This window comes from Biomphalaria glabrata, chromosome 3 (assembly GCF_947242115.1).
Source record: "Biomphalaria glabrata chromosome 3, xgBioGlab47.1, whole genome shotgun sequence".
In the NCBI taxonomy this organism is placed as follows: domain Eukaryota; kingdom Metazoa; phylum Mollusca; class Gastropoda; family Planorbidae; genus Biomphalaria; species Biomphalaria glabrata.
The window spans coordinates 43,868,818-44,001,540 of record NC_074713.1 but is presented as its reverse complement, the minus strand read 5'-3'; the positions used below and the strand labels follow the sequence as shown (position 1 = coordinate 44,001,540).

Here is a 132,723-nt window from a genome sequence, read left to right as displayed (position 1 = left end):
CCCTAGGTGTGGCAAAATATGTAGGTCACAGTTGGGGCTGCGCAGCCACGGGAAATACTACATTCCTCACTAATCTCCGGACTCGAAGACAAGCCTTATTATTAAACACTGTAGATCTATTTCCGTTAAGGAAAATGCCTAGATCTACTTTCTTGTTTTAAATATACCCAGAATCATTGTACTTTATTAACATGGTTTTAAGTAGCATCATATATTAGATCAATTCTAGGCTAAAAAATATCGTCTGCAAAAAAAAAGCATACTAGATCTGATAAACTATTAATTAGGTAGACTTACACGTTAATTTCATTTTATTTTTTAAAAAATATAGTCTAGAAATAAAATTCCGTTTCCAATATCGTAACGATATAGATAGTTGAGCTTGACTTTTATAAACATTGCTAAAAATATAATAGCATCTAAATATACGTTTGCGAATAAGTCTACTTTCAATAGACCTAATAGGCTTACATTTTTTTTTATAATCTAGATTTTTTAAAATCTCTCAATACTATACAAAGTTTTTAGATCTATAAAAATGTACTGTTTAATAAAAGGGGTCCTTTGTATTGATCGCACGTTTATTGACTTCGTTTACGTTAGGCCTTTATGTTTGGACTACGTTTTGATTTAATTACTGTTGACTGTTCTTATGCAAATATGAATTAAACAAATGAGAGATAGGAATGACATTCTCTATGGATTGCGTTTTTTTTAATGTATAGGCCTATAGGTAGGCCTACATTTATAAGTAGCGCATAAAAAGTTACCCAGATCTAGTAGAATGAACTTTACTGAACAAACAGCAACTTCAAAACAGAAGCATCGACTTATAGTGAATTTGACGCGAAGAGTGATAAAAAAATAAAATATTTTGCGATAATCATTTACTCTAATACATTATATCTACCATAACAGCTTGTCTGAAAATGGTTAAAGTTTTTATCGACTCTTTTTAAGAAGCTAAAAAAACATTTTTTAATCAACACGGGCAAATCGCGAGCGTTCGATGCGTAAAATCCTTCTTCGTCTCAATCATTTTATTTTGTAGGCATTGCAGGATGCGCGAGAACATGCGCACAGAACCTGTTTTCTATACGGCTTTGTAAAAATAATGCTTAAAAAACGGAAGACATTTCAAACTTGTACTATTTGATATATTAGTTTAAAAACATATTGGGTATAAATCGGGAAAATAAAAAAATACTTTTCGGTAAATTCAATCGCTTATGTTTCGAACATGAAAGGTGTTTAGTTGATATATAAACACAGAGAGCATCAACTGGTTAAATTTTGGTATTTTGTTTCGTCCACGGCCAGTGTCTGTGAGCACATGAATGAATTAGGGCCCTTGCGTTTAAAAATTTAGATTTATCCGTAGCAAAAAGATCTTCAAAACCGTGACAGTAACAAAAGCTGTACCACTAGTTACTAGTGCCTCTGTTTGTCATTAAAAAACGTCCCATAGGAAGGTATTAAAAATTATACAAACCCAGTAATGTTGAATGTAAAAACTAATTTGTTTCATTTCTAATCGAAAATCCCGACAGTAGAAAAGCGTGAGCATGTTAAAATTACATACGTAAATAACAACTTTTACCGACATATTCCCATAACATCAGAACAAGAATCAAGAAGTGGAATATTAGTTGATTCGTAGAGAGATTCAAACAAAAGCAACTTCGGTTTTCCAGTTGTAGATGACTCGGATCTAAATGCATCGGCTAACTCCTATGTAAAAAAAAGTAATATTATACTGCTAGAATTCATATGAGTCAATTATGCAATTTCAAACAATTATTTTACACACCTTTTTTTATATCAAATAGTATCTGGAACAACTTTTTAGATAATGAATTATAAGTCAGTATAGAAATTTTAATTTACCGCTTATACGCTACTTGTTTACAAAATCAGGATTAACTTATTATTGATCATGATTTTTGGCAACGTATATGCAAGAAAATTAAATGTAATATAACTTAAAAGAGCAAGCAAACAATCGTTGGCATTGATTTATTTTTTAAAAACTTCCGGGACAACATTCTATAAATACTTCAATTTATTGCAATGGAAAGAAAATTAGAGGTTAAATCAGACTGTTAATAGTTTTGAGTCTTTTTTTTTCTAAATGTGAGGTACTGACAGACCGACAGACAAAATGCACAAAAGTTAGCAGCTTTTTTCTTGACACGGCCTTAAACAAAAAATCAGAAAACAAGGGCATCCGGCTACAAATACAATTGACAAGGAAGTCATTGGTATGATTGATGCCAAGAAGAAAAACAATGGAAAGATATAATGCACGGACTGTTTCTATAAAATCAGAATATTTGACATTTCGTGACCATATTAACAACGAGTCTTTATTGAATATAAAATTTACATAAGATGATGTAACTTTTGTGTAGATAAACCCATAACCGAAAGTGTATCTATAATGTTGAAAAGTTTTTTAATGTTTTAGAAAAACATGTAAAAGATATACTTATAAGAGTCAGAATTACTCTAAGCATCTTTGTATTTTGTTTGAAAGCCCACCTGACATAGTACACTGATCAGATTCATAACTTATAAGATTTTAAGGGAGAAAAAAGGTGGTGAGATCTACAAAATATCTTAAAATGTCTAGAAAGAAGTATGCTAGAATTTATGATATGTCGAGCTCAGGAATATAAGAAATGCAGCTTCGGTGTATAGAGCCAAAAAGGAGAACAGGAAATTTTAAGAACCAACAGAAAAGCTGTTTATACATATGTATAAAAGTTCCACTTTCAGACCTTGTGGTCTATAGGGCAGACGATGTAAAGATCATCTATTTCTGTGGCCTACAGTTAACTAGGGTGTCATGAGGCCAGCACAACGACCAACCGCCTTTACTTTTTCTCAACTAATGTCATGTGCCATTAGAGCTGGGTGGAACATTATAATTTTCTTAAGATTGCATTGTTGCACAATTGAACAATAGATAAATTGTACAAATTAAATTTTAAAATTTAATTGACACTCATTTTGTAGCTGTTTAACAATCAATTAATGTAGTTAATTATAAAGTATGTGTATTACAGCTAAACAAACAAACCAAAATAAACATGAATTTTTTTTTTTTGGGGGGGGGCACACTGAATTGACTGCACCGAGTGGCACCCATCCTAGTGACGCCACTGCATATACATGCACGAACAGTATAAATTATGCCGCTCCATAATTGGCTTGATCAGTCACTCCAGATTTTGTCTCATCTCAAGACGTAATCAAAGCCAGTGGCGCATCCTTGTCTTCCGAAACAGAAGGAGCCATATATATACATACATATATATATATATGTCATGTATCAGTTTTAGAACCCCTGGTAATATTTGGTGGCTAGTAGTCACGGAACTATTCCGTGCTAACTGCACGAGATTTTTCTCCTGGTCGGATACTGACCACGAGGTGGACACCTCAGTTGACCATGGACTCTTGTAGATAGAGGAGCGTTATTATCTCCTTGGGTATATTATATGAGCACTGAGTAATTATTATGTAGTATGCTGTTCTTTTCATTGGATTACATTTTGTGATGGCTGAAGTTGCCAATATCTTTTGTGAATTATCGTGTGAATAAAATGTATGTCTGCTACCAGTGTGTTTATTAATAATTCTAAATGTTGTCGTTGGAGACTTTAGTATACTAGTGTTATTACGCACTTGCAAATCTAGTGCGTGTAAGAAAGTGTTTAGTTGAGAAGAACATTATAGTAGTACCAGAAGAGGTACCTACAACACAAGAGACATTCGCGTCATCACGCCTACAACAAGAACTAGGCTGTGACAATATATATATATATATATATATATATATTTATTTATTTATTTGTTTATTTATTTATATCTTATGCGAGCAATTCTAGTATGCATGTATATAAATGAGAAAAAATTATTAACTCATTGGCTACAGGGGAAAAACTCGAGGTCATCGTTATATCGGTTTGAAAATGTTTTATAATTGAAAAATTAATTTTATAAGAATGTTTTATGAATGAAAAATTTCCATGACGTCAAAGGGAAAAAAATTGACACCGCTTACGGCACTAGGCTTACTACAATCCCCTAAATCATTTCTTTGCAAACATAAACAACTTTTAATGAATAAAGGACCTAATTATTTTATATGTAACAATGCGGAAATATCTGAAGACATATAATTGGTACATGATAAATAATTTCTAGTACTCTAGCCATATTTAAATTTTTAATCTTCTTTAAATAATTAAACTCGAGTTTTCCCTTGTGGCCAACAAACTAGTAATACTTTTCCCAAAGAAAAAACATCAACTGTAAAAATTTCTTGGGCCGTTTTCGAGATCCGTTTCCAGAATCCATCCAGAAGATTTTTTCACGAATATACTAGTTGAACAGATGTATTGAAAAAAAAGAAAAGCTTTTGAAAAAAAGATTTTCACATAATATTAATATATTTCAGAAATTATATATTCAATAATAGAGTGTTAAATTGGTTTGGTTTTGTTTACGCCATGGAATACCAAAGGCAGTCTGGTTCATTGCTCTCCTCAATATGTAGTCGATGGCTAGGTAGAAAAGAAAGGGAGATAAAACGCACTCCTGTTTCACATCTGTCTTGATGTTAAAATACAGCAATTAGACTGACTGTATATGTGTCGTAAGATCTGGACGAATTTTTCTGGGATGCCGTATTCTCTAGCTATTTTCCGTAGTGATTCTCGGTGGACACTATCAAACGCTTTCTTAAAGTCTACGAAATCGATCGTTAGCCGTTGATGGAGTATCGTATTTCGTAGAACGAAGATTTGCTCTGCACATGATCTGCCTCTTCGGAAGCTTGCTTGTTTTTCTCTGAGCCTCTCATCTACAGACTGTTGAAGCCGTCTCAACAAAACAGTGCTGAAAACTTTGCCAGGGACAGAGAGGAGAGTAATGCCCCTCCAGTTGTTGCAGTCTGCCATGTTGCTCTTTTTTGAAGCTTTACAATGACTCCTTTTTGCCATTTCTCTGGGACATTTGAAATTAGCCAACAGAGATTTTAGAGATCAGTCATTTTGCTAACAATGCACTTTCCCCATGTTTTAGCATTTCTGCTGACACCATATCTATCCATGGTGTTTCGTTGTTCTTCAGCACTGCAATGGCCATTGGGTCTATCTTGACCTTGAGATCATTGTCCGGAGAGGATTCCTTGAATGAGTAAGTCAGGTCTGGCGACGGTTAGTTAAGGGTATCTTTAAAGTGCTCTACCCATCTTGCATCCTGTTCTTCTTTCGTTAACAAAGGTTTGCCTTGCTTGTCTTTTTCGGTGCTCCATGTCCACTTTTTGCTCCAGTGAGATCTCGGACAATACGATGGAAGAGTTTTTGTGTCATTTTTGCTTAGTGCCTCTTGACGCTTATGTTAAGTCCTGTCACGTTTATCTCGCCGACAGCTTCTCTTTACTTTCAGATCTTCTTCTCTAAAGGCTTCTTCCGCTAGGCTGCGATCCTGTGTTTCAATTTTGTGATCTCGTCTATGTTTGGCCTCTTTCGCCTCATCGATCAATTTCCATGTTCTGTCTTGTATCCACCATTCCTTGTATGAAACTCGCCTCCTTCCAATAGCTCAATAGCAAGAATTACCAAATGTTTCGATCTATCTAAGAGAATTGTTGACCTCAAGTAATTCTTCATTAGTTTAAGTCTCGAGAAGCTTCTTCACCAGATTCCACAATTACGGGTATTGGCGCTTTCCATATTGAATGACGCCCCTATACCACTACAGCACAACAAAAACAACACTTTGTACGGCAGTGCTGAACAAGTGAAGAATACAGCACAGTCTACAAAAGAGCCGACAGCTCAGCAGCAAAAAGCTGGCTAGAAGAAGAATAAGAAGAATGACACCTCTAAATGACATTTTTGTCTATATTTCAGGAGATTTTTATGAGTTTTCAAAAGATTTTAATAATTTCCTGAAATTTCCAGGACTTTTTCGTATATTTTGCAATTTCAGGAGATTTGCAGGAGCTCCTGGTAAATCAAGAGATCACTCAATAGTGGTATTTCTCAAGTTGGCTCACTCACTCTTCTTCGAGGGTCAGAGCCTCGAAGCGGTTTTTTAGTTTCAAGTGGAACTGTGCTGCAATATTGCAGTCTTAAAGTTTGTCTACATTAAATTGGCGGGGTCGTGTGGCTTGTTTTGGTTGGCGTTTCAGTCGGAGCTTAACATTTTCCACTGACAAGGTAGTGATCTGAGCTAATATCCGCTCCTCTGCGGGTCCGCACGTCTAATAGAGATGACCTCCATTCTTTGGATATACAAATGTATTCTATCTCGTTGAAGGTCTCTTCATTTGGTGATCGCCATGTTGTTGTTTTTTGTGTATTTGTTTGTGCTTAAAATATGTTTCCAGTTGAAATTCTGTTTGATGCGCAGAGAGAAATCAAGCGTTCACCATTATCACTGATGTTTTCTGCAGAGCCATATGGTCCCATTACGTATTCAAAGCCAGTTCGGTTGGGATATATTTTGGCGTTGAAGTCTCCCATCAGTAGAATTAGGTCATGAGTGGGTGTTTCATCAAGTGTGGTTTGAAAATGATTATAGAAATAATCTTTGATGGTATCTTCTGCATCCTCTGTAGGAAAATATACATGAATTGTAGTGATTTTGATTTGGTTTGTTTGGATTCGAGCTGTAATGATGCGGTCGCTGAGTGGCTTCCAAGCAATTAGCGCTGAAGCTGCTATTTTAGACATGATGATTCCTACACCACCAATGTATTTCTTATGGTGTCTTGAATATATTATGGTCTTGCCGTCATTGATTATTTGTCCACGTCATGTCCACTGCATCTCGCAGATCCAAAGGATGTCCAGCCGATAAGAGTCAAACTCTCTTCCTTGCGTTGAAGGGCTTGCCATGTATCGGGCAATGGACTTCCAGTTGACTTTAATCCAACACCATCATCAGGGTTTGGCCGCCCTCGCCGCATATATAGTTTTCTGTATGTGTCAAGTTTGACGTTTCTGTAGCAAAAGTGGCTTTACAGGGTGGGGTCGGTAGCCCCACGCCAAGCCCTCCTCCTTTCTCACCCGGGTTTGGGACTGGCAGATGAAGAATTTTAAAGGCCTAAAACTGTATTACTTCGACTACTTGTCTTACGTCACAACCCAAAGACAGTATATTCTTCACTAATTTAAATTAAAAACATAATTCTTTGAACTAAAACATTACATACCTGAAGGAACACAATATGTTCTTTCCTAATACTGACAACTCGTTGAAAGTGTCTTTCTCTTATTTGAATGCCATCAAAACCCATGTCCCGTAAAAGTTTAACGATCTTTTGAACGAAAGTACGTCGTCCATTAATTGAAGATATCATTTTGTCATAAGCGTCATTAATATCATCCATAGATCTCCAGTTTTGAACTTGCAACAAAATCTTGAAGTTGGCATTTACCTTCTTGAGTGCTTGTAAACCTAGCAGGCTTATACATGAAAAAAAAAAGTGTCACTAAGCATCATTTTAAATTACTCTATAGGCTAAGCTTAAATTTTTTGTTCTTTCAGTAGCCACAATTTTAACCCAAACAGCCAAACTCTTAGCAACGACAGCCAAAATTATAACTACAGCTGCCAAAATTTTAAACAAAACAAATACATTCTTAACAAAGATTGCCTAGTTATTAACCTAGAGAGTTAAAATCTTAGTCACTATAGCAAGCATCTTAACCACGATAGTCTAGGTTCCAGACCATAACGCGAGAAAGAAAATCTTCACAAAAGAAAAGGCCGCCAGAATCCTAACCACAATAGTTCAATCTTAAAATACGACAGTAAACAATGAGTAAAAAGCTTTACATAGAATTAAGTTGCGAAAATGTAATTTACTTTTTAAAAAATGTCTTCTTTATTTAGATAGTATAGCAAACTGAACATTTATATTTCAGTTGTCATTGAAAAAAAAGATTAGTATGAAACCTACAACATTCACGTTCTTAGATAGACGCTCTACCAACCTAGCTATCTATCAGTACTTCTACGTACGTCATGTTAGCTTACAATAAATATAAATACATTCTTTTTTCGACTTCTCTTTCCACGTTCTTTTGAGAACCTTTTGTCTAGAGTCTATGGAGAAAGTTTAAGCCATTAGAAGACATTGAAAAAAGAATTCTGATTTCCTTCACACCAATATAAGATTTTGTTCGAGTGCTCTGATCATATTATTTCATCAGATCTCTCTGTGGCATTTTACGTCTTGAGAGAAGATCTTTTCCCTTTGAAACTTCCTGTGTGACTAAAGAGGCCAATACTTGATACACAGCTGCGGTCGCAGGTTGGGCATATGTAATCACCAGGCGCCGTTGCATTTTCACACAACATTTGCTTGTTAATACCAAGTTTTATATAAGAATGCTACCATTGTTTACCTCTATTGATGTTCCTATCTATGCATGTTCATTGCCGTATAATAAGACGGTTCGCTTTGGTTCAGATTAATTGCCCGTTGCATATCATCTTAGCACTATTCCGCCAAGTGACCTCTCTCGAGAAAGCCATTCGCCCAGTGGTTCCAGGGGAACATCACTCCTTAACATGATTTAGTCCGCTCAAGCGGTTTTCCAGGGCTTAACGCTAGGAGCCACACGTGAGAGATTTATTTAATTAAATCCAAGAATTCCTTCTTCCAAAAAATAAAATCATAAAGGCTCTACCTTGCCTCTAGTTTAGAAAGGTCTCTACTGCTTTCGCAAACAATGGCAAAGGCAAAAGGTTAATAAATATAATATATACCAGGAAAAAAAATATCCCTGTTGGAACCTAAAATGTGAGATGAGGGTCTTAGAGACAGAACGAAATAGAAGTCGACGTAAACAGACACTTTCAGGACAACGAAGAAATATGTCGCCATTTTGTGAACGTACGGAGTTAGAAGACATTCGACCGTTACCTTCATTGCTATACAAATTTGTTCGACATTTAGTATCATTTCGACTGACTTATATTGATTGTTCGGCCTTTCGCCGGAGTTATTGGACTACTCCAATTGAATGATTTGCATTAGACACCGCAGAAGTGCATAACAGTGTATGGTTTTGTGTGTGAATGTTGTTTCTATTTGCATCTATATTATTGTTGTTACAGTTGTTACGCTGAGATGGTCAATTATAGTCAAACTAAATTTTCATTTGATTGAACAAATAAAAAAAAATATCTTATTATATCTTAGAAAATGATATTTAACAATGACGTCCATATTTAAGTAGTTAATTTTGTTCAATACGCCTGTATGAAACTTGTTTCGTTACAGAACTATAATTAGTCTTGCAAAATTTTTAAAGTATTGAATTTTTCATTATCTTGTTATAACATTAACAAAAACACAGATGATTGAATAGTTGAATTTCTCAGCATAGTAGGGCAAACATATATAGGGAGAGAGACAATAAAATTGTTTAAAAACTTTAAGCTACCTAATGAAGAAAAAATGAAATTGTTCTTGAATAAAGGCAATGCTAAAATGAATAAAATACATTACTAGTCATTGACTCTATCGTAAAGTTGAATGCGTGGATTTTCAGTATCAACAATAATTCCATAGCCAATGATGACATGGGAACACAAGGAGCTTATGTTAGATTCAATGCTACGAACATCAAAGAAAGCGGAATTGACCCACGAGACATGAAATAAGCAGACTTTTGTACATCAACCTACAAAATTATATTACATACAATTAGAACCTTTAATGTTTCAAACATGAAGATATATGCATTTAAAAAAAAATTTAAACATGCGTCAAAAAGTATTTATATTCATTCTAGAGGTTTCACAGCTGACGGTATGCCCTAGAGCAACGGTTCTCAACCTTTTAAGCATGGCGACCCCTTTTTACAATCTCTCACTTTGCCTCGACCCTCAACACCCTCATACACACACACACAACAATAGAAGATTAGACAAAACAATCCATATTTTCGATGGTCTTAGGCGACCCCTGGCAAATCGTCAATCGACCCCCAAAGGGCCGCGACCCACAAGTTGAGAACCCCTGTCCTAGAGAATATATAAAGTAAATCGACTCAGGCAAAATTATCCAATTTCTTTTTTTTTTCTTTTAAACTTAAAAACAAGACTAATATTTAAGAAAAATGTAATTTTAAGCAATGTTACATATCAAAATTTTATACAAAGTTTTCTTTATATTGATTAATATACATACAGCCTTTAATATAATTTTTATTAACATAATATTTTCTGGGTTTTTTTTGCTCTAGCTATCCTTTTTATTTCAATCGCCTAATTCTCTACACAAGGGTTACGTCTCACCATCTTACTACAGTATCTATATAAAAAACGAAATTAATTAACTAGGACTAATTGGTTAATGTTTTAAATTGATTCATCTTGTATCAGAAATTGTAATGGCCGTTGGATAAGGAGAAGTGGAAAAATACATATTTCGAAAAAAAAAAGTTACATGCAAGAAACATACAAGAAAGAAACAAAAAAAACAGACAACACCTAACCCAAAAAGTAAAAGCAGACAGTTACAGAGGGAATACATAAACAATGTAATTACTAAGGATAACAACAAAAACCTTTGGTCATAAATTAAGTCCTAGAAAATTGGAACAACAGGAGTAGCACCAATAAAGGAGAAGATAACTTGACACAAAATGATAATGAAACTAAAGAAAACATACTAAATAAATACTTTGCATCAGCATTCTCAGACCAAGGAGACAAAGACATATTACTTAATTTAAAGCAAGTGCTGAAGAGAAAGGAGCCCCCACTTTGTGAGTACTGTGACTCTCTTCTTACCGTGGAACATATCCTCATTGATTGACCCAGATACCAGAATATTAGGGGAACATTTTTTTAGAGCGCACAACTTAAAAACTATTCGATAGTGTCGACCATGGGAAGGTCATTGGCTTTGTCTGGGAGGTGGGGTTGTCTGCGAAGATTTAATTTGTGAAATTGTGAACATATAATATTTATATAATATTATTAAATTTTTACTAACTTAACTATTTTAACTGTGAATAGACCTTGCTTTTGATGATTTAACTGTACGGAATTTAGCCCTTGTGATATAAAGGGAGAGTAATCCTTGAAGGACTACGGGCACGACATGGCTTATATTGTGCCGATGTGCCAAAAACTAAAAAATTCAAAACTCTGCTAACTTTCTTAAAAATCGTTAGAGCCGTTTTCGAGGACCTTGTCCACCTTTTCCCTAGAATGATTTACCAACTCCGAAAGTGAGACTTGAATTGACGCATTGTAAAAAATATGCCACGTGTAATGAGCGATATCTTAACCCTTTTATTTGGATATGTCAATAGTGTTATAACTCTGCCATGCGCACCGCCATCTAAGCTAGAAGGTGCGCACTGTGATAAACTAGATTGAAAAGGATGTCAACATTAGGAAGAGAAGAGAGAACGAAAGCCGAAGTGAAAAGACTGTGCCTAAGAAAGATGATGTTTTATGAACTTGTGATGTCGTGTAAATAACGATATATGTGCCTCGTTGACTTTGCCTCCCTTACATTGTAACAATACAAATGATCATACCATGAGTTAACTGTATCCAACTGAACAGTGCAATGACAAACACTGTAAGTTTCATCTGTTTGAAGACAAAATAAATAAGAAAACATTTTTAAAAATATTTTTAATTAAGAAAACATGAAAAAAAACTTTTTACAAAAAGACAAGACTTCCATTAAACATCTAACAGAGCGAGTAGTTTGTTTATTTAATAAATGATAGATTTTTTAAAAAAGAAACATTTTTTTAAAACCCCTGTCCCTCTCACCCCTCCCACCGCGAGAAAAATCCTGATAAACGAATGTATACATTTACTACATTTTATAATATTCCAATGATAGGCTTGTATATCTAGATATAGATAAGAGTTAAATAGACGTTTTGTAGACGTTTTGTAAAAATGCAATAAAAAAAAAACAAAGATAATACCTTCCTTATACAACTTGTGTGGCGATTTTATTGTTTTTTAATTACTAATGAATTTCAGATATTTGTTTTTTCCTCCGCCATTCCCCTCCCACGGAGAAAGAAACTTTGTTAAGCGAATGTTTAAATTTACTAAACTTTATATCATTTTTTAAAGCTTTATATTATTACTGGACCTATTGAGTAATTCTTTTTTTTTCTGCATCTTAAGGCAAATTATATTAATCAAAAAAGTTTTTTTAATGTGGGATTTTATTAGGGATGATTTTTTGGGGCGCTTGTAATGAAGGTCTATATGCAATGTTACGAATACTCAGTCAAGAATGCAAGTAAGTTTTCAAGTTAATAATTTGTATTTTAAAGTTAGCTTTGAACAAAAGGATCTTCCATGTATTCCTCACTATCTCTCCCTCTGTGACCTAAAATTAGGATAGGTCATAAGACCAGTGACCTGTACTGTCCTGGCAAGTTAATTCAGTGGTACTTTGTGGTCCCACTAATATTATCTAGGCTATTAACTATAGCCTCTAGATGTACAAAATTACTGAGACAGTAAGTAATAAGTCTGAGATTTCAGATGCAACAAAAAAAAAGGAGTTTATTTACAAACAAAAGAAAAAGATCATGAAAAATATAAATGGCAATAAACAGTCACGAAAGAAAATGACATAATGAAACAAAGCAAAGTAGCAAGACAGTTTCCAGTCAATATAATTAAAGAACCATCATCATAGAGGCACAATAATGTTTTATGCCGAAAAACCAAAAAGATGGTTTACAATAATATCACACATGCATTAACAATGAAATGACGTCATTCCTGAGACACACTACTGTCTCGTATCTAAACAAAAGATGTCTTTCAAAAAAAAAAACATACAGGAGAGGATAAGAGACTAAGTAGACCTATACCATTTGAATAAACCAACAACTTAGTACTAACAAATTGATAAAATCTACTTAGCTCATTATCGAAATACTCTTCCCACAACAGTGGCACACTCCTCTTGAGTAACACAGCAATAGTACAACAACACAAGTATTAGTTAAACATTATAGAGATTTAGTTCAAACTACACTGGTCAGTTGAAGGACTCAAGAGAGAGTGGCAATTGTAAACAGTTAACAGGGACTTAAATCAAGTAATAAAGGGGAATAACTCTAATAAAAAAATAAAGGTAGCCACCCTTATTGTCCCTCTTGTCCCTAATTATTTATTCTCTATCACCTTATTTTCCAATGATTATATCTCCTGTTCGATAACGTTGGGTGAAATAGTGTTTTTTTAAACTGTAGTTTGTTGTTATTAATTAAGTTTAGAAATAAATGAATATTTGTAAGCAATGTGTAGTTTATTATTCAACGGATGAAATAATTGAAGGCGCGGTGTTGAATGTAAAGCTTTTGGCTCAGGGGCGGACTGGGTACCAAAATCGGCCCGGGCATTACCATAATAACGGCCCACAAACCCCCTCCGCAATTTTTATATATATATATATATATTAGTGTGTGTATATGTAATTAATCTTCATTACATTCTTATCTTTCATTCTTTTAAACGTTTTTTCTACTATAGAGTACTCTTTTTCTATTAGTAAAAGGTAGTACTCACCGCCAGGTGACAGCCACAGCTAGAAAGTCTGTGAGAGCGCCGCAAGCTCCCCCAGTGGTTCCGGGGCTAAGCCCCGGATCCAAGCATTATTTCGGTTATTTTAAGCTTTAAAAAATGAATATTATGAGGTATCTGTGGCATTTTACGTCTCGAGAGACGATCTTTTCCCTTTGCAACTTCTTGTGTGACTAAAGAGGCCAATCCTTGATACACAGCTGCAATCGCAGCCTGGGCATATATAATCACCAGGCGCCGTTGCATTTTCACCCTTCTTTCTGCTTCTGTTGTGTATGGCATCTGCAATCTGTGACCCTTCCTTTATGCTCTCTCTCCATGTGGATCTGTCCAGTGCCACCTCTTCCCAGTTGCCGGTATCGATTTTGAAGAGCTTCATGTCGCGTTTGCATACATCCGTATAACGTAAAAGTGGGCGACCAGCGGCTCTCCTGCCTTCTATTAGATCGCCATACAGGATGTCCTGTGGAAGTCGACCTACTGGCATTCTACGAGGTATCTACAGTGCAATTAGCCTGCTACTCTTCCGCTAAAAAATCAAAAACTAAATCTTCTATTCACTGGAGTCAAGCGTCTGGTAGAAAATGGTAAAATGCTTTACTTTTGTATTGGAAAGGGGGGGGGACCACAAAACCACTTTTGGCTACGCTCATGAAATTTGGTGACTGTAGTTTGCTTAAGTTGGCTGCACTGGGGAAGTAAGTAAAGTTTTCCTTTCAGACAATGAGATCTGAGGCCAGTGATGGTTTTAATTCCTCCCCTCTCGTCTACGCCCATTTGTTTTATCATAGGTGTAAGCCTAATTCTATTCAAAATGTATAAAGTTTGATAACGCATCGAAAACTGGATGTATGCTTTCGTAGGCTTACATAATGTATTCTATTTATAAATCTACATGTATGTAGTCTGAAAACTATAAACACTACAAAAGCAGCCTAAATGAGTTTCAAACTTTACTTATAGATTACAGACGTTTCTTAAAAAAAAATAAAATAATTAGGTCCTACGCATTTCACGTGTCAATCTAGTCATGCATGTTGATCTGTGACTTAAAATATGCTAAATCATTGGTTTTCCTGCCTGACAACCCGTTCCTTTAAAGTGGTATCACCACAAATACAAAACTAGGGGTCTATCGAGCCGTCATCCTCCTCTACATTGCTCTATGCCTCAGAAACATGGATAGTGTACAGTTAACATGCTAAGAAACTGAATCACTTCCACATGACATGTCTGTGAAAAATACTGAATGTCAAATGGCAAGACAAAATGCCAGATACTGAAGTCCTTCAAGAGAGCTGGTTTGCAAAGCATCCACACACCCTGATGCAGTCCCAGCTGCGATCGGCAGGACACGTATGCAGAATGGAAGACCACCGCATCCCTAAACGACTCTTGTATGGCCAACTAACCGAAGGAAAGCGCTCTTATGGTGGTCAAAGAAAACGCTTCAGGGACACCCTCAAAGCTTCTCTTAAGGCGTTCAGCATAGACCAAGCCACCTGGGATACAGAGGCACATGACAAAGCATCATGACGTCACGCTGTGAAAACCGGTGCACAGGTTGCTGAGGAAAACAGAACAAAGGTGGCAGAAGAAAAAACGCCAGAGAAAAAAAAAGAAAGGCAAATGACACTAGCTCCAGCTGGAATAACCTGCCTAGTGTGCGGCCGAACATTCCGGGCTCACATAGGTCTCACCAGCCACACGAGGAGACATAAAACCCCAGTGCAAAGCCCTCAGCCTCCTGGATGACAAAGTGGTCATAATCGAACTACGATGGACGAACTATATATAGATAGATAGATAGATAGATAGATAGATAGATAGATAGATAGATAGATAGATAGATAGATAGATCTATATATATTCCTTTTAAAAGATAAGAGAAAGCAGAACGGTTAGAGAGGTACTTCTAAATGTGAATAGCTCTTGCTTCGTCCTAGTAAATTCTCAAAAACGAGATTTTTATATGAATATATTATTTAAAATATAAATTATTCTAAATATCCTTTCATTAAATATCGGATGTGACAGTGCTATATAAATTATTGTAATTATTGTAGTAATCTTCACCATCAATGATTTCATACTAAGCATAAATTTGCGGTTAATCATAATCATAATGGTATAAAATTGATTTAGATCTAGATTTATGATTTAATTAAATAATTATTTTTTTGTAAGCCTTAAGTGTATTTTTAGATCTATGTTATTACAAATAAACAACAAGAAACTTACTTTTTCTTTTCAAATCTCAGAAAGTAGAATTTTTACCCATATTGAGCTATGAATAAATTTGGTGGTTTGCAATTTCGCGGCTGTGTGTATGTGTTTTGTTAAAGAGCTTATTGTCTCCCTTTTTGCCGCATTATATCAATGTTTTCTAACTTATCCTCTCCCATCCCTCTTTTTCGTTCACTTTCACGGAAACATCAAAAACGGTTCAGGGAAGGAGCAAAACAAAAATGGGAGTGCCGTCAAAGGCCCATGCCAACCAGCAAAATGATCAGGCCAAACACAGTCTCGAAGACATCAAAGTAGTGTTGAAGGCCATGCCGCTCGTGCATAGCAGAAAGTACGGTCAAACGTTTTACAAATGATAATACGTACAGTGTATAGTGTAATTCTTAAAATTATATTCTTGTTGAATTTCAAACAAAATTAATCGTAATAATAATTTAAAAAAAAAACAACAAGAAAACATGTTCGGCCTTTGTGTCATGCTGCTGTCACTTTTTTTTTAAGTTGTCTGCATTGATTTTTTTTCTTTGGTCGCTACCAGACCGGCCCCTTTGGTACCGGCCCACAGGGCTTTTGCCCGTTTGTCCATATAGCCAGTCCGCCCCTGCACTTTGGCTTCTGAGTTGAGGGTTCTGGGTTCCAATCCTGGTGAAGACATGGATTTTTAATTTCGAGATGCTTGGGCGCCTGTGAATCTCTAATCATCAGTAGGGGAAAAGTAAAGGTAGTTGGTCGTTGTTTGGTCACAAGTCTATATATTATGTATATCTATAATATACTGACCTACATGTTATATATTCTAGATCGCTAAGAGTTGCTGAGAAGAGTTTAGGCAAATCGATTGTTTTTGCCTGGCTGAAAGTATATCCATTCTTACCTTGTATTATATCACTGCAATTTTCTGTTCACACACAGGGCACTCCTTAGATTATATGCCTCTTAGCCAGTATGACAGTTCAGGCACTGGAACTTAAATGTGCAGATTTGTATTCGTGACACATAAAACACACTGTGTACTTCCAGCATACTGCTGCTCAGTGTCCACGCCACGTCCCCGGCGTTTTAAGCGCTTCACTAAAACTGCGGAGTTATTTTGCCTTAATATGCTCTTTTCACCAACGAAAATATAATAGTCGAAGTCTCTTTTTCGTCACCAAACAAAAAAGTCGTAAATGTATGACTCCTTTAACCATATCCACTATTTCCTTCTCTAAGTATTTCCGTATCTGATCACATGTAATGGCGTCACTAGGGTCTGTCACACCCAGTGCAGTAAGCTCTGGGTGTTAAACTTTTTTGGCAGCGTTGTCACAAGCGATGAAAATGTATATATCACGACATTTCATGTCGTTTTGGAAAGCGGGAGCCGTCTTTCAAAAGGTACGGCCTATCTGAACAAACAAATTAATTAGCCTTGAGATTAAACTACCGAATCAGAAATTACATTAGTAACGAACCATGCTGAGTATTACTCCCTTAGAGCACGGAAGAGGAAGCTAGCAGTGAGTTGTAAAGTCGCCTTATCTCCGTACAAGGACAAACCTTTTGCCACACGTCCCCTATGCAGAGCTCGGCATTCATAAAGAATCTGCTCAATTGTCTCGTCGTCTTCGAGGCAATGGCGGCACCGTGTGTCGTGGTTCTCCTTCCACCTTCCAAAGTACACGCCTATTAAACTGTGCCCGACTCGGAACTGGACTAGGACTGCCTGTTCCGCACGGCAGAGCTCCTATCCTTTCGGTCTGGTCTACTCATCTGCCTGTGTAGCACTTGGCCTTTATCGGAAGTGTCCCAGCTGTCGTACCAAGTGCCAACAGACGGGTGTCAGCTAGGGATCGTATTATCTATGGTGCACGTTGCCGCCGCGGACTTCGCTAAAAAGTCAGCCCTCTGATGACTTACCAGACCACAATGGGATGGCAACCATTGTATAAAACTATTTGCATTGAACTTTAGAAGGCGCTCCCCACTGCGAGGAACGCTTCTACCTTCCCGACACCTGCATGCTGTTCTTTAAGGGCATCGAGGGCAGAGATCGAATCGGTGACATTGAACACGTCCACGGGGGCCGACTCTTTCTGCTACCCACTCAAATGCTACGAGCATTGGTTCCAGCTCAGCTTTCGTGCTGTTTTTCCCATAGCAGGGTCCACTCAGCTCCACACTTTCTGGATTGCCAGAGAGTCGAACTACCGCCCCATACCCAGCACTCGCAGTGCCCTCGAGCGTCTGCACAGAACCGTTCTTGTAGATAATGGACACTTCCAGCCGGATACGAAGCGATAGTCTCTCTGGCTGCTTGTAGTAGCCGTGTAGGATCGCATCGCTTTGTCGCCTCTGGGTCAAGTAGGCTCTTCTGGACCGTCGGCATGCCGAAAGCTTTGTCAAGGGGGGGGGGGGAGGAACTGGACAGAGAAAGAGCAGCCCGCTCCACCGGTAGACTCATCTCTTTAACCAGTTCACGCGCCACATGCATGAAGCAGGGCCGGTTTTCGAAACGCTCTTGCCATCCCACTTGTCGACCAGACTTCTGAGCGGACATTCCTCCTCCAGCCGCCTATATCTATCGTGAGCTAACAGGACGGTGCGCTCTCTGCGCAACTTCAACGGCGGCACATTAGCCATAATTTCGAAGGCGACAATTGGCTTTAAGCGAAGCGTACCACAGAATAGTCTGATGGCTTGATTCTGAACATGAGACGTTTGCGACGCCCAGACCTGAACAGGTAGACTGTAATCCATATGAGATCGAACTGCACCGATGTACAGTGATCTCAGCACACCCGCCTTCGCTCCCCATTTCGATTTCGTTCTAGCTAGCTTTTTTACGATGTTCAGCCTCTCGGAGGCTGTTTCGCGTACATGCTGGATATGGTAGCACAAGGTCAGTTTCTGATCGAAGATAACCCCGAGGTACTTGGGGCTTTTTGTGCCATGCCAGAATCTTGCCGTCCATCCGTAGATACCTCCTCAATACAGTAATTATCCTAATGGCCACCTACGATGCGAGACTTGGAGGGTTCAAAAGAGGCTAAACATGGCTGAGTAATGATGGCTGAGTAGTGATGGCTGAGTAGTGATGGCTGAGTAGTGATGGCTGAGAGGGATCCCATGATTTACATTCCGAGATAATGCTACCAAAGGAGAAATCTTTTCCCACACAGACATTCGCCATCGAAGGGAAGTGGCGACTGAATGTCGATTTAGATTTGTGAGACATTATTTAGACAAGATGAAACATAGTTTATGTCTTTTCAGATAGGCTCATTAAAAATCATTATTTTTTATTTTATTTCTTAAAGTGGTTGCAAAGATTAGTGTAAAACAGATCGATAATCTCCTTCTACCTGGGATTCTAATATTGCGTAATTTAAAAGTCATGTGGGGGATTAGTCTATGCGTTGATTCTGTTAATTAGAATAATGAAGTAGTGTTCATTTGGGTTGCATCGGATAGTACTTGTTGATATCTTGCAGGAACAGGATAGGGCAGGATTTTAAAATATGATATCTGGCAGGAGACGGTTACATGCATGTCTTATAAATAGAGCATGAAGTGCAATTGTACCAATTAGTTTGGATCAGTCATAATTCAATGTGTAATAGAGCTAGACCAACAACAACAAATACATCTGTGAGAGTAATAATATTTTATATCAATTTGTTTTTGATTAGCGCTATTTCATGCTTTGAGCTTTCTCACTACGTCATGATCCAATCACTTCTCTGGACCAGTTGAGAACATGGGGGTTGGGGAGAAAGAAAGGGCGGTCTGGGTCGATTTTATCGTAATTGGTTTTTAAAATCATTTACAAAAATGAAAAAAAAAGGGTAGGAAATGAATTCAAACTCGACGCTCACGCCTCCTCTGGCCGAAGTGCTTTACACTCTGCTAGTATGTTACATAGAGAAGATTGTAGAGAAGATTGTAGAAAAGATTGTAGAGTTATATATTGTTGGAAGCGGCGAACTATTAAGGGGACTAATTCAGCTTATACCGCCACTTCAGTCTAGTATAATTTATTTCTCTTGTTATAGATAACAAACAAAATATTTAAATACCAACAGTTATTTGGTTCATTTTTTTTAAATAGAATCTTGTGTTGTCAGGTAAAATAACTGTGCAAGATTTCAGCTTGATCCGAGAAATGTAAAGCTCTCATAGGTAAAGTGCAGTCTGGGTAGTATTGTGAGTACATGTGTGTTCCTACAAACAATTCAATGTGTAGCAGGCAGTGGTTCTCTCAACCCTTCTATATGGCTCTGAGACATGGGTAGTATATATAAAACAACTAAGACTACTTGAACGCTTTCACCAAAGATGCTTGCGCTCCACCATGGACATACAGGGGCAAGACAGCACTACAAACAGCGATGTCCTTGCGAACGCCGTTATGGACAGTATAGAGGGACTTCTTATGGTCTGAGAGTTAGGGCAAGTATCCCGTCTGGCAGGGGTTCTCAATCTGTGGATTGCGACCCCCTTGGGGTCGATTGACATTTGCTAGGGGTGGCCTAAGACCATCGAAAATATGGATTGTGATTGTCTATTCTTCTATTGCTGTATGTGTGTCTGGGGGACTGCGGCAGAGTGGTGGATTGTAAAAAGGGGTCGCCAAGCTTAAAAGGTTGAGAACCGCTGCCGTATGAGGAACGAATATATGCCCAAAGAAGTTTTTTTTTTAGCTAAAATGTGGTCGACGTAACAGAGGTACCCCACGGAAACGCTTTAACAACCAGCTAAGGCTCTAACCTGCTTTAACTGACATAGAAGAGAGCGCATGGTTGCAGGCGGCTTCAGAACGTGACAGCTGGAGGTCACTTACAAAGGCCGCGGAATACACATTTGAGACCAAAAGAAAATCCGTTGCCGAATACACACGTAGACGGCGAAAAGTAAATCTAAAACGTCCATCGGCGGACGATGGTTAAGCTTGTCGTGGATGTGGCAAAATTTTTAGGTTTCAGCTGGGGCTGCGTAGCCAGGGGAATGTCGCATTCCTCATTAATCTTTTGAATCGAAGACAAGCCTTATTAGTCTAGTCCTGGTGTCAAGCGCTTGCTACTGATAGTGGATGTTAGTTTTTATTATAGTGGGATGCTGAAGCGTTGCAGTTAAATATTTTGTGGTGTTAATTAATACATTAACGACAAATTATACTTTATTAACTTAAGAAACATTAAGTACACCCTTTTTACAATGCCTCTATTCAAGTAACATCTTCATTGAACCAACAACAAACCTGGATTAAAGAACCGGTACAACTGAGCTAAAAAAAATGGCTCTAAGATTTTTTTCAGAAATTTAACAGTTGATATAAATCGCTGAAGCAAGTATTACTAGCTCGTTGGTCACAAGGGGGAAAACTCTAGTTTGACCATTATAGTTTTTCAAATAAAAAATAAAAATTATAAATTTGACTGGAGACTATAGCAAGGTATAGAGCCAACATAGCGTATTAGCGTAATTATGTGACAACAGTAAATAAAAAGTTGCTTCAATTTTATTGAAGTTTATAAGTGTTGTTATAGTTTTACGTAAATCTAACAGATTTAGGTGAGATTTTAATACTAAACCATCACTTGCCCCAGTGCAGCCCAGGGGGTTTTGAGTTTAAAATCCTCTACCAGGTGGTTTTGCAGTTAAATCCACCTCTTATATAAAACAAAACAAAACAACAAAAAAATGCAAACTGCAATCTTCATATTCCAAGAGCATAGATAAGTAAGATTTTGATTTGAAACCCCCCTCCGAAATAAATTAACGATAAATCCCCTCTTCAATATAAGACTATGCATTCATCTGTCACCAGATTCTATCAGCTTAGTCAAAAGAGGTTTTTGTGTTTAAAACCCCCTGCATCGGGGTTTCCAGCTAAAAAATACTTCTTCAATATAAACAAGCAAATGACACACACATAATTATATGAGCGTAGCCAAATGGGTTTTGAGTTTAAACCCCCCTTCAGCAGGGTTTGAAGCTATAAAAATATCTTCAATATAAAAAAAAAAAATTACACACTAAAAATTGCTATGAGCGTAGCCAAAAGGGGTTTTGAATTTAAACCCTCTTCAATATTAAAAAAAGCAAATTAGTCAAAATGCTATGAGCGTAGCCAAAAATGTTTTGAGTTTTAACCCCTTTTCGACAGGGTTTGAAGCTAGAAAACAAATCTTCTATATAAAAAAACAAATTACACACTTCAAAATGCTACGGGTTTGAGTTTCCCCCTACCCCCTTTTCAGCGGGATTGAATGCTTAAAAATACCTCTTCAATATAAAAAACAAAAAAGCAAAATACAAAGTACAAAATCTATGAGCGTAGCCAATCCAAGGGGGGTTTTGAGTTTAAAACTCCCCTCCTCCCTCTTCTTCTCTCAGCTTTTTGTTGGTTCGGCGCTCTTTCGCCCTGGCCACTCTTCTTGCTTCATATCTTGAGACGCCGAGACTCACAGCTTCACGCCTTGAAAAGTGAACTAGAGCTATTGCTTCCCAGCCGTGAATGTCGATATCTACGCCCATGGTCCCGAGTTCCTCTGCCAGCCCGCATGAGCTTATTTCTAGGATGTAAAAATTTTTTAATTTGATAAAATGCCTGCAAACTTATTAAAACAAACTTATAACAAGGGAATTTTATTGCCAGACATGAGTATTAAATGACATACACTTCTAAATTTAGCTCCATTACGACATGCTATAGAGTTATAGCCGTCCCCCTTTTATAAGTCTTTTCAGGTTTAGGATTTATTTGCGTTTTTAACTAGCTGTATACTGTTAAGGTCCCGGGGTTCAACCTGACAAGAACATCACTCACACACAGTCGTACATACAGTAAACAACTAGGTGAATAGTTTAAATAACAACAAAAATAAATGAATTTAATTGTATGAAACATATATGTGTATGTACAATGAGGATGACAAATAGACAATATATATATATATATTAGATATATATATATATATATATATATATATAATAGGTATATATATAAAGATATTATACAATAATTAATTTAAGCACCTTTGCTACGGCTATTAACTTGTCACCCTGGCTTTATGGTCCACCAGACTCTGACCGACTGGCGTCACAACACTGCCAACCTTGGTAATAGTAAAGTTTGACAATGACAATGAAAAAAACTGCAATATGTATTTCTGAGACGGCAAGCAACGCCCACAACTCCAACACTGGCACCCTATAAACGAAATAAACACAATACTCTCAACTTCTACACTAAAAATAGAAATAGTGACAACCTCATACAACATACAATAATAGATATCACAAACGAATAACTCACCCTAAACAGGGGTCCCAAAAATCCAACTGAATAATAAGTCCGAGAAACTGGTACAGACAAATAACGTTTTACGAGCCAACACACCTTCCGCTACAACCAAACTAGAGGGTGAACTGCCTCATGACAAAGAATGACCGATAGATGTCACCGGACTTTGTGACGTAGCAAAACAATTCAAAACAAAAAAAATACAAGACACTCTCGCCCCGTACACGTACTACCAGTAGAGGAAATAAAAAAAACAGAGTTAGGAGAAAGAAATAGACACTTGTCTATACTACGCGACACCTATCAATCAACAGTGATTTACAATTCTAGCCTTCGATTAGCTCATTGTTTGGCCCACCTCCTCCTCTAAAATCAATAGCACCTATACCTATATTCAAAAGGATATATTGAATTAGACTATATAGATATACATTTAGAATTAGACGATTTAGATCTATAACTAGATTTAGATCTAACAGTCTAAATCGAGAATATAGATATAGTTCAAAAGTTCTAGCTTTTAAAATCCAGGCTATTCATTTTTACTTAAAACTTGTTATTGATATTTTAACCAATCTTTATATTATGTCGTTCGCCTGTTGGCCGATTGGGTGGGGTGGGGCGAATAACTCTACTGCCCTTCCCACCTAAACCATTTTAAGGGGGGGGGGTCCTACTTTTATGGAGAAATCATAGTTTGTTAACAAAATTAGTTGAATTGCTATATAATTTTTATATTTTGTCTCCCCCCTTCTGGTATCTTGGCCGATTTGGTGGGTAAGGGGGGCAATTGCATCTACTTTCCTCCCAACTCTATCCCTCTAAGTGGGGGGGGTGGTCCTGTTTCTATGGAGAAATCGTATTTTGTGATCAAAACTAGTTGAATATCTATATACTATAAGCTCCATATTGTTATTGAAGCCATTTGTATATTATGTCGCACCACACTCTAATCTGAAATTTTATTATTAGTAAATATAAAATTAAAAAAAAAGGGTTGTCCCAGGGGGGGAGAGGCGATGCATGCAATCTTCCTTCGCCCATTGTACAAACAATGGCTGCCTGGTCTTGCGGTTTGCACGCTGGACTGTCGTTCAGATTTATCGATGGTCCCGGGTTCAAACCCTGCCCGCTCCCATCCCCCGTCGTCCTGCGGGAGGTTCGGACTAGGAAGTAATTATCTTCAACTCTGAAGGAACATCCGAAACATGTAAAACATTTTACAAACATTTAACATTTTACAAATGCTTTTTCTTTTTGTATTTTAGTTAAGAAATTACAAAATAATAAAAAAATTGGAAGTAATATAATTTATAAATGCTATAAATTAAATTCTTATATCGAGTCGCCCCACCCCTTATTCTTCAATGCCAAATGCAATCATAAGCAGAAGTTATAAAAAGAAGCGAGGATTAATAATTTTCACTCTACCGCCCCCTATCCTTTCCATGACGTTTTAAAACAGAATAGTCAAATATGGCGATAGATTTAAGTAATTCCACATGAATTTAACATAATTTTTTTAAGAAAGGCTTTGTTTCGGAAAATTTAGAATTCATACGAAATTTTTCACTATAAGAGCAACAAGTGAGATGAGTTCAATAGATAATGACATGAATCAGGTTTGTGTGCTTGCTTCAACATTTTTCAATATTCTTTGAAGCATGTTAAAGAAATTTAGGCGACGCCAGCATTGGGGCATCTATATCTGTTTCGCACCGATGGCAGCATATTTAACATATGGCGCCTGTTCTTTAAATAAAATATTGTAGTTTTACTGTCATGTTTTAAGTAATAAATTGTTGTTGTTGGTGGGGTTTTTTTTTAGGGGGGGATGGGGCAACGTTTGAAAACTTTTATTTTCCTATTTGGCTGCGGACTCTATGTTAATAGACTGCTGTGATATATGGTGAGTTAAAATGTGTAACTTTCGTCAGTTTAACTGTAGAATTCTGTTCATGATAGAACCTTAAAACATAGGGCGTCGTTATGTATTTATCCTAGTAAGTCCACAATAACTCCAATTCTATAGAAGTATCAGAAAGGTGGGCCTTCTTAAATAAGTATTTGTCTTCGAGTCCGAAGATAGGGAGGATTACAGTATTTCAAATGACAATCAGTCCTAGCTGTGATCTACACCCAATGCAGACAACACTGTAGTCTGCGTAGGTCAATTAAAGTTCTCTCTTTCTCTCTCTCTCTCTCTCTCTCTCTTGTGTACGAATGTCTAAGGCAGTAGTTGTTTTCGGATCTGAAATGTCCTTAAGGGGATTGTAGATAGCGTAGTTTGTATCTGGAATTGAAGCTCACACGAGTCACAGTATTTATACTATTATAGAATGTAAAGTGAGGGCCAAGCTCGACGCTCCACGGTTAATTTTTTAAGAGAATATGAAGTCTTAATGTTCTTATCATTTTCTGCCATTTAGTGGCTGCCCACCAGGCATTTGCCAGAAAGTCCATATTGCCAGTCAGCTCTGTAAAGGAGTCAATTAAAGTTATACTATTTTTAATATCAGCCAAGAGGTGGTGACAATTGACATCGCTAATACCTTTGTGATCCTTAACATTCATAGGAAGATGCTCATGACCTATCAGATGTTGATACTACTGCTGAAACACCACAGCATTTCTCAATGAACACCCTTAAGAGGACTCTTAACAAATTTTGTTCACATTTTAATTTACTTAATTATTTAATTAATAAAGGGACTACAATAGACATGGTTGTAGCCAGTGAGGTTTTGGGGTTTAATCCCCAACCCTAAATAAAATTCCCCTACCCGCAGAAGGTGGAATATTGTGACTGTTTTTTCTTTAATTTTGTTTATTGTAGTAGATATTTGAATGTTAAACCATAACGTGCCCCTGCGCAGCCAAGGGAGTTTTGAGTTTAAAATCCCCTCCATTGGGTTTTTGAAGTTAAAACCCCCTCTTCAATAAAAGAAAACAAAAAAAATAAAGGGACCAAAAGTCACCATGTACAAGAGTTTTTTGACGTTAAAGATTCCCTACAGTCACCAAATTCTATGAGCTTAGCCAAGGAGCTTTTGAGTTTAAAACCTCCCTTGAGAGGGTTTTCAGTTTAAAACCTCTTTCATTGGGGTTTTCGAGTTTAACCTCTCCCTCAACAGAGAGTTTTGAAATTAAAAACACCCTCTTCAATGTTAAACTAAAGCGAAATAAAGTCATCTAATTCTACGAATTAGCCGTGGGGTGATTATTAAAACCAAATCAAGATGGTTTTGAGCCTTTAAACCTCCAAACCTATAGTTTTGACGATAAAACATCCCTTTTTGATAGAAAATCTAAGCCAAACTACACTCACCAAATTTCATAAGCGTAGCAAGGATGGCTTTTGATTTCAATCACCCTTTCCTACAAAAGGAAAAGCAAAGCTACAAATACAACATTTCATGAGTGTAGTCAAAATGGATTTTGTGGTTACGCTTTCCTCCTCCGATTAAAAACTACAGCAAAAATAGAGCCAGCAATGTGTACCAGTCGATGGGCTCCATTAAGAAAGCTCAGTGAAAAGTAGATTGGGTTTTTTTTTACTTACAATTTCTTTTAATTAGAAATGTAGCAGGAGAATGCACTGTAGATACCTCAGAATATGCTTTTTTTTTTTGTTTTTAAATACGGGACATAATCTATGAGCGTAGCCAAGAGAGTTTTGAAGTTAAAACCTCTCCAATAAAAAAAAAAAAAAAAAAATACATTTAGCAAATTCGAGTGCAGCCAAGAGGGGTTTTGAGGTTAACCTCCCCCCTCCAATAATAAACTAAAACAAATATATAGTTACTACTTTCTTCTAGTCGCTGGACATCATTAATAAAGTGCAGTGAATAGCAGATTTGATCTTTGACTTACAATTTTTTTTAAATAGAAGAGTAGCAGTATAATGTCCATAGATACCTCAGGGTATTCATTTTTTGTAGTTTCAAATACTCGGATCCTGTTGGGTGAGCTCATCCCTCAAAACCCTCCACGAAAAAAATTCTGGCTACGCCCATGACAATGAATTTTGTTTCTCTTTAACAAAGCTTAACCCTGTAGTTCCACAGAATGATATAAGTTAATTTTTTCACATAACAATAATAATATCTCTCAAAGCTGGTATTCTCTAACCTGAAACAGAAGGTTTAATTACAGCAGTACAGGACACAGTAATTAGGATACAAAATTACGAGAAGCATATCCTAAAACTCAATGCTGTTGACAAATGCCAAAAATGTGAAAATGTGGGTGAGTCGATTGAAAATATTATGGCAGAATGCTCAGCAATAACAGAATCAGCCTACCTAGGTCGCCATAACGAAGTTGCAATTTTAACACACCAACACTTGGCTTTGACACACAATTTGATCGCTAAGGATACTCCTCCTTGTTATAAATACTGGCCACAAGAGGTTCTCGAGTCTACTGAACATCTGCTGTACTGGGATAGGCCTATTTTGACCGACAAAACGGTAGATTTTAATCGCCCTGATAAGCTGTTCATTGATAAAAAAGAAAAAACCGCTACCATTATTGGCATCATACCACTGTCTCATAATTTAAGAAAAACTGAGATAGAAAAACAAAGAAAATATGGGAACCTAGGCTTGTAGATTAAGCTTTTATGAAATTATCCAAAATAACAATATACACCATTGTCATATCAACCGAGGAGATAATAACAGCTGACCTCACAGATACCTTCAAGGCCCTTAACATTCCTAGGAAGATCATTGATGCTGTCAGATGGCGATACTGCTGCAGACCTGCCACATCACCAGAAAATTACTAATAAGAAACTGTTAAAGGGACTAAGATGATTTTTATTTCTTTACGAAACTCGACCCTGGCAGCGCCAGAGAATAAATACTCATTCGTTTCTAACATAATAATGATAATAATAAGTAAATAAATTATGTTCCACCTTAGTTAACCTAGATCATGCTAGATTATGTAGCCTGGAGAAAGAGCTGGGGAGGTCAGGATAAAAGCAAGAGAGACAACTTGTTCAAACTCTGAACAATAAACTTACAACTTAAATGTCGTTGCTACAACAGGACGTGACCGTAAGTGTGAGTTGACTTTGAATGTTTCAATGACATTAATGGCCCTGGGAAAGCAGGTAGACGCAGTGTCATTCCATTTATTGCCAGTAAGAAAAACATTGACCAAGATTCAAGTATTAATTAAAACAAACAGAGAAGACGGAATGTCTTTGTTCTTATATACATACATACAAAAACACATACATAAATACACACATATATACATACATACAAAAACTAAATACACACATACATACTTTCGCTGGGTTCGGTTTAGGCGGTTCACTTTATGGAAATAAAATATAGAAAAACTTGGTCTCTCCCCCACCCCTCTCTCTTTCTTATATATACATTCTACTCTCTCTTTCTTATATATACATTCTACTCTCTCTTTCTTATATATACATTCTACTCTCTCTTTCTTATATATACATTCTACTCTCTCTTTCTTATATATACATTCTACTCTCTTTCTTATATATACATTCTACTCTCTCTTTCTTATATATACATTCTACTCTCTCTTTCTTATATATACATTCTACTCTCTTTCTTATATATACATTCTACTCTCTCTTTCTTATATATACATTCTACTCTCTCTTTCTTATATATACATTCTACTCTCTCTTTCTTATATATATATTCTACTCTCTCTTTCTTATATATACATTCTACTCTCTCTTTCTTATATATACATTCTACTCTCTCTTTCTTATATATACATTCTACTCTCTCTTTCTTATATATACATTCTACTCTCTTTCTTATATATACATTCTACTCTCTCTTTCTTATATATACATTCTACTCTCTCTTTCTTATATATACATTCTACTCTCTCTTTCTTATATATACATTCTACTCTCTCTTTCTTATATATACATTCTACTCTCTTTCTTATATATACATTCTACTCTCTCTTTCTTATATATACATTCTACTCTCTCTTTCTTATATATACATTCTACTCTCTCTTTCTTATATATACATTCTACTCTCTTTCTTATATATACATTCTACTCTCTTTCTTAAATATACATTCTACTCTCTTTCTTATATATACATTCTACTCTCTCTTTCTTATATATACATTCTACTCTCTTTCTTATATATACATTCTACTCTCTCTTTCTTATATATACATTCTACTCTCTCTTTCTTATATATACATTCTACTCTCTTTCTTATATATACATTCTACTCTCTCTTTCTTATATATACATTCTACTCTCTCTTTCTTATATATATATTCTACTCTCTCTTTCTTATATATACATTCTACTCTCTCTTTCTTATATATACATTCTACTCTCTCTTTCTTATATATACATTCTACTCTCTCTTTCTTATATATACATTCTACTCTCTCTTTCTTATATATACATTCTACTCTCTCTTTCTTATATATACATTCTACTCTCTATTTCTTATATATACGTTCTACTCTCTCTTTCTTATATATACATTCTACTCTCTTTCTTATATATACATTCTACTCTGTCTTTCTTATATATACATTCTACTCTCTCTTTCTTATATATACATTCAACTCTCTCTTTCTTATATATACATTCTACTCTCTCTTTCTTATATATACATTCTACTCTCTCTTTCTTATATATACATTCAACTCTCTCTTTCTTATATATACATTCTACTCTCTCTTTCTTATATATACATTCTACTCTCTTTCTTATATATACATTCTACTCTCTCTTTCTTATATATACATTCTACTCTCTCTTTCTTATATATACAATCTACTCTCTTTCTTATATATACATTCTACTCTCTCTTTCTTATATATACATTCTACTCTCTCTTTCTTATATATACATTCTACTCTCTTTCTTATATATACATTCTACTCTCTTTCTTATATATACATTCTACTCTCTTTCTTATATATACATTCTACTCTCTCTTTCTTATATATACATTCTACTCTCTTTCTTATATATACATTCTACTCTCTCTTTCTTATATATACATTCTACTCTCTCTTTCTTATATATACATTCTACTCTCTTTCTTATATATACATTCTACTCTCTTTCTTATATATACATTCTACTCTCTTTCTTATATATACATTCTACTCTCTCTTTCTTATATATACATTCTACTCTCTTTCTTATATATACATTCTACTCTCTCTTTCTTATATATACATTCTACTCTCTTTCTTATATATACATTCTACTCTCTTTCTTATATATACATTCTACTCTCTCTTTCTTATATATACATTCTACTCTCTTTCTTATATATACATTCTACTCTCTTTCTTATATATACATTCTACTCTCTTTCTTTTATATACATTCTACTCTCTCTTTCTTATATATACATTCTACTCTCTTTCTTATATATAAATTCTACTCTCTCTTTCTTATATATAACATTCTACTCTCTCTTTCTTATATATACATTCTACTCTCTTTCTTATATATACATTCTACTCTCTCTTTCTTATATATACATTCTACTCTCTCTTTCTTATATATACATTTTACTCTCTTTCTTATATATACATTCTACTCTCTCTTTCTTATATATACATTCTACTCTCTCTTTCTTATATATACATTCTACTCTCTTTCTTATATATACATTCTACTCTCTCTTTCTTATATATACATTCTACTCTCTCTTTCTTATATATACATTCTACTCTCTCTTTCTTATATATACATTCTACTCTCTCTTTCTTATATATACATTCTACTCTCTCTTTCTTATATATACATTCTACTCTCTCTTTCTTATATATACATTCTACTCTCTCTTTCTTATATATACATTCTACTCTCTTTCTTATATATACATTCTACTCTCTCTTTCTTATATATACATTCTACTCTCTCTTTCTTATATATACATTCTACTCTCTTTCTTATATATACATTCTACTCTCTCTTTCTTATATATACATTCTACTCTCTCTTTCTTATATATACATTCTACTCTCTCTTTCTTATATATATATATTCTACTCTCTCTTTCTTATATATACATTCTACTCTCTCTTTTTTATATATACATTCTACTCTCTTTTTCTTATATATACATTCTACTCTCTCTTTCTTATATATACATTCTACTCTCTCTTTCTTATATATACATTCTACTCTCTCTTTCTTATATATACATTCTACTCTCTTTCTTATATATACATTCTACTCTCTCTTTCTTATATATACATTCTACTCTCTCTTTCTTATATATACATTCTACTCTCTCTTTCTTATATATACATTCTTCTCTCTTTCTTATATATACATTCTACTCTCTCTTTCTTATATATACATTCTACTCTCTCTTTCTTATATATACATTCTACTCTCTTTCTTATATATACATTCTACTCTCTCTTTCTTATATATACATTCTACTCTCTCTTTCTTATATATACATTCTACTCTCTTTCTTATATATACATTCTACTCTCTCTTTCTTATATATACATTCTACTCTCTCTTTCTTATATATACATTCTACTCTCTCTTTCTTATATATATATATATTCTACTCTCTCTTTCTTATATATACATTCTACTCTCTCTTTTTTATATATACATTCTACTCTCTTTTTCTTATATATACATTCTACTCTCTCTTTCTTATATATACATTCTACTCTCTCTTTCTTATATATACATTCTACTCTCTCTTTCTTATATATACATTCTACTCTCTTTCTTATATATACATTCTACTCTCTCTTTCTTATATATACATTCTACTCTCTCTTTCTTATATATACATTCTACTCTCTCTTTCTTATATATACATTTTACTCTCTCTTTCTTATATATACATTCTACTCTCTTTCTTATATATACATTCTACTCTCTCTTTCTTATATATACATTCTACTCTCTCTTTCTTATATATACATTCTACTCTCTTTCTTATATATACATTCTACTCTCTCTTTCTTATATATACATTCTACTCTCTCTTTCTTATATATACATTCTACTCTCTCTTTCTTATATATACATTCTACTCTCTCTTTCTTATATATACATTCTACTCTCTCTTTCTTATATATACATTCTACTCTCTTTCTTATATATACATTCTACTCTCTTTTTCTTATATATACATTCTACTCTCTTTCTTATATATACATTCTACTCTCTCTTTCTTATATATACATTCTACTCTCTCTTTCTTATATATACATTCTACTCTCTTTCTTATATATACATTCTACTCTCTCTTTCTTATATATACATTCTACTCTCTCTTTCTTATATATATACATTCTACTCTCTCTTTCTTATATATACATTCTACTCTCTTTCTTATATATACATTCTACTCTCTTTCTTATATATACATTTTACTCTCTCTTTCTTATATATACATTCTACTCTCTCTTTTATATATACATTCTATTCTCTCTTTCCCCAAAACTCTCACATTTTATTTGAATAAAAATGTCTGTTGCTATTCTTATTCGCCCTCTTCCATTCTCTCTCACTCTCTTCCTCCACATTTCTATCTCCACGTCTGCTTTCTATCTCCCTCCACATTTCTATCTCCACGTCTGCTTTCTATCTCCCTCCACATTTCTATCTCCACGTCTGCTTTCTCTCTCCCTCCACATTTCTATCTTAACGTCTGCTTTCTATCCCCCTCCACATTTCTATCTCCACGTCTGCTTTCTCTCTCCCTCCACATTTCTATCTCCACGTCTGCTTTCTATCTCCCTCCACATTTCTATCTCCACGTCTGCTTTCTCTCTCCCTCCACATTTCTATCTCCACGTCTGCTTTCTATCTCCCTCCACATTTCTATATCCACGTCTGCTTTCTCTCTCCTTTTATAACATTTCCTTCCTCTTTCCACACACGCACACATACACTTTTCTTCTACTCTCTGTTTTTCTTGTCTGACATTCTTTCACTCTCTTAACCCTTTTCTCTCGCTCAGTATCTCTAACACTCTACCTCTACCACTCAATTATTCTATATGTTTTATGTATTTTTTTAATATCACTCTTTCTTTTTTACTCCCACACACTCATTCTTCAGTCTCACTGTTTTCTCTCTCTCTCTCTCTCTTTCTTCTCCCTCTCTATCTCTCTCTATCCCTCTCTCTCTTCTCTCTCTATTCGCTCTCTTCTCTCTATATGTCTCTCTCTCTTCTCTCTCTCTTCGCTCTCTTCTCTCTCTATGTCTCTCTCTATGTTTCTCTCTTCTTTCTCTATCTTCCCTTTCTCTCTCTCTATTTTCCTTCTCTCTCTCTTCCCCCTTACTCTCTCTTTCCTAACTCTCCTCTCTCTTCTCTTTCTCTCTCTCTTCCCTCTCTCTCAGTCTCTTCCCTTTCTCTCTTCTCTCCTCTCTCTTTATCTCTTTCTTTATCTCTCTGTTCTCTCTTTCTATTCTCTCTATCTACTCTCTCTCTCTCTTCCATCTCTCTCTTTCTCTTCCCTCTCTCTCTCTCTCTTCTCTCTCTCTCTCTTCTCTTTTTCTTCTCTCTCTGTCTCCTCTCTCTATCTCTTCTCTCTGTCACTTCTCTTTTTCTTCTCTCTTTTATCTCTCTCTTCTCTTCCTCTCTCTTGCTCTCTTCTCTCTCTCTTTCTCTCTCTCTTTCTCTCTCTCTTTCTCTCTCTCTTCTTTCTCTCTATCTCTTTCTCTTCTCTTTCTTTTCTTTTTCTTCTCTCTCTCTCTACTCTCTCTCTATCTCTCTCTACTCTCTCTCTCTATCTCTCTTCTATCTTTCTCTTCTTTCTCTCTCCTCTTTCTCTCTTTTCTCTCTCTCTTCTCTCTTTCTATATCTCTATCACTCTCTCTTCTCTCGCTCTCTCTCTTTCTCATACACACCATACTGATTCGACCAAAGTATGTGGCAGGAGATAGCCCAAGACCGGACAGCGTGGAGACTGACTGTACTTGCTGGTACGAACTTCGCCGAGTGCAAAAGAATCGAAGCTGTATCAGTCAAGAGAAAGAAAAAGAAAGATTCCCTGTCAGCTAGCTCTAGGACAGATGTATATACATTCTTGAACTGTGGCATACTCTGCCGCTGCAGAATTGGCTTGATCACTCATTCCAGATCCTGACCCTTCTCAAGACATAACCAAAGCCAGTCACTCATCTGCGCGCAGAAGGACAGAAGGATATATATATATATATATATATATATATATATATATATATATATATATATATATATATATATATATATATATATATATATATATATATAGAGAGAGAGAGAGAGAGAGAGAGAGAGAGAGAGAGAGAGAGAGAAAGATAGATAGATAGAGATAGATAGATAGATAGATAGATAGAATAGATAGATAGATAGATAGATAGATAGATAGATAGATAGATAGATAGATAGATAGATAGATAGATAGATAGATAGATAGATAGATAGATAGATAGATAGATAGATAGATAGATAGATAGATAGATAGATAGATAGATAAATAGACAGACAGACATACATATGGCCTCCTTCAGTCGCGAAGTAACTAAGGATCATCTTATGGAAATGAGATGAATGCTTGGGCATCAGCTGTGGTAAGAAAGATGTTGCCCACATATCAGTTCCCCCTCTCCACGCAGCTGATGTATCCAATAGAAAGGCAGTGCCGATACAGCTTGGGGTCAGCGGCGTCGCAGTTTCTGCCAGGCTGTAGTACTGGGTGTTGCAAACTGTCTTAGGGTCGCCAGCTCCTGATTTTTCCTCAGGGTTGACTCCCGAAGCCTTTCTCATGATTGAGTATAACTGCAAGGCAACAGAGGTTTGAATTTTGAGTTTTCTTTCTCCTTGGTGGGTATCCAACCATGGCTAACTAGCCCCTCCTGCCCGAAGCTTACAGGTTAAGGCGCCAGTTACATAATACATACATTACATACATACATACATACATACATACATACATACATACATACATACATACATACATACATACATACATACATAAATACATACATACATGCATACATAAATACATACAACTTGCACAAGCAAAAAGAAATTTACACATTTTAAATTGATTTTTAAAAGAGAAAAAAAAATAAAACAATAAAAATAAATTTTAAATAAAAAATATACATTTTATTAAGTTTGAAGCCTAACGGATATCTAATTTCTTTTGATATACGCTCAGTACGTGCAACTTGAGATCTACTACTAGATCTAGTTTATGAGTTGGACACCGTGCCAGGACATGTAAATTAGACGGAACCTGCATTGTTGCCATTTCGAGGCAAAACAAAACGTACGCCAGAGAGCGCTGCATTAGGCATTTCACTTGCAACCTGCTGTCTTATAACTTCTGACTTTCAATCACAGAGAATTAAACAGATAGATTCTACCTTGTTACATAACGCCACTTCGTTATGGAGTACAGTCTTGTGTATGACATAAGAGACTACTCAACAATCACAGAGAATTAAACAGATAGATTCTACCTTGTTACATAACGCCATTTCGTTATGGAGTACAGTCTTGTGTATGACATAAGAGACTACTCAACAATCGACATTTTCAACAAAGGGTAACTATATTATTTTCTTAATTAAAACATTTATGAAGTAATTTTATTATTTTTTTTTTTGAGATCTGAAATGCATTATTGCATTCATTATCATTTTAATTGTGCTCAATCTCTTTATTAACATTCACAGTGTCCATCAATAACATGACATGTTTACAGAAAACAATTGGATACATTTCTGGAAGCATTTGTATCGACAACACATCAAGAGACATTCAGGCTCGATTTTTTGGCCTTTGGTGTTAAGAGGGGCAGTTAAACTTTATTTATAACAGTTCAACTACTTTTAACTGAGGCGAGTTGTCTAACTTTCTTAAAGTCAACATTCAATTATGTTGCATATAACAGATGTGATATTTCAGTCCATAAAGGGCTTCATTTATTTTCATTGAAACACTTCAGTAGATAAAAAGTTTAGTACAGTTTACGTAGTCTGCATACGCTGGAGTATTGGTTTTAGGTAAAAGTACCTTTATTAATGTTGAAATAACTGGTGAATATGTCTGATCCTTAAAAGTCACTTGTATTAAATTATTTAGTTTTGTCTAATTACTTTTTGTTTTTAGTAGCAGTAGATATTTGTGTAGCTTATTTCAATGAAATGCCATGCTTAGCGAGTTGCGTGCTCGTCGCGCCCCCAGGTCTTCATTTCATTATGGTTAACTTAGTATCATGGGCGTAGCCGGGGAGAGTTTGGGTTCGAATTTCCCCCCAAATAAAATCCCCCCCCACCGCGAGGAGGGGAATTTTTTGAATGATTTTTTTCTTTGATTTTGCTTATTTTAGGTGAGATTTCAATCTTAAACAATCAATAGCCCACTCCATGGGGTTTAACCTCTCATAATAAACAAAACATAATGCAAACGACCGTCACCAATTTCCATGGGAAATTTTGAGTTTAAAACACCCTCCAAATTTTTCGTACGATAAACCCCCTCTTTAATGTAATACATTCAACAGTCACCTGATTCTATGAGCGTAGCCAACAGGGGTTTTGAATTTTAAAACCCCCTCCGGAAAGTTTTTGAGTTTACCACCCCTACAGTGGGATTTGAAGCTAAAAGCCACCTCTTCAATATAAAATTAAAGCAAACTACAGTTATAAAAATCTATGAGCGTAGTCGAAGGGATTTTTTAATTTAACCCCACTTCCTCCAGAAGGCTTTAAGTTAAACCCCCCCCCCCCCCAATATGGTTTTGAGTTTAAAACACCCTACAGAGAGTTTTGAGTTTAAAACACCCTACAGAGAGTTTTGAGGTTAAAACGCCCTCTTTAATATTATTCTAAATCAGACTACAGTCTCCAAATTCTATGAGCGTAGCAAAGGTAGATTTGAGTCTTTAAAAAAATAAAACCTCCAGAGATTTTTTTTTCTAGTTTAAACACCCCCCCCCCCAATAGATGGCTTAGACTTTAGACGATAAAACTTCCCTTTCCAATATAAAATCTAACGCAAACTAAAGTCACTTAATTCTTTTACGTAGCCAAGAGAGGTTACAATTTTCTAAGAGTCACTGGGCTTCATTAATAAATTGCAGTAAATAATGTCGGAGTCCTTCCCCCCCCCTTCCCAAAAGGCTACGCCCATGCATAGCATGGTTTGGTCTCTTGCTCCAATGGATTAGGACTATCTAGAAGAGATTTACATGTAATTGCTCAAAGCACCCCAAACACGAGTTTCAATCAATGGTATAACTCTATGAAGATTTGAACTCAACACTCTCAGAATGATAGCCAATTGAATGTTATTCTTTAATTCTCAGCCACTCGTCACTAACAGCTGAAAGAAGCAAGAAAGGGGGGGGGGGAGAGCTAAAAAGTCTAGTACTAACTCAAGTGTATCTTTAGCACCAAAAGAGTTATATCGTTTTATTGTTTATTGAAAATATAAACCTTTCCTTGTATCTAGCATTGCAATAGCTCGGCTTAGTACACTTTAATAGAAATCAGGCATAATACAGAGAAAAATTTTTTTTTAAAGTTTATCGAAGGAAAAGAACTTCTCAATTACAACTATATCTCTCAATAATGTAGAGGTTTTTTCCCTTATTCGATATCAGACAATATAACTCATAACCAGTAATTTATTAGCTAATTTTTTTTTATTGATTCATGTCTTGTGCAAAGTTTCAATTTAATCCGAGAATGGGTGTGGAGAAATAACGTGTACAAACTTTTTTACCATATAGAAAGACAGAAAGATAAACAGGCAGACAGATTGAGTTAATATAAGATTCGTACACAAAATGTACATAACAGTTTACAAGTTTCTCATAACTGTGGAGCGTACCTCCCCCCTCGCCCTTTCAAAGAGTGTATGTGTTTTATTTCAAATACAATCTATCTGTTTTATTTACATAGAAGTTATCAATCCATATTTGAGTTTTTAGTATAAATGAGGTTTGATTCAATAGAAAACAAAACACAAATGTTGGTTTCATTCCGTCTTCTAAGTTTGACACTTCAAAATGTTTTCGTAAAAAGCGTATACAACAAGATCGAGTCAAAAAGATTTTTAAGTTACTTAGTCATTTCAATTCATCCTCAACATTATAAACGTAAAGTCTGTACTGCCTCAAATGTTCAGTATCGGCCCGTCCCACCCAATATCTATGTTTAGTATCTGCGAATGCCACCAAATATCTATGTTTATGTTTCGGCCCGTCCCACCCAATATCTATGTTTAGTATCTGCGAATGCCACCAAATATCTATGTTTATGTTTCGGCCCGTCCCACCCAATATCTATGTTTAGTATCTGCGAATGCCACCAAATATCTATGTTTATGTTTCGGCCCGTCCCACCCAATATCTATGTTTAGTATCTGCGAATGCCACCAAATATCTATGTTTATGTTTCGGCCCGTCTCACCCAATATCTATGTTTAGTATCTGCGAATGCCACCAAATATCTATGTTTATGTTTCGGCCCGTCCCACCCAATATCTATGTTTAGTATCTGCGAATGCCACCAAATATCTATGTTTATGTATCGGCCCGTCCCACCCAATATCTATGTTTAGTATCTGCGAATGCCACCAAATATCTATGTTTATGTTTCGGCCCGTGACACCCAATATCTATATTTATGTATCGGCCCGTCCCACCAAATATCTATGATTAGTATCGGCCCGTCTCAAGCGGTTTGTATATACATATGTTAAGGAGATAGTGCGATATTGTTTAAAACCTATATCGACAAACCAGGCAATTTTGCGCTTGCTTTTTGATTAAGCTATTAATCGCCATGAATCAACAGGACATACCTGTTGGTCATTCTGACCGATTGATTTCAGTTAGACAGCAACTAGTCGTAACTAAATTATTTAGTGTTTAGCGTCAATGTTTCGTCAACAATAGCGACAACTTCGTTTAGTTTTGCCACAAAACACTAATAATGTTATAAAGGCAGTTAAAGTTACTAATAATAACAACATACAAAGGAATCTATATACTCTAGATAATACAAATACATCTCTAATAATGTTAGCGTTAATATTAATGATATTAATGATAATTGTTGTAATAAGAATAAACAACGGTCCCACGCTACTTACAGAACTGGGGGACTACGACTTTAGGCAGGGACGACACGACGAAAAAGCAGAAATAAATTTCTGTCCTTATTTCAATACCCCGGTTCTTCTATTTCTTTACGCTTCTTTTTCGAACCTTCATCTTGATCTGTCTCATCATTTTGTGGGGCACCACCCTAGATCGGTTGACCATCCTTCTCCATTTCTCTGTCTTTTGCATTGGACAGAATGTCCCCCAAAGGCAGGCTCATCCATTACTTTATGTTGTCTTTCTTTGCCTACCTCTTCTACTTTTTCCTGATTCTGTTCACACATTGAATGCTTTTGCGAGCTCTGAGGACAGTGTCATATGGCAATAGAATTTAATTTGCATTTTTTTGACAGGTCCTGGAACCAACTGACAACTCCAACAATAGGTTACTCAACAATGAAACTATAGAATACTGTATACCATATTACCTCATAACATCAGTAGATTCTTTACTAATTCATAAGTTCTGAGTGCATTTATAGCTCCCCATGAATATGTTCACATTTATGCGACTTCTAAAAAAACTTTCAATAGTATAGATCTTTTAACATATTTTAATCTTTTAGCGTGCGGAATATGGGACAGTTATTACAAATGGCCAATCAGGTTTACGCTATCTAATGTCATTCAAAGGGGCCCATTCGGCGCCCCCATAGGCACTTTGGGTACAGGCCCTTTCGGGCATATAGCCGAATACCCATATAGCAAGATCGCCCCTGATAAACAATGTTTGCATGGCTTAGTGGAGTTGAACTAGTTCCATGACCTCCATATTTTTAGAGACCCACCATTTGTAAGCCTCCATTCACTTAGGCTCCGTGCTGAGCACGGTCCAGGTATCTAGCAGTCTTCTATAGGGTCTGCTAGTTTCTGTATTGGGCAAGATCTCCGGATGCACCAGTTCTGTCTACACCAAGACTAGTCGTATCTTCGAGTCTTCGTCTGAGAGCACTGCAGTCGTTGAGGATGTGTTCCACTTTCTTGTCTTCCGTGTGACAGTGGCGACATCTGGGGTCGTGGTTCTCTTGGATCCTAGCGAAGTAGGCTTCTATCGCACAATGCCCCGTAGAAAAACATGCCAAAATTACTTGAACATTTCTGTCTAGCTGCCACTACTCGTCATCACTAGGCGTTTGAGAACTTCCCGTCCCGTGCTACAATGGCCCTAGCTATTGAACTACTTGGACTTGATCCATTCACAAATCCTCGCTTTTACACTCTCGTACGTTTGCGGATCCTCTGGTGGGTGTAAAGGCGTTTCTGGATCCGCCAAACTGTCTGTCTTCTCGTTTCTTCAGATTCCACAATGTGAGGGGATCAAATGGTATCACAATGTCTACCTTATGTTCACTTTCTAGGCCCTCAACAGACGTCACTGCTTTTGTCAGTGAGATACGCCACGTCTCTAAGTTCTCGAGAGCTTGTAGGCACGAAAGTGAATCGGTAAAGAGAATCAAATTGGCTGGTGCCGCAGTACATTCCTGAATGCTCTAGAATGCTTCTGATTTCTTCCATTTTGCCTATCCAGTTCGTCGCTTTCAGTTGAGCCGGGTAAATTGACTACCGCTCCTTAGCCCGAAAGTATTCTGCATTGGACTTCTTTCGTGTATCCGTCCGTATAGGCATTGATGGTATCTTTCGGTTATTGGGCTACGGTTTCTTTCGCAGTGCTGGTTAGTAGGTTAGGTGTATATTTCTTGTTTACATGCGTTTTTCGCCCCTACAGTAGCTCGGTTGAACAGCCCTTGGAATAGAGAGAGCAATTCTTTCCTGGGAAAGCCATTGGAAGAGAGAAAGCAGTTCTTTCCTGGGAAAGATGGTTTTGAGTTTAAATTCCTCCTACAGATAGTTTTAAGGTGGAAAACTCTCTCTTCATTATTATTCTAAAGCAAACTACAGTCACCAAAACTCTATGACCGTAGCTAAGGGGGTTTTGAGTTTGTTTTAAAAAAAAACTCCAGAAATTTTTTTGTTTAAACTCCCCCCCTCACCTCCAACAGGATGGTTTTGACTACAAAACTTCGCTTTTTGATAGAAAAATCGAAACAAAACTAAAGTCACCAAATTCCAAAAACGTAGCCAAGAGAGGTTACCAATTTCTACCAATCGCCGGGCTCCATTAATGAAGTGCCGGAAATAGCGTGGAAGTCATCTGCCGAAATGAAAAAAAAAAGACTTAATGTGGCTCAACAAAGATGGCTAGAACGGATTTTAGGAGTCAGTAATAGAGATTGGGATAGTGATTGTAATAGTGTTTGTCGGCGGGGCTAAGCCCCAAACCCAGCTAGAGGAGCTATTAGCGCTCCTCCAGAACCTCTTTCTGGCAAGGGCGGCGTGTCTGCATTTTTTTAATAACTACAGGTAGAAACTATTCTTCCGAAAGATTAAAGAATCAGAATGTAATAAAGATTAATCATGTACACACAAACAGTATGAAACATATATATATATATATATATATATATATATATATATATATATATATATATATATATATATATATATATATATATATATATATATGCCGTGGGGGAAGAGAAAATAAAATCCCCCCAAAAACCTGGCTACGCCCATGCTCTGCATAGTAGCCTTTTTTTCGAGTGAGGTGCCCTAAGCATAATTGGATACCCACACACACACACACACACTACCGGCAAGACAGCAGGTTTTATGTTTGAAACAATATCTCCCCCTCTCTTCGAGGGAACTTTATTTCTGGAGGGGGGGGTGAGCACCGAAACCTCCCACCCCATCTATGCACATAAGTTTTACATTATATTATTGATTATACAATGGCATATATTTCCCTCACATTTCGTGTCTTTTTATTTATAACGCACAAATATATTTTTATTGCTATTAATAACATATTATTTGTTTTATAGGTCTTGAAAACAACGCCCTTTTCGTCGTATTTTTTTTCTTCTCATACCTATATGCATATAAACCTGGCACGCAAATAAGTTCTAATACTGGGATTGGCACCATCACTGAAAAAGGACACTTACACTGATATCAGAATGCCTACATTGTCATTGGGATGCCTAAACTGGCATCCTTTAACGAATAAAACAATAGACGTAATCTAAAAATATGAAGTGAATCGAAACAAATAAAAATGGTGATTAAAACAATACTCTCCACACAACAAAGCAGTCCTACCCAAAGTTAAAAATGAGGTAGTGCGCATACACAAAAAATGTGTACTTGAAGGAGTAAAGACCACTACTCGCCTATTCTGAGCAAAAAGCTTAATGAAGTTACGTGATGATGCAATGGATGTAACTGACGTAGGGATAGAATCATTGAAGATAGCAATAGGTTAACATATTTTGAACAGGTGAGCCCATCTTTATTTTTAATTAATTAATATGACATCTTAAACATCAGAAACATGTAAAACATTTTACTAAAACATTTTTTTACAACGCCAAAGAATCTTAGAAATTTTATTACTTTGGACAATCAAAAAAAAATTTAAGTCTTGAATATTCCTTGCAAACAGCGGATCCGATGGGCGGCCTCTGAGTTTTTGTTATAACACAAACTCTCTTCCTAATCTTGTTTTATTAATTTACTTATTTTATTTTCATTTAATTGTTTTTATTTATTTTAGAAAAACAGAATATTATTACATATGTAATGACTTAAATTCAGTCAATTCAATAGTTTCCCTAGCTGTAATAAAATTGTCGTATAACCTTATGTTCTAATTCTCTACATTATTTTATTTCATTACAATTTTAGTTTGCTTGCAACGTAAAGCAATAAGTTTGAAAATCCTATAATGAAGTATAACTGTTCCTAATTTCAAGCGTCTATCTTTCAAAGTTACAGAGTTATGACGAATTACTAAAATGAATTCATTTTTCGGTCACAGTTTTTCGGACATTTTCTATAGTCCAATTGTATACATTTAAAAATGCCATCACTTCTCTTGGTATGGTTGTAATCTACTATATCAAGCTCTACACAATTAGATAATTTGTTAATTATATTAATAAAACAAGATTACAAAGCGAGTTTGTGTGGGGTTTCAGAGAGGAGAGAGAGAAAGAAATACAGAGAGATAATGAAAGAGAGAGAGAGAGACGTAACAGATACAACGACTTAGATTATAAAATTAAATGGGATTGTTTAATTAATTAATATATCTTTTATATAGCGCTACTTTCATGCTTATATCTTGCTCAGATCGCTATGGTCTAATCTCATTTGTGGACCAGTTCTTTTAGGCGCTCAGTAAACAGAACTCGAGTCGGGTGTGGAACCTCGGGCCTCCTTCATAGTAGCCAAGTCAAGCTAAGTTCAAGCGTACTTAGCCTCTCGACCACGCCTCCCACTATAATGGGGACCGTCTTATTTTGTTAATCAAAAAAAATAACTTGTGGAGGGTAGGTACTGGCTTTAATAAATCAATCAACGGACGTGGTTGGGGTGTAATGCTAGAAAAATATACTGAGATCTTCTTTTGGTATTGATGTATTTTTTTAACATCTTTTTAAACCTCACTTCTCTAACAAAACAGAATAAGTAAGAGGCGCATTTTTTGTTAAGTAATTGCTAATAATTATTGTATATATATTGTTATTATTATTATTACTATATTATTATATGTGTTTGTGTGTGTGTGTGTGTGTGCCTTTGTTTCTCCTCAGGACAAAATGAACCCTTTCAAGATGATTCTGCCATTTATCCTTGGAATTACGATTGCTTCATCAAATGAATTAGCAGCTGTTTTAGAAGTGACCCAGGGCTCACAACCGACCGTGTATGTCCTAGAGGAGAACATAGTCGTTCTGTAAGTGTTAACATTAATCTTATCTTATCTTATATGATACAGACGTTACTTCAAAAATCTTATCTTCATCTTTTATGATACAGATGTTACTTCAAAAAAAAAGATGATTACGTCCTACGCGTCATGCATACAAAAAATACAAATACGATTAGAATAGAAAGACTCTTATGTCTACGTTATTGTGTAAAGCCTACACTTTGTAACAAACTAAAATGGCGCATTTTTCCCCAAGAGACTTAAAAACATTGCGTTAGTATTGTAAAGAAGCGTTTCCCTTCGAGCACCTCTGTTATACCGAACATATTTAAGCTCACTAAAAAGCCTTTGGCAGAAGTTAGAGCCACATACGGAATACGTGCCCTGCCGAGCGTGACTATCGGACTATAAATTGTTCATACCATTCCGCAAGAATATCGTCGTTTGTAGTGCGGTCTTGCCACCGTATGTCCATGATGTGCAAATATCTTTGGTGAAGGCGTTAAAGAAGTCTTAGTTGCTTTCTATAAAATACTCATGTCTAAGATCCACAAAGAGGGTCCGGAAAAAAACACTGCTTGATTTTTATAGACAGGCGGAGCTTGGAGGCGTCCAAAAAAAGCACGACTATCTCTGATCACATATCAACCTCCCTTTAAAGCAATGCGTCATTTGATACTTTGCATTCCAGATATGTGAAGTTGTCTACCATGATAAGGGATGTCTATGCGCGATGATCTTTGGGCTGGGTAGAAAAAAGAAAAGAGGTGGCAGCGTAATGAAAAACTCGTTGACCGCGAGCTTGATATCATCACCTTAGGCCACTGCAACCTATAAGGCCGCAGTGAGCCCCAAACTTTCATAAGCCCCGCGCTAATTCTAGGTGTAAATTATTAAATTAAACCATTATAACTTATAATAGGGTTCCTGTGGTCTCCTTGTTTTCAAGGAGCTCCTGGAAATTGCAAAATATACGAACAAGTCCTGGCAATCTCCTGAAATTATTAAAATCTCCTGAAAACTCATTAAAATTTCCTTATAATAAACAAAACTGTCATTTTTTTGGTGTCAATCAATATGGTAAACGCCAATCCTACGCCCGATTAAAAAAAATGGCATTGTCAGCTTTCATTTAATAAAATACGAAATCTTAATTTTCAATTATTATCCTTATCTCTACCTTGAGTGGACCGTGCGCAATCCATTTCACATAGGGTCCCGCAAACGTTAGGGCCGGCCCTGGATATCATGTTCAGTGTGTGCAAGTAAGGTTTAGAGAAGCTGTGTTATGACCATTTCCTATGTTTTGGTATTGGGACAGTAGACTTTGAACCTTGAAAAAATTTCAAATAATTCACCAGCAAAATAATAACAAAGTAAACGCTACCTACGGGTCTATGAAATTAAAATGTAAACAATTTATAAAGCCTTTAAAACATAGTAACTAATTATACATCAACAAATTATATTTCATTATTTTTCTTTGGTAGTTTCATAACCGGTCAATCCACAATAAGATGATGCGCCAATGTCTAAGTAGGCCAATAGATTCATTAAAACTTCTTGTTTGCGAAGAAATGTCTTAGTGTACTGCTGTGATCCTTGTGACGTAAGCGGTGTCGAGTTTTTTTTTCCTTTGATGTTAGATAGAAAACTTTCATTCATAAAACAATTTGGGCACTTCTCTTACGCCGACCAGCTTGCTTTTGTCATATGCTAGTTCCTCATACGGGAAACGTGCCCTGCATAGCCTGACTGTATGACTGACTATAAGAAGCTCATACCTGCTTTAGCCATCCATCCCTCCCTGTGGCGCTTCAGCCCATGAAAGAATATGGCCAGCTTCAACACATCCCTCCATTCCAATCTCTCCTGGGCTTTCAGTCTACACGCCCTAACCCCGAGCTTTTTACTGAGGTTTACAGTTAAATTAAGAGAGGCTTCAGCGTACGCAAACTTCTTGACCGCGAGCTAGAATCAGTGTAAGCAAGTAAGGCGTAGATAAACTGTGTTATGATCATTTCCTTTTGTTTTGGTATGGGACAGTAGACTTCGAAGCTTGAACAGATGGTAATAATTCACCAGCAAAATAACAACAAAGTAAAAGCTACCTACACGTCTCTACGCAATATGAAGAACTTAAAACACAATAACTAATCATACATCGGCAAATTTAATTTCATTACCTCTCTTACTTAGTGTAATAAGATGTTGCGCAAATGTTTAAATAGGTCTATTGATTCATTAAAAGTTGTTCTTGTTTTCAAAGAAATGTTTTAGTGTACTGTTGTAAGCCCAGTGAAGTAAGCGGTGTTTTTCCCGTTTCACGTCATGGAAACTTTCATTCATTAAATATTCTAGCTAAAATTAATTTATCAATAATGAAAAAGTTTCAAACCGATATAACGGTCGACCTCAAGTTTACCCCATGTGGCCAATGAGTTGAGAATTTTTTTTTCTTCATTTATATACCGCTTATTTGAAATTTTAAAGGAAATCGTTAGAACGTTTTCAAAAAAAAGTTATATATATATACATTTACCTTGACCTTTACCTATCCCTTAGTCTGTTGGATCGTTGGGGCACCAAGCAAGATTTGTCAATTGTCTTTCTCCATTCCTCCCTGTCTTTTGCCTTGTTTAAAACCTCTTTCAATGATAAGCCTATCCATTCTTTTATGTCGTCCTCCCATCGCTTTCTCTGTCTTCCTCTTCTTCTTTTTCCTGGTACTGTTCCATGAAGGAAGGTCTTTGCGAGCCCCATAGATCTTGTAATATGGCCATAGATTTTAAGCTTTAGTTTTTTTTTACAATAGTTTAATTCTTGGGGTCCGATCGCTGCAGTAACCCTGAATCAAATCCAATGATTCCCAAAGTGGTCTATATAGACCTCCAGGGGTCTACAAAGACTACCAAGGGGTCTACAAAAGTGACAAAAAAATTGGGGGTCTATGAGATGTACATGGGGGTCTACGAGTAATGGATTTCATGAAGCAGGTAATGAATTTAATTTGCATATCCCATTAATGTAATTATTTCTTACACTAATATAGGAATTGTATTGTAGTTAAACCTTTATATATTTTATCCTGCTATTCAAATGAAAAATTCTTATTCAATTCTTATTTAAATAGCTTAATTTTGCCTACATGTAACTAATGTTAAACAAAAAGAAATGTAGATTGTACAGCGTTGATTATTTAAAATTGGGATTTATTCCTTCCTTGTCAAACAACTGGTTGCCTTAGTGCCTTTTTATGACAGAAGTTTGAATTCAGTTTCCTTCTGCTAGGTAGGTTGCAAGGCCAGGTCAAGGAGTCCCTCCTGCCCAAAGCTTACTGATTACGCTTTTGGCGTCGGGGCTTCGCCCCGAACTCCATGGATAAATAATGAGCTGTAGATGTCAGGAGAATACGTTTCTGCAGGGAAAACGCTTTTGTCGTCGGGGCTTCGCCCCGAACCCAACAATAGAACCTTATAGCGCTGCCCCAGTTTTGTTTTTCGCCGAAGGTTGAGAAATGCTGCTTTTTTTATTCTCATATATATATATATATATATATATATATAAATGTGTGTGTGTGTGTGTTGTACGCATGTTTATGCATAGGGTTAGGGTTTAGTGGGCGTTAGGGTTAGGGATTGGAAATATATATATATATATATATATATATATATAATTATTTTTTTTTAGATTTCACACCTGTTTATGTTCATTGAACAGTCTTCAATGTAGAATATCAAAGAATATGACAAATGTTGAGGAGAAGAGTCTGGAACTTGGCAAATCATTTGACTACGAAAGTGAATACTTTTGTCATTATAACATGGAAGTGGGACTCTCGTGTGACAGGCTTAAAACTTCTTTTCAATCTGTGCAGTGTTCATCTTCAAAGAGGAGTGCCTGTACTGTAGAAGTCCTCGTTGCTTTTGGGAATTCGTGCCCTCAAAGATTCGTGACCTTGATCTCTTCTGCACCGTTAAACTTTCAAATTGTAGGTTCCACTGATAATCTAAGAAATTTGTTCCAATGCGTAGCAAGTTTCAGCAGTGAAACATCAATTATGTCTAGTACCACTAGTTCTTTACTGACCTATACGTCTACTACAACCAAGGAAGCTCCAGACAACAATATCGTTGTCGCAATGTATGTGTGTGGATCTCTCCTTGTGACTGTTCAGTTGGTCTGCATTGTGGTCGTCATTATTGTTTGGAGAAAACAGAAGACCATCGTAACCAGTCGTAGCCCAGAATCGATAGTACGTTATGAGGTGCGCGTTCTGGAAAACAGACAACTGAAAAAACCTGAAGAAAGAAATTCAAGCGGAAATGCAGACAGCATTAGACAATATGCCTCCATGAATGGCCAGTCAGAAGAATACGTTGAGTTGGGTGACTATAATTTTCCTCTTCAAGAAAGTCACCAGAACACAGAAGTTCAAGCTCATCATGGTAAGTTTAAAAATTTCATTGATTTAATGCTATATATGTTAAAGAAAATTGGGGGGGGGGGGGTAGGGAACGAAACATCCACCAGAGATTCTAAAGAAACACATAAAGCATTGTCTTCTAGTCTGAAGATTGAGGATGGACGCACTTTTTCTAGTATGCACAAAGACCTCATTGCGACCAGCATACATTTTGATACATTTGATTCGAAAACCAGTGGCGTGTACCCCAACCTACATTGAGTATGACAAAAACCAGTGGCGTGTACCCCAACCTACATTGAGTATGACAAAAACAAATTTAGTCATCATGAATGCATTCGTACAGTTTTAAACAGGAAAAAAATGATTAAGTGTAATTGTATCAATTAGTTTGGATCAGTCATGTAAATAAATTTGTATTAGATCTATAATAACATTAATAATTCTGTGCGATTAGAAATATTTTTACAAAGCTTATATCAAGTCACTCTGTCTGATAAAATGTTTGTAGGCCTACTCATTATTTCTCTCACACCCGATCTCGGATCAAGTTGAAATTTCGCAGCACAATTTTTTCTTTTACTTGACTAATGGGGATTAATTATATTGTTTGGTATCTCGAACAAGGGAATGACATTTTACTTCACTGAAGTGGCCATAAATACCTCAATAGCAGAGTGGTTATCATGTTGGCCCGTGGAGACGAGATTCACAAGTTCGAATTTCTGCTCCTTTTTTGTAAATGCTTTTAAAAATCCACCGAGATATCCCTTTCTTTCTCTCCCTCCTCCCCATTTTCCCTACTGGTCCAGATAAGTGATAGGATCATAGGGTTTTGAGAAATCTACACGCAAGAAATAGCGCTAAACAAAAACAATTAGCAAAAATATTAATAATCGTAAAGATTTATTGTTTATCTAAATCTATTACCTATTACAAATATAAGTACACTTCCCATAAGCTGCAAGTTTCATTTTTTTTTTACAAAGCTTATATCAGCTTACTCAATCTTTCTTCTGTCTGTGTGTTTGTGTGTCCAAAAGTTTCACGTTATTTCTCCAGCACCCAGTCTCGGATCAAGTTGCAATTTTGCACAATTATTTCTTGTACCTGACAACACAAGAATAAAAAGAAAATAACCAATTAGTTAATTACTATTGGTAATTATATTTTTTGGTATCTCGTACGAGGGAAAGAAATTGTCCTTCACTGAAGTGGTAGTATAAACTGAGTTAGTCCCCATTATATGTTGGCTCTCTAAACTGTTATAAACAATATATAACTATACAATCTTCAAGTCATAAGTACCTTAATAGCCGAGTGGTTATCACGTCGGCCCGAGGAGACGAGATTAACGAGTTCGAATTAAGATCGTTCCTACCCCCCCCCCTCCCTTTTTAGTTTTTTTGTAAACGCTTTAAAAACTCCACTCATCCATTGGATGACAAAAGTGATCATCGTAGATTACAATTGGCGAACTACATAGAAATAGCTAACAAGTAATGGCGAGGTTAGAAATCTTTGATGATAACAAGAAAAACATTTTTAAAAAATAACATTTTTTAAAAGACTGTACCTCTCATATTCAACTTAAAATATTATTTTTTTTAGCTCAAATGATGTATCGAACTCTTGATTTTGACACTTTCGGTTAATTGTACGACCGATGCTACCCATTATGCCACCGGGTATTGTATAAACGAGTTTTTATTTAATGATAATTCCATTATATAGACATCGTGAACACGATTTGATTTAGAATTCTTAAGAACCAGTCTAGATCTAGATGTACTTTTATATCTAAACTCATCTAAAGTAGCAAGCTTATAGAATTCCCTTAGTAAAACTTTATTCAGGGCTTGTGGATCTAGGCAAATCCTAATTTTTTCATTAGCTTTTTCCACAATTGCCATCTGACTCACCCACTCTGTAGGCTCTATCACTGGTTCTATGATTCCTCTCTGCACTAGGGTCTTTAACTCCTCCTTAACTCTTTCTTGTAAAGCAATAGGGATCTTTCTACAAGGCAGAACTATGGGCTTAATTCTGCTATCAATCTTTAAAGACACTTCTCCTAAGTCACCCAAATCACCAGTAAACTTTGGACTACAGTCTTCTTCTTGGTTATTCACTACTGATGCTATGAACCTATCTTTATTAACTTTGATTAACTTCATTCCTCTTAAAGTTTAATGACCTAGAAGGCATGCTAGATTATTTGGAACAACTATATATTCTACCTCAAATGTTTCGTTAGTTTTCTCATTTCTCTTTGTTAGATTGGCTTTCCCTATGGGTCTCATTTCAGTCTTATTCCACATTAGTAATCTTTGCGTTTCCTTTTCTATCTGATTCTTAATGACGTATCTCTCCTGTATGGTATTTACATCAGCTCCTCTGTCCATTTGAAACCTTACACGGTGACCATTTACTGTCTTAACTGTTGTCATATTTTTCGTTTTGCGGTTCTCTAAAAACATCACCCATTCATTTTTTACCATCATGACATCATCTCTTGTGTCCGACTGCAGCTGTCTTTCATCGTTAGACATATCATCTGACACCTGCTGAATTTTCTTTTTGCACATAACAGCAAAATATTGTCTCCCCTTGCAAACAATGCACATTTTACCCCATGCAGGGCACTTTTCCTTTATGTATTCGTGACTCCTTCCACAATACAAGCATTTACCTTTCTGATTGTTTGTTCTTGAGAGTGTTGATACTTTCTCAATGATTGGAGGGTCGGCTTGTATTTGTCTCAACTGTTTGTTGGCGGTCTCGTATGCTCTGCAAATGTCTCTGCACCTTTCCAATGTGAGATTACTATCTTGTAACAATTTCATTTTGAGGCATTCATGTCTAACACCAAGAACTACTCTGTCTCTAATCAAGCTATCTTCCAGGCGTTCAAAACAACACGTTTTTGCTAGTCTTTTCAGATTTGTTATGTACTTTTCAATGTCCTCGCCATCTTGCTGTTCACGAATATTTAAAACATAGCGCTCATAAGCTTTATTCGTTTTTCCAATGCAAAAACTTTCAAATTTGTTCACTATTTCTTCCATATTTCTTTCTTTCTAGCTGCCATTGCACGGCGTAGCCCTGTGATTGTTGCCTCTTTATTATGGCAAACAATAATTTTTTATATAATGATTAATGATTACCTCTGATCATTAATACACAGCTGCCACCATGTTAATTAAGATCTAGGTTCACAGTCAGCAATAAACAAACAACAACCATTAGTGTCATGGCGGAGAATGATACTTTATTATATTGAACGCGTGCATCTTTGCGCACCATATCAACAATGACGATGGAGATATTAATTTTTATTTGCGAGGGGAAAGTCTTGTTAAGTCATTTGTACACAACTGTATCTTAAAGTAGGTCAAGAATTTTGTTTTGTCGTGTTGCCAATTTATCTAATTTTTTAAGAAGAATAAATCTTTTTTAGTTTCTTTTTATTACATGTAACATGTTATTAATTTTGAATGTATGGATAAGGTTAATAATTATTATTTTAAAAAATATAAGTGTACGCTAAATGAATATATGTTTGAATCCTGGTGAAGACTCTAGATAGACCACTTTGGGGGCCGATTTTGAGTTTGTGTTTCCACACAAACTGTCTTTGTAACCTTGTTTTTTTTTAGCTGATAAAGGCCTCGTGGCCCAAACGTCCTTTGTTTAACTTGATCCGGCAGGGTTACATATATAAAATAAATCATAATTATAAAAACAAGACAATATGCTAGTTATGTTACTGGTAGTACAAATTATCATGTTGTATTATGGTGTAATCTTAGTACATCTTGACAGGGTGTCTACTAAGACATTTATCTTGCCTGGTATGGTTTTAACTGTAAACAGGTAGTCTGTTAACATTAAACTCCATCTTGTTAATCTGCTATTAGCCAGTTTTCTAGTATTTAGAAATTGGAGAGAAAAATGGTCTGTAAGTAGGTTGAATGATTTGCCTAACAGATACTTGGTAAAGCAGTTTATGGGCCAAACTATCGCTCAATACTCTCTTTCAATTGTAGAGTATCTGGTTTCTGCTGGTAACAATTTCCTGCTAATATAGAACACGGGATGTAGTGTTCCATCGTGCTCTTGCATTAAACAGGCTCTGATTGCTTCTGAGGACGCGTCTGTCGCAAGGTGGAATGTTTTCTTTTTGTCTGTGCACGTTATTTCTCCCACACCCATTCTAGGATCACGTTAAAACTTTACATAATTTTTTATTGTATTTGACAAAACATGTATTTATTAAAAAATTACTCAATTTTTGAAAATAAATTATTTTGTTTGATATTGACATAGGCAAAAACGTCTACATTATTGAGAGATATAGTTGAATTTTGTTTTAATTGAAGCATTTTTTTTTGCTTGTTTTATAAATATTGCTTATTAAAAATAAATTTAAAATGTTTTATTTTACTTCTTCATTAGAGAACGTAGACGAGATGAATACCACCTCAAGGGGAAACAATGAAATCGCCACTAATGTTACTGGTACTGAAACCGTTCAGAATAATGGGAACCAAAATAACAGCAATGACATTGACATTTCCAGCAAAACTCTTGTAAAGGCTTTAGCGGAATTAGATACGTCTATGTTATAACCCACACGAGACACCAGCGAAATGTTTGTTCAATTGCTGAAGTACTTTTTAGTCTGTTAATAGAGATCTACTTCATACAAGTGCCTCCCTTCCGCTGTTATTGTTAAGTGACTTTCATGTGTTGCTGCCCACAAGGTCCAGGCTTGCATATGAGTTCTCATCCAATTGGCGAAAATTCTTCAGCAGTTGTATATTTTTTCCAGCGCTGTGTCTGTCTGTACTTTTGATTTTGATTTCTTTTCCTCTACAGTGTCTTCCTCGGGCAGCTCTTGGTTGTCTGATGTGACGGGATCTTCCTGTTAGCATTCATGCTCATCCATATTCGCTTTATGAGAACGTCTTCCTTTCAAATTCATGAGACCCATCGTAGACATTAGCGACGTGTGGTCGAACACAAAGACCTTAACCACATCTACTATTCTTTGCACAGGCATGGCTGCTGATAGGAAACTCAAATTTGATTTCGACACCCTTCGTAGCCCCTTATTGACGAATGTTTTTTTATATTGTGATTTTCCAACAAAATCTTATTTGAACCCGTCCAATATTAAAAGCATTTAACATGCCATGGATTATCTCCGCAACCTTGAGTTTTCGATTCAGTGTAATGAGTGCACAGGTTCATGCAACAGAGAAGCCCCCTAGGACCAAGAGTTCTTAGAGGGTAAAGAACACTTCTGCAAAGATGGAATCCCTTGAATTTTAATAACAGTAACTTGACTTTTCACCAGAGGAGGTATTACTCTATACTGACTAACACCTTGGAAAAGGTTCTATCAGCAACCGTGAAGAAGAAGATAGTAGCAAAGTTTCCAGCATAATTTCACACAAAAGGGGTTTCAAGAATCGACGTCTTTCAAAAAAAAAATCCGAATTAAAATTATAACAAAACCGATTAGGCGCAACCAGCAATTTCATCTTTCAGTTGTTCAAAATGAAGGATAACAATTCAAAAAGTAAACAGCAGCTACCATATAAAAAACGCATTTCTCAATACACATGTTGACAGCTGAATAACTGATTCCCAAAAAGCTTTAGAGTAAACACAAGGCTAGTTAACAAACAGGATTAAAAAATCAATATCTTGCATGAAATTTGTTTGGTCAGGCTTGATTAGTAATTGTTCTTTGTTTGTACACTTTGGTAGAGGTGTTTCTTTGTCTCACATTGATTTGTAGTTGGGGGCTTAGAATGTTACTGTGAACATGTACATCATCACACTGGTCAACTTTTTCCTGATTTTAAAGTTGTTTTCTTTGGCTGATGCTTTTTGCATTCTTTATGCAATAGATATCTTGGCCCACAGAATGTTAACACTTTCCCAGTGTTCATCAGTTCACAGTGTTTAGGAGCTCCTTTAAATGAATCCAATACAATGTATTAGTAATGACATGGACGGTACTTTTTTTTTCTCTAAATATTGGAAAGTTAAATTAATGGAACTTGCGTTCTGATAGGCATAATGTTCATAGAATGCAGGTTTATTAAGAAGGGTTGGTATTAGATCAGGTCTTTTTTGTCAGGGACCTTTTGAAGTTTAAAATCCAGAAACCCAACAGGACTTAATTGGATGCTTAGTTTTGTATGTATCATTATAATGTGCTATTGATTGGCTTTTAAAAGCTGAAAGAAATATATAAGTTTAACAATACTTTTATTCTTATTAGACTTACTTAGTCCTATAAGACTCATTGGTTGAGGAAAAATTTTAAATTGGGAAAATTGTTATGCTAGTCATGTATCTTCATATAAGTGGACTGTGCCTTATAAATTGAAAGCATATAAATATGATCATTTGGTAATGTACATATTTTTTAACCATCACATTGCATTTAGATTAAACCAAAATTGATTTTCTCAACTTCTTTGCTAACCTTGATTTTTCAATATCTCAAGATATAATTTAGAGTGAATTCAAAATCTAATGACTACATTAATTATGTTTCTTTTCTTATTTTACATTTCAAGTTTTCATCATTACTGTATGGTCTTTATCTATGTGATGTCTCAAAATTTCATAACTTGTGTAGGTCTTTATTGATTACGTATCTTAACATTAAATTACGTGTGTAAGTATTCATTCATCTCAAGATTTCATTACTTATTCATGTTTTCATTTATTTGATATCTTAAGATTTTATTACTTGTGTATGTATTCATTCATTATTTGAGATCTTAAGAACTCATTACTTGTGTACATATTCATTCATTTGACATCTTAAAATTTCATTACTTATGTATGTATTTATTCATTTGACATCTTAAGATTCATTTCTTATTCATGTATTCATTCATTTGACATCTTAATGTTTCATTACTTGTGTATATATATTCATTCATTTGACATCTTAAGATTTCATTACTTATTCATGTATTCATTCATTTGACATCTTAAGATTTCATTTCTTGTGTATGTATTCATTCATTTGACATCTTAAGATTTCATTACTTATTCATGTATTCATTCATTTGACATCTTAAGATTTCATTTCTTGTGTATGTATTCATTCATTTGACATCTTAAGATTTCTATAATTATTCATGTATTCATTCATTTGACATCTTAAGATTTCATTTCTTGTGTATGTATTCATTCATTTGACATCTTAAGATTTCTATAATTATTCATATATAAATTCATTTGACATCTTAAGATTTCATTGCTTGTGTATATTAGAATGATTTGACATCTTAAGATTTTATTACTTATGTATGTATTGTATTCATTCATTTGACATTTTAGGATTGATGATATATTGATGATGCTATCAACAAATCAAACAAAGCATTGGGATTTATTTAAGAAGCTTCTATAAATCAAATAAGAGCATAATATTAAAATGTTGTTTAACCTTAGTTAGGCCAATAATAGAATATGCATCCTCTTTTTGGGACCCCTCAACTCAAGAAAACATTAAGAAACTGGAACAGACACAAAATAGAGCACTGAGATACATAACAAACGAATATTTACATTTGACCAGAGTAACACCTTTAGTAAAATCACTAAATTTAGAAAGCCTTCAGAATAGAAGACTTAAAAGTAAAGTAGCAATTATACATAAAACACTGAACCATAATCTTCAAATACAAAACAAAATTTAATAAAATACTCTGAAAGACACAAAGATAAAGGCACATTCCTCGTCCCATATGCTAGGACAAATTTGTACAATTCTCCCTCTTCCCTAGTGCTATTAGAGCATGGAATGGGTTGCCTGAGCTAGCCAGGAAAACCAGTGACTTGGCAGAATTTAAGTCATTGGTTAATATGTTTGACTAATGCATGATGCGTAGGACGTAATCATCTTTTTTTTTTGAAGTAACGTTTGTATTATATAAGAAGATAACATTTCGACCTAGATCTACAAGGTCTAATTAAACAGTAAAAATAAGAGCACTCTCGTCTCATAATTATTATTTTGCAATATTTAGATATATAAAAACAAAATCAATTTCTTTAAAATGTATATAAGGTGACTAAACTCAATATTAGTGAATTATTTAGATCTAGGATTTCGAAACTATATTAATAGAAACTAACAGGAAATGGCAAATTTCATGAATTTGCGTGAATATAGGCCCTGTAGTTAAATGATTAATACATAACAATCTATATTTATAGGTCTGTGAGTTAATTAGTGGCGGATAAGAATTTGTTTTCTTTTTCCAGTCTAGATATAATTTATATAGTTCTGTGTATGACACTCAAATGTGAAACATAAATTGTAACATTTTCTATTGTTGTCCATATTTTTTTAACAATGAAATTAAATTTAAATTAAACTAGACAATAACTATAAACTATACATCTTTTTCTGTATTAATTGTTTATAATTTATTATTTAAAAGAGATTTCTCTAATCGTGTAAATGTAAATTTCTGCTTAATATCATAACTTTCATTGCTTGAAAATATTTCTTTTATTATTTTATATCTCAAGCTTCCTAACTTGTGTATGGTTTTATATGTTTGCTATCTCAAATAATACTTTTTATGTGTATTTCCTTATTTGAAATATTCATTTTTATCCTAATCTAGTATTTCATATTCAGATCTAAAGGTATATATATATAATTATATTTAGACAAGTTTTTTATATGTAGATATTTCAACGCGTTTTGACAAAATGGAAAGCGTACGAAACCGGTCAATTAGTTTTTTTCTTTAAAGATTATATTTATAAATCAATGTTTGAATGTGTGAATTAAAATGACATCATTAACATTCAGTGGCGTCACTAGGGAGGTGCTGGGCACTGCGGGGATTGCGTGCCGCACTGAGTGACACACGATAGGGGGTGACACCCAAGTTAAAGAAATGCAATTTTCCCAAAAACAAAAACAAAAAAAAAACTTTAAAATGTAATACAAGCCTGATCATAAAGCATAGGAATGGTTGAATAAACTTTTTCTTAATGGGGAAAAATCATTAGCAAGATTTTCTTGTTTTGATAAATAGTGGACAAGTCCACAATGAGAAACTCGTGAGAAGACTGAAGAACATTTATCAGGCTTTCAAATTTGGAATAATTTGGCGGCCGGACGTAAACAAAAACTTGACAGGGAAATCATTGCTATGATTGACGTATAGACAGGGAAACAGAGAAACATCTTGTACTTATAGAATGCTTAGAATAACGTTGTTTCTAGCAAAGCTAACTTGGTATTTGGTTTTGAATTGAAGATTTTTTTTTCTTGGGATCATGGTAATGCTATACAAAAATGATCCGGTACTTAAATAATAACTTATAAGATTGCAAGGGAGCGATGCAAAAAATACACCAGTTACTTTCCAACCTTGTAACAAACTGAGTTTATAAATGTTTTAGCAAACCACTTAAGGGACTGTAGTAACCTAAAAACACACTATAGTGAGACATGTCTTGATCCTAGGCTTTATTGTACAAGAATGACGAAACAGTTTATAATAACACAGTACACACATACATGTTGACCTGGACACCAAGACACTTTCATACACAAGAACAGATTACTTCACAACACACAAGAAACATAAATACACAACAGAGATATAATTATCAGAGACATAAATTCTGCAAGGTACTGTGGTATCATTTCTTGCATCACAACTAACATAGGTCTCTGAAATTGTAAGATATATCAACAGTAGCAATGGTCATGTTCAAATGACTGAAATGTTGTAGGATATTCCTCTTAAAGTGGACCAAAAGCGGATGGTATCAGTTCTGATATTTAAAACGCCTGGAAAGAGATGGGCTTAACGTATTGATATAATGAAGCTACAATGTCTAAAACTCATGAATGAGTGCAGGCAGTATAATGAAGCACAGAAAAGAAACTTGAATAGATATGTGTACACCGTTTACTTAAGCTATGTGGTCAAAATTCTTAATCAGAAAATGCTTCTAACATACATTTTTTCGGTTTTCTAGAAAAATGTTTTCTTTCTTTGCCGCTTTTACCAATCGATGGGATATTTTAATTAATGATAGTCGCTTGTGTGCTCATCTGTTGCTGTTAGACCAATGAACGAACGATTTTATGAAAGTGTGACAGCGAAATTCTTTGCCATCGTTCTGAAAATAAAAACACTAGAAGAGCAGTGCAAAGAGAACTGCCAGATGTCTGTGAATACATGCATACCTTTCATTGCTTGACTTTCTTGTTGGACGATAAACTGAGGAAAAAGTTCAACTAAATACAAGAGTACCTTCAAATTAAAGCGTTAGTTATTAACAAAGTGGGGGCTAGAGCACTTCATTTACTCTACAAAACGTGTGACAAGTTAGTTCAAATTGTTATTGACATAACTTTTGTCAAATCAAATGAACATGTTATTGCAACAGAAAAATAAGTATTAACAATATGAAAGTATCAGGAAATTAAATCTTAAGATGCCGGATTCACTATTCAAATGGAGTATAAGAGATGAATTCTAGAGTGCATTGATCTCTATTATACTGAGCCAGATGACAAGATATATGAACTGATATACCAAAACTAGAATACATCTACAGGCAGCAATGTTCAATTTGAGGAACTTCGACAACTCTCTGCCAAAAGCATGTCGACGTGGTATGTCTACGTGACGTCATGTGAAAGAAGCTTTTCAAAACTTAAATTAATTAACAACTATTAATAACTTTTAAAAAACGAATTTCAAATCAAGGAAATCTGTCCATTGAAAACGAAGTCGCAAAAGATATTTAGTTTATTAAAGTTATTTATAAGTTTTCAAATTTGAAAACCTGATCATAAAAATTTAAGTTTGTATTTTCTAAAGTTATTGTAGACTTTTAAATGTTAAGATAAATACTAAATTTCTTTTCAAGGTTTTGGACCGGTCAATAAACTTTTCGTAAAGTTGCATTTTTTTCATTAGTCGTCCTCAGGAAACTACCAATGTTTCCATTTCGAGCTGTTTAGTGTTTACTAAGGAAAGCATGTTCAGTTGATGTTAAATCTGTTTCTACTTTAAAACTCTAGGATGTTAATCATATCTATGTACTAACTAATGATAAAATGTTAGAGACAACACAATTTTAAAATGCAATCGACACTCGCTTTAACGTTATGCAATTAACGAACTGTTTAATAGCGCCAAAACGAAATAAGCAACGATAGTTTTTATTGGGAAGAATAAGTGGAACGCTGGGGGTGGGGGACACCCTGATCTTACCGCACCGGGAGACACCCATTCTAGTGACGCCACTGACACCTAAAAATATAATTAGTTTTCTTAATTTCGATTGATTTTACTTTATTATTATATGTGTAGTGAGGAGGATAAAATTTATATGGGAGTCCAAACTTGACCTAGCACCGATCCACAAAAAAAAGCAGTTGACCCCTGCCCCGGAGGGGTCCCCAAATGAACAGATAACTAGGAAGAATCACTGTGGCCAGTGTCCTATTCTGCTGCAATCTTAGCTGAATTTCGGGTCCGCATCTTCTCCTTGAAGCCAAATTGTGTAGTTCTTTTTGTACAGTTTCATTTTGTTTCTTGCATGGCTTTAGGCCTTTAGTCTACAATAAACAGATCTAAATCGGCCCACGAGTTGTCTTCGTCTTTCAGTTCTGTGTCGACCCACCACATCAGTAATACATCTATAGGCCTATTTAAAACAAGTATTTATTTAATAATATACTTATAAAACACAGTAACATATTATTACTGACTTTAAAGTTTGTTAATTTTGAAGAAAGTCAAAAGGTATGTTTTTAACGTTTCATGTAGAAATGATTTTCATTTATAAGCTATTAGGCTAAATTCTTAGTTCAACACTTCAGTCAAGTACTATTTAGTAAACAAAAACATACAATAAAATTAATAGAATCAAAACTATACCTAACTGCGGCGTTCATTTTAGAGAAAAGATTACGCTGATTTGAACCCTCGGACATGTCAAATGAGAACGAAGAAGAAATGAAGAAGCACAAGGGTTTCTTTTACCTTACAAAAAAAAATAAAAAAAACAACAACAATTAGTTTCTTAATTATTGGTAAAATTAATTATTTTGTTTGGCATCGCGAACAAGAGAAAAAAACTGTACTTGACTAAAGTGGTGGTATAAGCTGAATTAGTCCCCTTTATAGCTCGTCATCTGAGTCTTAGTGAACACAATATGAAAAATAGGACGAGGCTATCGAAACGACAGATAACTATACAATATTTCATGTTTATAAGCTCTCCACAATCAGAGGGGTCACCATGTCGGCTTGTGAAGCCTGAGAAGGCTTGAACCATGAGTTTGAATTCAGGTAAACTGCATTCTTTACCAAGAGGCCCAAACATGACTCTGGTCTACCAGTAGATTATGTAATTTATTGAATGATATTAAAGAGCTTCCAAATAAATATGTCTATGTGATTCTGTACTTGCTTCATAATAATAATAATATGAATAATCTTTATTATACAGGAGGAAATACATTTACAATTACTATCTGAGAAAAATATTTAGGCATATATATGCTCAGAAGCATGAAAAAAAAAAGCTCTTACATTATGTTCTAAAAATATATAGATATAAAAATATTTGACAAGATCTTTTGTACAATATAATTTTAAGATAAAACTTGAGATTCTGCAAATCACTTCGACGCAAGATATTATACAATTCCATTAAAGACATTGTAATGTAGGCTTATATACTTGAATAGGACTGGTGCTTTGCAGGATGTCTGCTTTTAATAGTGTCTGGTCAGCAGATGTGAAGGATTTTACAAATTAATACAAATGTGTGCTTTTCTGATGACAGTATAAGTTGTTCTCAGCTAGATCTCATTTTCATATTATTGTATAGAAAATGTTGATTTTTTTAATAAATATGATTTTTTTTGGTTGACAAAGAAATCTCTCTTGAAATGTATGGAGTAGACTCTTGCTTTGTTTCTCATTGCTTTGAAGAAGTTTTTAACTTATGATGCTTCTCAGGTTGGTTATTGGACTCTACTGTCTCTAAGAACCAGCCATCCAATGTAATTTTGTGTTGGTGATTGTATTATAATTTTATTTAGTAGCCTACTAGCCCAATTTTAGACGAAATTGCATTTTTTTAAAATAAAACAATAGTACGATGTCATAAGCAAAAATTCCAGTTATAGCTGAATAAATCTATTTATGGATTTTATTCTCAGTAGAATGCCCAAATAATTAAAAATGAAAACAATTAGCTAGGACTTTGTCAGTCAATATTTTGGAAGACTTTACGGCGTGTACCAATTACCATACAAGCTCTTAACATGATATTTCAAATACCGTTCAGATTCAGTAAAGACAGCATCTTATGACCTGTCCATTCTACGAGGATTTGTTTGACAGTTCAGCTTGGCATCAATAAAAACATATAGCCGGAAGCAACCAATTAACATCGTTTATTACGTAAATAAATGACATCCAATTGGATTTCAAAAAGAAAAAAGTGTAGTGATCAAGTTTGAACTACTTACAAGGCTATAGTTATTTCTAAATGAAAGAGACATATGCCATCTATATTGCTGTAACATAAATGCAACGTTGGTTCTGCAAGGTTGTCATTGCCAGAAGTGGTAATGGATGTAAGCACTCCACTACCTATAAAATGCTTCCAATTGGCATGCGTCTCAAATAGCCTCTGACAACCAGTCCAACTCCTGGCCTTCACGTGTGGCTCAGATATTGAGTCCGGCGGAACTGTTCTCACTAACAGGAGAAGGGGCAAAGGCGAGTAACTGGCGCTTTAACCAGTAAGCTTCGTGTAGGGGGGGCTCGTTAGCCATGGCTGGCTACCCATCTAGGAGAAGGAAAACTCTGAATGCAAACCTCTGTTGCCTTGCAGTTATACCCAATCATGGGAAAGGCTTCGGGAGTCAACCCTGAGGAAAAATCAGGAGCTGGCGACCATAAGGCAGTTTGCAGCACCCAGTGCTACACTCTGGCAGAACCTGCGATGCCGCTGACCCCAAACTGTATCGGCACTGCCGTTCCTTTGGATACATCAGCTGCGTGGAGAGGGGGGAACTGATGTGTGGGCGATATCGTTCTGACAACAGCTAATGCCCAGACATTCATCTCACCAAGATGATCAATAGTCGCTTCGCGACTGAAGGAGGCCATATATATATAAATGCAATGTTTGAAATATTGATTTTTAATGAAAGTTAATACCGAGAAATTAATGTTTCCGCGGTATTTAATTTCATAAACGTCAACTATATTTTGTATAGGAACAGTATCACAAGACATCCCCGTAACGCTTTCATCTCCTAAATAATTCTCTCAATAACCTTAACATGTCATATGTAGCCTGCTCCAGTAGAGACAAATCGTTATAGTGACCTTAACACTAACCTGTGACAGGGCAACGAGCTATTGGTCTACACAGGTTGCTACGTCGCAGGTCAGTGTTGAGGCCACTATAACGACTTGTCTCGATTGAACCAGTTAATGTCCTATACAGTATTTTCGGACAATCAGCATCCAAAATGTTTGGCGATGAGGTATTCATTTTTTTTTCAATAAGATTGAACCAGTGACTGAATCCGTCTCTGACCGTCTAAGCAACTATTTGGTCATTGCAAAGTGTTCTGGCACTCCTATTAATAGTTAATTTCCGACTCCAGCGTACATATACATCGGGTAATAACCCGTGTTTAAAAAAAAAACGCGGGTATATTTTTTTTCACTCACTTTGTTCTGAAAGAACATCACTTTGGCTTCGGCATTCGGACCGAGCATCGGGAGAGAAGATACCTATTATTTGTTATGAACATAATATTAATAGAGGCGAAAACCATGTCCGCTTAGTATGGCTTTAATGCACTGAATGACTACACAACACACATTTCGTGAACACATTCTTATGGATAAGTTACCAACACATGTAAACCTAAGAACGACAACCAATACAGTATATAATGTTCATAACATTCACCCCCAGTTCACATTGTGCTTACTTAGTAGTATTGACATTGAAAGAATGAAGTACGTAAACTTAGAACAATAGAGTAGAGATTCAAGTGAACAAAACAAATTAGAATAGCAGGACATGTGATAACATATTGATATAATATGATAGATCATATAGCTTATTAAAGTGTATCGTGATAGCTCAAATAGCTTATTAAAGTGTAACGTGATAGATCAAATAGCTTATTAAAGTGTAACGTGATAGATCAAATAGCTTATTAAAGTGTAACGTGATAGATCAAATAGCTTATTAAAGTGTAACGTGATAGATCAAATAGCTTATTAAAGTGTAACGTGATAGATCAAATAGCTTATTAAAGTGTAACGTGATAGATCAAATAGCTTATTAAAGTCGTCACAAAATAAATGAAGATAGTACAATAAACAAATGTCATTTTGGAGACTAGTGGAATGTCAACTAATAGAGTTCTAGTACGCTGATGAACTTTACTCTTTGTAATTGGACATAGTTTTCCGTACTCTAAGATTGTATCGCTGTGTAATTTCCGACTGTCAGTAGGTTGATTCCTGGGAGGCGAACTTTTGGGCAGGGCACTCAGTATCAAGCTCTGTTCGACTCTGAATCCCCATTTTTATAACTCTTTGTTCCTCCTTAGGGGCTAACATTCGTAATGAGTTTCCTCTCGACCGTTTGGTGTTCGGATAACAGCGTACTGAAGTTTGCATGTTTCTAAATCAACTTCTTCTTTTATGGGATCATATTTAGACGATCTAACGTTCTTCTTCAGAAGGACAGGACACGAACATGTTGGCAAAGATGTCCCGGAACCACTTCTTAGGTTGAACTCGAGAAGTCTTTCATTTCGTGTCCTGTTAGTTACGGTACAAAGTAATGACCGGATGGACTGCAGAGCATCATTTAGTACTAGTTCCCATTTAGCTATGTCCAATTCCTTAGAATGTAGAGCCAAGGTGATGGTTTTCCATAAAGTCCCGTTAAGTCTCTCTATTTGTATGTCTCCTAGCTGACTAAATGGGATCATTCTACTGGTCGCGATTCCTCTCTGGTGGAGGAAAGGCTGCACTTTGTAAAGAAATTAGGTTAGTTCTTTGAGGGACGTAATTTAATGCCCCAACTGTAGATCATTAAAAGCGTACAAGATTTATAAAGTACACTCAACAAAGGAGTAAATAATTAGTATTTATTTTCAGCATTTCATTGGGTTACACACATACTATAAAATACATAATCATCAATACTAAAATTCTTAAATGTGCCCAAATTAAATATGCCAGGGCACAAGATAAGATAAGACTGCATTAAATAATAGATTTCTTAAGGGTATCATGACATAACATAGCCTTACACCAAATATTCAGTACACACATAGCAAGAATAATATCTCCTTACTCTAGGCATAATAACCGAAAACAATCATAAACACCCTACTCTGACCAGGTCAGCTCCCCAACTGACTAGACTGACCACAGGAAATCATACTGTCCCCCCTTGAAAACCCCCGTGCTAAAACACTTCACCATTCACAACTAATAAAATAAATAAACACACACACACATACATCTTACACACCCCTGCGCTTGACATCTCCCCCTTACTTCCCCTAGATTTTCCCTAAAAATCTAAGTCTATATTATGTACATTTAAAAAATAGTGAAATTGATTGTTGTAGGACAACATGTTGAAAAATATATTACTTAAAAATACACAGTACATATTACTATGATTACACAAGCAATTTGTTGCATTTTAACAAATTACACCCATGTGTTTAAGTATGAACTAATTAATACTCATTTGTTTCTATGCATCAGAATTTAATAATACACATCAATTAACTTTCCATTACACAAAACAAGAGCATCAATAATAATGCATATGAAAAATTAAACTAATAATATAACTAAACTAATCTTCATCTGTTCCACTTGTCCAGTTCCTTCCCTTGTTGACTTCAGATTACAATGTACTGCTTATTGTTTGTAAATATAAAGCTTAAGACTTGACCTCCGATGTTGCTCAATGATGGATGAGACGATGCTTCTTGTAAAGTATAATTAGAAGACAAAGAGATGAACAGTTCAGTCTATGTAATTTAGCAATAATACTGATAGTAGCTTATTGGACGAGGTGGTCATAGTTGAACAAATATACTGGACTGTTGACCCAGACCGCCCATTCTTTCTCCCCAACCCCCATGTTCTCAACTGGTTCAGAGAAGTAATTGGATCATGACGTAGTGAGAAAACTAAAAGCATGAAATGACCTTTACCTTGTTTTTAGTCTGTTGGACTGTTGGGGCACCAAGCAAGATTTGTCGACCGTCTTTCTCCATTCCTCCCTGTATTTGGCCTTGTTTAAAACCTCAATCAATGGTAGGCCCGTCCATTCTTTTATGTTGTCCTCCCATCGCTTTTTCTGTCTGCCTCTTCTTCTTTTTCCTGGTACTGTTCCCTGAAGGAAAGTCTTTGCTAGCCCCGTGAATCTTGAAATATGGCCATATATTTTAAGCTTGCGTTTCTTTACAATAGTTAGCAGGTCATCATGGGGTCCGATCGCTGCAGTAACCCTGTCTCTAATCTATTGGTTTGTGAAAGTGATGTCTAGGATCCTTCTGTAGCATCTCAAAGCATGAAATAGCGCTAAACAAAAACACATCGGTAAAAATATTATTATTCTCACAGATTTATTTGTTATTGATGGTCTAGCTCTATTACACATTGAATTATGACTGATCCAAACTAATTGGCACAATGGCACTTCGTGCTCTATTTATAAGACATGCATGTATCCGGCTCCTGCCAGATATCATATTTTACAATCCAGCCCTATCCTGTTCCTGCATGATATCAGCAAGTACTGTCCGATGCAACCCAAATGAACACTACTTCATTATTCTAATTAACAGAATCAACGCATAGACTAATCCCCCACATAACTTTTAAATTACGCAATATTAGAATCCCAAGTAGAAGGAGAGCACGCGATAGAATTATCGATCTGTTGAACACTAATCTTTGCAACCACTCTGAGAAATAAAATAAAAAGTTAATGATTTTTAATGAGCCTATCTGAAAAGACATAAACTATGTTGAATACTAAGGAATTAATTAAATGTACTTAACCTGTCCAATGGCTGTGTGAAGCGTCTAGTGTGATAACTTAACTTGTTGCTACTGCTGGCAAGCATCTGTGAAAGGGGAGCAATTTGTAAGTCTCTCTTGCCAGTACATAGCCTCTCCACAGCAAGTCCTATGCAGTACCTCCTCGTGGTGGCAGATGGAAACTTAGGCTGCGAAGCCTCAGGCTAAACTGCAAGGGTCTCGGAGGAGGTTTGGCCCCAAGATGTGAGGCAGGCATGGCCCGTCGGCGAGCGGACACGCCTTATTGCCCACAAACCAAACCCCTAGCTATAGGTCAATAGCCGCACTGCCTTGTGTGTGTGTCCTCCCAGGCTTTCCCCCAGCAATGGAGAGGTCACTCCATCTCTGACAGTAATGTCTTTGAAAAAACACGGAGAGTGGTAGTTACCAGTGATAAGTTCCTAGCTGATTGGCGTAAGCTGGAACGCCAGGGATCACTCTTGACGGTAAGAGGGGCTTTTTAGCCTCACTGGATAGCTACTGCCTGCCTTAAGCCGACAATAAAGTGCTATCCCGCCACAGCTTGCCGCACCACTGGGTGCTTGGTGCTAAGACAATATCAAAAAAGCAAGCTGCTCACCCGCACCTCCAAATACAATCAAAAGAAAACCCTCAACTTAACATACTCCTATATAAATTATTTTCACATTAACACCATCCATCATTCCAGTTTGTGTTATAATTAGCTTATCAGTCAATTTTGTATGCTCCTTCAGGTTTGATAACAGACAGGTAATAAAAAATCTGAAACAATCGATTCCTACTTTATTGGATCGGATGTAATCGTATCGTCTTTAGTAAAAGAAGAACTGTATATGGATTGAAGCCGCGATATTTGTCTTTTTTGTGTGAGACGCTCTATTATCTTTGCTTCCAGTTTAGGAAATGTCCAAATTTGAACATCTGGCCAAATAGTATATACGAGAGTATAAGCTAATAGGAATTTACAAATATCTGTTAATAACGAAATCGATTATTGTTTACAATTGAGTAATGGATAAAAGATTTTAAAAAATTCAAAATCAATTATGATTCTATTATGTTTGTAAATGTCCTTTCCATTTAGTATATATTATAATGTAAGTCTCGAACACGCGAGAATCGTAATTAAAAAGACGTCTCTCTTGTTCAAGGTAAATACTTCTATTTGTTTGTTGCACAGTCGATGTAAAATATTTCAAGGATTTTTTTCTTTAGAAGTCTCATGCTACACTAGCCTGTTGTTTTAAGTCTCGACTTATCTCCCATATACTCTTTCCTTTTAAAAATTCCTCATAATTCTTTCCGCCTCATGACGTTAACTGCACTCATCTTTGTTCTGCACTTCTGGAGCACTCAAAAGTGCTCTACTTCTTATATTGTGTATATCTCTTCTCTTTCTTTATTTTCACCACTTAACAGTGTCTCTCTCTACAAATATCAAAAGAAACCTACCCTGTAAGACACTTGATCACTAGCGTCACATGGTAACCCTTCTGAATTAATTTATTTAATGTGTAATATTCCTACAATGAGAAAATGAATGTGTTGTACACGCCAGGAGAAAGAGTTCCATTAAGCTCAGAAATGCAGAAAAACACTTGGCGCTCGGGGCCTCTCCCGGACACATTTGAGTAAGTTTAAGGCGCTTCCCAAAAACATCTTATCTGGCCAGTTCAGTGACAAACGTTACATAAGGTTGCAAGCTCTCTCCACAGAAATCAATTTAAGGCAACTTTCACAGCCTTCCCAGCTGGTGCCCACGAAATTAAGGACTTCTAAAAATGTGTGACACCAAGTTAGACGTGAATGACCTTTTTTTTTTTAATTTCCTCTTTTAGGCTTTCAAGTTTAGGCTGAATTTGGTAAACGCGTTTCATCTTGTCTAATAATATGTCTCACAAATCTAAATCGACGTTCAGTCGCCACTTCCCTTCGATGGCGAATGTCTGTGTGGGAAAAGATTTCTCCTTTGGTAGCATTATCTCGGAATGTTATTCCTGGGATTCCTCTCAGCCATCACTGCTCAGCCATGTTTAGCCTCTTTTCAACCTTCCACGTCTCGAAGTTTAATTAAGTGGCCGTTGGGATAAAGATTTTAATCTCCAGGTAAATAGATTTGTTTGTTCAGATAGGCCGTACTTTTTGAAAGACGGCTCCTGCCTTCCAAAACGACATTGAACATCGTGATATATACATCTTCATCGCTTGTAATAACGCTGCCAAAAAAAATGTGAACTTTTCCATTTGTTCAAGATCTGTATGAACCACGTTGACTGTGGGGGAGGGAGGTTACTGGGTGACCTGCACCCAATATGCATAGCTTTGTGTGTGTCTTTATCAGTCATTTTGCGTATACATTTAATTCTATTTCAAAGTAATGCCATATTTCTGCAAAATTCAACTCGGTTTGGTTTACGCCATGGGAATCCAAATGTAACCAGTTTAATGTGTTCTTTAATGACATCTTCGATGGCTAACAGAAAGATAAACTATGAGCTCTCCCGTCTCGATATTGAAAAATTCCGTTATACTACCGTCTGTTGTGACTCAAAAGCTTGACATGGCGCTTTATCTATACAAATAGTTGCAAGATTCCTCATCTCTTGTTGATATCCACATGGATTCCAATGGACGCTACCAAACGCTGTTTTGAAATCTACAAAACTGATCAACATTCATTGTTGGTATTACAGTCTTTGCTTGTTTCGCAGGACGAAAACCTGTTCAGTGCTTGGTTTACCTGTCCCGGAAGCAGCTGAGAAACACTTAGTATTAAATAGTATCATGTAAAACCGTTTCCGTAAGGAGATCTTAAATAATCTCTAATAAAAATATATTCAACTCAATGTTCTACTTTCAATAATGTGACATTTTTAATCTATGTAAAAACTATTGCTAAAATGTCTAAAACAACGACATTATAAATTTGAATCGAAAACCTTTTGTGTGTGTAACCAATCCATTAAATTAGCTTACAGTTTTATTGATCAACAACAAGAAACGAAATAAGCTATATTTATCTTTGTTTTGTTTTTTTATTTTCCTTTGGTTGGGGGGGGGGGAGGTGACACCCAGAGCTTACCGCACGGGTGTGACCGACCCTACTTACGCCATCAGATACTTGAATGCCTAGAGAAGGAAATAGTGGATATGGTTAAGTCATTGGTTAATATGCATGTCTAAATGCATGACGCGTAGGACGTAATCATCTTCTTTTTTGAAGTAACGTCTGTATTATATAAGATAAGATAAGATACATTTACGACTTTTTAGTATGGTGACGAAAACAAGACTCCGACTATTATATTTTCGTTCGTAACAAGAGCATATTAAGGCAAGATAACTCCGCAGTTTTAGTGAAGCGCTTAAAACGCTGGGACGTGGCGTGGACACTGAGTGGCAGTATGCTGGAAGAACACAGTGTGTGTTTTATGTGTCACGAATACAAAGCTGCACATTCAAGGAGCGCCTTGTGTGTGAACAAAAAAAAATTGCAGTGATATAATACAAGGTTAAGAATGGATATACTTTCAGCAAGGCAAAAACAATCTTCATGTGCCTTCACTAAGGCTCATAACAGCTTCATAAGCGCTTTGTAATGATAGGGTAGACAAGCATTAGTCTCTTTTATATTGTTTGAAGCTAGACCAGTGATAAAAGCATCTCCTAAAAAAATATCTCGGTTTTCTTTAGGCAAAATTGCCCTGAGCTCGCAGTCGTTGGCCATGTTCCTAATTTTGTTTAGCATGACTGAATCCACTGTTTATTTTGTTGAATATTGACTTTGATAGAGTCTTCAATCGATTTGCCTAAACTCTTCTCAGCAGCTAATACGAGCTAGAATATATAACATTTAGGCCTATATATCACGTATATGGCTGCCTGGTCGTGCGGTTTGCGCGCTGAACTGCCCGTTCAGATTCACCGATGGTCCCGGGTTCAAACCCTGCCCGCTTCCATCCCCCGTCGTCCTGCGGGAGGTTTGGACTAGGAAGTAAATTATCTTCAACTCTGAAGGAGCATCCGAAACATGTAAAACATTTTACAAACAAACATATTCTATATATATATATAGATAGATAGATAGATAGATTAGATAGATAGATAGATACTTACCTAATTTTAGATCTAAAAGCCTATAATTATCATAAAATAAAGTGTAGTAAATGTATACATTCGCTTAACCAGGATTTTTCACGCAGTGGATGGGGAAAGAGGGGCCGGGTTTTTTTTTAAATCTATCATTAGTTAGATAGTAAAAACAAACGAATCGCTCTATAAGATGTATAATGGAAGTCTTCTCTCTTTTTTTATTTTTTTTTTCATGTTTTCTTGTTTAGAAAATATTTTGTATGTTTTTCTTGATTATTTTGTCTTTAAACAGATGAAACTTACAGTGTTTGTCATTGCACTGTTCAGTTGGATACAGTTAACTCAAGGTATGATCATTTGTATTTACATATCCAAATAAAAGGGTTAAGATATCGTTCATTAGTCTCAATATTACACGTGGTTACCAAAACCAGTGACTCATCTGGGCGCATCCATTGCCTTTCGAGACAAAAGGAGCCATTTATATATACACGTGGTAGATTTTTACAATGCGTCTATTCAAGTTTCACTTTCGGAGTTGGTAAATCATTCTAGGCAAATGTTGGACAAGGTCCTCGAAAATGGCTCTAACGATTTTTAAGAAAGTTAGCAGAGTTTTGAGTTTTTGGCACATCGGCACAATTTAGGGCCATGTCGTGTCCGTAATCCTTCAAGGATCACTCTCCCTTCACATCACCAGAGCTTAATTCCATACAGTTAAATCATTAAAAGCAAGGTTTATTCACAGTTAAAATAGTAAAGCTAGTAAAAATTTAATAATTTTGTAAAAATCTTTTGTAAATATTGTATGTTCACAATTTCACAAATCAAATCTTCGTAGACAACCCCACCTCTAGAACAAAGCCTAGTACCTTCCCAGGGTCGACAATATCGAACAGTATTTTTAAGTTGTGCGCTGTAAAAACTTTTCCCCTTATATCCTGGTATCTGGGGCAGTCATTGAGGTGTTCCACGGTGAGAAGAGAGTCACAGTACTCACAAAAAGGGGGCTCCTCTCTCTTCACCACAAAGGAGTGCGTGATGTAGGTGTGGCCAATCCTAAGTCTGGACATGGTCTTGATACCATGCCTTGTCAGACCCTTAGATGTGGGCCGCCACCTGACATCCGCCACAACCTGTCTGAGTTTGTTGTGGATCTCATCCTCCCATCGATCCTGCCACTGACCTGTGTTAGTGGCAAGATAGAGAACCCTGTTGGAACATTAAGACATAAGCGGCAACAGTGAACGGTGGAAGGCAGTGGCGGAGACAGTGAACTATGCAGGCCAGAGCAGCTAAATGAATTCATAGACAACATAAGACATTTATGTTAATTCTGATCGTCTAATATCTTGTAAAAAGAAAAGTATTTTATAGGATGCTTAGAGCGCTATGGTCCAATGTCATTTGTGGACCAGTGGGGATTAAGAGGGGGTATCTTGGAGAAGGTTTTCCGAGCTGCCATTAGGCGCGAAGTAAACGCCCAATCTGCTTAAGTCGGGTGTCGAACCCTTCATAGGTAGCCAAGCCAAGTTCAAGCTTGGCCTCTCAATCACTCTTCCCACTAGGTATATCGGTATTTTGACGTTTTTGGCTTTTTTATCTTATCTAAATTACATCCACATTATTCCAAATTGAGATCTTAGATCTAGGAGATATATATATATATATCTCAAGAGTGCTAAATCAGAAGTTTAGTTAAGATCTACATCCTTATACTAGTTCCATTTAAATGAAAATGCCTAAAGTTTTTTTGGTAATTGCGCTGGGAAATCGAGCAGACGTTTTCGAGTTACAAGCTCGAAACCTGTTCTTTTCTATTTTTTAAAAAATTACAAAACAATTCCAAAAGATGATCTAAAATTCTCTCGTCTGTCATATTGTACATATTCAGTAGTTGTCATGCCGAAATGTGTAATATATCTTTTTATCAATAATAGGCTATTAGTTTTTTATTAAGTTAACAGCAATGGCACGTCGTGCGCTTAGCGGACTGGCCTGATTATTTCAACGGTCCCAGGCTCATTTGCTCTCTGACATACCCATCGTTCAGCGGGAGGTTTGATTTATATTATCTTTAACTTATAAGGAAAATCCGAAACGTGTAAAATATTTAAAAAAAAACATTTTACAACTTCAAATGGGTCTTTAAAACATGACAATCAAAGCAAAATCACGTCTTGAATATTCCTTGCAAATAGGTGGATCCTATAGGGATCCGACGGATGCCGCCTCTGAGTTTGTGTGATAACACAAACTCACTTTGTAATCTTGTTTATGTAGTAAGATGGTGAGACGTAACCCTTGTGTAGAGAATTAGGTGATTGAAATAAAAAGGATAGCTAGAGCAAAACAGAAAATATTGTGTTAATATAAAAATTATATTAAAGGCTGTATGTATATTAATCAATTATAATGAAAACTTTGTATACAATTTTGATATGTAACATTGCTTTAAATTGCATTTTTCTTTAATATTAGTCTTGTTCTTAAAACTAAAAAGAAATTGGATAATTTTGCCTGAGTCGATTTACTTTATATATTCTCTAGGGCATACCGTCAGCTGTGAAACCTCTAGAATGAATAACCAGTGGCGTAGCTAGCAATGTGCGGGTGATGCGGGCCGCAAGGGCATCAAGTGTTTGGGGGCATCAAACTGAGAACAAACTTTCTCAGTAAAACTACACATTGTAATTACATAAACAAAAACAAACACATTTATTTGTTTTGGTAATTTGTTATGTCCACCATTCTTTTATTCTTTTATTATTAAATGAAATTAAACCTAAAGCTAGGAACCAGCTTGAATCGAATTTTACCAGATTTGTTTAAATCTCTGAAGGCAAAGCACTTTTACACTTTTTTGAAGCCCTACATGATGTTACTTCAGTGTGCATTGCACTGGTTACGGACACGTTTATAATAGTGTGTGTGTGTTTTTACCAATTAGTAATGGTCCAATCTCTTTTGTGGACCAGTTGGGGGGGGGGTATCTGGGAGAAGGTTTAGAACTCAAGCCCCCTTGTAAGGTGGCCAAGTCCTAGCCAAGCGGTTTAAGCCTCTCAGCGACACATCTTGGAGGGAGCTTGAAGTTTGTCTGTGACTAGGCAACAATAACGACAGCAAGGCTCAAGATTTAAATAAGCAAGAGGTAAAAATGTGAAGAGATTATCTGTAGAGAATCTTGGACATCATGGGTTTTCTCTTAAAATAGAATCTGGCACTCCGTGGGCATCGCGAACGAGTTGAAGAAGAATTGGCAGTACAAAATCAAAGAAATACCCTGGAGGGAAATTACTATCCAAGTACGATACATTCCTGAGACACCGAATACGTACATGTTCCAACAAAATAAAAACGAATTTATTGTAATATAACTGATCACGAAATCCTAAACTAAATCATACAGAAAGTTAAGAAAGTCAAATATTTCTCTATTGTTTTCCACGGTACATATAACAGATAAAAATAGAGAACAAAATTTTATGGTACATTGTCATGCGGAACCCCAAATACGTATTGGCCACAAGAAAAAATTTCCAGGCGAAAAAAGATGAAGATTTTCTATCAACGCACAAGATAGAGCTACTGATGGAAATACTTGCCTTGGACCGTAGTGTTCATGAAATAATAACTCCATAGTCGCCTTTGTTGAATCCTCAGATTTAAATCAATCTCGATGGTTCTTTTAGCGACATAGACAAAAATGAATTTTGTCTGGGGGCTTCAGGTAGGCTAATTGACGCAGTTTCTCCAGAAGTCTCCGAACTTCCAAAACAAGAATCTATTGAGCTTTAGAGTTTTATTTTTAAAAAATGTCAGTCCGCGAATATTGCTATTTTGATTCGCATATTTTTTTTTACTATTGTGGTAAGTGTGGCTACATGCAGTGAAGTTTTTCTAAACTTACTTTGATGAAGTGATACTTACGATCAACAATGGCGAATTTACGACTCACTAATTTGTCAATTTCGTCTATTGAACAAGACCTAGTGCGAAAAACTGATTATCTTTTTAGAAAATCGATTCTTTGCGAAGTAGTAATGCTTAATTAATGACTACATTTTATTTATGTTTGAATCATTAAAGGTTCTAATTGTATCTAATATAATTTTGTAGGTCGATGTACAAAAGTCTGCTTTTTTCATGTCTCGGTTGCATCTTCAGTTTTCTTTGATGTTCGTAGCATTGACTCTAACATAAGCTCCTTGTGTTCCCATGTCATCATTGGCTTTGGATTGGTTGTTGATCCTGAAAATCCACGCATTCAACTTTACGAGAGAGTCAATGACTAGTAATGTATTTGTTTCATTTTAGCTTTGCTTTTATTCAAGAACAATTCAATAACAAAATTAACTACTTAAATATGGACGTCATTGTTAAATATCATTTTCTAAGATATAATAAGATAATTTTTTTATTTGTTCAATCAAATGAAAATTTAGTTTGACTATAATTGACCATCTCAGCGTAACAACTGTAACAACAATAATATAGATGCAAATTGAAACAACATTCACACACAAAACCATACACTGCTAGGCGCTTAATTGGAGTAGTCCAATAACACCAGCGAAAGGCCGACCAATCAATATAAGTCAGTCGAAGCTGATACTAAATGTCGAACAAATTTGTATAGCAATGAAGGGAACCGTCGAATGTCTTCTAACTCCTTACGTTCACAAAATGGCGACATATTTCTTCGTTGTCCTGAAAGTGTCTGTTTACGTCGACTTCTATTTCGTTCTGTCTTTAAAACCCTCATCTCACATTTTAGGTTCCAACAGGGATATTTTTTTCCTGGCATATATTCTATTTATTGTTTGCAAAGGCAGTAGAGACCTTTGGAAACTAGAGGCACTGTAGAGCCTTTATGGTTTCATTTTTTGGAAGAAGGAATTCTTGAAGGGGGTGTCATTTTGGTCCCCTTTAATCAAATAAATCTCTCACGTGTGGCTCCTAGCGTTAAGCCCTGGAAAACCGCTTAAGCGGACTAAATCATGTGAAGGAGTGATGTTCCCCAGGAACCACTGGGCGAATGGCTTTCTCGAGAGAGGTCACTTGGTGGAATAGTGCTAAGATGATATGCAACGGGCAATTGATCTGAACCAAAGCGAACCGTCTTATTATACGGCAGTGAACATGCAGAGATAGGAACATTAATAGAGGTAAACAATGGTAGCATTCTTATATAAAACTTGGTATTAACAAGCAAATGATGTGTGAAAATGCAACGGCGCCTGGTGATTACATATGCCCAACCTGCGACCGCAGCTGTGTATCAAGGATTGGCCTCTTTAGTCACACAGGAAGTTTCAAAGGGAAAAGATCATCTCTCAAGACGTAAAATGCCACAAAGAGATCTGATGAAATAATATTATCAGAGCACTCGGACAAAATCTTATATTGGTGTGACAGAAATCAGAATTTTTTTTTATGTCTTCTAATGGCTTAAACTTTCTCCCTAGACTCTAGACAAAAGGTTCTCAAAAGAACGTGGAAAGAAAAAAGAATGTATTTATATTTATTGTAAGCTAACATGACGTACATAGAAGTACTGATAGATAGCTAGGTTGGTAGAGCGTGTGACCTTGTATTATGGTTAGGTCATAAGACCAGTGACTTCTGCTGTACGTGCAAGTTAGTCCAGTGGTACTTCGTGGTTCCAAATTATACTACCTAGGAGACTATTCATTATAACCTCTAGATCTAGAACTTACTGAGACGTACAAGTAATGACAGTGAGAGTTCAGTTACAACTAATAAAAAGTTTATATAGGAACAAAAGAAAAAGATCATTCAAAGAAAACGGACATAAAAAAAAAGCCAACAAAAGAAAGTCAAATGATTTTTAAAAATCAAAATAGTAGGGCCGGTTCAGTTCAAAATAATCAAAGAACCGCCATCAAAGAGTCACAATAGTTTATCATCTCAAAAACAAAATGATGGCTTACAATTACATAATAAAAGTCCTAACAATCAAATGACCCCCATGAGACACACTACCGTCTCGTATCAAGACAAAAGTTTCTCTTTTACATACCATGCGACCCAAATATGGTCTTTATGGAAAACAAACATATACAGGAAAAGAATAGAAGACTAAGTAGACATATAATATTTACATCAACCAACTTATTAACAAACAAAATCATAAAGTCTACTTTGTTTGTTATTGAAAAATACATTCCCATAAAGTGGCACACTCCTCTAGAGTAACACATTCAAGGCACAACAGCAAAACTATTATATAAACATTAGGGAGATTTAATTCACAATAATGTACACTGATCAGCTCAATGACTCATGAGAAAGTGGCAATTGTATACTGTTGACAAGGACTTATATAATGTATTAAGGGGGACTAACTCTTATTGAAAAAAAAGTAGCTACCCTTGTTGTCCCTCTTGTCACAGAGCGTCTATCCAAGAACGTGAATGTTGTAGGTTTCATACTGGTCATTTTTTTTTTGTGACAACTGAAATATGAATGTTCAGTTTGCTATACTATCTAAATAAAGAAGACATTTTTTTTAAGTAAATTACTTTTTCGCAACTTAATTCTATGTAAAGCTTTTTACTCATTGTTTACTGTCGTATTTTAAGATTTAACTATTGTGGTTAGGATTCTGGCGGCCTTTTGTGAAGATTTTCTTTCTCGCGTTATGATCTAGAACAGTGATGCCCAAAGTACGGCCCGCGGGCCAGAGTCGGCCGACGACGTGGTTCAATCCGGCCAGCCGAAAAGTCGGAACAAAAAGTAATAAATTCTCCCCCCTTCAAAAAAAGATGAAAATGTATCTTTACCTTTGTTAGGGCCCTCAGTTTCTATGCTGGATTGGTACCATGACATTTAACGAGTATGAGTTTGTGAAATGGAACGCTGAATGTAGAATCTATCCGGAAAGTGAATGGATCTTTTTTGTGGAACATGATAATAAGCCAACATATTTTGTTTGTAAAGAAAGTCTGGGTGTTTAACAAAAAAACATATACAGTGGCATTATAAAACAAATAGGAAGACCTTCTTGGTTTGAACCGCGTATAAAAGATTGGTTAAACTACGCCTAGAGATTTGAACAAAAAGAGACAAGAAAATAGTTGGTGGTAATGGTAGCTACAATGCTGATCTCAATTTAAGTAGAAATGAAGCAATATTTTTAGACGCGTAAAAATGACAGACTTTAACTATCCCATTAATTAATGTAAGAACTAGATCCAATAGTTTCAAATGGTTTCAGGTGAATTTTGATTTCATATTTTACCATTTTGTTGATGTGGCCTGCAACAAACTTGTCGAAAGTTAAAATGGCCCGCAGGTCAAATTAGGTTGAGCATCACTGATCTAGAACCAATACTATCGGGCTGGCTGTCGAGATTACCTCTCTCGGTTAATAACTAGGCAGTCTTTATTAAGAATTTGGCTGTCTTGTTTAAGAATATGGGTGTCTTTTTTAAGATTTTGGCTGCCGTAGTTAATATTTTGGCTGCCGTAGTTAATATTTTGGCTGTCGTAGTTAATATTTTGGCTGCCGTAGTTAATATTTTGGCTGTCGTTGCTACGTTTTAGGCTGTTTGGGTTAAAATTGTGGCTACTGAAAGAACAAAGGATTGAAGCTTAGCCAATAGAGTAATTTAAAAAGATGCTTAGTGACACATTATTTTATTTTTGTTCATGTATAAGCCTGTTACGTTTACAAGCACTCAAGAATGTCAATGCCAACTTCAAGATTTTGTTGCAAGTTCAAAACTTTAAATATGTGGATGATATTAATGACGCTTATGACAAAATGATATCTTCAATTAATGGACGACGTACTTTCGTTCAAAAGATCGTTAAACTTTTACGGGACATGGGTTTTGATGGCGTTCAAATAAGAGAAAGACACTTTAAACGAGTTGTCAGTATTAGGAAAGAACATATTGTGTTCCTTCAGGTATGTAATGTTTTAGTTCAAAGAATTATGTTTTTAATTTAAATTAGTGAAGAATATACTGTCTTTTGGTTGTGACGTAAGACAAGTAGTCCAAGTAATACAGTTTTAGGCCTTTTATATTCTTCATACAAAACTTTAAAAAAAAAACAGAAATAAACAACTTTTAAAACAAAAACTGAATATAAATTCTGTTAACGCTATACAAAGCTTTCAGATTCCATGTGAATACATGTAAAGTACAAATGACTCTTTAAAATGTTTCTAACTTTTATCTTTCGCTGCCCTTTATATTACCTAAACTATGACAGGCCTACATTACTTACATCAGGATCTATTTCAGTTCATTATTCACCTAGTTGTAATCATGATAACATCAGACACACACAAACAATTACTTCATAACAGCTATACTTGGCTTTCAACATTGTGTATTTGCATGCTAAACAATAAAGAAAATAAAAAATATATACTAAAATAATGATTAGCAAAAAATAAATCTAGAATTAAGATTACAAAATGTGTTTTCACACAAATTGAGATGTCCACCAACCTCCAGATTCGCCCATGGACAAGAAATATTCAAGCAATGGACTTGATTCAATTGTCGAAAGTTAAAAAAAAATGACATCAATTCACATGGCGTGGTCTTTAGTTGAAACCAAACTTTAACACTCTAATATTGAAAATATAATTTCTGAATTATATTAATATTAAATGTAATTAAATATAATTAGGTCCATTGATTTATTAAAACTTGTTTATGTATGCAAAGAAATGTTAAAGTTTACTGTAGTAAGCCTAGTGACGTAAGCGGTGTCAAGTTTTTTTCCCCTTTGACGTCATGGAAAATTTTCATTCACAAAACATTCTAACAAAATTAATTTTTCAATTATGAAACATTTTCAAACCGATACAACGGTCGACCTCGAACTTTTCCCCTGTAGCCAATGAGTTAATAGTTTTTTCTCATTTATATACATGCATACTAGAATTGCTCGCTTAAGAGTATAGGAGATAAAGGAAATAAATAGATGTACATATATATGTCTCCTTCTGTCTTGGAAGACAAGGATGCGCCACTGGCTTTGATTACGTCTTAGGATGGGCAGAATCTGGAGTGACTGATCAAGCCAATTCTAAAGCGGCAGAGTTTGCCACACTTCGTGCATGTAAATGCATCTGTCCTAGGGCTAGCTGACAGGGCAGCTTTCTTTTTGTTTCTCTTGGCTGACGCAGCTTAGTTTTCCTTGGACTCGGCGAAGTTTTAACCATCACGTACAGTCTGTCTCCATGCTGTCCGGTCTTGGGCTATCTCCTCCCACACACTTTGGTCCTCTCCCGCAAAGAGCAACTACAATCTTCCAACTAAGAAGATGACACACAACTTTAAACTAAAACCTTAACAACATAAATCCCACACATTTACGCCATTGTAGTCACTACGACCACCATTAACAAACCGTAAACCATATCCTCTCTGAATGCCCTATCTTAAAATTTACCTTAGGCAGAGACCCAACTACCTCTACATCTCAACATAACCAACTCTCTGTACGGCAATGCTGAACAACTGAAGAAAACAGCACACTTTTTTTCCTTAGCATATATCTTCTTTGAATGCCCCTTCCTAATCCACCTTAGGCAGACCCTACTTCCACCACAGCCCAACATAACCAACACCCTGTACGGCAGTGCTGAACAACTGAAGAAAACAGCACACTTTGTTTCCTTGGCACAGTCTGCAAAAGAGCTCACAGCTCAGCAACAATAAAGCTGGCTAGAACAGGGGTCGGCAACCTGCGGCTCGCGAGCCACAAGCGGCTCTTGGATGTTAAGCTGCGGCTCTTTAGTTCCATGTGCAATTATTATTTATTTTATTGAAAAAAAAACAACTTTTAAAAATTGTTCTGATTCGATTCTATCTCGCAGCCACTTGTACTCGCTTTTCAGCACACCCCTCTCCATGTCTTGAAATGTAACATATTTGCAGCTGGAAGATATTAATTTTTTTTCTGCCTTATCACTAGATATAGATGAGTCTTACGACATAAAAGACACGGCACAAGTTGGCCTTTTTGTCAGGTATATGTCTTCCAAGTTCCAAAAAGAAGAACTTTTAGGATTGCTACCGCTCTCGTGACAAACCAGAGGAAAAGACAGGGCTAATGTCGTGCGAAAATACATTCAAGACAATAAAATCGATATAAATAAATCGTTTCAATAGCAACTGATCTAACCAGAAGTATGACAGGACAAAATAAAGGGGCAACTACGATTCTTTGGCGAAAAATTAAACCTTGACATTTTTACGTTTCACTGCATAATATACCAAGAAGCGCTTTGTGTCCAAACATTTCCGGACGAGATAGTTGAGGTCATGAATTTGTTAATCAAAATTGTTAACAGTATCTTGTTAAAAGCACTCAACCATCGTCAGTTTAAAGAATTTTTAACGAAATGTTCGGAAGTAAAAAAAATCTGGTGGCTCTTTAAAAACGTTGAAATTTTGTAAATTGTAATTTTTGGCTCTTCCGACTCAAAAGGTTGCCGACCCCTGGGCTAGAAGAAGAAGAAGAAGAAGTACGGCAATGCTGAACTATTCTGTGTCAGCTAATTAAACACTTAGTTAAACAATTAGTGTAGAGAATTAAGACTATAAAATCTTCTTTTTATTTATGTGGACTTATAAAGGCTAAGAATGCACTTTGTATGTAAATGTAAATCACATTTTTTTTAAATGGACTTTTTTATGCAGCGACTTTCCTACAGTAGCTTGCGACATGGAACTAAATTAGTTCCCTCAAAATGTTTTAAATAATCAAATTGTATTAATTTTTTGTTTAGTGCCCCCGTCAAGAAAAAAGCTGCTAACTTTTGTGCTTTTTGTCTGTCCGTCTGTCAGTACCTCAAGTAGCATAAAAGCGCTAAATTAAAATACTATTTATATAAAAAAAAAATTATGTAAAATTATTGTTTGAAATCGCATAATTGACTCATATGAATTCTAGCAGTATAATATAATTACTTTTTTTTTACCTAGGAGTTAGCCGATGCATTTAGATCCGAGTCATCTGCAACTGGAAGACCGAAGTTGCTTTTGTTTGAATCTCTCTACGAATCAACTAATATTCCACTTCTTGATTCTTGTTCTGATGTTATGGGAATATGTCGGTAAAGTTCTTATTTACGTATGTAATTTTAACATGCTCAAGTTTTTATACTGTCGGGATTTTCGATTAGAAATGAAACAAATTAGTTTTTACATTCAACATTACTGGGTTTGTATAATATTTAATACCTTCCTATGGGACGTTTTTTAATGACAAACAGATGCACTAGTAACTAGGGGTACAGCTTTTGTTACTGTCACTGGTTTGGAAGTCCGGTTTGCTATGGATAAATCTAAATTTATAATTGTAAGAGCCCTAATTCATTCATGTACTTACTGACACTGGCCATGGACGAAAAAAATACGAACATTTAACCAGTTCATGCTCTCTGTGTTCCCATATCAACTAAACTACTTTCATTTTCAAATCAGCAGCGATTTATTTTACCGAAAACGGTTCTGATTTTTAAGATTTTTCCTTTGCCAAGCGTTCTGCTTCTCTAGATCTTTCCTTTTCTAAGAGTTCTGCTTCTCTAGATCTTTCTTTTGCTAAGCGTTCTGCTTCTCTAGATCTTTCCTATGCTAAGCGTTCTGCTTTTTCTTTAATTCTTCACTGATCCATAGTCATCATCTGCTGAACATAAGTAGTCATTACCTTGCCGCGCAATTCTAGTTCCGTCTTTGCCTCTAGAATAAAAATTTTCTGAACACTTTTAGGTCGTCTTATGTTACCCAAACTTGTTTAACGAGTTATGTGCCCATTGTACCAACAAATAATATCACTTCTTAAATATTTTGAGCTCAACCTAACTCCGTATCTTCCAAAGATTTCGATATCAATATTTCTAGTATCATTTATCATCAATCTGCAACTGTATTTAGGCCCTTGGTGTTTAGATCACCAGCTTAGTTCTATAGTAAATCAACTCTAACTTTTTAATTAACTCACTATTATTGGTACAAGTATGTACCCTCTGGTCCGATTGAAATACGCTGTGCGACACAAGCACACTCCAATGATCACGTGTTACACAACACTGGTAAACATACCAATAAAATTGCTATATGGGCAATCAGGCTTCACCTCAATTGTCCCCCCCCCCACCCCCACAGAGCTAGTCTAGATTATACTAGATCTTAATTACCGCTTACCTGCTTTCACAACTGTATGTGTGTTTAAAATACTATAACTTAAAAATATGAAAATGAATATATGTAAATAAAATAAACACCCAAAATATTTTTCTATGAGTGAGACCTTTGTCTATAGCGAGACTAAAGGCAGTAGTATTACAAACAATTGATACACGACGCTACTAAAAAAAATGCTGAACTAAATGATTCACATTCACATAAAAAACGAATTAAAAGCTATACATCTATCTGGGCCTCTTGCTAGACTACACCTGCTAGACTACACCTGCTAGACTACACCTGATTTTAAGAGTATCCCCAAGTCACCACGATTCAACCTGGTCTGATAATCTAGCCAGTGGTCATGTGTCCTTACAGACTCTATTTATCCCAACGGAGAAGGAAGTTAAATAACAAGTATTTGTCTTCGCATCGTCGGCGATAACTTCCCAGTCAGTCTCGGATACACATTTTTTCTGTCTCGGCGGCTCACGGCTATGTGTCTTCAGTAAAGTTCTGGGCAAAACGACGAACGTTTCGGCTCTCCAATAGTCCTTTGGTACTGGTCAAAACGGCTCTGGTTCTTTGGTGATGCGCCGTCTAGTTCTGGTTCTCGGTGATCTGCCAATGCTGTGGCGTCTGGCTCCGGTTGCTGGTTCCGACACTGGCAAAATGGTTCCAGATAGCCGTCGGTAAAGAACGTAACTGGAACAGTCCAACATTACAGTGAAAAAGTCAAACAAGAGTCCAGTGGCAAAATAACGGATATCAGGTTATAAAGCACAGATTCAGCCAATCAGAACAACATTACCACACTACTGTTCTCGAGTGCCGTAGGTAGTAGGATGGCTTCTACGTAAAAGCTCTTTGGCGTGAAGTTAATGGTTGCTCTTGGTATTGCAGACGTGACCATTAAAGTTCGTACTTCAATTTTAACAAGATGCCGGACAAGCGAGATCTCTTCAGGACTGCTTCGATAGGACGCTTTCCCCTCCCTTCAACAACAGAACTGTAGGTAGTTGTTTCACTCTCAAAGCAGAACTGTTTCACTATACGATGCTCCAACGTACAAACGTCTACACAAAGTTACCTCATACGAGTTTAAAGCCCACTGGCTTTACTTCGCCGACGTGGCTAGAAAATCAAGGTCTAGCTGCAGTCTAGGCCGATGACTTGATCTTCTGCCTCTTACCTGAAGCTAAATTCTACAAAACGTCTGTACAATGACACCAGTAAACTTAGACGGATTGCCACTTGTTAGGCGCTTCCTCGCTGCGTCTTATGCAGATAAATCAAACGGAGGTAACATTCAAATAATGAAATAAAATAAATTTGCGAAAGGCCAGCAATATAAGATAATCGACGCTGATATTGAATGTCAAACAAGACGTTTCACTCTAAACCTTTTCCTCCATAAAACTGCCTCTCTCTAGAGCCTTCAGAAGTGGTCTGTTTACGTTCCACTCTAAACCTTTTCCTCCATAAAACTGCCTCTCTCTAGAGCCTTCAGAAGTGATCTGTTTACTTTCCACTCTAAACCTTTTCCTCCATAAAACTGCCTCTCTCTAGAGCCTTCAGAAGTGGTCTGTTTACGTTCCACTCTAAACCTTTTCCTCCATAAAACTGCCTCTCTCTAGAGCCTTCAGAATTGATCTGTTTACGTTCCACTCTAAACCTTTTCCTCCATAAAACTGCCTGAGCCTTCAGAAGTGATCTGTTTACGTTCCACTCTAAACCTTTTCCTCCATAAAACTGCCTGAGCCTTCAGAAGTGATCTGTTTACGTTCCACTCTAAACCTTTTCCTCCATAAAACTGCCTGAGCCTTCAGAAGTGGTCTGTTTACGTTCCACTCTAAACCTTTTCCTCCATAAAACTGCCTGAGCCTTCAGAAGTGGTCTGTTTACGTTCCACTCTATCTCCTCAAATCCTAGTCTTGTGTTATTAGTCGCTAGTTGCGTCATTGTCCCAAAGTCAAAACTTCTAATTATGAATCAAACAACTAATAGTGCCATAACAGTTACAAGTACGTGTATGTGGGTTTGATATAAGAGGGCCGTTTTAATTCAGCATAACAAACTACAAGTCATCGACCAAATTTATGCTAAAAGGTTAAAACGTGTGTGTTGGGGGGGGGGGGGGGGGGGGTAAGGGTTTCGGCCAAAATATTATGTTAGCGTTTGATACACAGGATGCAATAATAATTTTTTTTTTTAAGTTTCATACCGAAAACCATGAGACAGCCTTTGAAATCTTTGGATGGTTGGTTAATCCTGTGTACTCCCAGGGGAGCATAGGGCCGCAACCACATCTCTCCACCGAACTCGGTTCTGAGCAGCTTTCTTCATCTGCCCCCATCATGGCCCATGACATTCCATTACCCTCAGCCCCACAGATGACTGACCTCTTCCAGGTTTGCTTGGGTCTGCCCACTTTACTCTTCCCTAGTGGTTTCCAATCAAGTGCCTGAATTTGGACAAAGAGAGGAAAAGTCAATGAATGCTTGGAGATTGTAGGTAGCACTATTTCCTATGGCGTAGGGTGGAGGAATAAATTATACCGGTAATCGAATTCACGGGTGAAAAAATATATGGTTGGGAGGGGTAAGCGGGCCGTAACAATTATATATTAGTAATTTTAAAATTCAGGTTTTTAAAGGGGTCTGACAGGGGCGGAGCGAAAATATTGCTGGGGAAGTAACTGGTCAAACGTAAGTGTGTTTGGGACAGCCTTTCAAAGTGAGCTGATCCAATTAAACGTATCACGTACTAGAATATAGGTACTGACCAAAAAGAGTATTGCTGAAAAGTGAAAAGTTTTAATATAACTGTAAAAAGTACAAAGTTTTAATATAACTGTAAAAAAGTGAAAAGTTGTATTATAACTGTAAAAAGTATTATGTGAGCATTATGATTTAGCAGGATGTAAAGTGTTAAAAAAAAAAAAAAAAAAAAAAAAAAAAAAAAAAAAAAAAAGCCAAGACCAAAAAATATCAGAGCCTACCAAAATTTGAACTAAAAAACAAAATAATAAACAGAGAGTGTAAATAAGACAGAAGAATAGTCAATATAAATAAGACAGAAGAATAGTCAATATAAATATGACAGAAGAATAGTCAGTGTAAATAAGACAGAAGAATAGTCAGTGTAAATAAGACAGAAGAATAACCAATGTAAATAAGACGGAAGAATAGTCAGGTAGTGTAAATAAGATTATTTCTTGATTAGGAGAGATAAGTGATACTCAAATGTATTGGCCTGTTATAGACATAAGTTGGGAAGCGCTGGCCGCCGAACCGGGGACCGGGGTTCGACTCCTGGTAAAGACTAGATTTTTTTTTATTTCGGGTTCATTGGTACCTCTTATTCCACCCAACTCTGATGGGTATCTGACATAAGTTGGGGAAAATTAAAGGTAGGCCCACATAACACCCTTGTTATAGTAAATCACAGAAACAGATGATCTTTACATCAGCAGCCCTATAGACCACAAGTTCTGAAAGGGGAACGATACTTTTACTTAAGACATAAGTTAGAACAAAAAAGAGAGGCTATCATTGGCAAAATAAACAATATATAGCTAGGGACTAAGCGCCGGGAGTAACCGGTGGGTAAAGCTAGTTAAATATAGCCTCTTTTGTAAAACGAAGTGACATTTGTTTAGACTAAAACCAGAAACAAACAAAAGAGCGTCGAAATAACTTCCATGTTTCACTATGGCTGAGCATTGTAAAGCATGACTACAGAAACGCCACTTGAAATTAAAAATTAAGAACTGTCTTACTAAAAGGGTAATTATAAACAAGAAAAAACATACATTTGAAATTTAAAAAAAAAAAACAAGATATGAAGATTTATGTCTAATTACAATGTCTATTTTTAGACTATCAAATAAATGTTTTAAAGCGACAAAATAAAATTTAAAACAAAAACAGAAAACATATTCTCTTAAACTTCTTCTTTAAAACATTGACCAACCTTTACAAGAGCAATTATTTGGCTCGTAATAACTAATAAATGATATATTTTTAATGGAGTTACTCCAATTACACACACACACACATAGACACACACACACATAAACACACACACACATCGACATTAAATGCATGTACAAATCTACGCAGAAAATACAAATTCTAATAATAGGCCCATAGACCCAAACGTAGATGGTGGTAAGCAAAATGATTTTTTATTTATTTATTGACCAATGTTATCATGAATACATTCAGGAATACACGCTGACGTATGTTTGTTCAAGATATAGTGTGTCTAGAAATCCATATCAAACATAATTTTTAGAATATTATATTCTTAGTCTACAATGCCTGTGTTCTTTATGGCAGTGAGAGCTGGGCAACTTACATGCGTCCAATTATAGCTTGCACTTATATATATATATCCTTCTTCGTTGTCGAAGATGAGCACATTTCTCATTTCCTATGGACTCGAAGATGACTGTAAAGTTCAATCATTGCTTTAAAAAGCTGGCCGCATACGTGGCATGGGTAGGTTTGGTCAGTTGTAGATAGGCCTGCTTCTTCTCTCATCTTTTTGTTGGTTTGGCGCTCTTTCGCCCTGGCCACTCTTCTTGCTTCATATCTTGAGACTCCGAGACTCAAAGCTTCACACCATTAGGAGCGAGAGCTAGTGCTTCCAAGCTGTGAATGTCGATATCGCATTCCTTGAAGGAGCTCTTGAGAGTGTCTTTGTAGCGCTTGTATTGGCCTCCCTGGGAGCGCTTTCCTGCACACAACTTCCCATACAGAAGTCATTTGGGAAGGCGTTTGTCTGACATGCGGACTACATGTCCCGCCCATCGAAGTTGGGACCTTTTTCTGTCGCATTGATACAGGTCATGTTGGACAGTCTTAAGATTTCTGTGTCTGGTATGTGGTCGGACCAAAGCACCTTGTGGATACTCCATAGACAGCGTAGGTGGAAGGAGTTTAACTTTTTGTTAGGACGGAGATATAGGGTCAAGGACTCTGACGCATATAAGAGTGACGGGAGAACCACAGCACTGTAGACTTTCAGTTTTGTGGATATGCTGAGTCCTCTCCGTTGCCAGACTTGTTCTTGAAGTCTGTCAAAAGCAGCACTGGCACGAGCAACACGGAAGTCAATCTCATCATCTAGGTTGGCGTTTGCTGATATGATGCTTCCCAGATAGACACATTTTTTGACGTTTGCTAATGACTGTCTATCTATGAGAATGTCTGGTTCTGTGACAGCTTTATTTGGAGGAGTTTGGTGCAGCACTTCTGTCTTTTTCACATTAATGGTGAGGCCAAAATTTGTGCATGCATTAGCGAAGAGGGACAGGCTAGCTAGAGAGTACACAGAATCCCTTAGTTTATTATAGCTGTTTTCCACGTCCTTGGTCATGTGCAGGGTTTTAATTTCACTGTCTAGTTTACTGATGAGCTCCTGTTTGATATCTGGGTTTGTGAGCTTACCAACATCTAGGCGCTTTGCAAGCTTCATTCTTGGGGCCGTCTGGGTGGTTTAATGCATATTTTTAGCTTGGATAGGATTAGGCGATGATCAGTCCAACAGTCAGTTCCGCATAATGCTTTGGTGACTTTGACGTTTTGTCTATCAGACTGTCTGACAATGATGAAGTCTATTTGATGCCAGGGCTTGCACCTGGGATGCATCCATGATGTCTTTTTTCTGTGAGGTAGCTGGAAAAGGGTTAAGCTTATTGTCAGCTTGTGGACTGTGCACATTTCAAGTAACAATGCACCATTGCTATATATATTTCCAACCGCAGTAAATTTGTCATTAGATAATAAGTGGAAGGGAAGATATTAATTTTTATTTGCGAGGGAAAATGTCTCAATATTTGTGACCGAAGTCATTTGTTTCTCTTTATTACATGTAAAATTGTATAAATGTTGAATGTATGGATAAGGTTAGTAATTATAATTTACAGAAATATTAGTGTACGCTTAATGAATATATAGGAGACGCGGTGGTAAAGAGCTTGGTTTCCGACCAGGGGGTCCCGGGCCTGAATCCTGGTGAAGACGGATTTTGACTCTCAGGATCTTTAGCGCGCCTATGAGTCCACCCAGATGTAATGGGTACCTGACATTAGTTTGGGAAAAGTAAAGGCGGTTGGTCGTTGTGCTGGCCACCTGGCAGCCTCGTTAACCGTAGGTCATAGATACAAATGACACGGATATATGTGTATATGTATATATAAAACCAATAATTGTAATTGAAAAAGAATTATGTTTGATAAAAATAAAAATTCAATTTGAAATATTTAAATTTAAAAAAAGACAAATTAATTTTAATTAAGTGCCCAATATTATTTTTTAAATGTTATTACTTTAAACGAACAAAACAAGACTTTGGCTTAAACATTCCTAGTTCATTAGTGAATTCAATGGGGGCCGCCTCTGAGTTTATGTGATAAATCAAACTCTCATTGTAATCTTGTTTAATTTTATATTCTATCGTCTTGATATCTTAACTCTTAACTCAGGATTGTATAGAAAATTTTGGACTAATTCAAAATGCTGTTGGAAATAAAGTCTCCATTAACAGCCTAGAGATATGTTTATAACTAACAGTCTTAATTGTCAAATGATAGATATACAACTAGCAAACATTTTAATTTATTTCTGTTATTATTAAAACTACAAGCTAACTTGTCAAGTTTTTTTTTTAATTTGAAATTCAACTTATCCATTTATTTTAATTAGACTTCTATCTATTTTTTTTTAATTCATTTCAGTATAGTTGACATGGTGACTCTGGAGACCTATTTTTTTTTTCCACTGAGGAATGTGAGTTATAGACACCATAGTAGATTGTTTGGAGAATCCCCTCTTGATCAACATTCTGTTGTGAGTTCACTATGCATTGCAATATTAATAACATAATGGTCTATGTATAGCTTTACAGCATTTCAATTTAGAAACGGGTCTGAATTAGTCTGAATAGAATATATAAAGAAAAACTAACTCTCAACCCTAGTTAGTTTAATTTGCCTAAATAGTTACTCAAGTAGCGATATATACTATTGGTTAGTGGATTTTTCTATGTATACCGATTTATAGAACATACAATGAAAAAAATGAAAGGTCACCGGAAAGCCCAAACAAAACATTATAACTATAAGAAACCAAAGTGTACATTCACACCAGACTCACTCATAATTTACATGTGACAAAGTTTATATCAGATTGTTCTTATTTAATGATTTGATTGCCAGGGGAACAAAAGAGTGTTTGTGTCTGTTTGTCTTTGCTATCGGTGTCTTGTATCTCTTTTGTGATGGTAAAATCACAGACTCATAAGCCAAAGGGTGATTTTTATTTCTAGAATTTTTATTTTTAATGCTCAGATTGCCTTACCAGGCAGTGATATGGAAACTTAAAATATTGCAGATGTGAGTGTGATAAAATATAGCCAAGGCCTTTTCGCTACGCACACCGTTAAGCGAAAAGATATCAGTTAATCTATGGCTATATGCTAACTTTTAATCGTCTGAAGCATGAGGCCAGCCTTGCGTTTCTGATACAAGAAATACAAAACTAAAACCTAAGAGTTCTTCTATACAAACTATAAGATAGTTATTTAGAGAAAATTTAGCAGATTTATGGTAGATTCTAAGATGTGAGAGGTATTAGTTTATGTGGTTTAAGATTGATTTGTTGGATTTAAATTGGATAAAAAAATAGCAATTATTAATTTACTTTTATATCATATGATCTTGATAAGCCCAAACAGATTATAACACGATGATTGTGTTATTTTAGCATTGTATTTTCTGTGTCCATGCATACCTTTTCTTTTCATAAGCCTTGAACAAATCTACTGACATTTGTGATGTTGCTCAATTAAGCTGTTTTCTAAAGAATTGCTGATAAAATTTACATCTTGGAAAAACTTTCTAACTTTGAGTCACTCCGTGGAAATAACAAGATAGCTAGAGATATTCGAGATAGTAAAATCATTTTGGTAAACTCTTTAATGTCTGTACCTGTACTGATAGAACATGTCATTTAAAGTAACTACACTGGAACTGTAACCTTGCTTGAAAGGTTTTTAGTTCGTTCTCTTCTGAAATATCATTTCAAGAGACTCTGTTTGGAACCAAAATGGAACAGATATTGAACAAACTTAGAGCAAGAGCATGCAATAGATTTCAGTTAATATTGTGAAGTATGACATTTGAAATATGGTGATTTTATCTATGTTGTCTTTCTAGAAGACAAGTTCTTGTTAGATTTAGAAAACTGCTTCACTAGAGGTCTTTTTGTACCGGACGCTCTTCATTGTGGACTAACAGTGCCGGAGTGAATCACACTCTCTTTATTACCTCGTCACTAAGACCTTCTTGAAAAATATAAACTAGAAAAATAACATTTTTTTTACATGTAATATTAGTATAGTTGTCACACATTTGACTTCTAAGCGAACATGCTTGATTAAGATGTGTGAGCTGGATTTACCCTACCGATACTAGTTATAACATTATTGTACATTATTACCTACAAGAGAAAGATGAGCTGATCGATGAAAGATAAAAAATGTTAATGAATTAGCATTTTTAGCTGACGTTACTAGCCCTCCAATAATATTTAATGAAGTTAGACGGTTTATCTGTTAGCTACAAAACAAAGATTTTAGTTAATATCAACATTTAAAAAAATGAATAATGAAGAATATATTGATATTTGCTTTAAAGATTTAGCTAAAAGGGAATACTGAATGCTAGCATTTGTACTTCCCATTTCACTTAGTGAACAAAAGAATTTGTAGAAGGCTAATAATATACAATTGGAAGACTATAAATCTAATAAAACATTCTATACTGAAATAGAAAGTTGATTAACATTTCTCAGTGCCAGCTACTTTAGAAATGTTTACTTTTCCAGAATGTTTACTCATCACTTCAAGCAAACATACAGTAATAACATAAAGTAATAGCATAATTTGAAGAACTGTCTGTTGCTTTCAGTACCAAATGAGTCATTCGATACCATGCTTCCAAGATATCTGAAGTGATCTGCCATTTACGGGGATCTTTGGGGCTGAGTAGGCTTTATTGGGTGAATTCTAGAACATAACTTCTTTTTTTTTGTTGTTGTTGTTGTTTTTTGTTGTTGTTGTTGTTGGGGGGGGTGTTTTCTGCCAATTTATTTTTCTTAAAAGTAAAAACAAAATCCATGTTTTAACCTAGAGATATTGCATTACTTAATCTTATCTTATCTTATCTTATCTTATATAATACAGTTGTTACTTTAAAAAAAAGATGATTACATCCTACACGTCATGGATGTTAACCAATGACCTAAATTCTGCCAAGTCACTGTTTGTTTGTTTTTTGTAACAATCTGTCCTAGCATATGGGACGAGGAATGTGCTTTTATCTTTTGCGTCTTTCTGTGTAATTTTATTAGGTTTTGTTTTTGTATTTGAAGATTATGGTTCAGTGTTTTATGTATAATTGCTACTTTACTTTTGAGTCTTCTGTCCTGAAGGCTTTCTAAATTTAGTGATTTTACTAAAGGTGTTACTCTAGTCAAATTTGAATATTCGTTTGTTATGAATCTGACTGCTATATTTTGTCTGTTCCTGTTTCTTAATGTTTTCTTGAGATGAAGGACCTTAAACAGAGGATGCATATTTTATTATTGGCCTAACCAAGGTTAAATATAATTTTAGTTTTATGTTATTATTTTGCTTTATAGAAATTTCTTTTAATAAACCCTAGTGCTTTATTTGCTATTTTTATAGTTTCATCAATATGAGGATTGAGGATTTAATGACAGTTTTTCATTTATTATAAAACCTAGGTATTTTGCGTTTTTCGTCTGTGTTAGTGGTTTACCATAAATAAGATAAGTGGAGTTAATTTGCTTTAGTTTTTTTTTTTTTTTTTGTTACTCTTACTAACTGACATTTTTCTGGGTGGAAAAACATACACCAATTTGATTCCCATTTTTGTAATTCATCTAATTCTCTTTGTCTGTATCTTGTGTTGTTTTTATTGTTCTATATATTATGCAATCATCTGCAAATAATCTGACTTTTGTTCCTAAACTAATGCTATTTGGTAAATCATTTATGTAAATTAAAAACAGTAGTGGACTTAAGACTGTTCCTTGAGGTACACCTGAGTTTACTGTTATCAGTCTTGATTAAGAGCCATTTATTATTACAGCTTGTTCTCTCCCTATCAGAAAATCTTTAATCCACTGATGCAATGGACCATTAATGCCGAAGTATTTTAATTTTTTAAGCCAACTATGGTGGTGAACTTTGTTAAAGGCCTTGGAAAATTCTAATATCTAAACCTTTCGAAAAATCATCAATTAGTCCTATTAGTTGTGTTTTTTATCTAATGTTTCGTACTATAGAATGAATGAATTTACAAATAGCAATATTATTGTCTGAACGTAACCATTTGAAAAGTTACACTGCAAATTTATATATATATATACTATCTTGTATAATTTCAGAACTTTGTAACCAATTATGTGCTTTCAAAAGGATGTGCCAAAGAAAAACTGCTTATTGGTGTTTTGCCAGCTCCTCACACGTTCAGATATTATGCTAGAATATATCCTGAGGGATTGTACTTATCTGCGGGAGTAAGGTCCTATGATATCGTAAGTATACAATTTTTTTTATTAGCAATCCATTCTATAATATACATAGCCACATTGACTGACTGACTTTTTAAACCAACATGTCTTGTAAATAGCATGTGTTGCTGAACACATAATTACATACCTATATTCCTGTAAGCTTTCATCAAGCCCTGGCTATAATAGAAAAAACAGAAATGGAAAATGGTTTGAGTGCTGGGACAAGTCCCAAAATGCCCGTGGAGTCTGGGAGCGCATGAGGCGCCCTGACCGCACTTCCCCGTGGTGGAGGCTGTCCAGGCCTGAGCAAGCTATTATAGCACAGTGCAGGACAGGCCACTGTCCTGTTGGCTCATATTTCTCGCGGCTATGGCCAAATTTTGATTCACGGTGCCCCCGCTGCGGGGAAGAAGAGGAAACCGTGCCTCATATTCTGTTTGACTGCCCCAGACTTGCTGATCTCCGTCTCGACAGGTCTGGGAAACCCAAAATTCTCGACCTGTATGGCGACATTTATGCACTACGCAAGACAGCAGGGTTTCTGTCCAGGGCTTTTGCAAGAGAGGATTTGATTGAAGATGATGATTATTATTATTATTATTATTATTATTAAACCTATCCACACTCTACCAACCAAAAATAAAAAGATTGTGTTTTCGACAAATTCTAACAACCTGATCAGATAGACGCTGTGGGCCTACATGTGTAGTCTTAGTTTAGTGTGTATAGTTGATGGTGTTGACCATCACGCGTTTTGTTGTTTTTCTTGGGCATGTGCAATAGTGTTGAGTGGTCAGACAAGTAGATCATTCATCGGCATGGTCAGTCTAGCATGTAGAGCTATTATACCCGTTAAACTAGTAACAGAGGTCAAGTGTAAGCCTAGGGGTAGAAAACTTATGTTTGTGTGTGTGTGTGTGGACCAAATGCAAAGTTAATTGTAGCGTGACTAACGGGAAAGAGACATCCAATTGAGTCCGGAAAATGCCTTTTTCATCTTGACTAGAAGCTTTACCATTTCCTAATATTGATTTGATAAGCTGAAGAAAGAGACTGTACTGACTGTAAGTAGGACTAATTTTATTGTAGACTGATGTCGAGTCCCCAAAACAGCAATCCCACTTGCTCTCCTTATAATGCGACCTTATTAAAAGTGCAATCCTTGGCTGGCTTGGACATGTACACCAGACGCTAATGGTCGTCTTCCCCGAAAGATTTTGTTTTGATGACCTATTATCAATCTATGTCATCTATTTCTTTTCTAAAAGTCTGTGCACGTTATTTCTCCCACACCCAATCTCTGATAACGCTGAAATTTTGCACAATTATTTCTTTTACAACACAAGAATCAATAAAATATATCAGCAGTTAGTTAATTAACTATTGGTAATTATTTATTTTGTTTGGTATCTCTAAAAATGGAAAGAAATTGTACTTGACTAAAATGGTGGTATAAGTTGAATATGTCCCCTTTATAGGTCGCCTCTCTAAATTGTAACAAACAATAATATAATGTTACAATCTTCTTACAGTCCAGGTTTTTCCCTTTTCGTTTTGTATTCATACACCAATAATTGGTCAAATATTATTAATCGGACAGATCTTTTATCGTTAATCTATTACTAATCTAATTACATGACTCATCCAAACTAATAGATACAACTACACTTTATATAAAAGTTCATTTTAAAAAAAAAGTATTTTTTGTACTTTGATGTTTTTTTAGTTCTGCCGCATTCTTAAAGAACACGCTACCAAAATACAGCATTTAAGTGATCAAGCTCCTTATCTGTGTACTGAGGAATGGAGAGACAATCGTTTGCATCAAAAATGTATCCATTACTTTGAAGACGCTTTAAGTCTTAAGGCAAAGGTAACTAGAACAATTCTACAGCTCGGTTTTTTTATCCTAAAAAAAAATGTGTATCAGTTTTTTGTTAGGATAGATTAGGTTTGCATTGGAGTTAGGCTTAGGCATTGGTATAGGAATTAGTTAAATTTTAGTTTGCTGTAGGTTATTATCGGGTACTTCATTGGTAGGAATTAGTTAAATTTTAGTTTGCTGTAGGTTATTAGAGGGTACTTCATTGGTTACAATGGTTTATTTTTGTAAGTGATATACGGAAGTTAAGTTGGTAGTAAATATCTCTGTTTTGGTTGGTGGAAAGTGGTTAGTGTACAGAGGCCGTATTTTATTATTGATTTAATTTCGCTCATGAAAATATATTTAATAAAGTATCGCTTATGTATATATTCTCAATTAAGTTTGTTATATTATATTATAAGGGGTTTTAAAATTAGTTTTGGTAAGTTAGCTGAGATAAGTGTAGTCTGGTTGCTTAACCATTGAGCTGCATTTGAACAAAAAGGGCATTATAAACAAAAAATTACTAATGAATTTGTTTTAAACTACAGTATTGAAAAACATTAAAGATTATTCCTAATTAAGCCATAATAAAATTTAATGACTGAACCATCGGAGACAGTATTTGCATGATAATACCTAATTGAACCCTAATAAATATTTCAGTTACTAAACCATTAGGGCCAGCATCGGACCGATAATGGCACAATAAGGGTTATCCCTAATTGAACCCTAATTAATATTTCAATTACTAAACCATTAGGGCCAGCATTGGACCGATAATGGCACAATAAGGGTTATCCCTAATTGAACCCTAATAAATATTTCAGTTACTAAACCATTCAGGCCAGCATCGGACCGATATTGGCACAATAAGGGTTATCCCTAATTGAATCCTAATTAATATTTCAATTACTAAACCATTAGGGCCAGCATTGGACCGATAATGGCACAATAAGGGTTATCCCTAATTGAACCCTAATAAATATTTCAGTTACTAAACCATTCAGGCCAGCATCGGACCGATATTGGCACAATAAGGGTTATCCCTAATTGAATCCTAATTAATATTTCAATTACTAAACCATTGGGGCTAGTATGGGCTTGATTAGGGCGCGATTCTGGAAATCCCCAATGAATCCGGAAGTGGGTTTACCCATTCTGGGCCGATATTGGCACGATTAGGGTTGCCCGTATCGGTCCCTTATGGGAACCTAATGACGCCAATGTGCAAACGGTATGCGCGCCCATTAGGGCGCGATTTGGGCTATTTAGGGCTGCAATTAGGGCAAAAGGGGATAACCCTAATTAAAACTGATACTGGGCTGTAATGGGCATGTTTATAGGGTTGGTTACAGACTGAGGTGCACATATACAACCCACCCAGCAGAGTAACAATCTTCCTATTGTAACGTCTTGTTAACCCGAGCTGGACCTTAACTACACCCTGCCCGCTAAGATATATAAATAGTAAATTTTGTATCCTGTATCCATAAGTTCAGACATTTTCATTAAATCTAAGGATCCCGAGATAGAGAATGGCTATTTAACCAACTTTTGATTTCAAAACTGTACATGTTAGTGAGGAAGATAATATAGTTGATGACACAATAAAGAGTGCAAAGATAAAAGTTCTATGGAAGAATGTCAGTCTCATAAGAGTTTTACAAAACTTTTATCCACTCACTTTGTCTGTCTGTCTGTCTGTCTGTCTGTCTGTCTGGTAAAAAGCTTATACACGTTATTTCTACAACAACCAATCTCAGATCAAGCTGAAATTTCGCACAATTATTTTTAACCTAGCAACAAAAGAAACAATTTAAAAAAATCACAAATTAGTTAATTAACTATTGGTAATTAATTATTTTGTGTGGTATCTCGAACAAGGGAAGAAATTAATAAGAAAGCTAAAAGCATGAAATAGCGCTAAACACAAACAATTGTTAAAAATATTTCAAATCTCACATATTTATTGTTGTTGATCTATCTATTACAAATGTAATGGTTGGCGGACTCTTTTGTTTCTTGGATTAAATTTAGAATGGGCCGGAAGTACCTTTTTTCTGATCTATAGGCCCTTTTTTTTCAAATTAAAATGAATTATAAGGCTGTGAATTCATGTGTAACTGATAAAAAATTCTGCACAAAAATACTGGGAGTTGGGATCAAACACGATAGAGGCTATAAAATGACTCCTAAAATCTGTCTTAGCCATCTTTGTTGAGCCACATTTAGTGTTTTTCAATTTCGGCAGATGACTATTCACTGCAGTTTATTAAGGGAGCCCTGCCACTGGTAAAAATGTGTAACCTCTCTTGAATACGCTCTTGGAATTAAGTGACTGTACTTTGCTTTAGATTTTATATCGAAAAGAGAAGTTTTATCGTCAAAATCATCTATTGGGGGTTTTCCACCTCAAAATGCCCTGTAAGGGGGATCTTAAACTCAAAAAAAAAAATCATCTGGAGGGGTTTTAAACTTTTAAAAAACGCCATTTGTAGAAGAGGGGTTTAAACTCAAAACCCCCGATTGGATTGTCTACGCTCAAATAATTTTAGTGTGTAATTTGCTTTTTTTTTATATTGAAGAGGTATTTTTTAGCATTAAATCCATCTGAATGGGGGGTTAAAATCAAAACCCCTTTTGGCAACGCTCATAGCATTTTGAGTGCGTAATTTGCTTTTTTTCTTCAACTGAAGATGCATTTTTTAGCCTCAAACCCCCCCTGGCGCGGGGTTTAAACTCAAAACCCTTTGGCTACGCTTATAGATTTTAGAGTGCGTAATTTGCTTTTATTTATATTGAAGAAGTACTTTTTAGCTTCAAACTCCACTGGAGGGGAGTTTAAACTCAAAACCCCTTTGACTACACTCAAAACATTTTGAGTGTATAATTTGCATTGTTTTTATTATTAAAGAGGTATTTTTTACCTTCAAACCCCGCTGAAGTGGGGTTTAAACTCAAAACTAAGTCAAAACCCATTTAGCTACGCTCATAACATTTTGAGCTTTTTTTTTTATATTGAAGAAGGGGTTTATCGTAAATTTTGGAGGGGGGTTTAAAATCAAAATCTTCCTTAAATGTTCTCTTGGAATTAGGGGATTTTCGTCTGCATTTTTTTTTTGGTTTTGTTTTATAGAAGAGGGTGAGTTAACTGCAAAAACCCCAAGTAGGGGGTTTAAAACTCAAAAACCCTGGTAGGGGGTTTTAAACTCAAAACCCCTGGTAGGGGTTATTAAACTCGAACCCCCTGGTAGGGGGTTTTAAACTCAAAACCCCATTGGTTGTGCTGGGGCAAGTGATAGTTTAGTATTAAAATCTCACCTAAAATAAACAAAATCAAAGCAAAATATCATTCACTAAATTCCGATCCCCCCAGGGGGGGGGATTTCATTTCGGGGGGGGGGGGGGGTTTGAACCCCAAAACCCCCTGCTGACTACGCCCATGATATATATATATATATATATATATATGTAGGGTTGTATGGGGTATCTAGGAGAGGTAGCACCTCTAGTGGACAGGCAGTCGTACCCTCTTTTTGAAAATAGCTTGGCTCACTCTTGGTCCCCACTCGGTACCCAACTCTCACCTGTGGCTCCCAGAAGCGGCCACACCCTGGAAAAGGCTATGACTGGCCGGCTAAACCAGGTAGAGGGTATCTGACGTGTCCATGGCACTCAGTACACTGAGGTTTTGTCAAACCTAGCTTGTGAAGTCTGGCCTTGGCGGCCTGTGCGTAACTTTCAAAACTAGACAATTCGGACAGAAAGGCAAATACCAGCACAGTGCTATGGAGCACTCAAGAGCAGGACAAAACACACAGAAATTCTCTGGTCATCCACTGCACCCAAACTTGTCCCGGAACGTCTTGACCGAATCTTGCTTCCAGAAAAGGATGGGCTTTAGGGCGAGAGAGTGAGGTCGACGTGTTGCGCTAATCCTCCTCACTTAAATCCAAATTCCAGCACAAAGTCACTTGTCATCCCCACCCCCAAAATACCAAAGCCCTGTGGCGACAGGCAAGCACTGTAGAGGTAGGTGTGGTACAGGTACACTGGAAGCCGTAGCTGCAACCCTGCAGACAGGCGGCTCAGGCCATTTGGTCGTTCACCACTGACACAGAGCAGCAGTGGAGTCCGGCAGCCCCCTGAGCGGCTGAGCAGTTCTATTTAGGAGTGCACTGCTCACCTCCATAGCATGAGGACAGGGCTAGAAAAGGTGCCTCAAAATTTGCCGGCTCTAAACTACCCTACCGCAGTTGGCGGGAACCCTACACAAGCAGTGGAAATTCAAAGAAAAAGACCACAAAGACGAACTGCACTTGTAGCCAGGGAGCTCCAGCGATACAACATAGACATAGCAGCACTAAGTGAGACTCGGCTATACATAATTAATCTTTATTACATTCTGACCCTTCATTCTTTTGGAAGACGTTTATTGTACCCTAGAATAGGTTCTTCCTGGAGTTAGTGGAAAAATTAGACACCCGCCTTTGCTAGCAAGGGGGCTGGGGAAGTGCTGCGACCCCGCCGCCAGACATTAATTCCGGTATTTAAAACAAAAAAAATCGCATATTCTGAGGTATCTACAGTGCATTATCCTGCTATTAAACAATTTTAGTTCGGAAATCTAATCCGCATTTCTTACTTACTTATGACTTAGATACTCTCGCGCCGTTCGGCGCATTGGGCGGCAAGCTGTCTCCACACAAAAAATCTGTCACTGGCAATATCTGAAGCCTCTTCCCACCTGGTGTCCACTGCTCTGATGTCCTCCATGAAAGTGTGGCGCCAAACTAAACTAGGATTTCCCTGTTTGCGCTTTCCTCGTAATTGTCTCCATGTCACCGAACTCTTGGTATGCGTAGTTCATTTTATCGGAGAACATGTCTTGCAAACCTCGTGCGACGCTCTGTCACAACCTCACTAAGTGGTCGACTCCCAGTTCGGCATAGGATCTCCTTGATTGAGACCCCATCTCTATTTCTGACTCTTTAAATCCGTCTTAGCCATCTTTGTTGAGCCATATTAAGCCTTTTTTTCGGCAGACGACTTCCATGCTATTCTGTGCATTTTATTAATGGAGCCCAGCGACTGGTAGAAATTTGTAAGCTCTCTTGGTTTCGCTCTTGGAATTAGGTGACTGTAGTTTGCTTTAGATTTTATATCGAAAAAGGAAGTTTTATCGTCAAAACCATCTGTTGGGGGGTTAGGATTAGGGTTAAGACTATCTCCTCTCCTTAGGGTTAAAACTATCTCCCCTCCTTAGGGTTTAGACTATCTCGGATCAAGCACAATCATTTCTTTTACCTGACAACACAAAAATCAATTAGTTAATTACTTATTGGTAATTAAAAATTTGGTTGGTATCTCGAACAAAGGAAAGAAATTGTACCTGACTGAAGTGGTAATATATGCTGAATTACTCCTCTTTATAGGTCGCCGCTTTAAAGTAAATTTGATTCAAACAATAAGTTATACATTCTTCTATAATCATTGGCACCTCACTAGCAGAGTTATAATGTTAGCTTGGGAAACTGTGAGCCTTGCGTTATTAATTTAGATCGTTTATTTTTTTTTTGTTCGTCAATGTTGTTGTTTTGTTTTTCTTTTAAGTATTTTATTATATTTTTTTTTTGTTTTTTTCTCTTGTAACTAGATTAGATTTTAGGTTTTTTTTTGTTTTGTTTTTTGTTGTTGTTGTTGTTTGTTGTTGTTTTTTAGCGGCCCCCGTAAGGGGAAAAAGCCGCTATTAGGTTTGTGCAAAATGTCCGTCTGTCCGTCTGTCCGTCTGTCCGTCTGTCCGTCTGTCACACTCAGATCTCGAAAACTAGAAGAGATATGAAAAATATTATTTCATCATTAAATCCGGCTTGAAAAGTTTAGGTGCAACGGCTACTTTTGGTTTTCTAAAAGCAAACCGTTTAATTTATAAAATTAATTATGCAAGCGATTTTTTCATAAAAATACACCAATTCTAAAACAATTACGTAAATGAGGCAATGTTACAATATGCTAACAAAGATGGACAATTTTTGTGTATTTTCAGTATCACTAAGTCAAATATATTTTTAAAATGTACAGGAAATGTTTACAACAAATACAAATAATAGTTAAAGACGTTTTTTCTGGTCAACTAGCTGCTAAAATTAAAAGAAAACATTTCTGTTTGTTTATAAAGGCTAATAATGCACTTTGTATGTAAATATCACGCACATTTTTTTAAATGGACTTTTTATGCAGCGATTTTCGTGCAGTAGCGTAACGTCGCAACATGATCAGGTGCTAAACCAATTCCTTAAACTTTTTTTTTTAAATCAGATTTTATTTATTTTTTGTTTAGTGCCCCCATCCGAATAAAAGAAGCTTATTTTTGTGCGTTTTGTCTGTTGGTCGGTCTGTCCGTCACGATTAGATTTAAAAAACTAGAACTCTAAAAGCTATTGAAAATCTGATTTACCCTTTAATGTTCCTCCCATAACATCTCAATAGTTTTAAGTATCTAAAATTGATTGTTCCGGATTTTTTTGTGCAAAACTAATCAACGCCAACAAATGTTTGTTTGCTCTTCTAACTTATATTACATTCCATTTCCATGCTTAAACGTTGCAAAAACACATTATCAATAATATGTTGTTACGTTTTTTATGTAAATAGCATATTAATGCTAAATCATAATCTCTATACTGACTTATATTTCATTAAGTGTAAAAATGTTCCGGATATTGTTTTATAAAACATGAATTATGCCTAATGATTGTTTGAAATCGCATAAGGCTTTTAAAAAAAGTAATTTACTAGAATTGATTACTGAAAATTACTTTTTTAGACATTTAATTTTCTTGTAAAACATAACATAGAAGTTTTGTAATCGATAAAGAAAGTTCCGGATTTTGTTTCTTACAAATCGTCGCCAGAAATATCCGAATTTATTTAAAAATCTACTAACGCCAAATAATTGTTTGAACTCCCTCTTCTAATTAATAAACAAATAATCTTCTCATTTACGAAATAATGTTTTTACGGATTTTTATGAAAAATATTTTAACTCACTACTCTCTTACAGTACATTTAACTTTCTACCTAAAACATTAAAAAAATCTAATTATCGTTAATATTATGTTCCGATTTTTAAGGAAAACAGAATCCAAACACCAAAGTAAGGTATGAAAATCTCTCCACGTGGCTGTAGTACATCTAATTTTTATACGAGACCATCCAAAAAATTTAATTAACGGTATTACATTTATCTGAAATTCTCTTTTTCTTTTACTATTTATACAAACATCCGGAACAATCTATTATATAAACTTTTCAATTGTGTTCATACCTAAAAATTATTGCGATGTTTTGAAACGTAAAATAAAGGTTAATCAATTTTTAATAACTTTTAGTTTTTTTTATATCAAGATAACGGACAGACCGACTGACAGACAAAACGCAAAAACAATATGGCTTTGATCCTTTTTAAATAATATCTATTAGAACTCAGTGCACCAATGTCTATGAACCCTCGTTAAATATCTCGTGTAAATAAAGACATTTTTTTTTATGGTACCGGTACTAGCCTATTGTGAGGTAATGGAATTTTTTTTCTTTGACGTCATATGAATGGACTCTTTAAATGTAATGTTAAAAGAACGCACTCGGTGCACCAATGTCTATTAACCCTCGAAAAAATTGCTTGTATTAATGAAAACATATTTTAGTCTAACTAAGCCGTGTGACATAGTGTTTTTTTTCCTTTGACGTCACATGGAATGAATTCTTTAAATGAAATGCTAAAAGAACGCACTAGGTGCACCAATGTCTATGAACACTCGAGAAATGGCTCGTGTTGATAAAGGTGATTTTTAGTCTAGCTAGGCCTTGTGACGTAGTGTTTTTTTTTCCTTTGACGTCATATGGAATGAATTCTTTAAATGAAATGCTAAAAGAACGCACTCGGTGCACCAATGTCTATGAACACTCGATAAAACGCTCGTAATGATGAAGGCGATTTTTATTCTAGCTAGGCCGTGTGACGTAGTTTTTTTTTCCCTCTGACGTCATATGGAATGAATTCTTTAAATGAAATGCTTAAAGAACGCACTCGGTGCACCAAAGTCTATGAACACTCGATAAATGGCTCTTATAGATGAAGGCGATTTTTAGTCTAGCTAGGCCGTGTGACGAAGTGTTTTTTTTTCCCTCTGACGTTATATGGAATTAATTCTTCAAATGAAATGAAAAAAGAACTCGGTATAGTAATGTTTATTAAGCCTCGTTATGTGACTCGCGTTTAAAAAAGGAATGATATCTTGATTTAGATCTAATCTAGATTTTTTAAACTAGATCTAGATTTTTATTACAGTATATCCAGATCTGGATTTATATTCTAATTAAAATTATTTTAGAGTCTAGATCTAGAATTTCTAGATCTAGTTTAGACTAAAATAGACTAGATTAAGATGTAGAATTTCAATTTCTAAACTTAAAGTGTAAAAAAAAAGTGTAGATTTTCATTTCCAAACGTTTTGATCAATATTGTAATGTTTTAATATACTAAAACTAATCTACTATTTTTTTATTAAATTTAATTTTAAATTTACGGCAAATGAATCTTTGAAACATTATTACTTTTGACCATCGGATGGCTGCCTGGTCGTGCGGTTTGCGCGCTGGACTGTCGTTCAGATTTATGGATGGCCCAGGGTTCAAACCCTGCCCGCTCCCATCCCCCGTCGTCCTGCGGGAGGTTTGGACTAGGAAGTAATTATCTTCAACTCTGAAGGAACATCCGAAACGTGTAAAACATTTTACATCAAAATTAAATCACCTCTTGAATATTATTTGCGAATATGCAGATCCGACAGGGATCCGACTTCGACGGGGGCCGCCTCTGAGTTTGTGTAACACAAACTCTCTTTGTAATCTTGTTTTTAGATGAGAAAGTATCTTGTCTCAGTGAGGAAGGTCATTTGATTTTTAAGACGTTTATATGTTCTACATTTGTTTTCATTACCGTATTTTCTTCACTTTTGTTGACCTATAAGCATAAGATCTTCATTTATATATTTGTTAACTATATTTCGTTAGTGGTTATTGGTTATTTTTTTCTTTTGTTTAACTGCGAGTTTTTTTAGTCCAATATTTTTATGTCTAGAGTCGATATTTAGTAGCCCAGATGATATAATTTGGGACCATTTAGCTCCACTAAACTACCTTGTCAGTACAGAGGTCACTAACTGGTCTTATGACTTATGTCTAGTACAAAGTCACACACGGTTCTTGGTTTTCATATTAATTTATTTTATTTTGATTTTTAGTGCAAATTTTCAGCCTGCTTGACATTTTAAACAAAGCTGTAAGCACCCATTAAAAAAGTCAGATTTTGGCGGGCTAGCATTTACCTGACTAGGGGCTACTCATGTTGAGCCGGGCCCCTTTTATTATTTTAATGCCATTGTAGAATGGAAAGGGTCGCTGGAATCAGATATAAAAACCAAAGACTTGGTAAAGGTTAATTCTTTAATTAGCATCTACGTCAAGGTGCATGACTATGCGTAGAAATTAATAATCTTCTATTTTGAAGTAGGCAAGTCTGTAAATGTAAGCTAATTCACTCTGACACACGCTTTTTTCACAAGATAAAGCATCTAGTTCCGATAAGTTACTGGACCTATTGCCTAATTCTTTTTTTTTTCTGCATCTAAAGGCCAATTATATTAATCAAAAAGGTCTTGGTGGATTTATAATGTGGGAATTCATTAAGGATGATTTTTGGGGCGCTTGTAATGAAGGTCTCTATCCAATGTTACGAATACTCAGTCAAGAATGCAAGTAAGTTTTTAGGTTAATTATTTGTATTTTTAAGTTAGCTTTGAACGAATGGATCTTTCACGTATTCCTCACTAATTATTTATTCTCTATCGCCTTATTCTTTAATGGTAAGAACTGTTCTCACCAACAGGAGAAATGGCAAAGGCGAGTAACTGGCGCCTTAACCAGTAAGCTTCGGGCAGGAGGGGCTCATTGGCCATGGCTGGATACCCACCGCGGAGAAGGAAAACTCTGAATTCAAACCTCTGTTGCCTTGCAGTTATACTCAATCATGAGAAAGGCTTCGGGAGTCAACCCTAAGGAAAAGCCAGGAGCTGGTGACCATATGGCAGTTTGCAGTACCCAGTGCTACACCCTGGCAGAACCTGCGACGCCGCTGACCCCAAACTGTATTGGCACTGCCGTTCCTTAGGATACATCAGCTGAGTAAAGGGGTGGGGACTGATGTGTGGGCCACATCGTTCCGAACACAGCTAATGCCATCCATCCATCCATCCCAGTGGCGCTACAGCCCATGGAGGGCTCTGGCCTGCTTTAACACATCCTTCCATTCAGATCTCTCCTGGGTCTTTTATCTCCACGCCCTAACCCCAAACTGTTGCAGATCTGCTTCCACATCATCAATCCATCGCATTCGGGGTCTGCCTTTGTGTCGCCTGCCTTTTGGTTTTTGCCTGTATACGATTTTCGCTCCGCTGTTGTCTGACATTCTTTATAGGTGACCTGCCCAACGTAGTCTGTTCTTTTTTATTTCCGTCACTATTGGTGGGTCTTCATACAATTGATATATCTCGTGGTAAGTGCGTGTTCTCCACCCTGTTTCATCCTGTATGGCACCATAGATTTTCCTAAGAATTTTTCGTTCCCAAGTATTAAGTAAATTTTCAGATGTCTTAGTCAGTGTCCAGGTCTCTTTTGCATACATTGCAGCTAATACCAAGGCATTCATCTCATTTCCATGAGATGATCCATAGTCGCTTCGCGACTGAAGAAGGCCATAGAGAGAGGTTTTATGTGCGAAAATGTATGGTGAAATAATTGTTTTTATTTTATATAACTTGTTATTAATAAAGTTTAGAAACAAAATGAATATTTCTAAGCAATGTGTAGTTTATTATTCAACAGATGAAATAATTGAAGGTACTTATTTTAAATGTATGCATTACGAACCAGCTAATAGCAAGTTCTTTTAACTCTGTCTAGGCTTGGTCCACCAACTAACTTCCTCCTGGCATCTCTTCATCTTCACTTTGTCAACTATCCTCGTTGATGTCTCCTCACTATTTAAGAAAGCTAAGTTTACTACAAGTTGCAGGCGTTTCAAAAATGTGAATATTCACTAGTAGACCCTTTACTTCTTTCTGTCTCATAAAGCTGTTTATTAATGCTTATTGCTACATGGGTTTCTTTGGCAGTTACAGCCTTGTGTTTTTCTATAAGCTTGTAGCTTACATGTATGTTTCCTTTATGCGGTAAGAATACATCAACGCCAGTTCTGGTCGTTACAAGTCTTGAGCATTTTTTTCGAGTTCACTAAAAACAAATACTACATTCACAAACAGCTATGCTTCCAGTGGAGATTTCCCAACTTCCCGACACAAAGTTCTTCTCTGTATTAGATTTCCCAACTTTCCGACACAAAGTTCTTCTCTATATAAAACATTCGCATTTATCTGAATATCAATAGATTAAAAGTGGAGGAGCGGTAGGTGGCTGAGTGTGAATTGCTTGGTGTTCTGAATCGAGGGTTCTAGGCTTGAATCTGGTGAAGACTGTGATTTTTAATTTAGGGATCTTTGTATGCCTGAGTCTATCCAGCTCTAATCGGTATCTGACATTAGTATGAGCTTTTCATCATCTGCTCTATAGATCGCAAGGTCTGAAAGGGAAACTAATTTATTTTAAAACTGTCAAGATTTTTCTTTATAATTATAACATAAATTTCAATCTTTGATTGATTTCTTGTCTGTAACTTCCTTTACTTTTTTTTTATTTGTGCATAGTAACGATTTTCCATAGTTACATTTAGTCCTTACACAGAAGAAGGCCTTTCTTTTCGTTTTATAACTTTTTAGAAATATGCATATTCATGAAGCTATTTCGTATTGTTAGATTTTTCTTATAAAAATGTTAAGAACTACAAGTTACTATTACTTGAAAAAGGAAGATAATATAATTTAGGCTTTATGTTTAGATTAAACAAAACAATTTTGTGATTTACCGGTATTGCGGTTTAATTACAAATCCATTAAAAAAATCAACCTATGACTAATTCGAAATTTTGTCCTAAATTTCTATCAACAGCCTGAAATCCTTTCGGTAGTTTATAAAATCATGTAAAAATGTTTGACATGTTTCGTAGACTTCGTGATATACAATGGTATTTCGTCTAGTTCGTGATATACAATGGTATTTCCTAGACTTCGTGATATACAATGGTATTTCGTAGAATTCGTGATATACAATGGTATTTCGTCTAGTTCGTGATATACAATGGTATTTCGTCTAGTTCTTGATATACAATGATATTTCGTCTAGTTCGTGATATACAATGGTATTTCGTCTAGTTCGTGATATACAATGGTATTTCGTCTAGTTCTTGATATACAATGGTATTTGGTAGACTTGGTGATATACAATGGTATTCCGTCTAGTTCTTGATATACAATGGTATTTCGTCTAGTTCGTGATATACAATGGTATTTCGTCTAGTTCTTGATATACAATGGTATTTCGTCTAGTTCTTGATATACAATGGTTTTTCGTCTAGTTTTTGATATACAATGGTATTTCGTCTAGTTCGTGATATACAATGGTATTTCGTCTAGTTCGTGATATACAATGGTATTTCGTCTAGTTCTTGATATACAATGGTATTTCGTCTAGTTCTTGATATACAATGGTATTTCGTCTAGTTCGTGATATACAATGGTATTTCGTCTAGTTCTTGATATACAATGGTATTTCGTCTAGTTCTTGATATACAATGGTATTTCGTCTAGTTGTTGATATACAATGGTATGTCATCTAGTTCTTGATTGGTTTTCATTTTTGTTTTATGTACAGGTAAAAGACTGTGGTGTGATACACGTTTATACACTCAACAGATGAAACCTAAACATCACTTTCTTTGGAGAGTCAAAAAAGAGAGATTCCTAGCTTCAAATTAATTTCCTATCTGTTTTTGTTATAAATAAATAGCTTTAAATTATTTTCATTCTTATAGCTTTTATTGATTCATCTTTTTGGTTGTTTTTATTTTCATAAGTAAATAAATATTTTTCTCATCCAATTTTTTTTTCAAAATATCTTTTATTCATTCTGATGTAAAATAATAAGAAATATTGGAAGAATATTGACTATTTTATTTTTATTGTCTTTTTAAGACTAATTGATGATTGTTCAAAAGGTTTTTTAGATAAAGTTCACCACCATAGTTTGCCTTCAAAATTAACATATTTGGATAGACATGTCATCTCATTTTTTTGTTTTTCCCTTTCTCATCATTATGTTTGTACAGATTTCATTCTAGCCTATTGATGAGCACTTTTCACAAATTAAAACATACTGTATACAATGGAAAAAAAAAAAAAAAAAAAAAGGGGTACCCCGACACAATAGCGCGGACACAATAGCGCCGACAAAATAGCGCGGACACAATAGCGCCGACAAAATAGCGCAGACAAAATAGCGCAGAAAAATATATATTTCAGTCATTTTGAAAGAAATACTTTAGAAACCGTAAATAGGAATAGAGACATTTTTTTTTTATGTTATCATTATATTTGCAGGAAACACTTTAGATAACTTAAAACATAAATAAGCCAAAAGTAATAAAAAATTATAATAAGTTCAAATGAATTATTTCAAAATATATCACTTATTTACATTCCCAACGTGTACTTTAAAAAAAAAACAGGCAAAGATAACTTTCAGACACACACACAAACTTTCACAAAGTTAAATTGTAGGAAATATCACGTAGATATTCCATCACCGACTTGTTTCCGTACATTGGCAATATAGCTTCAAGTCATCTGTCAAGTCTTGCTTGCAGCTTTACTTTGTTCTCCTGCACTGTACCTCAGAATCTTGTTCTCCGTGTTCTCCTATTCTCTGAGGAAGTGAGAGATTAACTTCTAACCCTTTAACGAGGTCACCACATTTCAAAATACTATTTTTAGCAAGTTATGCATTTTAAACATTGGTGAAAAAGGGGAATGTTATAAAATTTAAAGTACTCTCGTTCTCTACAAATATGGCATAATTTCAGATCTAGTCATATTGAAAAAGATAGAGACATCAACAAAAAAATGCCCAAGACACACTAAATTACTAATACTCCGATACTTTTATACACATCAAATAGAGTCTACAAGTCCGCGCTATTTTGTCTTGCTCTATTTTGTATGGAAATTTCGCGCTATTTTGTCGGGTCACCGGATTAAGAATTTTCTGATAAGGAGAGAACAAACTAATAATAAATGACTCTAAATCAGTGATTCCCAAAGTGGTCTATATAGACCCCCAGGGGTCTACGAAGACTTTCAAGGGGTCTACGAAAGTGAAAAAACAAATTGGGGTTCCATGGGATGTCCATGGGGGTCTATAATAATAGATTCATATAAGCAGATCGTGACTTTAATTTTTACATCCCATTAATGTAATTCTTCACACTAGATATAATTTGTAACTTAATCATTTAAATATTTATCCTGCTATTCAAACGAAAAATTGTTGTATTTAATTTCAATACTTATTAAAATAACTTAATTTTGTCTCCATGTAAATAATGTTTAACAAAAAGAAATGTAGACTGTCTAGCGTTGATTATGTAAAATTGTTCATTCTTTCCTTGTCAACCAAGCGGTTACCGATTGCCTTTTTTTGACGATATGAAACTAATTACGCTTGAGGATCATCTGCGACAATATCACCCAGATAAAAAGATATAGATTTGAAAAACTTTTGAACATTCAAAGATAAAGTTCAGAAGAGACCACAAAATCTCTATTCAACATCATGTAGAGAAGATGGTGGTTTATGAGTCTTACAATATCTGTTCACTTATAGCAAAATAAGGGTGTGTTGGTAGTGGTTAAGCGCTTGGCTTCCGTAATTGGGGTCCTGGGTTCGAATCTCTGTGAATTTTGAATTTCAGGATTTTTCAGGGCTCCCCTGAGTCCACCCATCTCTAATGGGTACCTGATTTATGTTAGTAAAAGTAAAGGTGGTTGGTCGTTGTTCTGCCCACATGACACCCTGCTCGTTAACCGTTGGCCAAAGAAACAGATGACCATAACATCATCACAATGTCTGAAAGGGGAAATTTACTTATTCATGGCAAATGCGGAAAACACCAATAGGTAAAACACTGATTTTTACCAGCCGTTATAGTTCTAAAACCTGTTTTACACAAACCCACATCTGATATTATTAAAAGAATTTCTTTAAGCAACAATACAGTTCAAGGTTGCTTCGGTGGCATGAGTTATAAAATTAAAAGCTTCATATGTCATTCTTTGCAAATGACATATATACGTTTGGGCTCAGCAGCGTCACAGGTTCTGACAGGATGTAGTGGTGTGTGCTGCAAACTGCATTACGGTCGCCGGCTCCTTATTTTTCCTCAGGTTAACCCACAAGACAGGAGAGTTTTGAATTCAGTTTTACTTCTGCTAGGTGGGTAGCCAGCCAAGACAAATGAGCCCTTCCTGCTCGAAGCTTACTGGTTGAGGCGACAGTCACTCGCCTTCGCTCTTTCTCCCGATAGTGATAACATATTCGCAGACTCAATATTCGAGCAACACGTGAAACATCAAGATATACACGAGAAACTGCTCTTTGCGAAAACTCTTACAATGATACTTAAGGCCATTGTGTTTGGAGATTCAAGCAATACATATTGCTATTTTAATTGGTTTTGAATTTTATCAATAAAAAAGAGAGATCTCTAAAATCTCTAATATGTAGCTTTAAATTACTTTTTCACTTTTCAACTCTCTACAGATAGAAATTTGGAGGCGTTTTGGCTGAGCCGTAAAGTGTTTGGCTTCTGAAACGGGGGTCCCGAGTTTGAATCCTGTTGAAAACTTGGATTTTTAATTTCGGGATCTTTTGGGCGCCTCTGAGGCCACCCAGCTCTAATGAGTACCTGACATTAGTTGGGGAAAGTAAAGGCTGTTGGTCGTTGTGCTGGCCACATGACACCCTCGATAATCGTAGTCCTCAGAAACAGATGACCTTTACATCATCTGCCCTATAGACCACAAGGTCTGAGAGGGGAACTTTACTTTACTTTTTGTACAGATAGAAATTAGTTTTAAAAATGTTGAATTTGCAAAAATTTGAAAGTTAAGCAGGGGGTCTACCGATAACCAGAAAACATGGCAAGGGGTCTACGAGACAAAAAAGTTTGGGAACCACTGCTCTAAATCAACACCAATAACAATAAACTCAAGTGTACCTCAATGAACAGTCTTAGGTCCAAAGATATAGAAATTTACAAAAAGACTTAGATGAATTACACCCAGAACAATGTCAGTTATTACAGAGTAACAAAAAAAAAAAACTAAAACAAATACATTCCACCTATTTTATTCATTGTAAACCAGTAACACAGACTAAAAACTCAAAATACCTAGGTGTTATAATAAATGAGAAACTGCCATGGATACTATTAAAAGATCAAACAAAACATTAGGGTTTATTACATGAAATTTCTATAAATTAAATAAAACTAAAATGTTATATAACCTTGGTTAGGCCAGTAATAGAATATGCATCCCGTTAGACACTTAGTTTAGTTACGCACTATAATAGACTGACAGTGAACTCACATTTTAGAGTGACGACATAGACGTTTGGGGTTAGAGATTAGTGTAGACTTTGAGATCAGTTAGTGCTAGGCTCTCAAAGGGATAACATCATTGTAGTGACTGACTCGACTATGGCCCATTCTGTATTAAAGATTGTTATATTTTCATCTGGAGTGAACTTAGCCATTGAGCCTTTGATCCTGTTTATTACCTTTCATTCTTAGTAACGTGATGTTCATGGATTCATAAAAAACGAATATTCCCATTTGACTAGAGTAACACCTTTAGTAAAATCACTAAATTTATAAAGCTTTCAGGATAGAAGACTATAAAGAAAAGTAGAAATTATGCATAAAACACTTCTAATACAAAAACAAAACCTATTAAAAATACTCAGAAAGACACAAAGATAAAGGCACATTCCTTGACTTAAACAAGGGTTTTTCTTTGGGTTTCAAATAGTTCTTATGTGTCCTACAGTCTTTCTTTGTGAGAGCTCTCCAACTGCCTCTTTCAGTTTCAGAGACCATCTGCTGCCATCTACTTTCTTCTATGAGTTGATCTTTTTGCGCCTACGGGCGACTGCACCTCTGTCCTTTAAGCAAAAGGTCTACCAAAACTGGAAAACATGACATTGGGTCTAGAACAGGGGTTCTCAACCTGTGGGTCGCCGCAAAGACCAAAGATGGTAATTGTAAAAGGGGTCGCCGAGCTAAAAAGGTTGAGGACCGCTAGTCTAGAACAATAATGTTTGGGAGCCACTAGTCTAAAAAAAAAAAAAAAAAAAACTTGTTAATAGTTTGTTTTTTATACAGGTCTGTGACTGAACAGTGAGCAGAACAACCACAGGCCTAGATATATTATAGATCTATATATAGACTCATATATATATATATATATATATATATATATTTCTATATTTGTGAGATAAAATACAGTCTATAATATATCTATATATATCAATCAAATCAAGATAGTAGATCTTGCTGCATACTTGATCTAATAATGATGACATAAAATATAATTTAGACTAGATCTAGACTCTAGACTCACTAGTAGTAGTAGGTAGTCTATAATCTATATTAATAATATTATTATTGATGCCTTATTATTAATCTTATTAGATAGATCTAAATCTAGCTGACCATAACTAAATTTCATTTGGACTTTGACCTTACTCCTTAGCCTTAGTCTTAGACTTAGATTCAGAATAGTAAGAAAGTAGTATATTAAATAATATTCTATATCCACAAATGAGATTGGATCAAAGCGCTCTGAGCATGCTGTATAAGCATGAAAGTAGAGCTATATAAAAGCTATAATAATAATAATATTCTAAATAATATTATACATTACATTATTACCCTAATTATTTCTATCCATCAATATGACAATATTGTCAATATCATGACCATAGTCCATACTTATGATACTAGATCTATGCAGTATTATTAGTGCTATGCCTATCTATAGATCTCTACTATATTACTATAACTATATAATAATAGTAATCTATATATATAGAATCTTCTATATTATAATTTTATAAAATATATTATTATATTTTATTAATTTTATATAGAGGAGGTTCTTATATAAGGGACACCCCATCAAATTCTCCTTCAGTGAACGCATCGTTTTTTGTTTTTTTTTTGTAATTCATTGGTTTTTATTTTTGGAGCTAAAAACGTTTCGGGACTGCACGTGTCCAATTTTAAATAAGTTCCGGTATTTTTGTAGGGCCTACCGCTTTTCCAAAGCAGATGGCAGTTTTTTAGATTCACGGTAACCATGTATGTAAAGCTATTGTTTTAACCTCCCCCGGCAATTCACAACCATATTAGGAATGAGGACTATATTATGAGCCTGTTTGATCATAAGCTGATGGGCATATCAAAATAAGCTTCCAAACATCTTTAGAAAGACATTCCAATCACATTTATACTGTTAGCTGTCAAATAAAATTTTAAAAGGGGGTGTCCCAACAAATAATAATGAATTTAACACATTCTCCTTTAGTGTGCGCCACAAAATCGTAATAAGAAATATTATTGGGATTAATAAATCTATGATTTTTTTCAATGAATAAACATGAACTAGATTGAGATATCTAGAATATATAATTTATGAATGAAAGAAAAAGTGCGGGCTGCTAATTGGAAGCCAGAGACCATGCCCACTGCAGGTGATCAATTGAGCTGACGGTGAGGAGAGGTATACACTAAGCGTGTAGTGTCACAACCTATCAAACAGGCAGTGGAGGGAAGGGGGTAGAGAGTCATGAAAACAATTATAAGCATCTATGGGAGGGAGAGGTTGTTAAGGTGTAACAAAACAAATGATATTATGTGCTCAGTTTGCTTTGCTCCAATTACGTTTGTTGAGGAAGAGCGGTTGAATGTATACATATATATATATATTTATGCAATGGGAGAAGGTTTCCAAAGTAAATTTTTCTAAAGTTTTAATTCGAACTCAATTTAAGCCTCTATGATGGAAGGCCAAGATGTTATGCCACTGAACTATTCAAGTACTGTTCTTTGATCTATTAGTATAAAAAAAAGTTATTTTTTTTTAATAGTCTTTTGTTAACAAACGACCAAATTCTCTAGACAAGGTTTATCTCCCCTTATAGCTTAGCTTTTACATTTTCAATAGAAAACCAAATGAATTAAATACATATAATTGATTATACTATGGTGTTTGGATTTGGTCATCTTTGGTCATTAACTCTTTCTTTTTGTAATTATTTACCACATTCTGGTGGAATCAATGCTGGTATCGTCAGTTAGGAGAGAAAGAGTTAACAATGAATAATTGTTCAAAGTTACAACTTGATCCTAGAAGTTTAAATTTGAGAAATTGTATCCCTTAAAAAGTGTTTTTTATAATAGGCTTTCATTTGTACCCTGACAGTTCTTTGATTTTTTAAAAGTTATTTGCAGATCAACAACCTTTGTAGTAGTAGCCAAATTTTAACTTTAGAACCATGCTGCATAGTGCTACCAAAAAATCATTTGTAAAAATGGACAACACTGAAATCAGACATTTTATACTTTAATTTCTTATTTGCTCAAGTTCCAATATGTTATTTACACACTTAAATCTCATTACAGCCAAAATTAGTGACCCTTATTAGTTTGGTGGATGTAGGATTCTATACTAATTAAACTTTATTGATTAAAGGAAATTCGGTTTTAAAAAACTTATTTTAATATAAGCAAGTTTGATATATTTAATATATGTATAAATATTTATTTGTATGTAATTTTCTGATTTAGTCTTTACACATTCCTCTTCATATCTTGATTATGATATTCTTTTTAAAGATTAACACCATATGAAGAACAAAATCTCATTTTGATTCAAGATTTTTCAAAAATTTTAATACGAAAAACCACCATAAAGAGAACACTATAGCATATTACAGCCATGACTCAGCTAATGGCCACCATCAAGTTATGGATAACTGCTATGTTTCTGGGATGTTTGGTCATCCTTAGCCTATTAAAACGCTGTTTCACCAAAGGATTTCAAGTTCTGAAGTATAAGAAAAGAGAAAGGCCTCCATGTTTAGATGATCTGTGTTATGGTACACACAGATTCTTGCATTTAAAAGAGGTAAGTGTTTGATATGATTTAGGCTCAGGGTGTGCAGCATGTTCAGACTGCTATGGTGAATTGGATGATAGGGTTGGGGGCCATAGAGAAATATCAGAAAGCATGTGTCTTCTAGTGCTTGTGTGTTGTAGGTTTGGATATATGAAGCACCATTGACTCTTGATAGTCTGACAGTTATAATAATAATAATAATCTTTATTGTCCTTAAGGAAATTTGTCTTACAATTTGTGCATTACACTAAACAAAAAACATTTTAACTATAAGAAACCAAAGTGTACATTCACACCAGACTCACTCATAATTTACATGTGAGAAAGTTTATATCAGATTGTTCCTATTTAATGATTTGATTGCCAGGGGAACAAAAGAGTATTTGTGTCTGTTTGTCTTTGCGATCGGTGTCTTGTATCTCTTTTGTGATGGTAAAATCACAAAGCTTGTTAGATTAGTAAGTGTTGAACTATCAAGAGTCAACAGTAATATTGATTTTAATTTTCAATAATACTAGTTGTTTAATCCATTTGATGTTGTTGCTACATTGGATATGCATAAGGTGTAATACAGTGGAACCTCGAGATACTAGTAGCTCTACATATGAGTAATTCGACAATTGAGCAGCGTCGAGAGCAAAATTTCTGTTCGTTTTACGAGCAACAATTCGAGTTATGAGCTAAAACCTATCAACAATGATCGTGCGAAATCAGATCTTTCCGTTCTCACTTGGAAAAGGAACAATAATTGTCAGCGCTGGAAAATGGAGAGAAGTTGCTTTAGCCACTATTTGGACAAAAACAGCAGAGTGTGTACACCATGATTTCGACTATTCGCATGTATCACAGTGCTTAACAAAGGCTCGTCCGGTTGTGTGAGTGTGGTAGCTAGCGAGTTTAGTGATTTTAATGTGAATTATTCTTGTGCATCATGGGTCCCAAGAAAATTAATTTAAGTGCAAAGTCAAATGATACGAAAAAAGAGGATGATATCCATCGAAACGAAGCAGTGTTTTTGTGTATGTTGTTAATAAATTGTTTTTACGTAGCCTTAGTTCTGTGCAGTCCTCCCTCCCCCCTTGTTCCCTCCTCCTCAGCCGCAGTGGTCAGCCACTCAGATAATATTCTGTACATTGACCATTGCTTTACATACACTTGATTGTTATCTTTTCTGCATTTTTCATTTTATTATTTATTTTATTGTTTATGTAAACATGTTTCATGTACATTTATTAATTTATAACAAGTCTTTTTCATCCTTTAGGTCACTTAGGGAATCTATATAGGGTTAAAACCAATTAATTAGGTTTACTATATTTTATATGGGAAAAATTTGTTTGAGATATGAGTAGATTGACTTATGAGCAATTGTCTGGAATGAATTTAACTCCTATCTCGAGGTTCCACTGTACTACTATCACAGTAGAGTGATTTTCATAATACATGATGCATGGTAGCCCAGTGATGAACATGATAGGCTCTTGGACACAAAAAGAACATCTAAACTAGTAGCATTGCAAAGTTATGACAAATGCAGTTAATTTTTTTATTAAAAAAATTACTGAATAATAAACACTAAATAAATTGAAGTATGTAATTTGATAGAGTCTATTTTAACACTTCTTGGCAAGAAATATAAGTAACACTACAGTTTACAAGCATGATTTACATACGACAGGTTTCAGATTTTTATGGATGTCTCTACTGTAATAAACAAATACTTGGGCTCTGTTACTATAGTAGCACACTTCCTTTAACTTTTTGTAAAGGGTGAAAATCCAAGGTGATTAAAAGAATCTACAATATCTTTTTAGTGAAAAAACGTATTTAGTTACCAATACTTAATTTTTAATGAAATATTAAAGTTCATTACCTGTGTATTGCGCTACCTTTCCATTCACAGATGTTAGCAGACTATTGTTTAACTAATTATTGATTTCAATTGCAAATAGTTTTTTTTTTTATTTTACACAAAAGTCAGGTACCCATTAAAGCTTGGTGGACTCAGGGGCGCCCTAACAATCCAGAATTTCAAATTTCCATTCTTCACTGAGATTTGAACCCAGGACCCTGGGTTCGGAAGCCAAGCGCTTAACCACTCATCCACTGCGCCCCCTTATTATGATTATAAATTTTAGAGTAAAATTGTCTTCTTGATATTTGATCAGAATGTTAAAATTCACTACGTCATCAGTGGACCTGAAGACAAACCACTAATGTTACTTGTTCATGGCTTCCCAGAATTCTGGTACTCCTGGAGACATCAAATTTTAGAATTTCAAAAAGACTATAGGTATTGTCTCCATTTTTTTTTTCATGTTTAAATTGTACACTTTAATTTATGTTTAAATCTAACAGTAATCATGTTTAGACATAATGTGAATGACTATAAACCGATAAACTGATAAGCTTAAATTGGTTCAGAACTGGTCAAAAATATTTTTTTTAAATGTGGAGTAATATTAAATGTACAACTGAATTGCAAAATCTTCAAAGACAATAAAAAGTAGAATTTGGTATTGAGTTTTTTAAAACTCTTGTTTTAGTTTCTAATGAAATAGATATGACAGAAAGAAAAAAATAGATTTAACACTAAGTTTGGACAATTGATAAAAAAAAACAACATCAGGCTTAATGACATAAATGATTATTTCAATTTATAATCTCATAAAAAAAAAAAAGCTTTTTTTAAGCAACTAGATCTTATGACTGTCACCACAGAGATTCCAAGCTCAAACTTGTATCTCCAGTTCTACTGCAAGAAGTTTAGAGAGGGACAAAATAATGTATACTTCTGAAGGAGATTCTAAAACAATGAAAACAAAATCCTTTCTAGCCTAGTATTTCATCTTTGTTTCTGTTATGTATAATTTACTATTTTTATATTTGTATCTAGAGTTGTGGCCATTGACCAAAGAGGTTACAGTGAATCCAGTAAACCTGAGGGAATAGAACACTATACTATGACAAAACTAATGTCTGATTTATCTCAAGTCATACAAGGACTTGGTACTGAATTTTTGTTTATTAAACATTTTGGTTGACTCACTGCTGTGACCATATTATTTACAGCCTATCAGTAACATATTTGTTCACTTAGCTCCTTGTACGTGTTACAGATAAAGCTGAACCTATTATTCATGTTCAAGCTTCCTTTCGTTTTAATGAATGAACAGTATAATTCCCAATGAATGTCAATGTTCAGTCATAAAACCATTTTACATGTGGCTTTTGATGCTTGACCTAAAGATATTTTTGCTTTATTAGATGCCCACAACATTGTATACTACATAACCAAATTTTGTTGTATCTTACGGCTATTAAGGAAAAGATAACTTCCACTTCAAAACCAAAGTGTAAGTTTGAAACTTTCCCCTCTCTGCCATTTCGTTGTGCCATAAGTAGCCTCCAGCCATTTAAATTTAACATTTTAGTACTGAAAGTCATATTCCCCCAATTGAGGGGGCCCCCAAATGAGTGTTCCAATACTTTTATTTTTAAAATTAAATATTACGCAAAATGCAAAGACCCCCAAAGAGGTCAAACCTCCGAGCCCCCAAATGATGGCAAATTCCTAGCTACGCCATTGGGTGCATGCGTTGGCTCAGTGGTAAAGTACTTGAGTTGTCGAGTTCAAATTCCGGTGAAGACTTGGATTTTGGACTAAGGAATTATTAGGAGTCCACCCAACTCTAATGGGTACCTATGTTTGTAAAGTTAAGTTGGTTGTTGGCCATAGGAACAGATGAGCTTTACCTTATCTGACATTAAGAATCTGGAACAGACACAAATAGAGCAGTGAGATTCATAACAAATGAATATTCACATATGACTAGAGTAACACCTTTAGTAAAATCACTAAATTTAGAAATTAGGATAGAAGACTTAAAAGTAAAGTAGCAATTATACATAAAACACTGAACCATAATCTTCAAATACAAAAACAAAATTTAATAAAATACTCAGAAAGACACAAAGATAAAGGCACATTCCTCGTTCCATATGCTAGGACAAATTTGTACAAAAGTTCCTTCTTCCCTAATGCTATTAAAGCATGGAATGGGTTGCCTGAGCTAGCCAGGAAAACCAGTGACTTGTCGAAGTTTAGGTCATTGGTTAATATGCATGACTGAATGCATGACGCGTAGGGCGTAATCATTTTCTCTTTTGAAGTAACGTCTGTGTCATATAAGATAAGATAGATCGCAAGGTCTAAAAGGGGCACTGTTATTCTAGGAGTGAATGAAAATATTTAGATACCATTGTGTGTTAGTGGATGAAAATAAATACACATTAGTTAGTGTTGAGAAAGTGTTATGAAATGTTTAGTTAGTGTTGAGAAAGTGTTATCAAATGTTTAGTTAGTGTTGAGAAAGTGTTATCAAATGTTTAGTTAGTGTTGAGAAAGTGTTATGAAATGTTTAGTTAGTGTTGAGAAAGTGTTATCAAATGTTTAGTTAGTGTTGAGAAAGTGTTATCAATTGTTTAGTTAGTGTTGAGAAACTGTTATCAAATGTTTAATTAGTGTTGAGAAAGTGTTATTTTTTTTTATTTTTTTATATTTTTGATTTGAGGCACATCGGCACAATTTAGGCCATGTCGTGCCTGCAGTCCCTTAAGGACTACTCTCTCTCTAAACAACAAGGGCCAGATTCTATACAGTCATATCATTAAAATCAAGGTCTATTCACAGTTAAAATAGTAAAGGTAGTAAAAATATAAATATTTGGTAAAAATCTAATGTAAATAGTGCATGTTCACAAATTCATAAATCAGATCTTCGTAGATAGCCCCACTTCCCGAATAAAGCCCAGTACCTTCCCAGGGTCGACATTATCAAATAGTGTTTTTAAATTAGTGGCTCTAAAATATTTCGCCCTGACATCCTGGTATCTGGGGCAATCAACGAGGATATGTTCCACGGTGAGGCGAGAGTCACAGTACTCACAAAGTGGGGGCTCCTCTCTCTTCAGTACAAAGGAGTGCGTGATGTAGGTGTGGCCAATCCTAAGTCTGGACATGGTCGTGCTACCACGCCTTGTCAGACCCTTAGATGTGGGCCGCCACCTGACATCCGCCACAATCTGCCTGAGTTTACTGTGAGTCTCAGCCTCCCATCGGTTCTGCCACTCTCGATAGGTGGCAGAGGCAATACTTTGTCTCAGGTCCGAGTAGGGAATTTGGGTTCCTGACACCGCATGATTTAGGGCTCTCTTTGCTTCTCTGTCTGCGGCTTCGTTTCCCTCAATGCCAACATGGGAGGGGACCCAGATGAAGGTGACATCCCTACGGTCGGCTGTTATTTAGTCTAACAGCTTCAGGCTCTTATGTACCAATGGGATGTCAGTCTTCATCCGCCCCAAAGCTTGCAATGCAGATTTGGAGTCGGAGCAGATTATAAATTTCCTCCTTTCTGATGCTTTTACGGCCAAAAAGTGCAAGCAATATTGCGTGCAATTCGGCCGTAAAGATGGAGCAGCCATCGGGGAGAAAGTGTTATCAAATGTTTAGTTAGTGTTGAGAAAGTGTTATCAAATGTTTAGTTAGTGTTGAGAAAGTGTTATCAAATGTTTAGTTAGTGTTGAGAAAGTGTTATCAAATGTTTAGTGTTGAGAAACTGTTATCAAATGTTTAGTTAGTGTTGAGAAAGTGTTATCAAATGTTTAGTTAGTGTTGAGAAAGTGTTATCAAATGTTTAGTGTTAAGAAAGTGTTATGAAATGTTTAGTTAGTGTTGAGAAAGTGTTATGAAATGTTTAGTTAGTGTTGAGAAAGTGTTATCAAATGTTTAGTTAGTGTTGAGAAAGTGTTATCAAATGTTTAGTTAGTGTTGAGAAAGTGTTATCAAATGTTTAGTTAGTGTTGAGAAAGTGTTATCAAATGTTTAGTGTTGAGAAACTGTTATCAAATGTTTAGTTAGTGTTGAGAAACTGTTATCAAATGTTTAGTTAGTGTTGAGAAACTGTTATCAAATGTTTAGTTAGTGTTGAGAAAGTGTTATCAAATGTTTAGTGTTGAGAAAGTGTTATCAAATGTTTAGTTAGTGTTGAGAAAGTGTTATCAAATGTTTAGTTAGTGTTGAGAAAGTGTTATCAAATGTTTAGTGTTGAGAAACTGTTATGAAATGTTTAGTTAGTGTTGAGAAAGTGTTATCAAATGTTTAGTGTTGAGAAACTGTTATCAAATGTTTAGTTAGTGTTGAGAAACTGTTATCAAATGTTTAGTTAGTGTTGAGAAGTAAAAAACAATCAAGAGAATACTTTTTTTATCCTAAACATTAGAACTGCTTCAAGTTTTAATTATGCAGTATATTATTTAATTTCCATTTAGGTTACACCAAGTGCACCCTTGTGGCACATGACTGGGGAGGAGTTGTGGCATGGGCCTTTGCCAGGAAATACCCAGAGTTGGTGGAGAAATTTATCAATATGAACAGTCCACCAATTTCCCTTTTCAAGTCTGTCATTCAGTCCAGCAATGAACAATACAAAAAATCTTGGTAAATTATCTACAACATAATGTGTTAGTAACATTTCTCATTTTATGAATTCATATTTTCTCTTTTGCTGTAAGGCTAATAGAAAATACTATAAAAAAAAATAATATTTTCTAAGCTCTGTTGACTCTAGTTGTCAATAAAAATTTTAAAAAAATAATAATATGAATAAAATATTCTTAGGTATGTGTTTTTCTTTCAACTCCCATGGCTGCCAGAGTTTACAATGAAATCTAATGACTTGAAGATATTTGACAGCATGGTAGAGAAGAAAAAAGATTCAGAAGAAGAAAAGGCTGTTACTGTTATAGAGAGTGAAGATATTGCAGCATACAAGTATACATTCTCACAACCAGGTTAATATGCACTTATACAAATGTTAGCAAAATGTTTAGGTACATGTTTCAGATGTTCCTTATAGCGTTGAAGATAATCTACTTCCATGTCCAAACCCCGGACCATAGAGGCGGCTGAACGACAGCCCAGTGCACATACCCCAAAACCAGGCAGCAATTCGTTTTATTTATCCTCATAACTGCAGTCTTTCTCATTAAGAACATTACAGAATATTTTAGTTGTATCACTAGATTTTCAGGAAAAATTAACTAAAACAATAATTGCAGACTGATCAAGGTAAATTCTGTAAACGTTGATAAATTTGTACATTCTACTTGAAAATTTTGAAGCATTTTTTTAGCTGGAGATCAAGTTTCAAAGTGAACCAACCCAACCCCCCCATCAATTCGTTCCCTAACGGGGGCCATACGCGCTGTGATGGACCCTCGCACGGGTTTGGTGGGACATTATAGGCATAAGAAGGGCCCCCAAGCGGCTTGGCCTCCAGCCTCGCACAGGAGAGGGAACTCGTGTGGGGCTCAAGGGGGTAATGACTAGCGACACACCGGGTGTGAATACATGATCACTTCGAATAAGGCGGGACTTCGGACAGAGGGATTGCTGAAGAGCCAATGCCTCATCCTGGCCATGGATAAAAACCTTTCCTTGGTCAAGAGGTCTATAATAGGGAACGGGACCTTCTCGGACCTTAAGGACATCTGAATCAAGTTTCAAAGTATTGGTCTATGTGTGGAAAAGTCCTCTTGCAAACTCTTTACTTTTTAAACAAATTAAGAAAACATAGAGGTAATCCATGGAACACAGAATCATGGCAGATTATAAGGATTGATCACTTTTCTAACTTGTACAGTGTTTAAAAAAAAACAACATACTTTTAGCATGCACAACAAATGGTCTCAATTACACTCAAACTTCATTATATCATAACAAGGTTCTATTGAACTCTCAGTTATTGGGAAAATTGTGTTTTTTTTCTTTAAGCCCTGACCCAAGTTCAGTGATAATGAATGACTTTTTCTCTTCTTTTATATCCAAACAAGACTATTTTGAACAGATTGATGCAGTTTAAAATTCCTATATGGTGACACTAACATTTGACTTGGATTAAAATATATCTTTCTACATGCCCATAAAGGCTTTCTTCTTCTTCTTCCTCATTCTCATTTTTATGTTGGAGCATTCAGATGACTAGATCAATATATGAGATGAACTGCACAGTGGTTTACAAATAGCTCTCTATATAGTTTTCTTTATTCACCAGGAGGCCCATTGACTCCAATTTCAGCCTGCTTTTCCATTTGGGTGTCCTCTCATAGCCTTTGATCATCCAAGATCATTTGCAAGACAGCAGGTGTTTATTTTCTGAGTTTTCTCTTCTAGGGGGTCTATGCTATCCCTAGCTAACGAGCTTCATCAACCCGGTTTAGATTTAGAGCGCCCTATACTCGCTTTTTGCAATCATTTCCTTGGATTTCTGAGATGTTTTTTGCAAATAGGTGGAATACCCCACCTCATCCTCCATGACTGCAAACCAGGTGTTCCGCTGCTGTTTATTTGGTATTCACAGCTAACCCTTATATCTAAAGGTCCTTCCCCTAACGCCACCTGGGAACGTGCTTGGTAGAAGCTGGTAGCTCCCCCAAGCATAAAGGCTTTAATTGTGTCCATCTCAAAAAATAAATCCATAAAAAAAAGGATGTACATGTAATCCATTCAGAATTTCAATGGACTCATGATTTGCAATCATATGTATCACCAGTCTATATATGATTGCTTTTGAATATGTATCACAACTGAAATCTTTCTGTTTCAAACAGGGGCTTTCACTCCAGCCATAAACTACTACAGAGCTCTTCTACAGTTAAATTCAGCAGTGGACCATGACCTTGAGTACACAATGCCCACCTTGTTGATCTGGGGCGAGGAAGACAGCGCACTGGACATGATTATACCCAAAACCATACAGGAGTTGGCACCTAAGATAACAGTGAAGATAATCAAAGGGGCCAACCATTTTGTTCAGAACTATGCTCCTGAAGAAGTGAACAAGATAATGAGAGACTGGCTGAAAGAGGAGTAAATGAAGGTGAAGTGCTTTCATGTTTTAAAAAAGTCTCTACCCTGTTCATGTGTAATAGTGTTCTTATTTTTAAAGACCTTTTATTAATACGTTGATATGTCAACAAGAACTGTTAAAAGTTGAACTTTAAATTCCCATGTTAAATTTATTTTTTTTTTAAATCCATATGTTTTGTTATAAAAACTTAACTGATAATGATGTTATTAAATGTTGATGAATATTTATACTTCCTGCTGTACAGAATTGAGGTCATCTTGTTATACATGTTCTATGCCTCCATATTGCTTGGTAGAATTTAAATTTAAAGAAAAATGTATCTAAGTAAATCTAGTTGAACCCAAAATATGTCAAGAACCTAATTATGATATCACCATTCATCAATTACTGAGATTTTGTTCTGATTTGTAAATCTTAGATGATGTGCTTTTTTCTTATGGTAATTAAAATGAATTTCTTTTTTATTAACTAGTCTTCATTCACTCTTGAATATTTTTACTAATTAAATTTCTATAATCAGATCTGATAAAATAATTGTGTGTATATCTAAATAAAATGTTTTAAAAAAAATAGAATTTTTATATTTGAATTGGATTGTTTATATTTTATATTTGAATTTTTAAATTAATTTTTCTTGAAGATGATTAATTACTTTAAAAGTAAGTATATACAATTCTATTGTGTTCTTTTGAAATACAGTATAATTATCTAAACAAACATGTAAAAATATATTATATAAATGAGGCATTGAAATAATCAATAAAACTGATAATTTGATAAAAATTGTGGGGTTTTTTTTTATTTACAAAATGTTTTACAGCAAAAAAAAATTTATAATACAAGACATAAAGTTATTGATCAACACTGTCCTTTTTAACACCTGTTTTTATTTCCACAGTAACCTGCCAAAAAAAAAAGACATCAATTTTTTAAGACATTAATGATATTTAAGATATAATTAAAAATAGAAACTTTTAAATACCTTGGTACTATCCTAGACAATAAATTAAATTTTACTGCAAATACTGATTATATCAGCAAAAAAGGGCAGCAAAGATTATGATTAAAACTGTCCTCGTTTAATGTTAGTGAAAAGGCCTTGGGTATGTTTTATAACGCTTACATTGGCAATATTTTAAATTTTAATATCACTGCCTGGTATGGCAATCTGAGCACTAAAAATAAACTTCACAGAATCCTTAATGCTGCTGGTAAAGTCATTGGCAAAAACATGCATAAAAAAGCTAAAAACATTATAGAAATTAAAAAAATCCCCCTTTGGATCAGGATTTTGTGATTCTACCATCACAAAAGAGATACAAGACACTGAAAGCAATAACAAACAAGACACAAAAACACTTTTGTTCCCCTGGCAATCAAATCATTAAATAGAAACAATCTGATATAAACTTTTCACATGTAAATTATGAGTGAGTCTGGTGTGAATGTACATTTTGTTTTTTTAGTTAAAATGTTATGTTTGGTGTAATGCCGTAAGACAAATTTCCTAATGGCCAATAAAGATTATTATTATTATTATAACTGAAATTTGTTCGGGGACTCTTAAATGGGGAGAAGCCGGTCATTCATTTTTCAAAGGACAAAAAAGGGTTGTATTACCATTGTACAGTAAGATGACATAATTAACAATGTTTAAAAAATAAAATAGAGTATTTTAAATAAGGATCCATCTTCTAGTGAGAAACTATTAAAACGTACACCGTTTTTGTGAGAGGTGTCTGCAACAATATAGACTAAGAACTTTTTGAAGAAGACATTCCAGAATGTTTCAACTTTCTTAAGTAAAAATGGTTGAAATTTTCAGTACCCTCATTGGCTTACATAGTTTGTGGAAAAAAAAAGTCAGTGACAAGACTAGTAACTTAACATCAAGATAATCTTATGACGATCAAACCATGATTTACATCCATACTATCTATTTACATCAAGTGCCCTTAGTGTTTCAGTATCGGCTAGAGCTGCCAAAATCTTTATGTGACTTTAGTTGACCTGCATAATTTTTTTTTTACCAAAATAAATAGTGTGCCTAGACACTAGAGAATGCATTTCTCAGTACTGTCTGCAAGAAAACACTTTGACCTTTTTTTGACATGTGAACTTTTTTTAAAATTTTTTAAACACTTAAAAATCATCTACCAGACAAGTTTCTGAAAAGAATAAACTAAACAGAATTGTTTTAATGATGATTCATTACATAGATTTGATTTCTAAACATATTGTAAAATAGAACAAGAACATTTATTTCAGATCTCTGTATGTCTGAGTTTCTTTCCTTTTCATTAAATTCTTAAAACTCTTGCACAATTTCTTGTTGCATTTGTTAATCTTTTATGAAATTTGAAGTGAGAAAATGTGTTTAGTTTTGTAATTTTTCAATATTTATGGATTGAGTGTATAATGCAAAGTTTCAATCTTGTAGCAAATTGATTATAGTTTTTTTCTTAATCAGCTGAAACTTATTAAAATATATCTTCTTCAACAATTTATTTTATTTATTACACTTTTGTAGCCTATTAACTTAAATGTTAGATTAATATCATAAAATAAAGTTAGGTTAGCTTTAGTTATTCTACCCCCTAGCACATTTTTGTTCATCCTGGAAAACTCTAAACAAATTCGTTTTCAATCAAAACAATACGCAACTGTAAAGAGTTCCAGAGCACACAAGCTGTATTTACTAACCAAGTACTTTGTATATGGAAGCTAAACTAATTTGTTGTGTGCTTTAAAATGGTGAGAGAATTTCTGTCTGTTCAGTGGAATCCTGTTAGGGTAGTAACATAGCAACATCAGTACTTACTTCGTTTCCAGATATCACATGGTAATCTTTTAAAACAGATTCAAGGGATTGCTGGTCACAGTGAAGGGTAAAAAAAGCGACATTTCTATTAAATCCTGTTGTGTAATTCTGAATAGAAAATTGAAGATTGTAAACACAGTTACTAAAAAAAAACCACATCATTTGTAATATACTGAATGTAGATAATATATATGTTACTGGTATTAAGTAAAAAAAAAGATAAAAAATCAAGCAAGGTATGTAGATATATATGTAGTTTAGATTTCATAAAGTTAGTAGTATTTAAGCAAAAATGGGATACAAAAAAATGAATGAATACAATACAAAAGTATTGACCTTTTATTATGTAATCTTGCAGAACATTAAAATGATTAAAGTGATTCTTTCAATTATTACATTTTGATAAAAAAAGACTCTTTCAATTAGTACATTTTGATAAAAGAGACTATTTCAATTATTACATTTTGCTAAGAGATGACTTTAATACTGATAAATACAGACATCTTCTGGCTATACTGAGTATACTAATAACGCTTGCATCCTATTAGGAACTTACCATTGGAATTCTAACATTATGAACATCTCCAAACTTCTTAAAATAAGAAGTTATATCACCTGAAACAAAACAAACAATATTTTATCTACAATAAAATGAAGAGATGTGTAAATAGAGATGCTTTGAAAGTCTGTGATAAATATAAAAAAAAAATGTTTGGATAGTTTCACTTCAGGAACACTTTCAATTTATTTGAAACTTTTCACAGCTTCCTCCATTCTTATTTGACCATGTTGTCCAGCCAGCTTTTCTTTGAATGATCCTGGTTTTGTGATCCTTCAACTGTGCCTGGAAGGATGGCGTTTGACAGTGAGCCTTATCTTGAAATATGGTTAAACCATCTCTGAACCATCTCAGCCTTCATCTTTTCACAGTATTGAGGAGCCAGCCAGAAAAGTGCTGTGTTGACTTGTGAAAGTACAATATACTAATGAAATCAGCTTTGTGAGCTAGAAATTCACTACTACTACTGGATCGCACACCATACTACCCCAGTATTTTTGTAATAAAAATAACCATCAAAATAAAGATGCATCGATAAAAGGTGAGATGTCCAATATGGTATACAGTACAAAAGGAGGGAGGGTTTCGATAAGGCAGCTTTACTCCAGGTCTAGATCTATGACTATATTTATATCTATTTCAATATCTTAAATATCTCAGAGTATCTTAGACTTAGAATACTAATCAATAAACCATTGTAAACTAGTTTTCACTTTAGCCTTAAGCATTGTAAACTTTAAATTAGATTTAGACTAGACCTTTAAAAACTAAAACTGAACAGCCATCATCAAATTGCTCTGGCTATTTATTCTGATAATATCTAAATACACACTATTTGAACACAGATCTAGATCAGTCAACACTAAACTTAAAAAGGAAACAGTCATCACCAATCATCACACTATAGATCAATGAAACTACAAAAATAATCTAACATACACATCCATAACATTAAAGAAGATTACCCATCACAAATGGAAGTTCTCAATTAAAAAGAAACAAATACCTATCACACTTAATATTAATAGCAGGAGATGTAGAATCAAACCCAGGACCTAGATCTAAAGATAGATGCAACATCTGTAAAAAAAAAAGTATGCACCATGAAACAGAAAGCCATGCAATGTGGCACCTGTGATGAATGGTACCAAGCATCATGTCTCCATATGAATACACTTGTGTATTATGCATTAGGCAACAAGATGCACTGTGTACCATGTGGGTTACCTCAGTTTACATCAGGACTGTTTGACCCCTTTGATGCAGACACTTCTAACCCATACAACTTCCTAAACACCACCCCAAACCAAACTCACCAACCACTAGCCAGATCCACTCCTGTTAAACCTGCTAAAACTAATAAAACACCATCATTAAATAAACCTGCTTAAGAATTAATACCAAAATAACAGTTTTGATCATACTTAGAAATTTTATAAGAACATGAGAAACCAGACATAATTGCAGGAACAGAAACTTGGCTACATCCTGAAATTTATAATGCCGAAATTTTCCATAGTGATTATGAAATGTTTAGAAAAGTAGGGCAGATAATCATGGAGGAGTTCTTTTGGCAATAAAAAAACACTCTTATAGCAGAAGAAATTACCTTACCCAACGCAAAAAATATAGAATCAACATTTTGTAAAATCAACACCACCTCAACATCCCTAATAATAGGCAGTATTTACAGACCACCAAATTCTAGTTTAGAGTACATGCTAGAACTATGTAATTAGTTAACTACAAAAGAAAAAACTAAAAATGCAGTTTTTTGGATTATGGGTATTTCAACCTACCTACTATACATTGGAAAACACTAACCATAGATAAACACCAAAACCTTAACGACATAAATGAACTTTTCATAGAAACTTTACACAACCCAAGTTTAGATCAAATCATTTAAAAACCAACTAAGTTAAACAACACCTTAGATCTCTTAACCAACAGACCTGGATTAGTAGTAGATTATATTATTCTTGGTCTATCAGACCATGATATCATTAAAATACACAGTCAGATAAAAGCAGTAGCCAATACAATTTCTGGAATTTCTTTAGAAACCATCTTAAAAACATTTTTATAGAAAATCATATACCAACTAAATACACATCAAACAAAATAAATAAATACTGGTTTAATAATAGACTAAAGAAGCTTTGTAAACAGAAGGAAAACCTATATAGAAAATTTTAAGAAACTAAGGCAGAAAGAGTTTATATATTAAAAAGTACATAAAAATTAAACACCTAACCCAAAAAGTAAGCAGACAGCTGCAGAGTGAATACATAAAGAATGTAATATATCTAAATATAACAACAAAACCCTATGGTCATACATTAAGTCTAAGAAAATGGAAACAACAGGAATAGCGCCATATTACTTAATTTGAACCAAGTAGACAACATAGGAGATATAGAAGTATAAGAAAAGGGAATCCAAAAACTATTAGCCAACATCAAACCTAATCAAAAAGCATCTGGACCTGATGGTATTCCAGCTAGATTACTCAAAGCTAAGCAATGAGCTAGCACCAGTGTTCAAAATACTTTTTCAGGCATCTCTTAACGAGGGCAGAGTAGCAAGGACACCATGAATCAAAATTTGGCCATAGCCGTGAGAAATATGAGCACTGTGCTATAATAGCTTGCTCAGGCCTGGACAGCCTCCACCACGGGGAAGTGCAGTCAGGGCGCCTCATGCGCTCGCAGACTCCACAGGATTTTTGGGACTTGTCCCAGCACTCAAACCACTTTTCCATCTCTTTTTTTTTTAATTATAGCCAGAGCAAAATGAAAACTTACAGCCTGTTCAGTTAGTGGAATTTGACTTCCTTGTGGGTCAAGGAGTCTGAAATAGTGTTGCCAGTCACACCTATGTGACTCAGTACCCACTGCATTATTACAGGGGTACCATAGCGCTGCTTTATGATGACAGTGTCGATATTGGGGAGCCATGGTCCAGGGCTTTGCAAAGACTGTAGTACAGATTTTGAATCAGTGACCATAACAATCTGTGTTGCCCTCTCTTTACCTCGCCGAGTTGAGAGTCAATGACCTTTAAGGTTTCACAGACTGCCATGGTCTCCGCATCAAAACTTCTTTTTTGAAGTAACGTCTGTATCTTATAAGAAATTTTATGAATATTCTGATAGTGATAAGACTAAAAGCATTCATATTAACACTAATAAATTATCAATATTGTTATTATCAATGATAACAACACTACTAGATCTATTAGTATTACTAATAGTATTACTAAAAGATCTACTACTCAAGACTCGGTAATAGCTGTAACTAATAAACTAGTATTATTTCACTATTATTATAATTAAATATAATTATTTCATTTGCCTTTGGTCTTGGTGTAACTTTACTGTACTTTACAGTTTAAGTTTACAAACTAGATCTGCATTACATTTAGCTTTTCAGGTCTTCAAGACCCTAGATCTATACATTTAGATCTAAATCTAATGAGGTAGTTCCGCATTTCTGACCTACTTTAGCCAAAGTCACGTGATTGTAGGACAACAAAGAGAAGAATGGCCTTGTCTTCCTATATTTCCATTGCTGTTACTCCTCTATTTTTACGAAATTTTACATTTACAAACATTTTAAAATATAAAGAGTACGTCAATGAACTCCCTAAATGTTCAAATAATTATACGAATGTTTTCATAAAGGGCCAAGAACTGTTTAAGGATAGGTTTAAATTATCAATGATAATGAAGCCTATTACGCACATGGAAAACACATGGTCCTCTTTTTATCTTTTATAACAACTAGTCGACATATTGACTACACACTAGCCCTAGAGTCCTAGAGCTATCTGACCAATACACACTGGTCTGCTGTCCAACTTTTAGTGTTCTACTCAAGTTCAAGCTTGTTTACTTTTGGGCAGAGAGGAAGGAGGGATGAGTGTGTTACTTTTTTTTCTAGGACTGGTTACCCGAATGCTAAGAACTATAAGTCTAGTCATTCATTGTTACTTGACTAACTTGTAGATCAAGAAGTCTTGATCTCAGTCTCAGTATGGCAGATTATAGAATATAGGCCAACCCTTCGGTGCCTTCTATCAAAGGTTTAACTATTTGTTTTAGTTGAAACTATTTAAAAAAATGTATCTCTCGATTCTCCTGTTATTAACAAATTATAGTTTAGCTAATGAGTAAATTGAAACCACTAAATCTTGACTTAAACTAAACTTTAACAACGCTTCAGATTCCCACTACAAACTAACTAAAACTAAGGAGTAAGGTAAGCACGGTGGGCGTTGTATACACACAACCACGTGACTCGGGAGGAATCCGAAACTATCTCATTTGGATCTGGAACCTAGATTATCTCACTTTTTATGCAAGCCCAGCCAATATTACGAACTACTAAAGCAAATCTTGACATTTTTAACGTCTCTGCTGGAATAACTTTTCTCGATGTAATAAGCAGAGGTTATCAGAGAATTATGAACAGCGCAGTTGATTGCAGTTTAAAATTTTTATTGTAAACTTTTATCTATTAGCACACAAATCGTACCAAGTTCAAGTCTAGACTTTGACAAATTGTATCTTATCTTATCTTATATAATACAGACGTTACTTCAAAAAAGAAGATGATTACGTCCTACGCGTCATGCATTTAGTCATGCATATTAACCAATGAATTAAATTCTGCCAAGTCACTGGTTTTCCTGGCTAGCTCAGGCAACCCATTCCATGCTCTAATAGCACTAGGGAAGAAGGAGTATTAAAGC

At 35.3% G+C, this 132,723-nt stretch overlaps 3 protein-coding genes and 1 long non-coding RNA gene across 5 annotated transcripts; 3 read left to right on the top strand and 1 right to left on the bottom strand.

The window, feature by feature from the left end:
* The first annotated feature begins 35,707 nt into the window (after window positions 1-35,707).
* On the top strand, window positions 35,708-55,476 carry LOC129924910 (uncharacterized). Its single transcript, XM_056022281.1, has 4 exons — window positions 35,708-35,722; window positions 43,948-44,090; window positions 47,757-48,514; window positions 52,951-55,476. Exons 2-4 carry the CDS (start codon window positions 43,954-43,956, stop codon window positions 53,121-53,123), a joined length of 1,068 nt encoding a protein of 355 aa, XP_055878256.1. The 5' UTR covers window positions 35,708-35,722; window positions 43,948-43,953; the 3' UTR covers window positions 53,124-55,476.
* A 12,263-nt stretch (window positions 55,477-67,739) lies between these two features.
* Window positions 67,740-108,440, top strand: LOC129924901 (chitotriosidase-1-like). The gene is made up of 10 exons (XM_056022217.1): window positions 67,740-67,813; window positions 71,047-71,101; window positions 74,874-75,048; window positions 78,438-78,690; window positions 81,731-81,861; window positions 89,679-89,790; window positions 93,415-93,564; window positions 95,270-95,416; window positions 105,105-105,229; window positions 108,296-108,440. The coding sequence occupies exons 2-10, from the start codon at window positions 71,047-71,049 to the stop codon at window positions 108,297-108,299; spliced, it is 1,152 nt and encodes a 383-aa protein (XP_055878192.1). The 5' UTR covers window positions 67,740-67,813; the 3' UTR covers window positions 108,300-108,440.
* A 140-nt stretch (window positions 108,441-108,580) lies between these two features.
* On the bottom strand, window positions 108,581-113,552 carry LOC129924902 (uncharacterized). The gene is made up of 2 exons (XR_008776779.1): window positions 113,412-113,552; window positions 108,581-112,813 (listed from the first exon to the last, which is right to left on the bottom strand). It is a non-coding gene; the product is annotated as an uncharacterized LOC129924902 (long non-coding RNA).
* On the top strand, window positions 112,954-125,333 carry LOC106066202 (epoxide hydrolase 4-like). Of its 2 annotated transcripts, none has more exons than XM_056022219.1 (7): window positions 112,954-113,108; window positions 115,377-115,668; window positions 117,828-117,952; window positions 118,556-118,668; window positions 121,989-122,157; window positions 122,338-122,510; window positions 124,329-125,333. In XM_056022219.1, exons 2-7 carry the CDS (start codon window positions 115,480-115,482, stop codon window positions 124,589-124,591), a joined length of 1,032 nt encoding a protein of 343 aa, XP_055878194.1. In that variant the 5' UTR covers window positions 112,954-113,108; window positions 115,377-115,479; the 3' UTR covers window positions 124,592-125,333. The 2 variants fall into 2 exon arrangements, with proteins under 2 accessions (XP_055878194.1, XP_055878195.1); XM_056022220.1 differs by having other exon boundaries at window positions 112,962-113,112.
* The last annotated feature ends 7,390 nt before the right edge of the window (window positions 125,334-132,723 follow it).

Excerpts from the sequence above, each read along its gene's own strand:
- LOC106066202 (XM_056022219.1), top strand. The coding sequence starts at position 115,480 with ATGACTCAGCTAATGGCCACCATCAAGTTATGGATAACTGCTATGTTT. Across the intron at positions 118,669-121,988 it reads TCAAGTCATACAAGGACTTG|GTTACACCAAGTGCACCCTT; the intron begins GTACTGAATTTT and ends ATTTCCATTTAG. Across the intron at positions 122,158-122,337 it reads GAACAATACAAAAAATCTTG|GTATGTGTTTTTCTTTCAAC; the intron begins GTAAATTATCTA and ends AAATATTCTTAG.
- LOC129924901 (XM_056022217.1), top strand. The coding sequence starts at position 71,047 with ATGAAACTTACAGTGTTTGTCATTGCACTGTTCAGTTGGATACAGTTA. Across the intron at positions 75,049-78,437 it reads TACGAGAGAGTCAATGACTA|CCTGTTACGTTTACAAGCAC; the intron begins GTAATGTATTTG and ends TTCATGTATAAG. Across the intron at positions 78,691-81,730 it reads AACATATTGTGTTCCTTCAG|GAGTTAGCCGATGCATTTAG; the intron begins GTATGTAATGTT and ends TTTTTTACCTAG.
- LOC129924910 (XM_056022281.1), top strand. The coding sequence starts at position 43,954 with ATGAACCCTTTCAAGATGATTCTGCCATTTATCCTTGGAATTACGATT. Across the intron at positions 44,091-47,756 it reads GAGGAGAACATAGTCGTTCT|ATTTCACACCTGTTTATGTT; the intron begins GTAAGTGTTAAC and ends ATTTTTTTTTAG. Across the intron at positions 48,515-52,950 it reads AGAAGTTCAAGCTCATCATG|AGAACGTAGACGAGATGAAT; the intron begins GTAAGTTTAAAA and ends CTTCTTCATTAG.